This window comes from Musa acuminata, chromosome BXJ2-8, assembly GCF_036884655.1.
Source record: "Musa acuminata AAA Group cultivar baxijiao chromosome BXJ2-8, Cavendish_Baxijiao_AAA, whole genome shotgun sequence".
NCBI lineage: Eukaryota > Viridiplantae > Streptophyta > Magnoliopsida > Zingiberales > Musaceae > Musa > Musa acuminata.
The window spans coordinates 47,073,759-47,209,009 of record NC_088345.1 but is presented as its reverse complement, the minus strand read 5'-3'; the positions used below and the strand labels follow the sequence as shown (position 1 = coordinate 47,209,009).

General features: G+C 39.3%; 23 protein-coding genes and 2 long non-coding RNA genes across 45 annotated transcripts in view; 15 read left to right on the top strand and 10 right to left on the bottom strand.

The window, feature by feature from the left end:
• Positions 1–2,803, top strand: part of LOC135619790 (auxin response factor 19-like) — a 10,190-nt gene extending 7,387 nt beyond the window's left edge. For all 3 annotated transcript variants that reach the window (XM_065122127.1, XM_065122126.1, XM_065122128.1), the window contains 3 exons: positions 1–766; positions 1,270–1,460; positions 2,134–2,803. The exon at positions 1–766 is cut by the window's left edge and continues 1,084 nt beyond it. In XM_065122127.1, the coding sequence (XP_064978199.1) occupies positions 1–766; positions 1,270–1,460; positions 2,134–2,332 (1,156 nt within the window). In that variant the 3' untranslated portion in view covers positions 2,333–2,803. The remainder of the gene's footprint in view (positions 767–1,269; positions 1,461–2,133) is intronic.
• Positions 2,804–3,748: 945 nt separating this feature from the next.
• Positions 3,749–4,478, top strand: LOC103995172 (large ribosomal subunit protein uL11). Its single transcript, XM_009415700.3, has one exon. The coding sequence runs from the start codon at positions 3,811–3,813 to the stop codon at positions 4,309–4,311; it is 501 nt and encodes a 166-aa protein (XP_009413975.1). The 5' UTR covers positions 3,749–3,810; the 3' UTR covers positions 4,312–4,478.
• A 2,092-nt stretch (positions 4,479–6,570) lies between these two features.
• LOC103995173 (squamosa promoter-binding-like protein 12) lies at positions 6,571–13,379 on the bottom strand. 5 transcript variants are annotated; one of them, XM_065122125.1, is made up of 8 exons: positions 13,169–13,379; positions 12,624–12,734; positions 12,417–12,528; positions 11,905–12,338; positions 10,973–11,672; positions 10,351–10,487; positions 9,696–9,983; positions 6,571–7,216 (listed from the first exon to the last, which is right to left on the bottom strand). In XM_065122125.1, the coding sequence occupies exons 5-8, from the start codon at positions 11,635–11,637 to the stop codon at positions 6,885–6,887; spliced, it is 1,422 nt and encodes a 473-aa protein (XP_064978197.1). In that variant the 5' UTR covers positions 11,638–11,672; positions 11,905–12,338; positions 12,417–12,528; positions 12,624–12,734; positions 13,169–13,379; the 3' UTR covers positions 6,571–6,884. The 5 variants fall into 5 exon arrangements, with proteins under 5 accessions (XP_064978197.1, XP_018685129.2, XP_009413977.2 ...); XM_018829584.2 differs by having other exon boundaries at positions 12,424–12,528; XM_009415702.3 differs by lacking the exon at positions 12,624–12,734.
• A 4,575-nt stretch (positions 13,380–17,954) lies between these two features.
• On the top strand, positions 17,955–20,276 carry LOC135585198 (uncharacterized). 3 transcript variants are annotated; one of them, XM_065122121.1, is made up of 2 exons: positions 17,955–18,084; positions 19,419–20,276. In XM_065122121.1, exon 2 carries the CDS (start codon positions 19,431–19,433, stop codon positions 20,067–20,069), a length of 639 nt encoding a protein of 212 aa, XP_064978193.1. In that variant the 5' UTR covers positions 17,955–18,084; positions 19,419–19,430; the 3' UTR covers positions 20,070–20,276. The 3 variants fall into 3 exon arrangements, with proteins under 3 accessions (XP_064978193.1, XP_064978194.1, XP_064978195.1); XM_065122122.1 differs by having other exon boundaries at positions 17,971–18,084; positions 19,428–20,276; XM_065122123.1 differs by having other exon boundaries at positions 17,980–18,084; positions 19,416–20,276.
• A 733-nt stretch (positions 20,277–21,009) lies between these two features.
• On the bottom strand, positions 21,010–26,029 carry LOC135619789 (guanine nucleotide-binding protein subunit gamma 2-like). Its single transcript, XM_065122124.1, has 6 exons — positions 25,287–26,029; positions 24,306–24,382; positions 23,675–24,191; positions 21,592–21,644; positions 21,457–21,501; positions 21,010–21,354 (listed from the first exon to the last, which is right to left on the bottom strand). Exons 3-6 carry the CDS (start codon positions 23,840–23,842, stop codon positions 21,252–21,254), a joined length of 369 nt encoding a protein of 122 aa, XP_064978196.1. The 5' UTR covers positions 23,843–24,191; positions 24,306–24,382; positions 25,287–26,029; the 3' UTR covers positions 21,010–21,251.
• A 2,862-nt stretch (positions 26,030–28,891) lies between these two features.
• On the top strand, positions 28,892–32,267 carry LOC135619788 (protein TIFY 3-like). Its single transcript, XM_065122120.1, has 5 exons — positions 28,892–29,079; positions 29,380–29,488; positions 29,595–29,799; positions 29,898–29,955; positions 31,947–32,267. The coding sequence occupies exons 1-5, from the start codon at positions 28,970–28,972 to the stop codon at positions 32,023–32,025; spliced, it is 561 nt and encodes a 186-aa protein (XP_064978192.1). The 5' UTR covers positions 28,892–28,969; the 3' UTR covers positions 32,026–32,267.
• Positions 32,268–34,315: 2,048 nt separating this feature from the next.
• Positions 34,316–39,293, top strand: LOC103995178 (uncharacterized). Of its 2 annotated transcripts, XM_009415712.3 has the most exons (7): positions 34,316–34,747; positions 34,973–35,402; positions 36,954–37,051; positions 37,202–37,226; positions 37,390–37,510; positions 37,617–37,751; positions 38,782–39,293. In XM_009415712.3, exons 2-7 carry the CDS (start codon positions 35,036–35,038, stop codon positions 38,984–38,986), a joined length of 951 nt encoding a protein of 316 aa, XP_009413987.2. In that variant the 5' UTR covers positions 34,316–34,747; positions 34,973–35,035; the 3' UTR covers positions 38,987–39,293. The 2 variants fall into 2 exon arrangements, with proteins under 2 accessions (XP_009413987.2, XP_009413985.2); XM_009415710.3 differs by having other exon boundaries at positions 34,316–35,402.
• Positions 39,294–42,441: 3,148 nt separating this feature from the next.
• LOC135618392 (pectinesterase-like) lies at positions 42,442–44,606 on the bottom strand. The gene is made up of 3 exons (XM_065119278.1): positions 43,610–44,606; positions 43,355–43,515; positions 42,442–43,271 (listed from the first exon to the last, which is right to left on the bottom strand). The coding sequence occupies exons 1-3, from the start codon at positions 44,527–44,529 to the stop codon at positions 42,574–42,576; spliced, it is 1,779 nt and encodes a 592-aa protein (XP_064975350.1). The 5' UTR covers positions 44,530–44,606; the 3' UTR covers positions 42,442–42,573.
• A 5,154-nt stretch (positions 44,607–49,760) lies between these two features.
• On the bottom strand, positions 49,761–51,773 carry LOC108953528 (probable pectinesterase/pectinesterase inhibitor 58). Its single transcript, XM_065123345.1, has 3 exons — positions 51,324–51,773; positions 50,859–51,271; positions 49,761–50,280 (listed from the first exon to the last, which is right to left on the bottom strand). Exons 1-3 carry the CDS (start codon positions 51,771–51,773, stop codon positions 49,761–49,763), a joined length of 1,383 nt encoding a protein of 460 aa, XP_064979417.1.
• A 267-nt stretch (positions 51,774–52,040) lies between these two features.
• LOC135619787 (pectinesterase-like) lies at positions 52,041–54,327 on the bottom strand. Of its 2 annotated transcripts, none has more exons than XM_065122119.1 (3): positions 53,579–54,327; positions 52,955–53,311; positions 52,041–52,857 (listed from the first exon to the last, which is right to left on the bottom strand). In XM_065122119.1, exons 1-3 carry the CDS (start codon positions 54,180–54,182, stop codon positions 52,169–52,171), a joined length of 1,650 nt encoding a protein of 549 aa, XP_064978191.1. In that variant the 5' UTR covers positions 54,183–54,327; the 3' UTR covers positions 52,041–52,168. The 2 variants fall into 2 exon arrangements, with proteins under 2 accessions (XP_064978191.1, XP_064978190.1); XM_065122118.1 differs by having other exon boundaries at positions 52,041–52,860; positions 53,579–54,310.
• Positions 54,328–58,846: 4,519 nt separating this feature from the next.
• LOC135618254 (pectinesterase inhibitor-like) lies at positions 58,847–59,984 on the top strand. The gene has a single exon (XM_065119123.1). It carries the CDS (start codon positions 58,893–58,895, stop codon positions 59,505–59,507), a length of 615 nt encoding a protein of 204 aa, XP_064975195.1. The 5' UTR covers positions 58,847–58,892; the 3' UTR covers positions 59,508–59,984.
• Positions 59,985–62,581: 2,597 nt separating this feature from the next.
• On the top strand, positions 62,582–64,508 carry LOC135618253 (pectinesterase-like). The gene is made up of 2 exons (XM_065119122.1): positions 62,582–63,694; positions 63,782–64,508. The coding sequence occupies exons 1-2, from the start codon at positions 62,662–62,664 to the stop codon at positions 64,462–64,464; spliced, it is 1,716 nt and encodes a 571-aa protein (XP_064975194.1). The 5' UTR covers positions 62,582–62,661; the 3' UTR covers positions 64,465–64,508.
• A 506-nt stretch (positions 64,509–65,014) lies between these two features.
• Positions 65,015–65,970, bottom strand: LOC103995183 (uncharacterized). Of its 3 annotated transcripts, none has more exons than XR_010488952.1 (4): positions 65,829–65,970; positions 65,576–65,730; positions 65,370–65,494; positions 65,015–65,292 (listed from the first exon to the last, which is right to left on the bottom strand). XR_010488952.1 is itself a non-coding variant. In XM_009415717.3 (4 exons), exons 1-4 carry the CDS (start codon positions 65,822–65,824, stop codon positions 65,193–65,195), a joined length of 396 nt encoding a protein of 131 aa, XP_009413992.2. In that variant the 5' UTR covers positions 65,825–65,963; the 3' UTR covers positions 65,015–65,192. The 3 variants fall into 3 exon arrangements, 1 of the variants encoding a protein (XP_009413992.2); XR_010488953.1 differs by having other exon boundaries at positions 65,876–65,894; XM_009415717.3 differs by having other exon boundaries at positions 65,809–65,963.
• Positions 65,971–68,659: 2,689 nt separating this feature from the next.
• Positions 68,660–72,510, top strand: LOC135619786 (uncharacterized). Of its 3 annotated transcripts, none has more exons than XR_010489496.1 (6): positions 68,660–68,914; positions 69,014–70,962; positions 71,072–71,137; positions 71,217–71,341; positions 71,530–71,681; positions 71,805–72,510. It is a non-coding gene; the product is annotated as an uncharacterized LOC135619786 (long non-coding RNA). The 3 variants fall into 3 exon arrangements; XR_010489497.1 differs by having other exon boundaries at positions 70,859–70,962; positions 71,805–72,405; XR_010489495.1 differs by having other exon boundaries at positions 68,660–70,962; positions 71,805–72,404.
• Positions 72,511–75,254: 2,744 nt separating this feature from the next.
• Positions 75,255–78,607, top strand: LOC135619783 (ethylene-responsive transcription factor 1-like). Of its 3 annotated transcripts, none has more exons than XM_065122115.1 (3): positions 75,255–75,637; positions 77,331–78,202; positions 78,307–78,607. In XM_065122115.1, the coding sequence occupies exons 1-2, from the start codon at positions 75,379–75,381 to the stop codon at positions 78,155–78,157; spliced, it is 1,086 nt and encodes a 361-aa protein (XP_064978187.1). In that variant the 5' UTR covers positions 75,255–75,378; the 3' UTR covers positions 78,158–78,202; positions 78,307–78,607. The 3 variants fall into 3 exon arrangements, with proteins under 3 accessions (XP_064978187.1, XP_064978186.1, XP_064978185.1); XM_065122114.1 differs by having other exon boundaries at positions 75,256–75,637; positions 77,295–78,202; XM_065122113.1 differs by having other exon boundaries at positions 75,256–75,637; positions 77,292–78,202.
• A 1,036-nt stretch (positions 78,608–79,643) lies between these two features.
• On the bottom strand, positions 79,644–80,409 carry LOC135619785 (18.6 kDa class III heat shock protein-like). The gene is made up of 2 exons (XM_065122116.1): positions 80,076–80,409; positions 79,644–79,995 (listed from the first exon to the last, which is right to left on the bottom strand). Exons 1-2 carry the CDS (start codon positions 80,325–80,327, stop codon positions 79,735–79,737), a joined length of 513 nt encoding a protein of 170 aa, XP_064978188.1. The 5' UTR covers positions 80,328–80,409; the 3' UTR covers positions 79,644–79,734.
• Positions 80,410–82,428: 2,019 nt separating this feature from the next.
• LOC103995188 (auxin-responsive protein SAUR76-like) lies at positions 82,429–83,186 on the top strand. The gene has a single exon (XM_009415724.3). The coding sequence runs from the start codon at positions 82,586–82,588 to the stop codon at positions 83,006–83,008; it is 423 nt and encodes a 140-aa protein (XP_009413999.2). The 5' UTR covers positions 82,429–82,585; the 3' UTR covers positions 83,009–83,186.
• A 6,644-nt stretch (positions 83,187–89,830) lies between these two features.
• Positions 89,831–95,582, top strand: LOC135619781 (uncharacterized). 2 transcript variants are annotated; one of them, XM_065122110.1, is made up of 7 exons: positions 89,831–90,133; positions 90,479–90,572; positions 90,771–90,844; positions 90,919–90,975; positions 91,057–91,260; positions 92,394–92,564; positions 95,307–95,582. In XM_065122110.1, the coding sequence occupies exons 1-6, from the start codon at positions 90,029–90,031 to the stop codon at positions 92,514–92,516; spliced, it is 657 nt and encodes a 218-aa protein (XP_064978182.1). In that variant the 5' UTR covers positions 89,831–90,028; the 3' UTR covers positions 92,517–92,564; positions 95,307–95,582. The 2 variants fall into 2 exon arrangements, with proteins under 2 accessions (XP_064978182.1, XP_064978181.1); XM_065122109.1 differs by lacking the exon at positions 95,307–95,582 and having other exon boundaries at positions 92,394–94,223.
• On the top strand, positions 95,307–97,258 carry LOC135619782 (dormancy-associated protein homolog 3-like). 2 transcript variants are annotated; one of them, XM_065122112.1, is made up of 4 exons: positions 95,307–95,444; positions 95,670–96,690; positions 96,766–96,868; positions 97,080–97,258. In XM_065122112.1, the coding sequence occupies exons 2-4, from the start codon at positions 96,459–96,461 to the stop codon at positions 97,105–97,107; spliced, it is 363 nt and encodes a 120-aa protein (XP_064978184.1). In that variant the 5' UTR covers positions 95,307–95,444; positions 95,670–96,458; the 3' UTR covers positions 97,108–97,258. The 2 variants fall into 2 exon arrangements, with proteins under 2 accessions (XP_064978184.1, XP_064978183.1); XM_065122111.1 differs by lacking the exon at positions 97,080–97,258 and having other exon boundaries at positions 96,766–97,071.
• A 983-nt stretch (positions 97,259–98,241) lies between these two features.
• LOC135619780 (respiratory burst oxidase homolog protein E-like) lies at positions 98,242–106,801 on the top strand. The gene is made up of 14 exons (XM_065122108.1): positions 98,242–99,032; positions 99,155–99,314; positions 99,425–99,473; positions 99,557–99,670; positions 99,769–100,212; positions 101,008–101,391; positions 104,187–104,282; positions 104,647–104,762; positions 104,852–105,022; positions 105,110–105,269; positions 105,358–105,546; positions 105,668–105,796; positions 106,083–106,161; positions 106,290–106,801. Exons 1-14 carry the CDS (start codon positions 98,369–98,371, stop codon positions 106,397–106,399), a joined length of 2,865 nt encoding a protein of 954 aa, XP_064978180.1. The 5' UTR covers positions 98,242–98,368; the 3' UTR covers positions 106,400–106,801.
• A 1,277-nt stretch (positions 106,802–108,078) lies between these two features.
• Positions 108,079–123,741, bottom strand: LOC103995191 (uncharacterized). Its single transcript, XM_009415727.3, has 19 exons — positions 123,142–123,741; positions 121,745–122,270; positions 121,395–121,652; positions 119,672–119,763; positions 116,819–117,028; positions 116,538–116,729; positions 116,242–116,433; positions 115,621–115,799; positions 115,387–115,480; positions 115,251–115,307; positions 115,006–115,140; positions 114,796–114,867; positions 111,850–111,963; positions 111,530–111,691; positions 111,319–111,447; positions 110,757–110,858; positions 110,609–110,682; positions 109,151–109,303; positions 108,079–108,881 (listed from the first exon to the last, which is right to left on the bottom strand). Exons 1-19 carry the CDS (start codon positions 123,682–123,684, stop codon positions 108,299–108,301), a joined length of 3,867 nt encoding a protein of 1,288 aa, XP_009414002.2. The 5' UTR covers positions 123,685–123,741; the 3' UTR covers positions 108,079–108,298.
• Positions 123,742–124,666: 925 nt separating this feature from the next.
• Positions 124,667–125,505, bottom strand: LOC135618391 (pectinesterase inhibitor 3-like). Its single transcript, XM_065119275.1, has one exon. The coding sequence runs from the start codon at positions 125,366–125,368 to the stop codon at positions 124,817–124,819; it is 552 nt and encodes a 183-aa protein (XP_064975347.1). The 5' UTR covers positions 125,369–125,505; the 3' UTR covers positions 124,667–124,816.
• A 1,036-nt stretch (positions 125,506–126,541) lies between these two features.
• Positions 126,542–129,854, top strand: LOC135619779 (uncharacterized). Its single transcript, XR_010489494.1, has 3 exons — positions 126,542–126,882; positions 127,059–129,539; positions 129,669–129,854. It is a non-coding gene; the product is annotated as an uncharacterized LOC135619779 (long non-coding RNA).
• A 30-nt stretch (positions 129,855–129,884) lies between these two features.
• Positions 129,885–131,256, bottom strand: LOC135619778 (trihelix transcription factor ENAP2-like). The gene has a single exon (XM_065122105.1). The coding sequence runs from the start codon at positions 131,254–131,256 to the stop codon at positions 130,162–130,164; it is 1,095 nt and encodes a 364-aa protein (XP_064978177.1). The 3' UTR covers positions 129,885–130,161.
• LOC103995193 (tyrosine--tRNA ligase, chloroplastic/mitochondrial) lies at positions 131,257–134,000 on the top strand. Of its 3 annotated transcripts, none has more exons than XM_018830552.2 (3): positions 131,257–131,396; positions 131,489–131,625; positions 132,209–134,000. In XM_018830552.2, exon 3 carries the CDS (start codon positions 132,309–132,311, stop codon positions 133,914–133,916), a length of 1,608 nt encoding a protein of 535 aa, XP_018686097.2. In that variant the 5' UTR covers positions 131,257–131,396; positions 131,489–131,625; positions 132,209–132,308; the 3' UTR covers positions 133,917–134,000. The 3 variants fall into 3 exon arrangements, with proteins under 3 accessions (XP_018686097.2, XP_009414004.2, XP_064978176.1); XM_009415729.3 differs by having other exon boundaries at positions 132,180–134,000; XM_065122104.1 differs by having other exon boundaries at positions 131,260–131,391; positions 132,180–134,000.
• The last annotated feature ends 1,251 nt before the right edge of the window (positions 134,001–135,251 follow it).

The following is a 135,251-nucleotide window of genomic DNA, read 5'->3' as shown; positions in this document are numbered from 1 at the left end:
ACAGTCGGGAGTTACAGATGACATCCCATCTTGCTCTACATCACCTTCAGCAAACAATGTAGTTATTCTTCCCGATTCAATTTTAAATAGGACCCAACACTGCAATATTTCAACAGAAAAGATGTCTCAGTCAGTTACAATGCTTGGTCCAAACTTCTTCGAAGCTGCTGCAGTGAATCCTGACATCTCCAAGGAAATTACTAAAGATGTACATGACGCGAAGCTTTTGATCCCAATTTCCAAGGTGCAAAATCAGGCTGTTGTTGCCCCTCAGACATACATAAGCAATGCAGTGCAAATGGATTGCTTGGACACAACCTCTTCTGCAACTTCAGTGTGCCTATCTCAGACTGATGGACCTTTGCGTCAAAGCCTACCTCTCTCTTCTTCCAATCAACCGTCAATGCTAAGAGATCCACTTCCAGATATTGATGTCCAGGGCACAGATCCAAGAAATAGTCTCCTATTTGGAGTTAATATTGATGATTCATTGGGAATACCTCTGGCCACTGATAGTTTGCTAATTAATAATGTTGATTCAGGAAAGTATCAGAATCATATCGCAGGAAATGTGGTTGCCAATTATAATACCTCAAAAGATATCCAACAAGAGCTATCATCAACAATGGTTTCACAATCATTCGGAGTTCCAGACATGGCATTCAATTCTATTAATTCAACAACTAATGAGAATGGATTCTTAAACAAAAATTCCTGGGTACCGACTCCACCACTGCCACTTCAACGCATGCGCACTTACACGAAGGTTTGTGGTTTCAGTTCTGGATGTTATGACATTTTTTTCTTTTAGCATTACCATATGACAAAATAATGCTCCTCTAATCTGAAAATTTGGAAACTTTGGATCAGTTTGTATTTCTTTTACATGACAATTTTACAGATCAATAAAATTACTTTGTCCAAGTGCATAAACTTCTATATTTTAATTGCCAAAATGTAGAGCAAGCAAATTATTATGGCAACAGTAAGTTCTGTGAGTTCAGAGATGTGTCAAATCTCCAGGGTAAATTTTCTAGTGATGAATGTAGATTTGATCCAATTCTCATGGTACCTCTTGAGTGAAACATGATCTGTCATGATACGGTATAAAAATCTTCAATGCTTGACTATATCAAACTGGCTGGGCAAACAGTTATAGAAATAAAATTTGATATTAACTATCTTTTAAGATTTTTGCATCTTGGTCATATCAAAACTCACCATTTCTACTTTTTCTTCTTGTGACATAACTTGTGACTCTATTTGTAGGTATACAAGCGTGGAGCTGTTGGTAGATCGATAGATGTCACACATTATTCAGGCTATGATGAGCTGAAACATGATCTTGCACGAATGTTCAGTATAGAGGGGCAGCTCGAAGATCGGCAAAGAATTGGCTGGAAGCTAGTTTATGTAGATCACGAGAATGATGTTCTCCTTGTGGGGGATGACCCATGGGAGTAAGTTTACATAATTTTATTGTTTTATTATATATTTTTTGGATTAAAGAGTATGCCAACACTCTAGGTTTTCTGAAAATTGAAAAAAATACACAGTGGTAACTAGGGATCTAGAAACTTCTGTTTGGCATTATGGTTTAGGAGACACTTACTGGAAAAATATTCATGTTTTTCCACTTATATGTGAAAGAACATGGGTAATAACATGACCATGTAAGTAAATTATTATCATGTGTTCAAGTGCCCTGTTGTATGTCTTTTGGAAAAAGGTAATGCTTTCTAGAACTTCCGAATATCTGAGGAAAGTACATATCAATTGGGATATAGAATCAATTTTTTAGAAAGATAAATACCGATACTCTCTGGGATTGTTCGATACTTGTATCTTTATCTACGACTTTATGTAATGATAAAGCAAGGTGTATCACATTTAAAAGAGGCTAGTCCTTTCAGTGACCCAAGTGCTCCAACCATCTAAACTTAAGAAACTGACTTTTAAGTTGGAAGTCTGCTACTTAAGTATTGAAGTGCCTGTGAAAATCCAACAGCAAAGAGTTGTAAAGAGTTATACTATTACTGATGTTATGCAAACTAGTACTTGTGCTATTTTATTTTTTAGCTTTAAACCAATGGTTCTCTGTTGTGATGGGGCATAATTACTTCAAATGTGCAGGGAGTTTGTGAACTGTGTTCGGTGCATCAAGATATTGTCCCCACAAGAAGTCCAACAGATGAGCTTGGATGTCGATCTAGGGAACAACAACCTCCCAAATCAGGCTTGCAACAGTTCAGATGGTGGAAATCCCTTGAGGGGCCATGGAGATCAGAACTCAGGCAACCCTTCGGCTGGATCATATGATCGCTTTGAATGACATTATCGTATGATCATTTGGAATGACAAAATTGGCCATGCAGTGACACTGATGGTTGTTTTTCCCCGACAACAGTTGTTCAAATGTTGAAGTCTCAACCTTCGAACTGCACAGCTGATGGTGAAAGCAAGTTACTCGAGTAGCCGCAAAGGATGACAAATCCACCCAATTACTTCCTAAGGGGAATTAGAAATTGTGCTGGTGAGTCATCCAAATCAAGGTAATAGTAGGATCCTATCAGGAGTTGCAGTTTTTGATGTTGGAGATCCATTCTTAGTTAATTTCAACTCCACTCTTCTGTTACCGAAAGCTTCAAGATTTCCTAATATGTATATGTGAATCATCTCAACAGAAAGCTGGGGAGATGAGCTAATTTACTTAGGTATGAACATAATGTATTGCCTAATGTAATTGTAATATGTTTTGATTTTTGTTCTGGTTCAAAACATAAATCCATAACTTTTATAATCATGATAGATCTTATTAGTGACTCCAAGCTTTAATAGATAAATAAGATTCATGGGCTATTTTCTATTTTTAATAATTCTTAGGAATTTGAATCAAATCATCATCAAATTATATTATTAATTTCTTTTGACATGAAATGCTGAAAAATATATAGAGAATCTAGCAAATATGTTTTTGTTGATCAATGAAAATATTTGGTTTCACTTATTTCATGTTGTCTTTAGCATCTCAAAATTATATTTATCTTCTTTAAGTGAAATATCTATATTTATTTATCCTAGTGATGTTGGTTTTACTAATGAAAATACAAAAACAAAGGGTAAAAAGATGATTTTAACATTCTAATTTATGGTAGTGAATGATATCGGTGGTGACAAGCGACGATGCCACTGGAGGTTGTAGATGACTGTTGTGGATAAGAAAAATAGTGAAGAGATGTAAGAATTGTTCTGCATCTATGTCGATCTCGACATAATTGTTAAGTGATCCTTTTGTTGTTTGGTAACTGTGTCAACGTCGATGCAGATATAAAGTAGTTCTCACCTCTCGTCGTTGTTCTCCTTATCCACAATAGTCACTTACGACCTTCAACAACGTCGTTGTCCACTACTACTGATGTTATTTATCACCACCAATTGGAACGTTAAAATTATCTTTTATTTATTTTTTATATTTATGTTATTAAGATAAATAAACTTAAATATTTTATTTTTAAATTACATGGATATCAATGTAATTTTTTAAAATATAAGAACTAAAATTGTAGCTAATGGTGATTAATATGTATATGCATCAATCTCATTTGAATAGGTCCGTACACTGTCGTTGAAACCATCGACCCAGTCCAGTCATAACCCTATTAATCCATGAGAGTCGACCGGGTTCGATAGAATGAGGATTGAACCGGACCTAAGGATGAACGCCACTATATTAGCCATCGCGGATGCCATCGCGTCTCTTCGAAATCCTAAACCTAAACCTCGGGAGCTCTCGCCACCGCCGCTGCCGCGATGCCGCCCAAGTTCGATCCCACCCAAGTGGTCGACGTCTACGTCCGGGTTACCGGCGGCGAGGTCGGCGCCGCCAGCTCCCTCGCCCCGAAGATCGGGCCTTTGGGGCTTTCCCCGAAGAAGGTGGGTGAGGACATCGCCAAGGAGACGGCGAAGGAGTGGAAGGGCCTCCGCGTCACCGTGAAGCTCACGGTGCAGAACCGCCAGGCCAAGGTGAGCGTCGTCCCCTCCGCCGCCGCCCTCGTCATCAAGGCCCTCAAGGAGCCCGAGCGCGACCGCAAGAAGACGAAGAACATCAAGCACAACGGCAACATCTCGCTCGACGACGTCGTCGAGATCGCTCGGGTCATGCGGCCCAGGTCCATGGCCAAGGACCTCGCCGGCACCGTCAAGGAGATCCTCGGCACGTGCGTCTCCGTCGGCTGCACCGTGGATGGGAAGGACCCCAAGGATCTCCAGACGGAGATCAGCGACGGCGACGTCGAGGTGCCGCTCGAATGAGCTCTGCTGCTGCCATGGTTTGGTTGCCTTTGGACTCAAAGCCTTTTTGCTCAAAGATGATTCCTTTAGTTATGTTTCTTGTTCCGAGACTTGCGAGTTTATGATCTGGTAATGTATTGGTGATCTTCAACAATCTGATTTTGATCAAAGATTTAGTTTTCCTTTAATCGTTTTGATTGATGTCAAGATTAGGTTGGCAGGTTTTGGATTTGATTGGTTGACGTAGTACTCGTAGGCATTGTTTTCTCGAGTGTCAATAATGGTTCATTGTTAATTACACAGAGATTGTTAATCATTCATAGAAACAACTTGCTCTGCGCACGCTAAAACTGTGTATATCAACCCTCATCAAACCTCACATTGATGGGATTCTTGGGCACTTGCCCTCTTCTTTCTATCATCAATTATATGCATGGCAGATGCAAAATCATGATGTGAGGGACTGAAGAATTCTTCAGCTTTATTTATGAAATCAGAAGGCCTTTTCCTGAAGGAAAAGTTGATCTGATTCGAAATGCACAAAGCTTGATTACTTAGGAGTTGGATCTGTTCTGTGCCTTAATTTCTTATGCTTGATAGTGGTTTGATTGGATATATGTTGTTTGTCATGTTTCATCAATGAACTCTTGTTAAGCTCCATGCTGTTGATGTATTTCTTGAGCTGCATGCAGCTGCACTCTAATGGGATGATGAGTCCAGTCTTCTTTTGGGGATCACATGTTTCATAAGATACAACTAATTTGTTCAGAATTTGACATGCCATTTCTTTTCATGCATCTGCTTGAACATATTTATTGTACAAGAAATTTTCATATAGGAAGGGAAAGGGAGAACAAAAGACAAGAAGAAAACCTAGATTTAGTTCCATCCTATAACAAATCATTAGGTCACATGCTTAATGCAAAATACAATATTGTAGTGCCCTAGAGTATCAGAAAACCTAGATCTAGTCCTTTTTTGGGATCAAATGTTTCAGAAGATACTACTAATTTGTTCAGAATTTGACACAATTTCTTTTCATGCATCTGCTTGAACCTTTTGTAGAAGAAATTTTCATACAGGAAGAGAAAGGGAGAACAAAAGATAAGAAGAAAACCTAGATTTAGTTTCATCCTATAACAAATCATTAGGTCACATACTGCATGCAAAATGCAATAGTGTAGTACCCTAGAATATCAGAAAACCTAGATCTAGTCTTCTTTTGGGGATCAAATGTTTCAAAAGATACTATTAATTTGTTCAGAATTTGACACAATTTCTTTTCATGCATCTGCTTGAACCTTTTGTAGAAGAAATTTTCATATAGGAAGAGAAAGGGAGAACAAAAGATAAGAAAACCTAGATTTAGTTCCATCCTATAACAAATCATTAGGTCACATACTGCATGCAAAACACAATATCATACAACAGTAAAATCTATGTTTGAACTAATTTATTTAATGAAACCACAAAATTATAGTTCACCCAATGGCCCACTTGCATCATGCCACTCCTCTGGTCTCTGTGGACCCCAAATTTACTGCTTAGTTTAACCACAAGTTGAAGTTCTTAATCACCTTGATCTTTATAAAGAACAACCATAAAATATCTTGAAGAAATCGATTTAGGTGGAGTGAGTCATGCTTGAAAAAAATGTCATGAAGAGTCATAGATGTGAGGTTTTGTTCTTATTTCAATAGCAATTGATGCATATACAACTAAAATGCAAGCCTATGGTGGATATTTGAGTATCACTGGTGTTGATTTTTATGAAAAGCATACACTTTGAACTTTGCCACTGGTGCAGCATAAACCCAGAATAAAATGATGATAATAACAAAATAAATGTAAATACTACTGGAAACTATTGTTCTTAATCAACAAGAGCAGATCAGAAAACATTGGACAGCTCACAAATATTGTGCTAATAAAGGACATCAATAAAGTTGTAACTTGTGCAGTAAAAGAAATTGATTGAATTCAGAATTACTGTTTATAATACTTAAAACTGTAATTTTAAAGAGCAACACAACAATCTTGAATGATTGGGTCAATAAAGTCAATTATGAGGGCATGTGATCTTTCAGGAAGAATAACACAACAATTTTGAATTCCTTTTGTAATCGAATGGAGTTCAAACATGGTGGACTGCATCCTGTTGTCACCATACAGAGCACAAAGATTTCAAGTAAACTACAAATATGTCTGAAGTAGCAAATGTTCTCAATTATATAACTTGATATTGGTTGTCATCAACAAGTAGCAGAAATTAAAACTAACTGATCCAAATGCAGTAATCTTTGTGTGTTTTATTTTGCCAGCTCGCAAATTTCACCACAGCATTTCAACCTAAACAAGAGAGATGAAGAAGCCCTGTACTTGAATTATTCACCAGTTGATGGATGCTATAACAGTGGACAGCACAGAAAGCCACAAGGACAGTGTAGACCCATTTGACCGGCAAGAGTATCACCTAACATACCAAACCTTCAGCCACTGATCGAACAAAGAGACAAAATTCTTAACACAAATGACTGAGGTATCCGACTAAAGTTCGATTTAAACTCAGTGTAGCGACCATCCCATTAGAGATATCAGTGTCTCCGAGTTGAGTCGAAGGAAGAGGCTCGGAAAGGAGCCTTGAGCCGCTGGAATTCCTGGAACTGACCATTGTCGTTTTGCAGATGGAATGGTTGTGTCGTTGTCAATGGTTGTGCTAATGGTTGCTCATCTTGCAACAATCCTGTTGTTGCATCGATCATATTTACTTCAGGATGAGTAGTAAATGCATTCTTTGTATTGACATACTTGGTAGAACTTGTTCCAGGGTTAACTGGATTCCAGGAATTGGTTGACAGAAGAGAGAGAGCACTGTGAAGATCCGGTGGTACATCCAAGTTAGAAGCAAATACAGATGCTTCCAGATCTGCAAAGAATAAGATTGGAACCTGGTTTAGAATCAAGTCCATAAACTTCAATGTCAACTTGAAGATACAAACCCAGTTACAACTAGCTCCGCATAAGGAATGTAAACTAGGTAACCAACTAAAATGATGGTTTTGACATCTAACTTTCACCAGGAAAACAACGCAATGAGATCTATTCAGTTATATCGAAAAGAATGAGGAAAATGCATTAAGTAGCTGCTCTCTGAGTTCTCCCAAGCTAAGGATACGAGAAGAATTACTGACAGAGGCATTACAAGCAAAGGATTTGATCTCCAAAATGATAGCTTTGAGGCCAAAGAGTTGATGTATTATAAGAAGGCAAACTTCTTAGATGAGGCTTCGACCTGTCGACAGAAGCAATATAGGTGTTTTTGTCACTCGAAGATAACTTCGAGATTACAAAGGAACAACCTTACCAAATAATAAACATGAAATCGTGCTTCGAGCAGCCAAATAATGATAGGTATCATGGTCCATGACAAAAGAATGAGCAAATACCAAATTCCAACAGTGAGCAGCTGTCAAATTTGTTTTGCAGTGTTCACAAAAAGGTTGCAAGGATTCAAATGTCATTAATAACCCCCAAATTCCAACAGTGAGTAGCAGAACACCCTGGTGTTCTGCTCCGTGCCAACAACTAGAAGACCATGGAGAGTCAAGTAGGGTGGTTGATTACAAATTCTTAAAATCTTAAGAAGCGACTCCACAAACATGAAGAGTCAATTAGGGAATTATAGATGTTCGATTGGAGAAGTGTCATGTTTAATCAGATGAAATATTTGGGTTGTTGAGTATCAAAACCAAGGAAGAATGAAAACAATTGTTAAAAAAGGTCAAATGAAAGAAAAAAGTGATTCTTGGAAGAATTAAACATGTAAAAAGTAGCACGACATGAAATATCTTGTATTTTACAAACAATCTAACAAGAAATCACTGATTCTAATCCAATTCTCATAGTTTACTGCCAACAAAAGCAATACAGGATTCAGAGGACTACTGGATCTAGGCAGTATCCAGGTATAACACAGCTTTGCTGATTCAATCATATGTTTGAAGAAGATAAAATGGACATCTCAACCGGTTGCTGTTTAACGCCATGCATTTGGGCTCAGCATAAATTCAGCTTTGCAGATCCATTTGGACATCTCATAGTTAGCTAGGTAGAATGATCATGGAAATATGATCAATGCATCATGCAGCATAAATTTCATCTTGGGCTTACAACATATATGGTATTAGGTCTAGGGTTGAATTGTATTAGTTAAAAACTGATACTTCTGATCTGAAGCCATATAATAAATGGAGTTACTTAGATGTAAATCAAGTCATCTGATCATCCTCCAAAAATCTACTAAAGGATCATATCTATAGATGAATTTTACGGGGTTTCCTATTGTCAGGTTTCCATCTAAAGAGGTAGTATTTGTGATCTTAGTGAAAAAGAATATATTTTGTAAGCAGGCAAAACCTAATATTCCCTTGAAACCAGTCACAAAACCAATATATATTTGCCATGTCTAATCTTCCCTCTTTACTCTCTTAGGTCTTCTTTCATCATCTACCACTTCTATTGTTGAGTAGGAAACAGAACAGAATCAATGGATATATACTCCTATATTAAATTCAAATACATATCAGACAAAACAGATAATGCAATTTTAGAGAGAGAAGCTAAATAAAAGAAGTGAGATCTAAAAATAATTGTAAATTTTGAACAAAAAATTTAAGTAGTTGGTAAAAATATCTTCGAAATTTATTTGATGCAATGTAGACTGGTATTGTGAGTTGCAAAAAGTAAAACACAATCAAGAAAATGATAGTGGTGAATTTGAAAGAAATTAGAAAGGCAAAATTTTGTGTCAAGTACATGATAAAAAAATGATATATAATGCCATTCTTAGATGTAGACATTCATAATTAGCATAAAAATGCAATAGGAAGGTCAAGTTAAATGCACAAATATGAGCTAATTAACATTCTTCATCCTTTGAATTATGAGCCTGAATATTCTGCAAAGTAGATTGACATCATGGTGCATGCTATGTCACAATTCTTTCAGATAGATGTCCATAATGTTTTCACAAAAAAAAAAAAGAATATAGCATTCTTAATTTCTGCTCATCAACAATTCAAAATTGTTTACCCTTTAGGCAAATGTCTTTGTTGAGGCTAAACAAGTCGATTTGAAAGTTGCTATTGAAACTAATTCATTTTTAACCATATTTTTCAACATGCAAATGAAAATATCAAATGATAAATTCAGCAGGTACACAGTTGTCTTACTGAAGAAACATATATGGCATTACTGTTCCCTAATTAAGGACCACAGCAAGTCCTTCACATATCATGTTGCGGTGTGGACAGAAAGACAACAACAATGTTAGTATGTGTATAACTATGCAGCAGGGTGAATAAATACAGAAAAATTAACAGAAAGATATATTTTTCTCAAAATACCTTTCAAGTGCTTCGAAGTGCTACTATGATTCAGGACTTCAGTGGTGATGCCCTTTAATGGCAAGAGTGGATCCAAGTCATGATGAAAAGGGGTGATATCATGTGTTTGACAGGTGCTAGAAAATTGCAGCAGCCCATTACTGCCTCCTGCTTTATTGGACTTTGTCCAAGATTCTTTAGGTTGAATAAGCTTGAAGCTGCCTAAGTCATCCCATGGGGAACTTACAGTTGCTGGCACATTACACGGAGGAGCTCGACCAAAAACAAGGTTCATTTGATGTCCATCATCTGTAGAGAACCACAATAGTATCAAAAGTATGCACAGGACACCTTCATACAAGTTACAATGAAAATACAATAATCAAGAGATCTGCAGATGCAACTTAATCTACTTGCGGAAGCAGCCAGCATATACAATTTAGGAAAACAAATGGAACATCATAACTTAACAAATGTCAAATGTTGTCCTACTTGCTTGTGTGAAATGTCTAAATTATTTTCATTATTATAAGCCAAAAGAATGTTCTAAAATCTGTCCATCAAATATCCATTATTCTTTTCAGGAAATGAAAAAGAGCTGCTTGAGGCCACCATATTCTGAGGTACAAAGATTAATTGAAGTTGTTTATTTCAGGGGCTAAAAGTCAAGTGATACCATGATCTGATGAAGAGATCCTCGGAGAACTAAAAGAGATTGTCATTGGTTGTGGCTTTCTGCGACGTACATTATGATCAGATAAACGCCTGCGGCAACTTCGCTTGTTCTGATCAAACTCAGACAAACCATGAAACCTGGAAGATGGCCAAAACATTACGTCCACTGTGAGACTTTGACAACCAAAATCATAAAAGAACATTTTGCTAGAGAAAACAAGGTAGCCATATATCTCCAGAACATCATAGATGTTACAAAACAACACAATATCCCAGAATCACTCCTGTGGAATATGCTACTATTGAGCCCTAATGTGATACCCAAATCCACAGTTACCAATGTTTTTCACAATTCATTAGTTAAGAACAAAAATTCAGTGTCATTTTTTACCTTGTAAGTGCCATCTAAGGATGTTCCCTGAAAAAAATAGCCATCTAAGACTGAGTAACTATTACAGGCAGCACAACTATATAGGGCACCAAAGTGCTTCTATCTAAATGTAACAGGGGCTATTAATAGGATGGGTATTAGAGGAAAAAAATCAAAAGAAAACTCAGCTGCAAAGAAGCAAGCTTCATGATATCTTAATTTGACTTTCACAAGCAACTAAAAAAAGTTTCACCTGCTGCACTGTTGACAAAAACGGCGCTCCTGACCAGCTACGATCACCTTGGGAGACTTTGAGTGGTTTACACAGACTCTATGTTTTCGGTGATAATCTTTAGCTGTTGTAAGGTCAATGTTACACCCTTCAACCTGGCAATAAAAATTTTGAAAGGTCTGCTGAGACACCCTAGATTTCTTGACTAACGCAATGGACGAGGTTATAGAAGCTGAGGAAGACAAGTTCTCAATGTTATTTCCTGCACCACCATCTTCAAAAGAAGTCCGCCCAAGCTTCAAACCAGTGAGTGGTTCCCTAGAGTAGCCTGCAGTCACTGATGCAGGTGATGTTCCAGATCCCTCAACCCTTGCAAAGATATTCTTGTTCAGATTATATGGGGCTCGTTCAGTTGAATCAAAGTTGAACTGTGACTTTCTCTTTCCTGTCTCGGACAAGGAATCAATGGATGCTGAGATGGAGCTCTTGGATGAACGATTGCCCAATTCTAGAACCGAGGAGGCACCACCACTAGATGAACATACAGATCCATTGCAAATACGTGCACCACCTCCAATCTTAGAGTCGGGTACTTGTGCAGGTTTAGATAATTCACTTTCTTTTCCACTGAATAACTCCAGAGTTTCCCAATCCCACTGGAAAGGAGTTTTTGGAATCCAGTCCATCAAAGAAGCACTTGCAATAGATTGAAATAATTATTCTGATCAAGAAATAACAAATAAATACAAAGTTCACTATCTGGTGCTGGATCAGATGAAGATAATTCAATAAAAAAAAGTCCACACAGCTTGGGCAATCACCAAAAAATCCAGAAAATGGTCTGACTTCTTCCATCATTGATGACCAAAGATTTTTAAAGCAAAGTGAAAATAGGCATGTGCTTATCTGATCAGGAAACCAATAAGAATGAAAAAAAAAAAAAGAGTTTTTACCTCTAGAAGTTATGCCAGGATGTGGTTGATCTCCATACGCATTAATGGCAAGAAGTAATACATACACTTGTTTATCTCATAAGATACTGAATCCCAATGCTCACAAATTCCCTTTGCCGACATGATGACTCAGAAGCATCTGGACATTCCTTTCGCTTTCTTTTCTTACAGCTGAAACAAGAATGACAACACATCACAATTTCCCCAATGTATTGGTTTATTTTGCCGTGGATCTGATCAAAGTCGGTAACACCATGTGGCTGATGAGGAAATTAGCACAGATACTCTAATGCTCCCCAAAAGGCAACCAACACTAACTTGCCCTATTGTCATCACTAACTAAGATTAAGCTCTCTGATCAACTTAATCCCCCGTGCTCCAGTACTTCTCTCAAGAGTTGTCATGTTCCTTTTTCTATCAAAGAAGACTTCGTACTGTTCAAACACAAACCATTCTTCAGATTAAAGGAAAACAAGCAACAAAAAGGTCAACTTGAGAAAGCAATATCTGACTTCCTACTCTTGGATGGTCGAGGGTGGAAGGCGTCGAACTTGAGAAGGTGCCGAGCTATTTCCTTTCACACAGGGCCTTTCAACTTCTCCATCAGTTGCAGCACTGGTACATCTGGAAACAAACCAAAACCGAGATATTAAGGGAGAGGTGTGCTGCAGGAAAAGATAAAGAAACTAAACGTGATATGTGAAGACAGAGATGGGTACGTGCACATAGAAACACTACAGCTTGGTTCTTGTTTATTTTTGCCCTTTTTTGACCGCAGTCCCACCAAATCAGTGCCTTCTGCCCGTGACAGCAACCAAACACAGACGTTTCTGCCACGGAAAAATTGCCGAAAAGAATCCGGACGACAAAATACATGAATACAAGCTAGTTTTCTTGTTAGAGTTTCTTGTTCTTATGTTTTCACAGACTTCGCATCAAATCTAAATCACACACGCCGACACACAAAACCCTGCTCTCAAAAGGATACATCAGATAAGAAAGAAGAGAACTTTGGCCTTTGACCAAGACGCCATTTTTCCACGCAAGCTTCCGCAACGGAGAGCAACACAGAAGTAGAAATCGAAATGCAGTTATTAACTCAAAAGAAAGAACAGACCGATGAGAAACTCAAAAAAGGCGGAATTTTTAACCCTAACTATTGATTCCGTAGACTGGCTAATGATTCCGCTCCTTTCTGATTGAAATCCAAGCTTTCGGTGGTGGTGCATTGAAGAGATAGCGGAAACAACCACCACAAACTCACCTTTACAAACAAACCAGGGAGCGATCACGTGCGGCCGTCTGCCGCTCCAGATCTCTCCTCCGCCTTCTCCACGGCGATTCCTACGATCGATTGGAGTCGTGCAGAGGAGCGGCGGCCGAAGCAGCGTGGAGTGCGGCACCCCCCCGCTTCTTCCGCTTCCTCAGTGAGCGGCGAGATCAAAAAGAGAGAGAGAGAGAGACGATATGTGGAGAGATCAAAGAGATGTGGCAAGCTGGGAATATATAGCAGAGATGAGGGTAGAATGGGAAACCAAACGAACGATAAAGGTTTTTAAGATTATTACAGCTTTAACCAATCATTACCATACGCTGAGTTGGGATACGGTCACCCCCCCGGTGAGCTTTTGGAGACTGTCCGCATCGCGAGTTAAATAGCTTCCTATTGGTGTTCAAGAAGAAGAAAAAAGTAATTTTTGAAGGGAAAATATCAGAAATAAAAAATATTGGAGGGGCAGTTATCACTAATTAATTCAGATAAAATATGTCATTATAAATCCAATTGATATAATGCAACACTAAATTTCTTTTTTTTTTTTTTTTGCATCTAAGATATTAGTCCAGTGGTAGTGTGTCAAATTTACTCCATATCTACTTGTAAAAATTTTAACTATTAATATAAAACTTTTAAGATTAAATCTTATTTTTATCAAATATTATTTATAAAAAAATCTTTGAAAAAATAGTATTCATAGAAAAACGTGTTTCATTCTATTTGCCTGATCTCATTCCTTTGAGAAAGAATATGAACATGATATGGTGAGTGTTTGATTCTTTGTTTCAGGGAAAATGTGATTGTAGAATGCTTTGTTTCAGGAAAAATGTGATTGTAGAATGCTGCTCTGACATTAAGAGAATACGAGGAATGTTATGTAAACAAGCGACTCATGACTCTTATGATACAGCTTTTGGTGCAAGTCAACATTTGCTGCTTGGTCAAACATTTGATTCAAACTTTATCTGTGATGAGATCACTTGGTGCTGCCTTGTACCGCACTGACCCTTTATGATTGATCATCGATTCATATCATTCACTGGTTGAAGGTTGTCACATCTTGATAATCAGATTTATGAGAAGTCGGATGTCCTGATAGAAGTAATTATGATTGATCATTGATACCTGAGTAATTATGTCGAATACTAGTGTTATGGGATTTTATAGTTGATATCTTAGTAATTATGGAGGATACATGAACGTTCCATGTAGTGACTAATTATAGGAGCATTCAACCTCATTATAGGGTCTCTTTAGGAGTATTTCCCACCTCACACCGGTTTCCAATAGGATGGGTTGATCTTTGAGTCTTATGTATCGACTTTAATGTTACTCTTCTGTCACAAGTCGAGATATCTTTCCTTTCTCTTACAAGTTTTTTTCGATCCTCTAGCCACAAGTCGGTCAAGGTTTTTGCTTTGTCCTCAAACAATCCAAGGAAGTTAGCTCCTCCCCTTCGTTAGAGGAGGCATCTCCCATGAACCCAAAGGTTTTTTTTTTTTGACTTGGAGTCTATGAAAAGTTTGTATGGCTACGATTAAGTGGTGAGTGTGCCTCTCCTGGATTGCTTGCAAATAAGGTATTATATCCTAATTGAATTCAATCTGCAAGTTTCTTAACCCGGTTAGCGCCCTTTATGTAGGAAAATCTAGGGATGACATCACATGTGTAATGGGAGAATATAAAATAAAAATATCAAATTTTCCAACAGGTATTCATTGTGATGCAAAGATTATTATATAAAAAATTACAAAACTGAAAATCACGTGTAATATAGTTGCGTTATTTAGGGAGATCGTATATCCCTGAATTCTTACAGATCTATGGGAGAGGATGAATGAGGTCAACTGTCCTTCTCTCTACGAAGATGCTCCTCGAATCATTATCCAAATCTCCACACCTACCGTCTAAGGAGGAGAAAGAGAGAGAAAACTAGGAGATAACAACCAAGAAGTCTAGCCTATAGCCCTTTGGTTCTTTCATATTTATAAATATATCTTATCAACTTAACCATAATGGATCATGCTCTATTGGGTATTGGATCTTCATCCAACTACCCAAGTCTCTTAGATTAGTGGATCTCTATCTAATAATCTCTTATTAGCTCTTATTAGATCTCATCCATAAGATCCAATAATTCATGGGCTTATTGGATATCTAATAAGATAGAGACTCCAATGGATATCTCATTTCTGAACCTCTACTCGTCGTAACACTTACCATATGTGTGTGACCCTTCAGACCCAATATTGAGCTAGTCGTGAGTCATACCTGTTAGAACTCCTTTTGGCTCAATGAATTATTATCTTCATAATAATTCACTTGACTCATCGATTGTGGACGTACTAGACCACTATGCTGTAGTCCTCAAATGATATAGGGGAATCCAATCCTTTGAACCTATCTATCCTTAGTTACCATGTAACTATAGTCTCTCATCCTTCTAATATCTTAGAGATCGTATACCGGGCATGATGATTAGCTTGTAAAGCACCTATAACTAGCATTTTCGACACTACTCTTGGGTTTTTTTACTTATCTTATGATATCCTTAAGGTATGACTCTGTCTTCCCCTCCACCCAATGATAATATCATACCTCCAATGGTATGAGATATCACATTCTCAAATAGCATTGAACTTATGGTGCTACATGATATTATTGATCGATGAATGTCAATATGCCAATATTACTTTGACCTGTACTCTCTTTATCGCTTTTTTTTTATTATGCAATAGGAGAATTGACTACTACTTAGCCACTCAAGGGGGTTTTAAGGTTAATGGTGCCCCTACCAATAATAAAGGTTAGAAGGAGTGCTTCTTTCTCGTGAGTTCAAGTTAAGACTAGAGATTCAACCTTGCTTGGTTGACACATTAAATTGATAACACCCATCCATTCCTTTTAGACGAGAAGATGGATCAAGTGCTTCGATTGAGTGTATATTCTCTTCCTTTGAGGTAGCCTGAAAGATGGATGAGGACTAGCTAATCGATGCGGGTCTCAGCTCAGCTCCTCGGAGTATGACTTGAACCTTCAATCACTTAAATTGACCTCTCTTTTTAATCTTCAACCTTATGATTTGGATCTTTCATAGACATAAATCTGCACTCACCGAAGAGGAAGATGCCTGGCTCCTTATCAAGCATGATGAAGCCCCGTTGAACCCTAGTAGTAACTTCTGAGTCATTGGTAGAGGAGTTGGAATCACCTCAGTCTCATTGTCATGGTAGCGCCGACTAATCAAGGAAGAAATATAAAGTTATGAAGAAGGTAAATAGAAGTCGCAGCAAGCATCAATAGCAACATGTGAAAGATGCCGATCTTATTCGCCATGCCTCGATGGAGGCATCTGATAGGTTACAAGATGAGTCTACTGATGTTGTTGTAATTTGGCTGGTAATGTTTGCTCTTCTTGAAGAAACAATAAGTTTATATTATCTTGCAGCAAACATATTTTCTTGTGGTGGAAGTCATGACCTTCAACCTTATTCTCATGAGAAGAACTATGAGACCAGTACCATATTTTTACCTCCGATGAGATAAAAAATGCTGATGATGTTGCCAATCTTACTCATCACCAATTAGAACTACATTGTTGTTGATGAGCATCCAAGGTCTATATAAAGCCTGCATAAAAGAGATCTCTTTTCCCAAAAAATAAATTGAATTTAATATATAATTTTCTTTGAGAAAGTGATTCCACATTGGTCCAAAAGTGAAGCTAAGCTTGGAAACAGGCTAATTGTGGAGTCTAACTTTGCATAGGACTCTTAGGAACGTCAAAAGCACATTTATATTGTTGAGAACCTAAGAATGGACTCTCATCTTTTTCAAACATTCTCAATTCACAGAAAAAACATGTGATGAATTCACGGTCTAATTTAACTCCAACCCATCTTGTTCTAATGTTTGAGGTGAATTAGAGGTCTCCAAATTTTGAATAAACTTATTAATTATATACAAAATGAACCTTTGGGAGGTACCTTAATTACCAATTGTATTACTTTTATTGATAGAAGTATAGTTGAAATTAAGCATAAACTTAAGCTGTGGAGATAAACCCTAGAAATTATTTTTTTAGAGTTAATAGGATTAAGACTAAATATAACTTAAGAGATATTTTGCATATTTCAGACATATTATTTGATAAAAAAAATAACTTGATGAAGATGTTATTTTTAAAATAAATAATGTATGTAGCTATAGTTAAAAAGAGTGAAATGATTATATATGATTGTCGTACTCCTTAAATATTATAAAGTCAATTATTTAAATGTATGCAAGTGATAAAGAAATAACATGAGAATATCAAAGTGAATGCATAAAGTTATCCTAAAATAAAAGAAAAAAAAATATTTTTATTTATGAACAATTAAAGTTATCTTTACAAATGATAACATAAAATGTCACTCAAGATAATGAGTGAGCCGTGAAAGTAAGATTCGAGTATAGGACCCGGCGATGATATATCAAAGTCTTTAACCAATATTTTTTTTTGGTGTTTTGATTGATAGATAATACTAATATCAAAATAAATAGCTTAACATTAGTATAATAGAAAGTTTTTATTTATTAATTACTTCATCAAATAATATTAAAATTAAAATTTTAACACTCGCTTGAAAAATGATGATTGGAGGAAATAAAATCAATTTATTAAGATTGCCAAATATTATTTAAATAAAAAAAATTATTTAAAAATATTAGTTAATTTATTTAGTTATTTTTTTTAGAGCTGTCTAAAAATACAAAAATAATAATCAACTTTGATAGGGTATATTTGGTTTGTTCTCTTCGTCGCAAGCTGCTACTAAATTGGGCCGTTCTGTTTTGCCCCTTCTGCTAGGGCTTCGAGTCTTCTCCTACCTCGCGGCCAATTAGCTCTGTTGCTGCCTCGGCTGGTAAGCAAAAGTTGCTTGGCATCATCGTCTTGTCTTTGTAGTTGCTTTAATCGAATAGTTTCCTACGTCTTCCGCAGCAATCTCATTGCTCATTACTTTCTTGTACTAAAGAAGAAGAAACCGAGATGTTTGGTGTCTGATTATTGATGTCCCGTTTCCTCCGCTTGTGTTTTTGGCCGAATGTGTTCATTGGATGTGCTGAAATGATTTGGTTGTCACTTGCACATCACGTGTTTGTTGTTTTGCCTCACCGCCATTGTAGGGTTTGACTCTTGCAGATGTGAGTGTGGTATTTTTAGCTTCTTTGTTGCGTCCATGTAGATTTTATGGGTTGTTGGAGCAGTCCAATTTAACATTTGCCATTGCTGTGGCATGCAAGCAAGAAGATGGTGAGAAGACGATAAAGAAAAGAATTTTGATGTAACATTTACCATGTAAAGACGGTTTAATTCGCCAATGCTCCCTTTTGGCATCTAAATTCTAACCACAAGTGTCTTTCTTTTTGACCAAATAGTACTTTGCTACTACATATCTGGTCTTTTAGCAAACACGAATTGTAAGTTTCACTGTAAAGTTACATTCCCTTGTTGCTTGCTGTAAGTTAAAGGTTTTGTGCTAGTTTCTGTATAACCCGATCTCTCGATTGCCAGGTTCAAGCTAAGGCCTCTATGGAAATTTACATCGAGTTTCTTGTTTTCGGCTTTGCTCATTCAAATTTTCCTATATTTGCATGGGATATCACTCTTCGTTTGGTAATTGTTTGAAGCTAGCCTCTCACCTTAATAAGATCTTTGTGCATGTTCATCAGACTCAAAAGATGTTTATATTTGCGAGCTCTATAGTAATTTTTTGCACATTGATTTTCTTTTACCGTTGAGCTAGCAGTGTTCAGCCTCGGTAAAACCATAATAGACAAGCGTAAGAACTAATTTTGTCACTCATGAAATTCCAATATATTTAGGTTAAAGGACCTGTCTTGATCTCTATTTTCTTCAGTATTTGTGAAATCAACTGTGAGCCCTTACTTCTCTTTGACAGAATTCTCGTTTCTAAGTTGAGCTGCAAGTTCCTTTTCCTATATATATGCAACTTCACATTATAATCTATATCATTAGTCTCTTTGCTTAACTTAGTGCATCCTCCATACACTATACTAGAACATGAAATTTTGCTGCCATTACCGATCTAAACCTTTTGTTTGATGTGAACTTTGAACTGTAGTTTCTGTGGTTTACTGCTTAATTCTGATAACTTACCTTTTCAGTTTGATATTACCTTCTAAAAATTAGATAATGCTGTTCGAAACTTGTAATGTTTTGATGTAACATTAGCAGAGTATTTAGGTTATGGCAGCAGATGATGATGGCATCTCAGTGCTGCTTAATGAACCCAGTGAATCTGATGAGAGATCAGTTGAGCTCTTAGATGAGGTTTCCGCTGTACTTCAAGAGTCTATCAAATCAGATGAGAAGACAGCTGAACTCAAACCTGAAGAGGTAGCTTGGGTAGATTCCTGCCTTGAATTTGGTCCAGAAATGTCAGACGATAAATGGATTTCTCTGAAAAATGCACTGCTTGATGCTCTGAGTTCCTATCCTACATCTTACGAAGCCACATCTGCCGCCATGGAGAGCAATGAAGACGACGAGAGTGTTCAAGTGAGTGAGGTGGCAGCTCAAGATCATGTCGCAGAGCATCAACCATCTGAGGAGACACGGAAAGAGGCTGTGGATGTGGAAGTTTCAGTGAGTCAAGAGGAGGTGGAATCACGAGAGAGTATTTTCAAGGTGTGGGATTTGGAGACTCCAGCAGCTGAAGAGGAGGAAGATGAACTTATCCAACAGCTGAAGAAGCTTCTCACCGGAAGTAGAGAAGGTCAAGAAGAGCTGCAACCTAGCAATTCCAGCTTGGCTCTCAGCCAAGAAAACGTCGCTGAACTTGTCACAAGCATGGTGGATTTGTCGCTGAAGCCTTTCGACGAGTAACTAATGAATTTGCCATCCTAACTGCAACAGAGACTACAAACATGAAGATTGGTTCTGTCATTTAAGCCATTCCTGTCTTTTATTTGTTTGTTCTGACTTGCTCTTTGTACTCGAAATGCCCGGTCTATATTTCTTGGTATACTTTAGTCTTTTAACTTGAGAAAATACTGAATGCTTGTTTATTGGAAAGAAGACTAATGTTTTAGATGTCTCTGATCTCGAAACTATGATGGTGTATCAAATTCACCTATCAAAAGCTAAGAACATGATATCTCATCCAATAAATTTTTGATATCTACATCGTTAGTGATGATATATTAGAATCGCTTACCAAAGACTTAGATTTTGAAACTTCATCTTCTATGTTTTTTTTAACCTAAAATCTGAATACGATTGTGATTAAGAATTTTAAACCTCATTTGCTACATAAATTATTCAAAAATATTGATCCTAAAATATTTATGTATCTCATCTGACATCCATATTACATTTATGTACCTAAAATATTGATCTAATGTTAATATATATAGAGATCCATTAATCATAAGTTGAAATTCAAAACATCATTTAATTAATTTTTGAGGATGCTAATTGGCTTTGATAAATAAAATTGACTGCTTGATGACAAAATCCAGGATCTAATTTCATTCCACCACTTATTATTTGCAAAAAGATTAAAAAAAAAATACTGAAGAAATTAGCTCTACTTAGCAAATTAACTGACCAGCTGATGAATTTTTGCATTAGACTATGATACAAACTGCAGACATTCCAGGTGACGAGGATGGAGGTGCAAACAATCGATAGCTTATTCTTCCCTACAAGTCTGATTGTTTCAGATGGCTCGGCGGGGCAAGAATTTTGACCTGTCTGCTGAGTATGATATCAAGAAGAAACCAACAAAATAAATTAAAAGAAAACCATAAACAAAAGCTTGCACTAAGAAACCAAAATGTCTTCGAATTAATATCAGTGCCATGCCAATATGTTTTGTCATCAACGATAACACTATGTGCACAACAACATGCACAATGAGCAGATAATATTCCAACCATGCAATTGTAGCTACTGCTTTTAGAGGGTGAACTGATCAAACAACATAAGACCGATGACACTTCAAAACCACCTTTAGTTGGTAGCATCTGTATATTATGCTCATCAAAAAGTCATCAGAAACCATTTTTAAGAAACATCAGAACCTTTGTGTGTCCACCATTTACGACTATGAGAGCTTGGGACACGTTGGAACCACCGGTGCCAGGCTGGATTTTCGGGACCTGGTGTACTGAGGACAACCAATGGGACAAATAAATCGTTAAAAGAAATTGTACAAGAAAAGAGAAAGGGTGCAAAATCACCAATCTGACCATTGAGCGGTGAAACTCACACTGGAAGGAGGGCATCAGATTTGCCTTCCGTGCTCAAGACAACTCTGCACATTCCATCAGTGGAACAGGAGTGTCAGTAGATAAACATGAAAGGAACGATAATTCAGGACATCAAAACCAAAAAAACCACTTACGCCTTGCATGCTTCAGAAGACGGCTTCATTGTTTCAATTTCATCTAGTTCAGCCTGCATGCACATAGGGCAAACACAACAAAGTCCTTTGAGCTCTTCATGAAGTACAATCATTTAAAAAAGAGACATGATGCATGCACTTCCATTAACCCTCGACCACACTAGTCTGGTGACATGCACTCTGCCCATGTGTTCTTGACGTGGTAATAAGTGTTTAAGCAAGCATTAGACATGTACACCATGTTAATGCATGTATATATGGATACTAATAGATTAAGCAGGTATAAAACCTTGTTTGGAGATTAATCATTCAGATGGTTATCTAAGATTTAGAGCACATCATGGAACCTTATCAAATGACACATCTTATTTTGGCCCAAGAATTATTCAGGAGATCGACTGAGATGAGTCTTCGCATTAAGTTAAGGTTGCAACTTTGCAACCTTGACTTCAAAGGCTTGAGCGCCACAACAACAATCTCTCAACTTGCAGATGCAATGCTGAGATGTTAACTCTTGTCAGACCCCAGATCTGCAGGAGCCCCATGCAGACCACATGTTTTAGTTGGTAATTATTTATGAAATAAACAACGCTTATGCTGGGTACGCTATGGGATAACCTGAAATTGCTGAATACTACCTTCAAACTTTCCAGCTCCAATAAAATCAGTATCATCAGAAGATTCAGTTGTTGAACTATTAAACTTTCCTATCCAAAATAAACATTCATTTATACTTTATAAATATAGAGCAAATATAATGTGATTCACACAAAAACCCAGTACAATGTTCTCTATGCTTCCAAGATATTACATTTAGCATGACTCGAACAAACACCTAGTAGTGTGTTCTCAATGTCTCCAAGTTATTACAATCAGCATGTAACAACTCTTGATTTAATATAATCAGCTATCAAATAAAAGAGTAGGTGGTCTCCAAGTTATTACAATTAGCATGTAACAAGTCTTAATTTTAATATAATCGGATTTCAAATAAAAGAGTAGGTGGAAGGTGTTATGCTTTCAATAAAATAATTAGTGGGAACGGCTGATAGGAAAGTTTCGATTATGCATCCTCTCATTTTACCTTTTCCAAGTTTTTTTTTTTTTCTTTGTGGAGGAGTTGAGAGTGAAAAATATTGCCAAGTAAGATGCAAATTGGATGCATCAGCATGGACACAGAACTGTCTAATTTCAATAGCAAAACAACAAGAATCCTTCTAAATCATTAACACTTTTTTCATCAAATTTTCCACATAATAATAATAATAATAATAATAATAATAATACACTCAAGGTAATACTGAAGTGGCACAGATCTTGGAAAATGTACAATGTTTTAAAATTCTTCAAGATAATTCAAGAAATATGAAAAATATGGACAAATAATATGAAAAGAAAATGAAAATTTGACTTATGCTGTAAAATGTCCATAAATTTCAATATAATATATCATATTAAACCTGGGAACTAGTGCCACAGATTGTCTCGTATATTAGTACTAGGAAAAAAAAAGGAGAAAAGGTAAAATGATTACAATGATCAAATTTTGATACATCATCTTCAGGTGATTTAAATTCACTAAATGAAACCTCCTAGAATGAATCCAGTAATGTTTTCACCTTCATCTGTAATTATCAAAAACATGTTTTGGGATTCATAATGATAGGGAGAAGAAAAAGTTCTTCCTCTCGTATGAGCAGTTGAAAGGTACAAGCTGAATTTAATTAGGAACATGCAACCTCAGATCTTGTTACGACAGTTGATATCGGTGCCACTATGTCAGAATTATTAGACACTGCAACACATTTAGTACTGTCATGCAGAGCAAATGAAATGAACATTTATCAAGAGAACCCACCATATGCCATCGATGTTAGGATGTGAAGAGACATAAACCCTATGTGCTCTTTTTCTCCCTCTTCATCTACTAATCTTTCCTCTCTAATTCATTCCCGTCTATTGTCAAATGGGAACTCTTCTGATTCATGATCCCCCATAAGAACACTCAGTATGTAGACTAATGAGGTCAATCTATGATGCTTCAACAAGAGCCCAAGGCGGGTAGAAGAGTGGAGGCGAGGACCTGGAGGTACTGGATCTCTTGGTTGAGCCGGGAGATGGCGGCCGACAAGCGATGCTTCCCCAAGAAATCGCCCGTCCGCCGCAGCGGACGAGGATGAGACGGCTGCGGCCGGGCCTCCGGCTCCGCGTCCTCTCCGTTTGTCGCCATCCTCTCGCTCTCTGTCTCCATCTCGCCGCCCTTGAAATCGATCGATGATCCTTAGAAGAAGAAGGAGAGGAAGGCGACGAGGGGCGAAGAAAGGGCGAGGTTTCTCAGAGCCATCGCCATCGTTATCCGAAGAGGAGGGGGTAGGAAAGAGGGAAAAAGAAGAGGAAGGCAAGAAGAACTGGACGTGTGGGAACGGGTCTCTTTTACTGATCACGGTCAAACGCACGCGCGGCTTTCAAAGCACCGCTGTGACTGCACGTGTACGGCACTGATCGCACTTCCTCTTCTCTCGTTATATATCTCTCCTTGCTTTTACCTCGCCGCTTGTACTTCTCCAGTGGCGTGACAAGTAGACCGGAAAGAGTTTGGCCTGTTGCACGCGGGAACGGGTCGGGTCCCCAATTGGTAGATCCGAATCTGAGTCGACCCCGAACCCGATCCGACTCACCAATTAAAATTACTGGAAACTAAAAGAATGGCATACCTTTGATCTTCAATGAAACTGCTTGCTCACAGCCAGCCTAATACAGAAGTCCAATGAGACAACTATCAGAGTCTTAGCTGCAAAAAAACACCAATAAACATTAAATTGATCTCACTTGGTGCAGTTTGTGTTCTTACAGCATTGATGGTGAGCAAGCAAAATGATTTCTTTGAATCAACTAGAGACATTACCCAGATTTGTTCACGTCATCTGCCACAAATGCATAGGAACAGTAAAAGAAGAGAAGGCAGGGAGAAGAACAAATTCATGTAAGAAGGGAAGTTGGCAATACTATTTGTGTATACAATTTAGAATCTTGCTAAGAAAGACATTAGGTTGCTGTGTTGTTTAACCAAATTTTCCTCTCTTCTCTCTTGTAGATTAGCCCTCTCAAAAGAGCTGGACATCACAGCCGAGCCTGAATTGAAGGCTTTTGTTGTGTCTAACACTAGACTTAAATCCTGAATTGAATCCTGGAGAGAAAACTAAAGCTTCTTCAGCATAACTCAGGTTATTAGGTGTGTCTAACCGTCCTGAGCCAATCATAAAGGAAAACACACTAGACTGATCTGATTAAGGCTGATTCCATACAACTAAATTCTTGAAAGGCTCATACTAGTGCAGAGATGTATAATTGTTCTATACTTAGTTTATTGTCATTTAGTAAAGGCATGCACATGTCCTACAGTTATTTCATTGCCACACATTGGGCCATATCATGCAATAGAAATTTTATCGACTTTATGAACCACCTTAACTTTGTTTTTTTATTTTTTTCCCAATTTTGATATTTCAATTTGATCATAGCCAAAATGCCAGTGCACTGATCTGATCCCTGATTGTGTTGATCTTGAAATTTATGTTGTGATTCCGAAACTTAAGCTTAGTTTATAAAATCTTCACATAGTCTTTTGTGTTGATTACTTCTGTTGCCTACTAGAATAAAAAAATGGACAGCAATAAGCATGTTAACTGATGTACCTGCAGGACAAAACGATCTTCATCACTCTCAATTTTCAGTGCCACCTTCACTTGTCCACACATCTCTCACCTTTAAACAGAAGAAAATCGACATAATAAAAGAAGGCAACTTTATAACACAGTTGCTAATTGAATGTAACTTCAAAATCATCATGAGAAGTGGTCAAAGATACCTGTGGAGCCTTTGTGCAAGATACATGGCTGAAAGCAAAGACACGAAGGCAAAACAACACTGACATAAATGTCATCCTTCTAGAGGTGTACTCTATATAAATTCAATTAACATCACAGAGAAAGTCTATGAATACATTAACAATCCAGAGTAGTTCTATCATGGAAATTTAGTCTTCTTCTCTTCTGGGACTTCTACCAAACTGAAAGGTTACTAACACAAGAAAATCAGTATACAGGAACAACTGTGTATCAGAGGCAAATATACCAAGTGTCAATGTTCAATGTGAATTAGTACATGGACAGAGTTCAAATATAAAATACTGTGATAACCATATTACAATAATGGAACAAGACGTATAAGTTCCAACATGACACGTAAAAACTAAACTTCCACCAATGAATTTCTGAAGTAACAATGAAATGAGATGAAAAGGTTACAACACAACAGACAAAAAACCGAATACCAAATAACAAACAAGTTGTATATGAAGATATACATGTGTCATGCCCAAGGGCCCATAAAAGAAATGCCTCAAACAGTAAATATGAATTATCATCTGCATATGTAGGCACTCTTACCTGCATATGCACATAAACAGACATATAATTCAAAAATCTGGATCGTGGAACCACCATATATCAACAGGAATGCTGTCTAAAAGGATATATATATATATATATATATATATACAGAGAGAGAGAGAGGGAGAGAGAGAGAGAGAGAGAGAGAGAGGAGTTCAGTAATATAGAGATTTCCTATTCTCTTCAGAAACTTTATTAATGTTATACAATCAAAAGTTGCCTCCCCCTATCGAAAAGGTCAAGTTTTTGTGAGATATGGGTTGTTGTGGCACCTCTAAACCATCCCTTCTTCAGTTTGTGAGTTCATCAGCAACACCATGTTTTCAGACACATACAACAAGAATAATGTCTAAGAGCATCAAATCAGGGCCAAATTTTCTCCTCCAGTTTCATGGTAGTCCACCTGACATACTCCTAGGCAAGCCATTGTTAAATTTTCTGCAGAACATTTTCTCTATCCTTTGGAAAGTATTCGAATGTGATTCATATATAATATATCTGAATAAGAAAAATAAAAGAAAGCACAAGCTTAACATTCCAAATCCAAATGCAGCTTGAAGCTCATAGCCCCTTCACTAGTATTCCAGAACCAATCAAAATTTCACTACTCTTCCTTGTAAGTCAAGGAGAAATTAAAAGGAAAGTCAAGAAAACATCTCATGGCATTCTTCACAACTGAACCCTGCCTTTGAGCTTCTCTTGACATACACTTTGCAGTCACATTGATACTCACTCTGCATTTTCTTCGTTGATCTTGACGTCTGAATGAGTGAAACAAATCACAAAATAAACTATGCTTTCACAAAATAAACATTTTCTCTATCCTTTGGAAAGTACTCACTCTGCATTTTATTAAGCGTTAAATTTCCAAAACTAAAGTTTGTGCTCCACAGCAAACATGAAAAATGGATAGTCCACATTTGTCAGTCAATTGACAAACAAACGAAAGAATATTTACCTGCATTGAGCAGCAGCAATCTTCCTTTTTCCCATCTTCAAGCCAATTCTAATAACCAGAACCTGCAAAAGTCAACGAGGTGAAAGAAGAGATTGCTCATAAAGTAACCAAATTATATTTCAGGCTACTCGACAATTCAGAATTCAGATGATGCATTACCATATTGAAGTCCTCGATGATATCTGCGATGCGTTCGATCTCGAGAAAGGCAGGTTTTTTCTGCTTGCTCCCTTCCGTGTCCCGCTTCACCCCGGCGGTGGAATGGGAGATCGCGACGGAGGCCTTGGCGACCAATGATCGAGCAACTAGAGGCTGTTCTGCTTCCTACCGCATAGGGCGAAGCACCCAGCGGCAGTCAAGAGGGGAGTGGAGACGCTGTGGAGAGAGACTGAGCCGCCCATCGCCAGGAACGTCGTGCTCACCACCATCAACGGCTGTGACGAGGCCGCCGCCGCTCCTTTAGAAACAGCTTCATTATAGAGAAACCCAATTAGATAATTAGGTCGTATTGGGCCTCATTATTGGGGACTCATTAATTAAAAATTAATAATTTAATAATATTTTTTTTTTATCAAAATTAGAAGAGCGAATTTCCGAAAATATATTTTTAAATTTTTTTCTCGAGAAACATATCTTATTTTCGGAATTTCCAAATAGTATTTTCTTTTTCCTAATACCTAAAATATTCATAACCACATATCTATTTTTGCTTTCTTTTTTTCCTATGAAATGATCCATAAGTTAATTCAGTTCTGATATTTACACTATGTTAATAGTATTTTTAATAATATCAGAAAAAAATATAATATAACAATATTATAATAGGGTGTGTCCATATTGTATTATAGTGTTTTTCTTAGTGTTGCCGAAAATAAAAAAATATTATATTATAATATTTTCTATATTGTGTTACAGTATTTTCTTAACATTACTGAAAACATTATAAGATATTATAGATAGTCTTCATTTATAATTCAATCTGATACAATAAACGAACCGCATGACCTAAAATAATAGACTCATCTACAAACACCATTAAATTGCATCAAAAGTGTAACGAACGACACCTGTGATGTAATTTAATGAAATAAATATCAGATAAGGATGAATCCAATAAATTAAAAAACAAAACGTGGTCTAAATAAAGTTGCAAGCAAAACACGTGACTTTATTCCAAAAGCCTTCTCCCCATTCCTCCATATTTTATCCTTTCTCTTGGTATCATTCCAATTTAATCCTCTATGTAATTTAATTTATTTATAGGCCCTCTAAATCGTTATCATATATTTGAGATATTATAGCTGATTTTTCGTCATACGTTGAATTCAAGTCACATTTTATTTGCAACCATAGAGATAAAAAATAATTAAAATAAAATTTGAAGATTTAAAGATTTATATATTATTTAATATTTTCGAAGATTTGAGAAAAACAATATAAAATATATTTTTTATCTGGCAAACATTTAATAGACATGTGATGGAAAACGTGGCACAAAAACCACCCTTTTTTTTTCCTAAAGAAGAACAATAAATTTCTACCTGTGCGTACGATACTCAAGCCATACCTAATTATAACTGGTCCCTGTCTGGATTTATATGGGTCCCACAAGCAGCAAAAGTAAGGTATGAATGGAGCAAATGTTCCGCCAGTAGCAAACAATTCGTGTTTAAGGTAATACCCTTCTCTGCAAACGACGATTCTCCCTCGTGGCGCGAGTTGTGACACGCGAGATACCTACGTGGCGGACATCGAGTGGAAGAGTTTTGCTGGTCCCCGACCTATCGGTTTCTCAATGTGCGACAACACCGAGTGTCGTAATATAAGTCGTAGATGTGGGACATATCGTGACACGATCTTCTAATTTAATGCATTATTTTTTGGCCTTTTCGGTGCTTCTTCCGCTCATTACTTTTTCTCCGCCACAGCTGCAGGGGAGGAAAACGAAGGAAGCGGAAGAGGAAGAGGAATGGCGGATCCTCTGGTGGCGCAGATCCCAGTGGAGAGCAGCGGAGAAGCCGAAGCCGAAGCCGAGGCGGAGAACACGGAAACCAAATCGGAGGAAAGCAACAGCAGCAGGTAGCTCTCCTGCTTCTTCTTTGTTCGTTACCCGTTTCTCCTTCCCATCCCCGAAGCAATTTTGTTCCCGAAAGAAACAACAAGATATTGTTTGAAATCATAGCGATCAAATCTTCTTCTTTTGGAGAATTTAAAGAAAAGATTAAAAACGATTATTTGTTTGGCATTTATCTTGGCTGGGGTTCTGATTTCTTCTGCAACGGATATCGTCTTCAACTTCGGGGTCTTAGGGATTTGTTGCTTAGCGTCTGTCAAAAGCTCTCACTTTGTGTTCCTTTGCTTGGCTTTTACGTCTGTGAGGATGTCGCGTGTGTCGATGCCGACGATGGCGAACCTGTTCGACCCCACGCAGCTCACCATCTTCTACAACGGAGCCGTCAATGTCTACAATGGAATTCCTTCTGAAAAAGTTTGCATTTTGATCTCCTATTTCTCCTTCCTTTCTTTTTCTTGTGTTTCGTTTTGCTTGAGAACTGGAAGTCTTTGAACTGACTCTTTGCTGAATCCTGAGATAGGCACAGGCCATAATGCTCATCGCTGCTGCTGCAGCTACGCCACCAAATAAGATCAGCCCGACCACCTCTGCCACCACTGCGGGTTCGACAGTACTCACGAGAACTCTGTCACTGCAGAGCTCCTCTGTCTTCGTCACGGGAGCGGTGCCGCATGGCCAGATTGTTCTCAGTGCTAGCAGCCCCCCCCTCTGCAAGCTTCAAGCTGGTTGGTTTCTTTTCTTTCCTTGGTCTGTGATCATGTGAAAGCTCTTCCTTTTATCTCTCTGGAATTGCTGATCAGTGTGGGGATTTGCCTGCGTGCAGAGCTCCCGATAGCAAGAAGGCACTCGCTTCAGTGTTTCTTCAAGAAGCGCCGCAATAGGTAAATCTTGTCCTTCTGTTCCTCCCTTAGTACTCAAGCAAAGAGCAATATGGACTGGTATCTGCTATTTATGTATAAAGAAACGAAAGATGATGTTCATAATAAGTATACTACTAATGTTCTGATACTTAACTATGATGATTTCTTGAGAGACAGTTGTGTTTGTAATTGACTTTTTTCCCAGCCAAGTATTATAGATCATCAGTAAATTCAAAGGGAAGGATGAAATCAGATGTGAAGAAAAAGAAAATACAGCAGAAAAATCATTTTGATGTAGTTTGTTAAAGTAGAAGGAAGGATATCCTTTGAGTGTTAGTATTGTCACCAGGTTCTATCTGATACAAACAGGCATATACATGCATGCCTGTGCATGTGGATAGAGGTCAGAGGAAAAAAGAATGAAGTTGGAGTATCCACTGCAAATTTTGGGGATTAATGGATATTCGACCATAGCTATATGAATTATACCATGCCACAGTGGTGGGTACCCGGAAATTTATCATTGCATTCTAAACACAAAGAACAAAGTGGAAACTTCTCTAATAAAACATTAGCTGCGATTTATGTTCCTCTATATCTTTTACATCGCTCATTATAAAGCCTTCAGCCCTCGAAGGCCAGTATGAGTTTATAATGAGAAGTGATCACTACATGCTTAAAGATAATGATGTGTCTTAGATGGAAGCCTTCACATACATCCTGTTTAAAATTTAAATATTAAAGTGGGACAACTGTCCTTTTAAGAAGCATCTCTAAGACTTTTAAGTTTCGAAAGATTCACACATGGTCACCCAGAAGAGGTAAAAGATGCAGATACATGTATGTATGTATGTATGCATATTTGCTTGTTTGTTTGTTTGTTTTTTGTGCATCAGTGCACACTCCATGTCTTTTTGATGATACAGATTAACTTGTTCTAATATTCAGTTTATGCCAGATATTAGCACCAATCAGCTTGGAATTTATTTCTACCAATAATGCATTTATCACAGATAAGGGGACCCCAAATCACTAAGTATATGGGAACTCTCTCATTGCCTAGTTTTTGTTCCCAAGTTATCTACATGAAACTATTGTTGTTTCCTCTAGGAAGGTCAGACTATATTGAGCTACATGTAGAAAAATTGATAACACAGATTTATTGTATCTGATCTTGATGTTCTTGTGATTTAATCTTAGCTTATGTACTAAAATAAATAAATAGTATGAGGCACTGCTATTTTGCACCTAATTTTCTAGAACATTTTCTTCATCCTAGAATAATTTTAGTAGCTGAATGAAGAAACTATTTTATTCTTGCCATTCAATACTTTATTCTATAATAGGTTATTGCAATTCAGGGTTCTCTCTGAAATATTCTTTGGGTATAAGCCCTTTTTCCTTTTAGTTATAGAATATAATTGCTGTGTTAAGATGTTGAACAACATGAAACAGGGAGGCTTCTATTGAGGAAGATATTAAGCTAAATTAAAAAAAAAAAAAGCCTCTGGGTTGAGATAGGGTAGCTGTTCCTCCAGTTGATTTAGTTGATGGTCCCATGATTGTGAGGATGAAAATGAGGTGGAACTCTTCAGCCTGAATGTATTTTCTGGCCATTTAAATACTGAAAACTTTGGTGAATGTGGCCTACAGTTTGTAATCCATGGACAGTCAACTGTGCTCGTTATGCCTGTTGTAATCCATGGCCTACAGGTTGAGTGGTTGACCAATAGAAGTACAGTGTGGTTCAAAACCTAAAACGCATGGAATCATGGTATATGAATCGTGTCTGATTCATCGGTGGTATCATGTGTTTTAAATCTGATTGACTTGCAAGGAACACACTTTTGCACTGCACAAGTGGACGTAAAGGAACACTTACTGTTGTTTTGTGTCTCAATTATTAATAAATTTCCTGTGTATTTATTTTTCCACTGCATGTTTACCATCTTGTTTCGTTCTAATCTTTCATATTGGCCTTTGGTCTTACTGGACTAATTGTTGGTATTCAGGTTGGCAAGCAAGGCACCTTATGCTTTGGCAAAACCATTGGAGGGGATAAAAATGGCCTCAGAGGAAAAGCTTACTTAAATGGGCTTATGGCCACTGACATCCAAACAGTCACGAGCTTCTACTTTGAAACTTATTAACCTAGTAGTATTTATAACCATGAACCTTTATGATCTCTCATGATTCCATGAACACTCTGCTATAATTGTTGTGTTGCCAGATTGATGTTTATGTGATGAAATGGCTCTTGTTTCCTAGAAAATGCATTGAACTTATGGATGCTATTATTGTTGAATCTCAAACAAATTAGTTTGATCTTTTCATGGCAGTAGAAACTTTGAACTAGCTTATGCTCGATCAGTTGCTGAACCATAAAACTCTGGATACAGAACAGCTCATCATAAGAGCACAGTAAAAAATGTGTATTGTTCTCACTTTGCTGTGTTGTGAACCGTAGGAAGTTTGCTATTTTGAGATGGTATTCTCTCTCCTAAATTGCTCAGCATGTTCTTTACACGAGATAAATGTTTTATTCTTGTTTCTGTCTCTGCCAGGATGCCCAATTACACACAGCATATCTGCAGAACTCATTTTACAGCTCCTTCGAAGCTGAGCAATCCACAATGGGATGAAGAGTGGATTCTTCACGTCTCATAAGGTGGAGACACGCAACCATGGTCGGACTTGCTTGCGGTCGCAGGAAATGTGCGCCGGGGGATCTGTTGCAACATCTTCTACAAGTTCCACCTTTGCAACCCCACCAAGATGCCCAGTAACGCCTCGAGTTGGCCAATCGTGGCCACGTGTTAATGCCTTTTCGTTTGGATATACTTCCTGCTTTACGAGATCCAAAGTTACCGTATGCAATCACCCACGATAAAGCTGCGTCAACCCGATCTATAGCCACGTGTAAAGGTCTAATAGCATTGGATCTTCGCAGCGAACAAAGCCTAAGTGATGGCAGTATGATAATTTTGAGGCACGCATCGCACCAACTCAAATCTCCGGTCTCTCTCTGTCGCTCATCCTCCTCTCTCCCCGCTGCCGCCCACCCCACACTCACAGGGGGAAGAAGAGGAGGGGAAGTACGAAGGAGAAATAGAAAGACGCCGGCATTCTCGACTCATTTGTTTTCACGAGGTTGTAATCTGCTCTCTCTCTCTCTCTCTCTCGTCTTTATCGTATCATCGAGTTTGTTGCCTCGTTTCTCTGTCGTGTTTGTAGGGTTTTCCGGCTCTTGTTTCTATTACTCCTTTTGGCAGACACCAACGTAATCCTTTGAAAGAGTAGCCGAGAAATGTCAGATTAGTCACTAGCTAGTGCGATTTCATCTCGTTGATGGGGCAAAGGAGTCGGTCGCTTTTGGCACTGGTGCGCCATTCCTGATGCTTTGGGCTAGAAAAAGAAGGTTCATTTTTTCCATTCATTAACACTGTGGCCCATGGATTTGACTCCAAATAGTCGGATAGACATAGCTTTATTGCTGTTGTTGTCATCGAGTCTATGATTTCTTGGAGTTGTTACAAATACAGTTCAGTGCAGGGGCAACTGGTGTCGATCACCTGAAGCTGATGGTTGTCTTTGGATTCAACCTTGGGAAGAACACTATCCTGGAAAACGGTGAAGTTGAGAAGTCTCGTCGGGAAGGATGGGAACAGAGTGAACCTACTGCTATGGACAAGAGCAGAAAAACGAACAAAGCCAAATGAAAACTGCTGGACCCAGTTCATTCACTCCGGATGAGTCTGATGCATGGGGCAAATTGAAGTCTAATGGGAATTCTGCTGCGTGCGAATCAGGAAGTCATGCTGACAAAATTGAGTGGCCTTACTATATAAAAATAAGATTGTTTACATATTATTCATTATTATAATTAGTTAATTTTAATATTTTAATTTCAATTTTTATATTTATGAAAGCAAATTAGTTTTTAGGTTTGTAGGGAAATAAAATTAGAAAGATAAAATCAGCGAATTTAGATGGATTTATTTATACACACGCACGCAAGATTTTGCCTTTTTTTTATTTTCTAAAATACAAACAAATAAAATTAAAAATAAGGGTAAATACCAAACGGTACTTAAATGGTCAGCAGAGACCAGAACGCGTACGCCACAAACTCAATCCTGGCAATTATTCTTGTGACCAGTAAGACCCGGACCCCGGAGGCTGGCACCCGTTTCCTTCACCGGCTGACGCCACCCTCTGATTAGCGTTAGCCCCGGACCCCACCGGTGCAGTTTGACCCGTGCGTCTCGACCGCGGGGCGCCACCCGATAAAAAGAATTACACGGTCGGCCCCACCACCGCCATCACCTCACTGCGAAGAAACCGGACGAACACAGTCGATCGAGAAATAATGAGAATAAAAGAATAAAAAAGAAGTAAAAATAAAAAAGGAAAGAAAGAATTGTTGAGTGCTGATTTGTTTTTATTTTTCCTTTTTCCCCCTCCCTTTCCGAGGAATTATTTCCCCTTCGCTCTCGATCGCCAACAAACCCTAGAAAGCGAGCAACGTAAGCGCAAGTAAAAAGAGGAGAGCGGAAGCGTGAAGCAGAAGGAGAAGGGAACAAGCGTGTCGCAAGGCCCGCGGAGGACCCCTCACCGATTCTTTTTCTTCATTGTTTCGATCCTTGATTCATACGGTCTTCGATCCCGGTTTCGTTCCTGCCTCCTCTTCATCCTTAGTTCGTCAGGGGCGCCTCGAAATCTGCTACATTGCTTGGATTTTGGCTTTTTATATTGCCCACACGCCCTCTTGGTCTCCTCTTGCCTTCTGATTCCCCCGGGTTCGAAGAAAAAGGTTTGTTTTGGCAATTACAAGTACTGAGTTTACTGCTCCTTAACGATTTGTACATTGCTGGTATCTTCTTTTCGGATTCCTCGGTGATTTTTCTCGTTGGGGTCACCCTTGATTCGTATCGCCCGGGATATTCTTTGATTCTAAGATTGAGGCGTATAGTTAGTGTTAAAGGTCTCATCTTTTTTATTCTGCTGCTCCTGGAATGTGGGAATTGGCATGTTAAAGCGAGAAGGCCTGCGGTCGTGCTCCTTACATCTCCGGACCCTTTGGAGTGATCACGCTTCTGCGATGGCTTTGAATAAGCTTTTCCCCTCGCCAAGTCGCGGGTTTAGTCAGATGAGTGTGGCCAACGAACATGGAAGACTTCGTAGAAAGCATTTGGTTTGCATGGACATTGGTTCCAACAATAACTTGAGCATGAGGGGCTGCTCCGACCGCCATGACGGTGTCTCCAGAAGGGCAGATGAAGATCTACAGAAGGCTCATGTTGTGGGACCCCATCGCCATTTGGTTAATGGTTCCAAAATGGTTTTCTCGGAGGATATGGGGTTGAGTTTGGTGAATGGAGATGGATCATGCAAACATGGAAAACCTCTAGAATTCCCAGGCCATATAAAATCTGAGAAATTGGCCGTCGCTGTTGATGTAGATGAAGGTATTTATCTCAAGTTCAAATTTCTGGTCTTGTTCCTGTTTATTGTTTGCCGGTTGGAGGTTCCCTTGATCTTAGTTGTGCTCTTTAGAAGTTCTCTAATTTTAGATCTATTATGTAGTCGATGGTCTCGTTTGGCATCTTTCCAACTGTGTAATCTACTAATCATTTGAAGTAGTAGTTTCTGCATAGTCCTTTTTTTGTGATCTTTGAACATGTTGAGACTCTTTCCCAGCTAGCATTGCCTAATGACTATGGATCTCGTAAAGAGTTGTTAGGAAGGAACTGGTTGAAAAGTGGCTTAAATTATTCATCCATCAATTGATTAGTTGAAGGTGCTAGTTTGCTAGATAGCGATTTGTTAGATGCTAGTTTCCTGTAAGAATGAAAAGAATGGAGGCTTTTGTCGTCGTTTGTGCAAGTGTCAAAGATCTGAGTCCTGACAAGAAAATGAAGAAGGATTTTGAGTTACATTTTTTTTTCACTTATGTAGTGCTTGTTTGGAATATAGCCGATATAGGAAATTATTTTTTGTCACAACTCCCTTTGCAGATTCTATGTTGGACTTATCTGTAAAAGCTAATGAATAATCTAGGAGCCGGTAACAATCGATGGAGTCTTGTGTGAATAATCAACAGCAACTAGAAGAAAATGATCATGAACAAGTTTTCAGTTGGAGTCTTTTTGTTGCCGCTTGTGGATGTGTGAATAATTGGCAGTAAATACAAGAAATTGAATATGGACAAATTTTTAGTTGGATTCCTTTCCACTTATGTACAAAGCTTGTTCTCATATATTCAAGAAAGATCTTTTTTTTGAAAGTTTCACTTATAGATTCTTTATCTGCTAGAACATCGGGCTTATTTGCACAAGCTTACAACCTTATGCATATCATAGGAGGCATTGTTGCCACTGCTGCCTCATGCATTTTCAATCAATATGCAAAAACCATAGAGCATATCTTAGGATCAAAGAAGTCCCCAAGGAAGATATCATAATTTTATGGACATCTTAATTTGGTCCACACCTTGTAGCCATGGCTAACTTGAGTGATGAACCTGCTTTAGGATCTAAAAATTTAGTGGTTGGAAAGATTTAGTTAATTAGTTGGTTTATAAATTTGTGCATTATGAATTTGCTATATTAGTAATGGACGTTAGTGGTCAGATAGATTTAGCTAATTAGTTGGTTTATAAATTCATGCATTATCAATTTGCTATATTATTAATGGACATCTGTACAGAGGTCAATTTTATTTCTTGACATCCATCGGAGAGCATCTGGCTCTTGTATAAATTTGTTTTTAAAAAACTTGAAATGTTGCCTATGTTGGTTATGGATGGTCAAGAAATTGTGTTGCAGTTATATCCTTCTTTTTGTTCACATATTTTGTATTTTGTCACTTCTCAATCGGTCAGCTACCATAATATTTGGTAACCTTATCTTATAAATCCAAGTAACTTTTCTGTAGCTGCAACTAATATAAGAACTCAGCTCTTAGATGTTCAGTTCTGGGATGAAGTTTCTTGACATTCCTGCTTTGTTGGTTTTCAGTTCTTGGAAGCTTTCTCTTAGCTCTAAACAAATTTATTGCTGATTGCTACTCCTCCAATCATTCTGTTTCGGAATATTATGTTTATGAATTTTACAAGGTATCAAGCTATCCTCATGTACTGATTTCAATTTGAGTTGATCTCATGGAAGCTTAACTTTAGTTGCTTCATGTGAGAAGTTCTAGTTTTCCTGTCAAGTTTGTTCTTATAGCTCTGCTCTTACTGATATGTGTGTGACTCAATCAACAGATATGGAAGTGTTCTCAAGCTGAAGGTATCTGGAAGACATTCTTCATTTTGTCATATTTAATTCCACATTCTTTGTGCTGTATATTATTTTGATTTGGAGCTATTTGACATGCTGCTTTATACAGTTTTGACATAACTTTTTTCATTTTGCAACGTATCAAATCTTTCCCCTTGGTTGTTTGTGGTAGCTAATATCCGTGTTCATGAGTTCTTCAAATCTTCTTATTTCAAAACGGGCATTTATCCCATCCCTGGTGCTCGACATGCTCTCGATAAATTATCAACTTTTTGCAACCTATCTGTGGTGACGTGAGTATAATTGATTCAGATCTCTTGTTTAAATCTTTGTAATTGAATTCTGCAGCTATCACAACCATACTGATTTAATGCTTTTGCGAACATGTACTCTGAACAGATCTCGGCAGAATGTTATCAAGGACCACACTCTTGAGTGGATTGAAAAACATTATCCTGGCTTATTTCAGGAGATCCATTTTGGTAACCATTTTGCGCTAGATGGAGTATCAAGGCCAAAATCTGAGATTTGCAGGTACATTAGATTATCAAGTCTAATGCTTACTACAGCTTAGATATGTCAGTTCTTGTTTAATAATCATTGTGATGTATAAAAACTTCCAAACGATGGAAAAAAGCTGGAGTATCCTAAATATTTTACTATCTAGCAATTGGACATGTCTGATCCAGGAAAACATTTTGTATGTGAACCTGAATAGTACATGTGTGTAGTGTAGTTTTTGATGCAAAGATTATGGTTGAGAAAATTAGTGTTGATTAGGGAAGGGGAGGTGCAGTTATGGAAAAAGATAGTACATGAAGGTAAATCTACAGTTACAAAGGATTGGTACTGACTGGGACACAGTGAGTAAGAGATGCCATGTTGTGGAATTATGCGGCTGTGCGTGAATGGTTTTGATGAGAAAGATTGAATAGAATGGGAAAGGCTTGCACGAGAAGCATGTCATGAGAGAGATAAACTGGTTATATTAATAATTCCTTGGAATCCCTCTATGTTAATTTGGGTAAGTCATTTTTGTGAGTTTGATGGGCATTTTGGAAAAAATTGTGGTAGATGGAATATTTATTTAAGTAGCATTGCTATTAAATGTTAGATTTGCTGCTTGAATATGCCCGCAGGCTTTTTTTTTTTCAATTAACTTGCAACTAGGATTCAACAAGTCAAAAGTAATTCAGTAGCTCCATAATATACCAGTACGTTGTGCCTTCAACTTGTGTTTTATGAATTAGCTCTGAGTCTAGGAGTCTGTGGGCTAATGAACATCAGGAAACTCACTTCGGTCCTCTTCCCATCCAACTAGATATTTGATTAACAGGTATCTGGAGTGTTTTTTTCCCCTAGAATTTTTTTTTTGGCAGAAGTTGCTTTAGAAGGAAACAAAAATATGTTTTCTTCAATAACAAATTATTTCCAGATTAGAATCACTAGAGTGGTATTCCCTTGTTTTGGGTTTTTTTTTCCCCTCATCTACTTGAAAGTCTTTCTTCGCAATTTTCAGATTAAAAAATTTTCCATCCTGTTTTGATGGAGTTGCTCTCTGCAGATCTCTGGGAGCCCATGTTCTGATTGACGACAACCCAAAATATGCTCTTGAATGTGCAGAAGTTGGCATCAGGGTCCTACTCTTCGACTACCATAATTCATACCCATGGTGCAAGGCAGGTTCAGCAACTTCACATCCAATGGTGACCAAGGTGCATAACTGGCAAGAAGTAGAACAGCAGCTGTTTTCATGGATACCGACGTGAGAGACACTCAAGATTTATGGCTCACACTCGGCGAACTACTACATTTACCCTCTAATGAGGGGCCTGATTCATTCTTAGCAGGTTATTTAGGTGTATTTAGAAGGATGAAGGGTTTCTAGTAGGCCCCTTTGTTTAGAGTAAGAAAAGAGAAGGAAAATGTGATCAATTGTGGTTAATCATTTTTTAAAGTCTGATGGAAAACAAAAAGTTAAAAGACTGTACATACATAGATAGAGCAACTTACACAATGGATACCAATTTGTTGAGCACTATCACGGTTATTTCATCCAACACCATTTATATCTCATATGTAATGCATCACTAGATGTGGCAGTTTCACCACTGGAACTAGAAATTTTTTCCCCTTTCAAAAAAAAAAAAACTAGTTTTTTCAGTACTTGATTTGTATCTGTTCAGCCTGTGAATTGTTGTTAGGTTGGTAGTTTAGAAATGTCATCAATTAACCAGCGATGGAATGATTGACATCTTTTTTGTATCCATGTAAAAGATGGGAGACTCGAACATTTGATATTTTTCAAAGGTCATCCTTTGTTTCATATAATTCTTGAAATATGCTTGACAAGGTAATCATGTTAGGAACGGCACTAAGAGGGCGAGGTGAATTAGTGCAGCAAGTAAGAAGGTTTGCTGTTTGTAAATTGCTCAAACGAAACATAAATCATATTTTTATAATGGTTTGGTCGTCGTGATGTACATCCACTCTACTGATTCCTCTTTCATCGAGACGAAGATCAACCATTTTTTACAGCTCTTTCTCCTTTTATCGGGTTTAGGAGATAACTCTTAACCCCCATTTATTCCTCTCTCAAACTATTCTAACACTTAGAAGAAGGAGAGGAGTTGCTAGGCGGTACTACCGCTAGTGTTAGTTTGACACTAACACTGCACTAGGCGGTACCATCACCTGACACCCTGTGTTGGGCGGTACCACCGCCCAGACTGGAGGTACCATCACTTGATAGCATCTCGGAGATTGTGTCTGTGCGGTACCACCACCCAAACCGATGGTACCACCGCCTGACATAATCTCGAAAATTGTGCCACGACGGTACGACCTCTTGGGCCACTGTTTGGGCCATTCAACACAGTCCTTGCATTGGCCCAATTGGCTCCTAATTGGATTGGCCCAATTCCAATCCCAATTATGTGCTAATTACGAATTCTAAGACATTTACTAAGCTAAACAAGTCTGTAAGTCTAGTTTTCTTCCGATGAGCTTCCGGCGATCTCTCGGCAATGTTCCAGCGGACTCCCGGCAAACTCCTGGACTTCACGACGATCTTCTTGGCGAGTTCCAACGAGCTTCTTTGGCAAGCTCCTAAACTTATCGGTCAGTACCGGCAGGGCTTCCGACGAACCCTCGAACTCCCAACGAAATCGCGTTCTTGACTCCAAGACTTCATTTTGCTTTATGCATTGCTATCGTAGTTAATCCTGCACACATAAAAACATACTTCGATCTAAACAATTATTACTAAGCATGAATCATGTTGTCCGGCATATCATTGGTCCATCGACGCTTTGTCCAATTCTTCGATGCTTCGTCCTCTATTGCGGCCTATTGCTCAATCGGCCAATTGACCTCCGCAACTTTGATATCCTTGGCGCAATATCCGCTTTTCTTGGCTCGATGTCCGAAGCCTTCCGTCGATACGTCGACCGATCCTTCGGCTCGACGTCTAATCTTCTGACATATTTTTCACCGACCCAACATGATTCTTCATGCTTTAATTGTCTCATCCTGATCGAAGCTTCCTGCGTCACTCAAAACGCAGATTAAATCATAAATACCATCGATTAATTTCATCATCAAAATCCGAGATTCAATAAATCAATGAATTATTCGATTGTAGTGTTTTCGGTGGAGGTGTTAAAAACACCTTAATGATAGAAGTTTTTTTGTTTAATTATTTTTGTATATGAACTATTTCCTATTGGGTCTTTGAGTATTTTTACTACAGTAATTATACTTTTAAATATACTTACAAGGTTTTGTTAGAGACTATAAAAATATTATAATTAACACTATAAATCTTATATAAGAGGGATCGGACTCCTTCATCTTATATAATTAACACTATAAATATTATAATTAACACTATAATTACACGATATCTTTAGTTGTCTTGAAATAAATATCTCTTTTGAGTAAAAAATATAAAAGGGGCACCTCTAAGAAAAAAAATTTAAAAAAAATTTCTTCGAGAATCCATCAATCTATATGTATCATTATAATTTCTGATTTTACTATTTAAATTTTAAATAATACGGTTAATATGATGAAAAAGATAGTGATTTATGTTAAGCCTCGTTTGCGGTTTCGATTTCCTAAAATCAAAAATCGAAATCGAATTATCCAAGATCTAATTTTTTATTTATTTTTAAATAAAAAATAAATAAATAAATAAATAATTTTATTTTTAAAATTTGAATAATGACTTAAAATAAGTTGATATAAAAATTATTAATCAAACTAAATGACTCTATTAAGATTTAAACCTAATTTAATCGACATTAAACTTAAGGATTTAATCATAATATTGTAAACCTTATTTTTATTTTTATTTTATTTTTTTATCATATTTAACTAGTTTGAAATTGGAATCGATCGATTCAGAATCGAAACTATTGATTCTCCAAAATCAAGAATTGAAATCAAACCGTCTGAAATAGTTTTGATTCGTTTTCGAATCGATGAATTATTCATTTTGATTGTGATTTGATTTGAACTGAATCGCTATTCGGGCTAATTAAGCTACACCTTGAGTATGGATCTTAATCGTTAATATGATTTATTGTATTGTATCATTTTAAATTTAAATTTATCATTAGCATATATCCATTCTTTTAATAAATCTTAATAAGATTATTATTATTATTATTTCAGATATTGAAATTCGACTTAACATGAATACTTTTTTTAAGATAATCGCTTCCACGATGAATTAATTATATTTTTGGTTGAATTAATTATATTTTTAATTACTCTTTTTATTCGGATTAATTACCGTAGCGTACGTCAACAGCAATAAAATTCTCCACCCGTTGACCGGCGTTGACGCCGACCCGCCGCGAAGCTCCCACCGCCACCGCAAGACTCCGTATGAGAGCAGGGGGCGGTCGTCGTCGATTTGGTGCCCCCTCGATCGCCGGCGGCGGCGGCGACGAAGTGGATGGGAAGAACGAGGACGACGCAGGGTGGTGCTTTGGGATTCGTGCGCAAACCTTTCGCCAGGATCCGCTCGCCGGAGAAGCGTGGTCTTTTTCGGATCAGTTCCGGGTCAGCTCACCGGCCGTGCTCATGATAGTCACACAATTCGAAGGGCAGTCGCCCGTGTCGGTAACGACACCGGAGTTACTGGCATGCTGATATCAATTGTACGTAGACGGAAAGCAATCAAAGCACATAACACGGCTCGATTTGATCTCCCAACTCATTGAAATTTGTCGTAGATATCATATTGTGAGGGCTTTTCTTCATATCCGATCACGCAGTTCCTCTCAAATGGATATCACTTAATAGAGAGAAGGATAGGGATAGATTAGATAGCTTCGCTTGCTGTGGATTACTCGTTGTTGAGACCCAAGCTAACAGGTGCGCCCATCTTTGAGATCCAATCGTCTCCCTGTATGAACGGTCCAGCGGTGTAAGCGCTGGCCTCCTCCTGGCTGATGACCTTGAAGCCGGCCCAGTGCACCCGCTTCGAGGTGTCGGCGCCGGGGCCCTTGTTGTTGTACTCGGCGTAGGACAAGGTGTCGAGCGCGAAGCTTCCCTCCCATGGCGTGTACCCTTCTGGCTCTATGAAGTCGCCGATCTCCGACTCCATGATGATGGTGTTGGAGAACTCCTGCCACGGGCGGCCGAGGTAGCTGCGTAACTTGGGTTTGGCATCTGCGAGGGCGGGGATGGCGACGATGCGGCAGTTTTGGATGACGAATCCGGTGGACTCTTGGAGGACGCTGCGGCCCTGGGCGAGCACGATGTTCTGCTGGTTGTTGAGGGGTCGGCGCACGGTCAGAGTGCAGTGCTGGAAGACGGCGGAGGCGTCGCCGAAGATGAAGTCGATGGTGCCGCTGATGAGGCAGTCGCGGTAGAACTGACGGTGGCTGTGGGCGTACAGGGTGTCCTGGTACGCCTCCATGCGGCACCGGAGGAAGATGGCGCGGTCGGCCTGCACCCGGAGCGCCACCGCCTGGTGTTTGTTGGCCCCCGCCGTGTTCAGGAATGCCATGTCCACCGCCATGAACCCATCTCCGATCGCAGCTACCAACAAGCCAATACCAACCAGCTCAATTCCTCTGCATCCCATTCCCCGTTCCCGGCAAACGTGTTGTCGTTCTACTTACCAAAGGTGGCGGTGTGATAGGTCTTCACGCCATCAATAAAGTTCTTGCTCCCTGTAACAATCGTCTTCTGTTCACCATCACCATACATGGTGATGTTCCACGTATTCTTGTCCACCGCCACTGTCTCCTCGTACACTCCCTCCTTTACATAGATCACATACCTTCACAGAATGTACATGTGTGTTTAGTCCGTATATAGATGGAGGTGTAAGCCATGATTGTAGCATTACTCTGCCGAGGTTGATCACGACGTACCTTCCGTTAAGTAATTTCTTTGGTGCCTTAGCGAGTGCCCCCGATATGGTGGTGAAGTCTCCGCTTCCATCCTTGGCGACCGTAACATTGGGCGTTAATTCAGGCGTGGCAGGAGTCTGGAGGAGCCTCCGGTCGCCGTGGGACACCCATGAAGGATTGCCGTCCACGTACCATTCCGGCTCCGCGGGCTCTTCTTCGAGGAGACGACGGCTGAAGCCGGCGACCTGAATGAGAGTGAGGAAGGAGGATATCTTCCCCACGATGGCCAAAGCATTGCTCGTGATTTCCTTGGCGGACTTCATCGCGGCCTGCATCTTGGACTTGAGCTTCCCTTCAGGGAAGCCGTCGATGCACGTCTGCTGGTAGGCGACCACGGCGCTCAGCCAGTTCTTCAGCTCAGGGATTTGCTTCGGGAGCTGCTTCAGGTGGTGCTCGTCGATGTGACTCAGCGTTTTCGCAAGCTCATCGACGGCATACTGGTGCATCTCCTTGCAGTCCGCAATGGCGGCCTTCACCTCGGGGTCGTCGGACTTGATCGAGTCGGAGCGGTTGAAGGCCTTAGCGACCCCGTCGACGACGGCTAAGACGGCAGCCCTCACCAGGTCCTTGGGCTTCGAGCTATCGTTGACGTACTTACTCAGGCTCGACTCGCAGGAGCTCTTGTAGTCGGTCGGTGAACAGATCACCTCAATGGCGGACGTGGTACGGAAATGCGACGTCGACTCCAAGCCGCCGTCAGAAGGGCTGGTGCTCGACTCGTCCGCCTCGGAGTTGTACTGAACGGTGGCGACTCCGACCACGGCAAGGATCAGCATGACGGAGGCTGTTAAGCCAACCATCACGAAGCGGTTCTGTTTCTTCTGCCGCCTTTCGTCACTCCCGGGCTCCGACGCCGACCCAAAATCTCGTGAGGTAGACATGGCCGCGACAGACCGCAGAGACCTCGTGGATCAGACTCCTTCCTTCCTGCCTCCCTTCCTCGCTGCCCGATGCCTTATAGAATGGCGAGGGAGGGTCAAGAAGAAAGAGCAACGCAGACTTCTTCGTCGGGAAAGAGTGGCGGGGAGAGGATCGAGGAGTTCGTTTCGATAAGACTTATTATAGCTTGTTGTAGATGACTGATTGCAAGAGTGCGGTCCTCCATCCATGTCGCACGCTTGGCGATCGGTAGGAAGAGGAAGACTTGTCATGAACAAAATTTGGCACGTGACATAAAAGTACAATGCAAAAAAATTTTGTTGATGAAAGTTGATGCTTGTAAGTTTAGGGAGTGATTTAGCTCTCAAAATAACCATATATACAACTTTTTGATGAGCTTCATCTCTTGTTTTTATATAATAACCCTAATAATTTTATATTTTTTACTTACTTTAATAATTATTATAACACTTCGATTTAGTTCAATATCGAAAGTACATATAGATTGAGATTATGAGATTATCTTGTAAAAGTCAAGAGATTATACTATTGTTAACTTAGATTTAAGAATCTTGGGTTAGTAGTTTCAAAGTTAATAAATTAGTTATCCTATCAAAAATCATGACAAATGATATTAGAGTCACTCGATTGAGCGATAACAAGTATATGTTAAGACTTTCATATTTGAATATTATTTATTGTATTCATCAGTAAAAACCTTATCCAAACTCATAAAATAATAGATATAATAAAAATTATATTTTGGTAAAAACTACTATGATCATTGTTGGAGACAAAATAATTTTTTATTTATAAGACCTAGCTAATATTTTAAAAATAAAATAAATTTAATGCATAAATAATCATTTATAAACTTTTTTGTTACCTCTTTTCATGGCTTCTTTACCTTTTGACATTATATCTTCATAAAATAATTTCTTTTGAGTCCTATGGATATATGTTATTTATATCATGGTTAAATATAATTTTAGATCTTGTCATGGGATATAACATGATCGTAGTCATTAATATTCCTATGACTTCTACTCTAACATGTAACTATATTTATACTTATTTATAATTAGTTAATGGTAATCGTTTTACATTATAATTATTCATAATCTAATATAATTGTTAGTTATACTTATGCATCTATTATAAAAATATATTTAAATGTCTTTTGCTTCCAAAAGTATGATAATGTATTTTATATTAGCAAGATATTTTAAATAAAATATATATTTATCATAAATTTTACTACTATGTGAATCATAATGTTTATTGAACTATTTTTTTATCTGTTTATTAATTTTTTAGATTTAAGAAGTAGCTCATTTTTATGGTATAAAGAACAATTTAAGTTTTGAATACTATTGTATATTTATATTACATACATACATACATACATACATACATACATACATACATATATATATATATATATATATATATATATATATATATATACATATATATATACATATATATATATATATACTTATTGATATTCTGTTTTATGATTTCTTGATACCTACTGTCTTCTTGAGAGATTTCTTATTAAGGTATTAGAACTTTTTTATTTTTAAAATGGTATTAGAACGAGTTTAATCTTCAAAAACTTACAGAAGCTAAGAGTTTGCCAAGAGAGCAATAGGTAATGTAGTACTTATCATCCCATCAAAGTCTTATTAGATCTTGTTAGAGAGAAAAATAACATTATAGAGAAAGAAATAAGACTATAGAGGGAGAGAAAAAATAGTATTGTAGAAAGAGAAAAACCCTATTGTTAGAATGAGAAATGAGAGAGAGAGAGAGACAATCTAAAGAGAGAAACTCTAGAGAGAGAAAATTTAAGGAGAGAGAATATGATAGTTTGTTTGCTTAAAATTAAGAATAAATATACTGTTTGTGAATTTTATGTTTTTAAAAAATAATACAAAATTTTCTTTCGGACAAGTTAATCTTGGAGAGCTAAAGAACAATTATAACCTATATATGCAAATATTTGTATACCTATATAAACTATCTCACATAGTGAAAGTAAATATTTTTTATTATTTATAGATGATTGCACAAGGATGGTATGAGTATACTATTTGAAAGAAAAAACTAAAGTCTTCTTTGTTTTCAAAAGTTTCAAAGCATATGCAAGAAAAATAAAATGGTTGTTTTATTAAAACTCTATGTACTGATAAAGAGGATGAATTTATTTTTAAAGAATTCTTTATGTTTTGTAAGAATATAAGTATTCATAGAAATTTGATTACATACTATATCCACTCGAAAAACAGAACAGTAGAGTAGAAGAATTAAGTTGTGGTTGAGATTGTCATATGTATGCTTAAAGAAAAATAGTACTAAACAAGTTTTGGAATGAAGCTATCAATATAATAATATATTTATTAAATTACTTTATTACCGAAGTAGTAAAAGAAAAAACACACTATGAAGCATGATTAAATAGAAAATCAGATATAACTCACTTAAAGATATTTGATTGTGTTGCTTATTTTCATATTTTTACATAAAAAAAGAGCAAACTTGATGATAAAAGTGTTAAATGTGTCGAGTATAGTAACGAAATAAAATGTTTTAGTTTATGATCTTACAACTAAGAAATTAATTATAAATAGTGATATTATTTTTAGTAAAGAAGAAGTTTGGAATTCTAAAGCGGATGATCTAATAGTTGTAGGAGAAGAAGTTGATAAGGCACATGACACATTTGCTATTGTTAATACTTCATCCGAATCTTATCATATTTTAAATAATTCTAATTTAAATAATTTTAGTGATATTAAAATACCTCTAAGAAAATTTCATAGTCTTTCATAGATATATTAGATGATTTTGCATGTTTTGTTTTGGAACATACTTATTTTGAAGTTGTAGCTTAAAAAAAAGAATAGGTATAAGCAATGAATGATAAATTATAAGCTATTGAAAAAAAATAAAACTTTGAAGTTTTAAGATTTGCTCCTAGGAAAAAAAATAATTAAACTCAAGTAGTTATACAAGTCAAAATTTAATATTGATGGCTCGCTATAAAAACATAAAGCCCATTTAGTTATAAAGGGTATAGCCAAATTCGTATCGATTTTTCAAAAAAAAAATTCTAATAATTAGAATTGATATAATTAGAATAGTATTTATATTGGTAGCCAAAAAAGATGGCATGTTTATCAATTTGATGTTAATTAGTCTTCTTCGATAGAAAGTTACTGAAAAGATTTATGTAAGGTAGCTTGAAGGATTTGAAATTAAAGAATAAGAAGATAAAGTCTATAACTTGATAGAGTATTATATGGTTTGAAACAGGCATCAAGGATATAGTATAATAGAATTAATAAGTATTTTCTTTAATATAATTTTTTAAAAATTTTAAATGAGCCAAATTTATATATAAAAGCTTATGGTATGAAAATTCTTATTATTTGATTATATATGGATGATAGAATTCATATTAAAAATTCACTAGATATACTTTTTGAATTTAAGAAAAATTTGAAATGACTCATATGAGGTTTTTACATTATTTTCTAGAAATAAAAATTATTCAAGATTCAAATGAAATTTTCTCGTGCCAAGAAAAATATGATAAAGATTTGTTAAAAAAGTTTTATATGACAACTTATAAGCTCCAATGAATATAAATGATAAACTTATACTGGAGTGACTAATTTGCAACAATATGCTCATATGGATCTTGTTGATACTATGATATTTTTTATAGCTCAAAATGTTATCTCATAATTTTCAACTTAGGCTCACTCAAATATAATAACTCATTAGCATATTCTTTAGATAAGTTACAATTGTTTCAATATACTTTTCTTCGTAACTAAGGAATGCATTAAAAAAGTTAGTTACCAGCTATAAAATACTTAATTTCAAAATTCCTTATTTTGGTATTTAGGGGTTAGAAAGAACTTTAGAAACTGAAAGATATTGACATAAGCTCTCTTGGAGTTCTCTTTTAAACTTTGTATCTCTTGAATATTTCCTTGAATGGTGAGCCTTTTATTTTCAGTTTTGTATCCTTGTTTATTATCAGTAGGGTGGTGAACTTTCTATATCCATTTGTGATTTTATTTTATTAAAGTTTTATTGTGAGTTCGTTCCTTTTCTATTTGAAAAACTCATTCCAGTAAATACAATTGTATTGTTGACTTTTCTTTCAAAATATATTCTGCATTACCCCCTAATCATAACTTATGTTAGGGTTAATTTATTTCATAAATTCATCGGATATTATATTTGTAATTAGTTTGTTATACAAATTCATGCACAACCCTAATAAGCATTACTTTAGAATGTCTAAAATAGTTTTTAGATACATCAAGAGAACTCTCAATTATGATATTCCTTATAAGCAAGTAAAAAATTTTAAGTTGTATTCTTATATTGATAATAATTGTGTTGATTATGTAAATAATAAAAAAATACTTTAGGATTTGTGCTTAACCTTGACTCAAGATTAATATCATGAATAACAAAAAAAGCAAAAATATATTGCTCTCTCAAGCTTTAACATGGAGTATGTTACGGTTATAAGTACAATATGTCAAATAATAATTTAGCTTTAAAGAATTCCAATAAATCTTCAAGAAAAATAAGATGGACCAACTAAAATTTACAATGACAAGAAGTCTACTATTACAATGAAGAATTCTGTTTTCCACGAATGCACCAAACATATCGAAGTTTAACATTATTTTATTTGTGAACTGATTGATAAAGAAAAAAATTTAAATGGACTACTATAGCACTGAAGAATAGCTTGCCGACATCTTTACAAAAGTTTTATTCTTTCCAAATATAATTTCTAAGTTACATCTATTTTAAGTTAATTGGGTGTGATAAAATTAATTTAAACGATTAAATACAAAAGATATAGATTTATATTAAGATAAATAGATGAGTGGTTGATGTATAAATGAGGATGAGAAGATTTGTTGGGCTATAATTAATTCGTTTCTTATTTAAAAAAACTTATATTATGTTTTTTCAGCTAATATAAATATGTATTTCGGATGAATCCAAAATATATTTTTTTTTGGAATTTAAAGTTATGCAGTCAATCAATAGGTTCGAAGATTAAAGAGATGATAATTTTTCATGTTAACAAAAGTTTTTGAGTCTTAAAGATTGTCCGTAGATTTCCTAAGTTCTGATTTGTAGAGTGTTATCCGTAGAAACCGTACAAACGGAAGTCAACAAGTGTGCCGGCGTATCAACTCGGGATCCATTCCCGTCCATGAAAGAATTCTTCGACGGTGTAAGCCTTGGCCTGCTCCCAGCTGATCGTCTTCACACCCGGCCACTTCACGCCCTTCGAGGTGTCGGCATCGAGGCCCTTGTTGTTGAACTCGAAGTAGGACGAGGTGTTGAGGTCAATGTCGCCGTTCATGGGTATGTATCCTTCGGGGTCGATGAACCCGCTGATGTTGGACTCCATGATGATGGTGGTGGAGAAGGCATTCCACGGGCGGCCAAGGATGCAGCGGACCTTGGGGGTGGCGTCGGTGAGGGCCGGGACGGCGACGAAGCTACAGTTCTGGCTGATGAAGCCGGTGGACTCTTCTACTCTGACGCGGCTCTGGGCGAAGACGACGGTCCCATGGTGAGCTTGTGGACGGCGCACGGTCAGGAAGCCGGAAGACAGCGGCGGCGACGCTGAAGATGAAGTCGATGGTGCCGCTGATGGGGCAGTTGCCGTAAAAGTGACGATGGCGGTAGACGTACAGCTTGGGCTTTAATAGCCGATAGCCCATGAGTTCAGTCCATAATTTTAATAGCCCATAGCTCACCTCTTTTTAACTTAAAAACCTTAATCAGGTGGAGGCTAGAAAAAGAAAAAAAGTGTTGCGAAAGCTGCAAAAAAAATTAGGAGAAAAACCATAGGCAGAAAACTGTAGAGACAGAAAACTATAATAGTAACTTGATTAAAAAAAAAGGAGAAAATGATAAAAAAAAAAAAAAAAAAAAATAAGAGAAGAAAAAGGAAGAAACAAGATAACGTAAAAAAACTATTCTTAATTATCTAAGTAGTATTCTCATCTCAGGTAGACATATGGTGCACAATAATATAATCCTTATATTATAATTATTTTTAATATTATTATTTGGATTTTGGATAAAAGATTTTAAGATTTATATTTTTATTATTCTTATAATAGATTATCTGTAATCATTACCATACATATTCGCTGTATACTCCCTCCTTCACATAGATTACATACCTTGCCACACCATAGAAGAACAATGACGAGAATCAAACTCAAGCTGCACAATATTATTCGACGAGATCGTCACTTGGCGAAGAGTATACCTTTCGTCAAATTTCCTCAGTACTTGAACGACTGCCTCTGATAAGGCGGTGAAGTTTCCACTTCCATCCTTGGCGACTGTAACATTGGGCGTGAATTGAAGCGTGGCTGGAGTCTGGAGGAGCTTCCGGTCGCCGTGGGACACCCATGAAGGATTACTGTCCACGTACCGGCCGGGCTCCGCGGGCTCTGCTTCGAGAAGACGACGGCTGAAGCCGGTGGCTTGAATGAGATTGAGGAAGGAGGATATCTTCCCGGATATAGCCAGAGCATTGCTGGTGATGTCCATGGCGGAGTCCATCGCTGCCTGCATCTTAGACTTCAGCTCCCCTTCAGGGAAGCCGTCGATGCACGTCTGCTGGTCGGCCATCGTGCCGCCCAGCCAGTTCTTCAGCTCGTGGACTTTGTGGGGGAGCTGGTCCAGGTGGTGGGCATCGATGATCCCCAGCGTTTTCTCTAGGTCGTACAGTGCATATTGGTGAATTTCCTTGCAGTCCGCGATCGGCGCCCTTCTCCTTCAGATCGTCGGACTGGATCGAGTCAGAGATATTGAAGGCCTCGCCGACCCCGTCGACGACGGCTAAGACGGCAGCCCTGACGAGGTCCTTGGGCGCCGAGCTCTCGTTGACGTACTTCTTCAGGGTCGACTCGCAGGTGCTCTTATAGTTGGTCTGTGTACATATCGCCTGAATGGCCGAGGTGGTGCGGAACTGCGCCGTGGAGGCTGAGCCGCTGCCGGAAAGACTCGACTCGGCCGATTGGTTGGATTTGCACTGAACCGCGGCGACACCGACCACTTCAAGGATCAGCATGACGGAGGTGGTTGCGCCGGCCATCATAAGACGCTTCGTTTGCGTCTGCCGCTTTTCTTCCCTCCGACGCCCCGACATGGGAGAAGATCCCCGTAATGAAGACATTGTTACCACAAATCTCGGAGATCTCACGGATCTGCTTCCTTCCTCCGTCTCTGCTTTCCTCTGTGCTCGATGGCTTCATTGCGAGGCAATCGGATGAGATCTATAGCATTGCCGTCCGTTCTTCCTTGGAAAAGAAGAGGTTTGAGGTGTTCGTTCGGTTCGCTAAATTCAGTGGTCAATCCCCGTCTGATCCAATAGCTTGTAGATGATACGTTGCCCGTTTGCGATGCTCACTGCGTGCATGTCGACCATTAGGAAGGGCAAGACTTGGTGACGTATTTTACAGTTGATGCGTTGACTGGCATCTGATTGTGAGCTTCGACACTGAAGTGTTTGGGTTTCACATTATAACGTCGATCACTATATATAAACATCACAATGCTGCTCATGTCTCCTTAGAGCAGCCCGCCGGAATGAGGTACAGAGGTCGAAGACAACCAGGGGACTGCTGCAGTGAAGTTATACACGGTAAAGTTGAGAGCGTCCATGGAGTTCATCAAGCTGTAGCCAGGCCATTTGACCCGGCAGCTTGTATTGGCCCCGGGACCGTAGTTCGCGTACTCGCCGTAGTACAACGTGCTGAGCGCAAAGCTGCCGTTCCACTCCAGCCACCCCGCCGGATCCACCACGCCGTCGATGAACGACTGCATGTACACCGTCCGTGAGTACTCCTTCCACGGACGGCCGAGGAAGGTCCTGGCGAACCTCGGATCGGCCGCGAGGTCGGGCGCGGCGCTGACGGTGCAGTTATGGATGGAGATGCCGGTTGCCTGGTCCGGCATGGTCCGGCCCTGCGCCGTCACCACGTTGGACTGGCCCCGCAGCGGCCTGCGCGCGTAGATGTTGCAGTCCTGGAACACCGAGGCGGCGTTGCCGAAGATGAAGTCGACGGTGCCGTAGATGTCGCAGTCACGGTAGAACTGGCGGAGGATGTGCACGTAGAGCGTGTCCTGGTAGCCCAGGAAGCTGCAGCGGTAAAAGATGGAGAGGTCCCCGCTGTTCCGCACCGCCACCGCCTGGTACTTCCCCGGCCCCGCCGAGTTCTCGAAGGTGATGCCGACAGCTATGAAGCGCTCCGCGTTCACTGCTGCAATGCACACGGAAAGATTCCATCATCGCATCCTTTGCAGAAGACGCACGTCAGTAGCATCAAAAGGGTTCGGAGTTGCGTATGTTCTCACCGAATGTGGCAGAATTGAAGGTCGTCCATCTATCAGCCACGTTGTGGTTCGACGTGATTATGGTGCGGTTGATCCCCGATCCGATCAAGATCAGGTTCTTCTTGTTGATGGGAACGATCACGTTCTCGTGGTAAACGCCTTCGCTTATGTAGATAACGAAGTAGCCACCGTCGGCGGAGGTGTCGTTTGGGGCGGACAAGACGGCGTCTCCGACCGTTGTGAAGTTCCCGCTCCCATCTTTGGCCACCGTCACCGACTGTGATGCGTTCACCGGCACGATTTCGCGGTCCCCTTCAACAAGGATCCTCCCTATCGCCGGAAAACCTTTCGGCGGCGAACTTTGATCACCGGTAGTGCCTGCGAAAGAGGATCGTAAGGGGGAAAGGAATATTATATCCATCATGTCGCATGTGGAATCTGAGAGGGATAGATCCGCAGCGATTCTTGGCCTCAAGATGTCCATTGCGGCGGGCCCCGCCGTTGGCTCGCGTGACACGTGAGGACCGAAGCAAGTGGGGTCCCCACCCGTGGGTTTCATGCACGCTCGACCATGCACGTCGGCTACTTTTCCGTCCGCATGGTGGAAGTCAAGAAAGAGTTATCATGGCGGCATGTTAACCTCACCTGTCCTGGAGTCCGACCCGGCGTTCGTCCCGACCCCGGGGACGGCCCTGCGCCCCAACGCAGTGGTGACCAGGCCGAGCGACACGCCGTACAGCTGGGTCTGGTCCGCGAGGGCGCCCTGCAGCTCGGGGAATTCCCGGGACGCCTCCAGCCCGTCGTAGCACGTCTGCTGGTTCGTGACCACGGCGCTCATCAGCGCCCGAACCCGCCCCACCCCGGCCGCGTCCAGCATCCTCGCCCCCCGCCCTAGCTCCGCCTGCACCGCCGCCAAGTACTCGGCGTTGAGGCCCGCCAGCTCGCGGCAGTCCTCGAGGGCCCCGCCGCCCCCGACGGCGCGGTGGGCCCTGGCGCCACCGCTGGATCCGGAGAGGTAGCGGTCGAGAATGGTAGCAGTCCGGCGGGCCTGCTTCAGCGCCTGCTTGACTGAGTACCTGCCGTACTCGTACTGGTTCGACGGGAACCGCAACGGCGACAGGAGCGCGATACACAGCTTGGGATAGAAGGAGGACCTGCACGCCGCCGCGGGGGAGACGGAGGCGGGCGGTGCGGTCGCGGCAGCTAAAGGAAGAAGCAAGAAGACAAGAAGAACTCTGCTCGACAACATTGCGACACGTTTGTCGACCCAAACACAGTGAACTCCAATGCTCGACTGACTCGATAACAATTGAGATCAGAGATGGATACATATATACAAGTAGAGGAAAGAATCTATCCTCACGCGCACTGACGCGAGAGAATCGGCCTCTGCAAATGGTATGTCTCCATCCAATGATCAGCCGCCCATGACGTTCCATTCACCGACCACCAACGCTTCCACTAGTGGAATGTGGTTCACAAGTCGGAGAGTTTGGCTAGCGGAGGACGAGAGGGACATTAATCAAGTAAATTAAGTTGGTAGTGGGAGTGAGGTTTATGAGATAAGAGAAGGTGGTCGGTGTGGTGTTGATCATAATGGAAGAAGCAATAGCTGCAGCTTTGTGCAGTCTACTGCATCAGAACATGCAATTTGTGGTCAACACTTGTGATGCTCTCCAACTATGCTGCATGCGTTGAGTCATGCTGGGAGTGCGAGTGCATGTTCGAGGTTGTGACTTGTAACATCATCTGTTGCACGAGGTTACATGAGCTAAAAGAAAGAGTGGTGGGCATGCGGGCAGCACTACTGCCGAGTGCGTCATGAGGTCCAATGTGTTGTTATAGAGACCTGTGTTTTGTTTTGTTTTGTTTTGTTTATTTCTCGTGTAATAAATGAAAAAACACACATGAGGGTTTCATTTGTCAAAAGATGCTGCCTGGAAGATTCTAGAGAGAGGCTTCCAAGTGCAGCATAATTAGGCACTAGTTTTAGATAAGGAAGATCCAACCTCATTTGTATTATTATTATTATTATTATTATTATTATTATTATTATTATTATTATTATTATTATTATTATTGAGATATCCGAATTGATAAGAATATTAATATAATTATTTTTAAAAAAAAAATTAAATATATTTGTGTGAAATGAGCCTAATTAAGAGAAAATTGACATATATTACTAATAAATTCATCAAGCTCTTAGGTCAATTTTTTTTTTTGACCTACCTAACAATGAGTGAGCTTACTAGATAAGACCATAATAGTTAGATATCATTGTAACCTTAAGTTATGGAGCAACATCAAAAAAGCCAACACTTCTAAGCCCTTTGTGATGTGGAAATGATCCCAAAACATTCATTTAGCTTATCTGACATGATTGAACCTTTTCAACACTAATTAAAGTATGCTTGTTCTACATTTTCCATGAAAGAAAGATGAGACGGAGGTCAGATCCAGCTGGAGTGGATAATCAATTTGTTAATACATTTTTAGAGCCTAATTAAGTGTTAATGGGGAAGAGAGATGTGGGAGGGTGGTGAGAGAGCAGAAAGGCCGACGGTTCGTTGGTTCGTTGGTTCCACGGTTTTTTTTTTAATTAAAAATAATTTAAATAATAAAAAAATTATAATTATAATTTTAAGTTTTGATCATAATATCATTTTTGAAAATGGATGTATTTCAATACGTATAATAAGTCTGATAATATAATAAATTAATATAAAATTATCAAATTATCAATCACTATTATTGTTGGATGTCCCGATTATCTATTTGGTTGATACGTCGAATAAGTATCCATTATCTTTACGGATAAATGTTCATTTTTATTTATTTATTTTAATCAAATCGTCAATGTATACTTGGGCTCATATTCAAATAAGTTTCATCTCCTCCCACATTGAAAGTTTGCTTCACAATTACCTTTGATATAGAAATTACTATGTTTATCTTACAATCACTCCTAAAATTAAAAATATTATTACATGTGATGCCCATCATTTAAGAATTGAAAATTGTATATCTATAGTTTTATCACCAAACTTAAAAAAATGATTTATTAAAATTTAAGCTTGGAGTTCGATGATCCGTCGATTTCTTTTGTCTTTATAATAATAATAAATTTTTCCCTTATTAATTCTACTACTCTAACTAACTTGATCGATGGACTAAGAAGATTTGGAGTAGTTTGTTGTCTACCATAATTTGTACTATAAAAGTCATATAAGTTAATAATTAAGTTTTTATTTCACTCATTTAAGTTAATATCAACATCTAATTCTAAACTTTCATAAGCTATTTCTACAACAAGGTAAATAGGTGGAATTTTAGAAAATAATCGATGCATCTCATTTTTATTTTCATAATGGTAATGTTTAATTTATTATCATGTTCATATTCTTCTAAAGCTCCAAAAATATTAATTTAATATAACTAAAAATATATGAGTAACATCATAATAAACACTAGATGCTCCTGCGACGTGGCCCTCCTTTTAGCGCCAAAATATTAGACAACAGATATGTCGTGGCTGGTGAGTCAGCACAACTAGGTCCACGGGCCGATGTCGGGAGCTTTCTACAGGGTGATTCGGATGATGAGGTACCCGAGCTCTCAGGAAGGAGTGCTGGTTGGCGTTGGTCGGGATCGGGGCTGATTGGCGACTTCTTAGTGTCAGGCGAATCGCGCTCCCATGTCGAGTCCCTCATCGTTGATGAGTGGTCACCCTCCTACAAAAATGGCTTCCGTTGGGTGGTATCTAGCCGTGGTCCCTCTGACGAGCAAGTTAGTAACGAGAGAGATTACTTTTTTCCTTCTTTTTTTCTTGCCTCCCCCTGGACGGAGGCCAGCCAGGGGTTTTATTCTGTGGCGCGAGGGCTGATAGTGCGTCGATTCGACATCGCTGCTGCTGACCCCCGAGAGATGGGATGACCCTTTTGACCGACCGCCGTTCCGGGACGCACAGAGCGTCGTCAGACGACACCGCCCCAAGCTTCCGAGATGAGATGTATGACATATCTTCTTGGTACGAGCTCCTGAGACGAGACGGGTGACGTAGGGCTCCGATTTGACGTACAGTGTCAGTCGTGACATGTCCAAGCCGCCAAAATATATCATATCAAGTAACATCGTTAAAAACATTCCAAAATAACTTTTTATATTCAAAATTTATATAAGCAATTCATAAGTTGAATTCCATCAGGTAGGATCGTCCCTAATAAATCTTTTGAGCCTTTTACTATTTAGTTTGTAAAATTATGCCCACTCTTTCATTATTTGTGGATGACCCTACAAGGAGAAAAAAAAAATTCAAGAGATCTAAGACCTTCTTTTATATATAAATTCAAAACATGACATAAACATCTATTATGAAAAAAAAAACACCACACAAGGTTGGTTGACACACTTGTTATAATAGTTCAGGAATAGATAATAATATTTGTAGAAGCATTATCAAAATTAATTGAAAAAAATTATGAAACCAAATAATACTCTTCCAGCATAGTTTTTATCATTCTATCTATTTTGTTAGTATGTTGACCACTACAAATATCTATATAAATAGAAATTTGTCCGACAAAAGATCGAAGCAAAATTTATAAATCTATTTTTTTATATAAAAATTATGAAGGATACATGTAAGAGTAGAACAAGTAACACATCTTAGTAGTGAGATTTAAAGCATTTTAACAATAACCAACAAAATTAATTTTTCACCAAAACTACAAAAAAAGCGTTCGAAGGAAATAAATCTCGCTAATTCTTTACAATTTTTTTTCAATCAAAAATTGAAAAGTGGGATTAGTTAGGCACCCAAAAAATTTGAGTTAGGCTTTTTCTTTCTTTTTTTTTCCATCCTAAGCTTGTGTAGGGTATTTCTTCTTAATATTTTTTTGAAATATTCCATATTCACCTCCTTCTTTAAATTTGAAAATTTTATAGTAGTAGTTACAAATCACTTGGAACGAGTAATCGATATTTTGAACCTTCTTGAAATGAAGTTTAAGGATGTTTGATTTAATTGATTTTGATCGTCAAATCAACTTTTCTTTGACTTGACAATGGAGTGTTGGCACAACTAGGCTTTCGAAGTTCCCCTCAAGCGTAAATGTTGACGTTGGATGCATTGAGCTTCCACTCGCAATCGAAATTAGGAAAAGAGAGTTTATTATAAGGATGATTATAATAATTAAAGTCAAAAGAGATCTTATGAGAGTGCCATGAGTGTTTAATTAATCATAGGAGGAAGAATGAGAGGTTCGGGGGGTGTTTTTAGGATTTTTAGGTATTTTTTTTTCTTAAATTCACCCAAAAATAGCTAATATTTAGTTATTGAAAGAGAAAATTTTATCTCTTTTTTTTTATATATTTTTAATTATGAAATGATCAAAATATCTAAAAATATTTTTTTTATAGTTGTTAGGAGAGGCAATTTAAATTCATTTAGAATTATCAAAATATCTCTTTGATCTTTTTTTTTTTTAATTTCAGAATTATCAATTCAAATCTAAGATGGAGGAGGAAGAAGAAGAAGAAGAAGAAGAAGAAGAAGAAGAAGAAGAAGAAGAAGAAGAAGTGGAAAAATTATTTATGTCTATTAAATATTAAAATAAAATTAAAATAAAATTATAAATAATAAAGAGAGATTATAAATAGAAATATGCTATAAGTTCCAATTGCAATCATTCACAAAAATAATCTTTCATTTGTGGCACAAAAATAATCTCTGCAAAACATCAACACAAGTGTCCTTTCCAATAGCTGCCCTTTATGTCAGGATATTATTGATGCCCATAGTCTCTCCAATGTCTCTTCTCGTGAATGTCCAGCCTTCACAAGCTCAATCACGAGCCCAAAACGACACCCACAGTCTCTCCAATCTCTTCTCGTGAATGTTCACCCTCCACAAGCTCAATCATGAGCCCGAAAAGATTGGCACACCAAGTACGAGTCGATGTGGCCACACGTTCTTCTTGTGGGGTTGCAGTCACGGGAGAGAATCATCTGTTTGCCGGAGATGGACGCTTGCAGACCTTCTTCCTCTCTCCCCCTGTATCTCCTCTTCAGCTTCAGCTTCACCTTCATGGCCGCTTTGGGACTCTCCGACGACACCGATGCCATCTCCTCCACCTGCAACCACACACTCTACTTCGACGTGTGCATGTCCACGCTCACGTCCCGCCCAAGCAGCCGCCGCGCCGACGTGTACGGCCTCGCCGCCATCTCCCTCGACGTCGGCATCACGCATGCCAAGGCGACCATATCGTACGCCAAGAGCTTGAGCAAGCAGAAGGGCTTCGCCGGCGGCACGTACGCGTCCGTGTGCATCGCGGATTGCTTGGAGGAGTACAAGGAGGCGGTGCAGAGCCTCCGCGACTCCACCGGTGCTCTTCGGAGCGGGTCTTACGACACGGTCAACGCGCTGGTGTCGGGAGCCATGACGAATTCCGACACGTGCGAGAGCGCGTTCGGGGAGAAGCCGGGCCTGCAGTCGCCATTGACGGAGAGGAACGGCTACTTCTTCAAGCTCTGCAGCAACTCCATTGCCATCACCAACCTCCTTGCTTGAGGTCACTCTGCAATAGAGCAAATTTCCATCTATACTACTATTTTATGTTGTAATTTCTACAGACAGGATGTTGTTGAGGGTCATGAGACCTAAATAAATCTTGTAATGATCAAAATATTCAGGAGTTTTGCCTCAACTAAATCATGCATAATGAACATTGTAGCAAGCATTGGCCTGCATGAACAAGTTTATCAGATCAAATCAAAAGGATTAGGTCCACAAATCATTCCACTATTTTGTCCAATGGGGCCTTCTTTTTGGAGTTAAGAGGCATTATATTCTTTGTTGTTGCTATAGGAGCTTAACCAAATCCTTCAGCAAATTACAAGTCTCTTCTAAGTTTCAAAGACTTGGGACTTGCAAGGATGGCAAATTGGAGGTGGTTAACTTGAGCTTAGAACACACTAATCTTGTGTGGACACTGTACACTGAATCTGAACTCAAATTACAGTCAGTTCATGCAAGTATTTGGATGAACTCATCAACTCTTTTTCTGTTTCCTTCTCCACCAATTCTATGTTTTTCATATTAATTCTTATTAAGTTGGAACACTACTTATGATCAGTGGAGCCACAAGAATCAGGCTGATAATTTTGATGTTTGTTGATCAGATAGAAAATATTTCTACTGTGTAAAATGAAAGCCAGAAAACAATGCATGGCTTGTTCATTTAGTAAAAGATGATATGCTACTGCTAACATCACTTCTACTAACATAAATCATTTGTAGATTTCTCAAAGAAGCAGTGATTTCACATTGAATTCCTAGTGAGGTGATTCCTCAAGCAGAACAATTCATCTCCAGCTTAAGATTCCACAAGGAGCAGGGATGTGAACTTGAATCTTCTGCACATTTCAAATCCTTGTGGGGTAATTCTCAAGCACAAGCTTTCATTTCCAGGTTCAGATATCAGAAACAAGATGAATCCCTGAAACCCACACTTTTCTTAGCTCCATCTGAGTTTGCTCACCAAGAAACATGTAGAGAATTAAGAGGCCTTGCAATGACCCAAATCAATCAACCCCCACAACCTAATTCTGATGTGCTAACCCACAGCACATCTGAGTCCAAAAGTCTAAGCCATAGATTTCATGTTTCTGCAATGACTTCCTTGTCAGGGTTTCAACAGTTCAAGAATCAGGTAATTTGCATGCTTCCTCTTGTGAAAACAATCATCCTTCCTCTATATATATTGCTTGATTTCTTGAATTAACAGTTTCGGATCGGAGCCGATCACCTGAGATCTCTAACTACAGCATCACCAAGCTGTTCTTGAGGTAAGCATGATTACCTGCTTGATTCTTCATCAATCCATTTGCATGGACCAGACAAACTTGTTGATGTGTCATGAAAGGTAGTCTTGACCATGTTTTGGATTAGGAAGGTAAAAAGACAGTGGTCAACGATGAAAAGATGGATAGTAGCATAATAAGTATCATCTTGTCTCTTTCTCTGCTTCAGTCACAATGTTCTTATTTCCTGGATTAACAATGAAATGTCACCAGTAAATTGACAGTAGCATGATATATATCACATCATACCTTGCTCACAAAAGCCACCAGTCCATGATGTTCACGTAGAAAATTCCAGCTTCATTATTGAGCATTTGGGTAAGCTGAAAGAGAAGAAGGGTTTCATTTCCTGCATGGATTTGGGATCCTGAGGAATAGTCATCCTGTTGGTAGTCCATCACATGCATTCATTAATAATGAGCCAGTGGCCCAAAAGAGGAATCTGGACTGTAGTGATCGAATTACCTCAATGAGCAACATGTCCTTGCAACTTGGGAGATGATTGCTGGTGTTTTAGGTGGAGGCGATACATGTTTGTTAGAATGTCACTATGGATGGTGTAGCATCTGCTGCTCCACACACGCACCCCTGCAACACTTGCTTGGGTGCTTTTCCAGCCTCGCACAGAAGAGTGATCTCTTTCGAAGCCGGTGGTTGACATCGCATAACTCCATGATGTATCAGCACCTAAGAGGATGATTCCCCCAACAGGAGCACCAGCAAGGCAGCTTCACGGTAACCATCAAGGACCTCCGGGATGAGAAGAAGACACTCCACCAAGTGCCGACCCCGAGAATGATTCTAGAAAGACCGCTGACCTCTCTTTTCCTCCACGGAGAACCAAGACGGACAATCTGGGTTTAACACAAGCAACTCGAAGCTGATCAATCTTTACTATGATCAAAGGCAGGCAACCTAAGAACAGTCATTTCAGAATATCCCAAGGAAACTTCCATCTCGCTTGCCGTGTCAGTGATGCCAACATATGAGCAGAGCCCCAAACGAACATTAATATCGCGTTCTGCCTGTGTCCATCTTGCCCAGCTGGAACGGCAAGTGAGCAGAGTGGAGAAGGCCCATGGTGGTGGTGTCTTCCCCAACCTGTCTCGTTCAGCCATTGCTGCGGGTAAGGCAGCAATGAATGCTTGCACTGGAAATGTGATCATTGATGTGTTTAGATTAATATCACTTTTCGGTTGTCAGTGATATATTTGATGTTTGCATGAAGGGACGATTCACCTGACATGGTGAACGCTGACATGCACTGATGATGATGACAATCCGGGAATGGTAGAAACAGCTTGAGAGGGAGATGCATGGGAAGAGACGTCAGGCACTGTGGAGGCAACAGAGACTTAAGGCCACACCAAGATATCATCTTTTTTTCTTTTCTTGCATTGACTTTGAATTTTATACTTGTATGAGGAAAGAGAAAAGATATATTGATGAGAAAATAATCTCATTTTAAGTGTCTTTTAAGACTCCCATGCCAATTAACCAACGATAATAACTTATTGGGTCCCTTGAAAGCTTCCCCAAACCCACCACAAGAACAGTAGCATGTGGGATGAGTAATCAATATTATGAGATATGAGTCAATCTTCCTTATGCCCAATAAAAGTAACTCCATAGTGAAAGGATAGGAAACAATTTGATGAATCTTTCACTTTCTTAGTCTTAATCTATCACCTTCGTCCATTGACTGCATGTCAAAGTCAGTGAGACTTGTGAGTGACTACATTACACCTTTCTCTTCCGGCACAACGTTATATGGTTGTACCATCCCATGAGTTCCCCTCCCTCTCCATTCCTCAGCATCTCATCTGGCGTTCTCATACACAAACTCATCATCTCTCTCTGAAATGTTACCTGTTGGAATCATGAGCATGTATGAGAGAGCAATCTCGGGTGATGGCCGACACAAGAGAAAGGTCATTGCATGGGTGCTTGCAGTCTCTCTAGCAGTAGCTTTATCTGCTGCATTCTCTTTACGGACTACGAAGCACGCATCACATGAGCTCAAGCCCTTAGATACTGTCTCCAGAGCCGCTGCCACCACCACTGAGAGTGGTGTTGTCTCTGCCTGCATGTCCACCCGCTACCCGGACGCGTGCGAGGCGGCGCTCGCCTCCCTGGCGACGAGAGCAGGCGCGAAAGGACCCAAGGAGATGTTCCACGTCTCCGTGGAGTTCGCGAAGAGCAGGGCCCTGTTGGCCCGCGACATGGCCTACAACCTGACGCTGCCGTCGGCGCAAACGTCGACCTCGCGGTCGCCGTCCAGCGTCCACGACTGCCTTGAGCTTCTCGACATCACCTTGGACCAGCTCAACGATGTGCTGGAAGCGAAGAAGGGCGGGAGCTCGCACGACGCCCGGACGTGGCTCAGCGCGGCGCTGACGAACCAGGCGACGTGCTCGGAGAGCCTCCAGGCCGTCAAGGCCGAAGGCGGCGATTCCTTGAGCGCCCGAGTGCGGAGCTTGTCGCAGCACATCAGCAACTCGCTGGCGCTGCAGGGGAAGGTACAGGACGATGATGGCGTAGGTAGCGGCCGGAAGTTGTTATCCGACGGTTTTCCGGCGTGGTTGTCGGCCGCAGACCGGAGACTTCTGGAGGCGTTTCCCGATGAGATCCGAGCCAACGCGGTTGTGGCCAAGGACGGCAGCGGCACGCACACGACCATCAACGAGGCCATCACCTTCGTGTCCTTGGCCTCCTCCGGCGGCGGCGGCGGCAGGAAGGTGATATATGTGAAAGCTGGGACGTACGACGAGTACATCAACGTCCCGACAAAACAGAAGAACGTCATGTTGATGGGAGACGGAAAGGGCAAGTCGGTCATTGTCGGCAGCAGGAACGTCAACGACGGGTGGACGACGTACAAGTCCGCCACCGTTGGTACGCATGCACCTCCTTACCCTTGCCTTCTGTGACTGCAAGCGTTGAGTACGAGCTTGACACAACAAGAGAGTGTCAACGTTTCAGCTGCAATGGGGGCGGGCTTCATCGCCAAAGGCTTAACCATCATCAACAACTCCGGGCCAAGCAAGAACCAGGCGGTGGCCCTCCGGGTCGGCGCCGACAAGTCGGTGGTGTACCAGTGCTCCATCCAGGGCTACCAAGACACCCTCTACACCCACTCCAACCGCCAGTTCTACACCGAGACCGATATCTACGGCACCATCGACTTCATCTTCGGCAACTCCGCGGTGGTGCTGCAGAACTGCTACATCCAGCCGCGGAAGCCGGGCGGGACGCAGAAGAACTCGGTGACGGCACAGGGCCGGACCGACCCGAACCAGAACACCGGCATATCGATCCAGAAGTGCCGGATCCAGGGCTCTTCAGACTTGGGGAGCAGCACGCCCACGTATCTGGGTCGGCCATGGCAGAAGTACTCGAGGACGGTGGTGATGCAGAGCTACTTGGATGGTTCCATCGACGCTGCCGGGTGGGATAAATGGTCGGGGAGCTTCGCGTTGTCGACGCTGTACTACGGGGAGTACGAGAACACGGGCCCAGGGTCGTCGACGTCGGGCCGGGTCCGTTGGGCCGGAGTGCACCCGGCGCTCTCCTCCGGTGAGGCTTCCAAGTTCACAGTGTCAGAGTTCATTGTCGGAGACAATTGGTTGCCTGACACCGGTGTTACCTACACTGCAGGACTTTAATGTGGACCCTTAATAGGCTTCACCTGAGTGTGTTTGGGCCTGAAGAAAAGCCCTTTGTGACTCTCTTATAGGTTGTATAACATTGATCATTGGTATGTTGTGTTGACTATGATCTTCATATTCCATAAAATATATAATTATAAATTACATATTATTTACTATTTCAATAATAAAAATTATAAAAAAAAAGTATACCACTAATTTAATGAATTAATAATGTTGGCATGGGGAGTTTATAGGATTATTTAATAAACCTATTATTGTATGGTGTATGCCCAAAAGATGAGAAATGTTTTTAGTATATGAATATACAAATACTAGTCCACTTTTCTTTATCTAAAGGAATCAAAGGAGGGCTACCAATAATTTATGTTATCCTGTTGTTGTTGATTGAGAGATGCAATCCATCATTATTTTGAGTGGGGAGAACAGGTCATTTCTCATGCATCATTATTTCAGAACATAAACATTCAGTTCGTTGACTTTCATATAACATTAGAGATCGAGCATAATGATCTAAAAATTCACGTTAAAGGAATCCAAATCGGGGTTAATGATAAGTTCACTCGTTTGGACATAGAAATTTTGTACACAGAAACCAGCTTTGTATCCGCAGCATGAACAGCCTTTTTGTAGTTCATGACATGTTTACAGTGTCAAATCATAAGCAGCAGTCTTCATGCGAGATAAATCTCCAACTCGTCTTCATCATCATCGTCCTCAAGCTTCTACCACTGCTCGCGAACAATTTGACAGAAGTAAGGGTCTTCTTTGGCATAGCGAGGCTTCACTGCTTGAAGGAAGCTTGGGATCTGCACTTCTTTCTGCCTGTGGAAAGTTAGACAGAAGAATCAAGAATCTGATTCCTGAAACCGCGATACTAATAAGCCTATCTTCGGATCTACCTTTCTTGGTGTTCTTCCTCCTGCGGCGGTCTACTGTATCGTGGTCCTTCATCATATCCCTCGCAGATTACTTCTCCCTTTGCATCTTTATAGCAGATTATTCCCATCGCCTTGTCTTCATAAATCTAATAATAGAGACAAGTATTATACCCTCCAGAGCAATAATTCCATGATCATGAAGGGAGAGAGAAGAGAAGAGATCATACCTTGATATGCATGCAGGATCTGATTAAAGGAATTGATGCTTTGGGTGTGATTTGCTTGTTGGGAAGCATGGAAGCTCTCATGACTGCCTTCTTGGTCTGATCTCTTGGAATGATAATGTTAGGGGTTGAGCATCTCAGTGCCATAGAGATTGATCCTGAAGAGAGAGGAGGAGGAGTTGTTAGTTGGAACTTGCTACATACATACCATTGAACATTGAACATCGAATGGAAACCTAATGCAATCCCCATTAACCGTAAAGTCAATGCACTCTCTAACTCTCTGTTGGAGATGTGTCCTACATATTTAAGCTTTCCTTCAAAGCATGACACATGTAGTTATGTCACACTGTTAAAGATGAACTGACACAAACTAACAAAACCAAACCACATCAACTTCTCCATCTCATCAACATATCTTTTGTCTCTCCCTCTCTTGATTGATTACTCTTGAAAGAAGCGAGCATGGATGACACCAAAGTCCACCATTGTCATGTACATTTGCTTTCTCTCATTTTCCTCAAGTACATGATTGGTTGGATGGTCTATTCTGTCACCTCTTGCTGTTGTTAATATTATCCTCATCTAGTTGTATTCCAATCCACCTTGGCCTAACCTAAACTATGCCACAGTGGAATCACAAGCATGCACATGCAACATGATATCAGCACCTTGGCTTCTTGTAGGAAGATGTTGATGGGTTGTTGAGTCCACAAATGGAATCCATAAAACAATTTAAATTCTTGGTGTGGAACAAAAGCTACCTTGTGATGTTATGTTCTTAGTTTAGCACAAGCAATTGGTGGAACTCCACAGTGTCTTCATTGCTTGCAGGTGGAGAAAGTTAATCCTGCAAGTTGCTTAAATAATATAGCAGGAAGTAAAGAATGATCTCTTCTTGTTGCCTGGTGACTCACTCACCTTCAAATAATCTATCAAGAGAGAGCAAGAAACAAAGCTACTTTTAACTCCCATATGAAAATAGGCTGATTGTTTGCCTGCTTTAAGAAAACAAAAAAGTCTCATAACTTAGTCCACTTGGAATCAGAACATAGAAACAAAAATAAAAAAGAAAATTTGATGAAGAATTCCTTTTTCACGAAGGAGAAAAATGAAAGAAAAATTAACCGGCGATCATGTTTTACAGTGTTTTGTGGGGTTTTATCCTTAAAAACACTGTAAAGCTAGTTTAAAAGCACTGTATAGTTCTGGAGAAACTGTATATTGATGTCACTTTGTTTCAAAATATTCAAAAAATACTGTTTTGTTTCAAAATATTAAATCTTTACAGGTTACAAGTTAAATTACTAAAATGAAACCTTTACAATGTCTTTATGTTAATGTTATAGTATTTTCTAAATACAAATAAAAACATCATAAAAACTTCTTAAAAACACTATAATGGTATTTTTTTAATATTTTTTAGAATTTATGATGCAGATAATATCCTAGAGCATATGTGACCTGTACTGGAATTAAAGGCTTTATAATATTTTTATATTATCTTTATAGTCATCTAAATATCCAATTGAAAACACCGTAAAAGACTTTGAAAAAAAATATTATAATGACATCTTTTGATCGATGATACAAATGATATTATAGAGTAATTATGTATATGGTATGTATTGCAGCCACTCGGACTAGTCTATTGTATTATCATAAATCAATCTTTATATAAGGTGTTCGATGTATGTAATGTTTGTATATGTCTATATCTTTTGGTTTTATTCATACTTTGTAAGTACATAGAGGGCTTACAGTAGGCTTGATAATCTCATTTTGATTAATTTTTATGATCTTTTAATCCTATAAATGTAAGTTGTGTGCAGTCATCATAGAGATCAAACTACCCAAAAATAGATTATCCAACTAGGTATCTTGAAGTTTTTTTAGTTTCACAAAGTGGTATGATCCAACTAATATAAGACCATGGTGGTATATGACTAGATAAACCTTTAGGGTATTACTTAGGGTTAATTCGCTATCTTATTTAGTAGCAATGCTATTTGAGTATTTGTGGGGACTTATGATCACGACAGACCACCTTGGATCCTTTGTCATGTGATCATTCAAAATTTATAAAGTCTATATTTATAATTTATATTACCTATCAAGTGTTGAGTCAAAAATATAATATTTTTAACTGTCCTTATAATTTTTTGATATAATTAAAAATATATCATTAAAAATTAGATCGATATAGACATCGATATGTTTACGACTATAAAATATTTTTAAACTAATCTTATAGTATTTTTTATGAATAAAAACCTATATCATAGAAAATGGGTAAAAAAACATGTCAATTTTTGGAGAGGTATCTTTGAAATATTTAAAATAGGGGTGACTAATTGAAAAAAAAAATAAAAATAAGAGGTGGAAATACCCAGGTATTTTTCAAGAAAATCACCCAAAATTAATGATAACTTGACAAAGAAATAGCAGATCTCTTCAACACAAAAATGAAAGGAAACTTTTCTTTTGTTTTTTGAGAAGTGGAAACAATATTTTGTTGAGAAATATTAAGAGAAAACAATTAGATCAATTTTATTCATGGAATAAAAAGACTACTTGTTTGCTTTGACTTTTGTGGTTCATGTTTGAGTTGTATTCGCTGCATATTAACTTAACAGTGGTACTCAACCACTCCCATTATTGAACTTAGATTGCCCCAAGTTGTTACTCAACAATTCAAGTTGGAATACTAATTGGAGACTTTATAGTCATATGACCCAAACAAAACTAAGTGGCAAAAAGGTGTGCGTTGTGATTCCCGCGAACGTGATTGATGTGTGCGCGGTGTGAGTCCGTCACACGTAATCTCTTTGGTGACTACACGAATCCAATCATTTGTCATTCAAATTTATTGATTTCGATATACTGTCGGGGTCGGATTACAATTCACGTTAGGATTGTGTGACCTGAGAACGTGGGAGTCTGCAATAGGCCGGTAGACATGGGGCCCGCAAGTGGAACCCTGTAGCGTGGGTCCATGTTTTAACAGCCCAACAACAGACACACTCACCAAAGCCCAAATAAGTGAAGGGTCCTGTCACCGCTGGTCAACACAAGACAAACGCCACCTCGGCCGCTCGATAGAACGCCTCCTTCTCTTCCACCTCAGTCTTCCGCCCGTTCTAGGGTTTACGCGGGCCGCATTGCCGCTAGGGCTTCGGACGAGCTCCCAGGAGATGCTCCTCACTAGGTGGGTCCTTGTTCGATTTGGTTCGATGGTTGAAACACGTGGATTTTGTGGTTGGTGGAAGGACGGAGTATGACCGAGGCGTCAAGACTTTCTCCGCTGAGGGAAGGTTGTCTCAGGTGGAATGCGCCATCAAGGTGACATCTTTGTTCAATCTTACCTGAAAGTTTTGCTAAATACGTCGGTAGGAAGAAAAGGTCCATCTTTTAGGGGTTCGGAATGCTTCAAATTTTCAGTTGGGGTCGACTGCGATCGCACTGAAGACGAAAGAGTGCGTCGTGCTCGCAGTTGAGTAGCGCATCACTTCAGCTCTGTTGGCACGTTTTCACCTTTTCCTGTCGGTCTAACTAAAAGAATTGGAAGTCTCAAACAGGGACTCTTCTTCATTCTGAAAGTTCATATTACGTATGTTGCAAGCTAAGTTTGAACTCTTTGGTCTGGATCGGGATGCATCAACGAATTACCTATAAAAATGTAGAATCCATTGAAGAATAAGGAATGATAAAGCATTGTATGCCTGTGACATTTATGTGCCTATAAATCTGGTTTTGTGTGACTATATGTTCATGTACTAAGTGAATCCATATTTGCCAATGGCTGAGTGATAAAAGGTTGTCATGTGACACCTAAATCTTCACTCTACTGATGCTTGAATCCCAGTGGTAAAAACAGACGGTGCATTGAGCTCCAATAATAGTTAGATGACACCTCACAATGAATGAAACTATTGCAGCTAGGCTGCCATAGGATTAGTGGCATTGGTCACATTTACTTAAGTTGTGCTATTCAAGAAAAATATGAGGCTGTGCAAGTTCACCTATTGTTAGCAAGGTGCAATCAGCTTTTGTTAAAAGCATTTTCCTTACGATCTCTTGCAAATTTGATGATTGGGGAAATCTTTATCAGATACGTTTTTCTTGTATCCTGGGTGTCATTTAGAGAGGCCATATAACAACCAGTCAATTGGAGGTTGAGGGTGGAATTATCTGTGTCCTGCTGGTTGAGTTTTAGTAGAATTTGTGCTAGTCAAATATTTTCAGTGAGCTGCTTGATGAATGTGGTCCAATAGGAAGTGTCCTGTATCCAGATTGGGTTCTATGTGTTACCTTACTGTTATAAAATTAAAATTTGAAGCTTGTATGTAATCTTTGTATGTCTCTGTTCCTAGCTATTTGACTTTGTTTCACTACCTATTGCATTTACAGAAACCAAGCAGTCTAGAAAAGGTGATGGAGATTGACGAGCACATAAGATCTGCTGAGTGGTTTGATAGTGGATGCCTGCACTCTTGTTGAGCATGCACGTGTTGAAACCCAAGTGTTGTTCACATAACACTTTTTTGATAATAAAGTAGTTCATGTCTTAACTGCTCTTTACGAGACGTAACTAGTTGGCCGAATTTGTTTAGTTTAGGGATATCAACCACTACTCTCCGAGTTACTCTTAGGCTTTGCACAAACGGCAAATACAATTAAAATATTAAAATATATTAATACTGTTGAATTCAAACTTAACCTTATTTGAGACTCTGGTCTATTCCACTGTTCAATATTTGAGACAAGACCCTAATAGTTTTGGATTGCATAATCAAATAGTGTAAGCATAATGGTAGTATGTATATGTCGACAGTTTCTTTTCAAGTATAAGATGATTATGTATGCAAAAGTTCTTCAATCATGTTTTAGAGATTGCAGCACATTCTGAAGCATGTCATGAATGTCTTTTCATCAAAAAATGTCATCCATGAATCCACTGTTGTGTTAAATAAAACTGCATTATGTAATTGGGAACCATTACACAGTTGGAAAGGATTCGTTGGTCAACCTTGTTAGTGTGAAGGTGTTTCCCATTAATTCTGTCAATGAGAATGAAGTGTGTATGATTTTTTTTTTAATGCAATGAATCTGTGTTTTCATATATGAATAAATCAGTATTCAAGTCAATTACCACAATTTGCATTCCTACGTCTTCTGCTTGACCATTCACCACTTAAACTTTGTTGGTAAATGAAGCTGTTACCTTTATCTATAGCATCATGCTCCTCCTTCTTTTCTTTTTGCTTAAATAAGTAGCGCATGCAGATATTTCACTGATCCATCTGGCACATTTTTGGCAATGCAATGCAAAAGCTATAGGTTCTGGTTCTGAAGGAGCGGATAGTTGTTTGCAAGAGCAATATAACAAGGTAAGATTGTATGGTTATACTGCATGTCTTAGTGAATAAGGCCTAAATCAAGTCCACATAACTCAAATTTTTTATTACTAATGGGCGATATTACAAATTTTTGATACAGGACCTAACTCTTCAACTAGCTGAAACGACAGCTCTTTCCATACTGAAGCAAGTGATGAAAGAAAAAGTATGAAACAGAATAAATTTGCCTTTCTCTTTTGGCTGACTAAAATAATGCTGAAATAAAATTTATGCTGATTGTTCAGGTAACACCAAACAATGTTGATGTTGTGAAGGTGGCTCCTTTTTATACTATTCTCCTTCCGAGGTGGAAGCTGTCATCAATCGGCTCAGATACCTGACTTGATTCCCTTGTATTCCTTCATAGAAGGCATTATCTTAGACAAACATTTATTGTCTTCTGATCATTGTTTCGTTTACACTGCATTTTCTTCTGCTTTGGCCTACCGGATGTACTTATTTTTTCGTTGCCTTTATCATTCACAATTAATCATATTAGATGTTTATGTACACTAGAAAGTTAAATCTTCCTCATATGATCTGTTGTTTGTGGTCTAGGTAATATAATTGGATCTCTGATGAATTGGATTGTGCAACTACCTCAACGAATAGCCTTCCCATTGGTTGGGGCATTGTCGACTGGAATAGTTTGTATGGTAGCTTTGAGATGATCCAGCAATTCATGGAATTGCTGAAAAAGGAAGAAAAAGGTAAGTTTATTTTGAGCTTACTATCATCAATATAGATTTAAATATTTTGGGTCACTAAATCCTGATAATATATATTTATTATATCTGCATAATTTTCTGACAATATCGATATCTTCTCTACAGGAAGCATCCAAGCAATCAACATGTTAAGCTTGTTCTAGGTGATACCTTCCTAAATGCCATGATACATCTTCAACCCAATGGCTCTCCATTTTCTCTTCCCCTTTCTCCTTTTCTAGAGATCGTTTCTTTTCCATGCTGAGAACAACATCTCCAAAAGTGATACATTGCATTTGGATCAAATGCCTTCTCTCTCAGAATCAAAGTGCATTCAACAAAGGTTACATTCAAATCACTGTACATGGAAGAAAAATACCTGGGTTCTTATCTTCTCATATGGGTCAAACCCATGGTTGAATTCATTGTACTTGCAACGACAGGTTTGTAGTGGTCAAAAAGATCTTGTGCTCATATTCTTGAATTGTCTTTGAGATGGCAATTTCAATTCGAACTGTTGTGCACTACTCATGTTAGGGTCATGGATTGTATGGGTCAAACCCATGTTATGGTCATGCATCCAAGGTTGACTTCACTGTAGGATGGCAATTTCAATTTTACCTGCACTACTCTCGACCCGGTCCGATCGAACCAGGTTTGATCAATTACTTCCAGTAGTAATTTGTTTTCTATCTTGTAAATTTCAAAAGGAGAAAAATATATATGTATCGGTTTTTTTTTTTTTTTTGATTGATGAGGATATAATATCAATAAATATGATGTAGGGAGAGTGTAAAATGTTGAATTGGTGTGGCAAGGAATTTGACTTGCTCTCATTGATAGTTTGGGAAGGTTGGTTGGAGATGGGGCAAAGGATGCTACAATAAAGTTTGATCGATGTATCCCATGAACTAATTCTCGATTAAGTGTGGTTCAAATCTTATCTTTTTGTTATTATAAAAATTATTTAATTTTTAAAGGACATTTGAATCATTTTCATTGTAAGGTTGAAATAAAGTGTTGCTATTTTTATGATATTATCATATTTTTTATATTTTTGATTGAATATATAATTATATTTTATTTTTGATATGAGAATGATGAGACATCTCAGAGTAAAGAGTCGGATACTTTAATGTCACATGGTTGACATCTCGATGTTAAATGATTGACTTAACATCATATGGTCGACACATCGATATTAAATAGTCAATATCTTAACACTATGCGGTAGACATTTCAACATCATATGATTCATATATCATCATTATATGCTCAGCACCTAAGTATGAGATTAAGCAAGTTGAATATTATCACATCCCGAGTTCAATACACCACGAAATAGATCACGTTTTTTTATAACTTGTGCAAAGGGAAACGTGCTCGTTATAAAACGTTTTTTTAGACTAATAAATTCTTCATTATTGACTTAAGTTTTGGATGAATCTTACCGAAATTGTCGTAATGTAATTTTGTAGGTCTCGGGATAATTGAGTGAACGAGAATAAATCAATCAATGACATCATGATATAAAGATAAAAAGAAACTGGATGGTTCCAAATTAATATCGAATTCCGACAATCTCTTTAACTATTTTTAAAAATATTAAATATATGATCTAATGATAAAATTATCTAGACTTAGATTGATTAGATTTCTAATAACTATGCTATCAAGAGGCAAAGTATCAGTAAATTTGGAGCTCTCTCAATCAGATCTTCTCATCCTCTGAGTTCATTGTTTGTAGCAGAAACTTGAAAGTAAAATATCATTCAGAACAAGAAAACTGAAAAAAATTTCAGCAGGAGGGAATGCCTCATGTTCTGGAGGAAACAACCCAAGCATTGTCCAAATAGAGTAGATAATAGAGACATCGGAGACCCACTTGCATGAGGCTGAGACCATGAGCACAATGCACTTGGAGAGAGAAAAAAACAACCACAAGAGCTCACAGAGAAATGGGTCTTTGTAAGGATTGGAAGAGCAGTGGGAATCAGTAGGCCAACCAAAGACCTGTCCAATTAGCTTCTGAGACACCATTACCTACTTGCACTTGCAATTTATTGTGTGAGCTGATCAATCATCATCTTCATCACTGAGGGGCAGCTTCCTTCAATTAATTGACAGTGTTGCTGCTGCTGCAGTCTCAGCTCAGGGGCACCCAATACCAACATGGCTCCTCTATCTCTCTCTATGCTTTTCCTCACACCTAACACCTCTCTTTGTTTCACTCACAGGCAAGTTCTCATGGGTAGGTTTGTTAAAAAGGAGAGAGAGAGAGAGAGAGAGGTTGTGCTTCCAAGTTGGAGAAACTTTAAACAAGCACTCTTCAATTTGCAAATATACATATATATAATATTTATTATATGCCAAGTAAAGGAGAGGTCAATTAACTTTATATTTTAATAAAAATATCCTTAGAGATGGGGATGGGGATGGGTGGTTTTCACTCCAACTTTAGCTTGTGTGAGAAAAGATGTTGACATGGTGATGAGAAGATGGTGTAAGGTTTGGTTTATGATGATTCCACCATCAATTTGCATCATGTGCTTGTCTTTTCTGGGAGTCCTATTTTACTCTTTTCACCTCACCTGTTGAAGATTTTTTAAGATATTTCAAACATATTTATCTTATTAGATTTTTAATATAGATGCTGAAGATGAAATTTGATTAACAACAAACTTACCATCATCAATAAAATTTTTTACAAGCTAACCTATCTGATATTTTTATTATATTATATATATATATATATATATATATATATATATATATATCTTTCAATCATCATAAGTAAATTTACTACACCATTATACATCTTTATATTTATTTATATATTTTTGATAATCCAATTAATTGTTAATTTAACATTTTTGAATGGTATATATATATATATATATATATATATATATGTATATATGAAAAGGGATTTAAATAAATGCCTTTAAATAGTAAGCAAAACAAAATCAAAAATTAATTTTAATGCAGAATTATGGAACACTAATAGGAGAATTGTTTTGGTTAAAATGAAAATTCTTGATCATTTATTCTTAGGGATTTATTAACTAAATATGATCATTTATTTATTGAGTCAGAATCAATACCATCTCATTTAGTTGCAGTATGAAACTCCTCACCACACTACTAACTTAATTATTAGTCCAAATTTAGCAATTTTAGGTTATAATAAGTCATATCATTTCCCTTATTCTAGTGTTTTAAAGACAATTTTCTTTTAAAAATATGTAATTTATATTTTTCTCTAAATGAGATTTTTTATAAGAAAATAGCCTTTAGTTGACACCAAATAACATCCTATAGCCATTATAAATGTATTATTCTCACAATGATGGCATGACAGTGATCTTCTCAAGCTTTCTCCATGAAATATTATATTTGGCCATCACAATATGCTTATGTATTGGGAATTTTGGTCTCACCTACTCATGTATTATACTGTATTTTTAACTTGTTTTCATGGTTGATAATTTCTATTTCTATTTTATACTTCTTCCTTGTTTTTAGTCATTAATTCCAAATAATTTAATACTATATAATCTTTCTCTCTCTCTCTCTCTTCCTCTCTTAGAAGAAGGTTTGGCTGCTACTGCTCTCCCTGTTGTTCTAAAAAAGGAGCTCCTTTTTTGGAGTGCGTCGTCGAAAAAGGGAAGAAGAGTCGAGGGGAGTGTGAGGATCGAAGATGTGCGGAGGAGCGATCATTTCCGACCTCATTCCGGCAACGAGGTCGGCGCGGCGGGTCACCGCGGACTACCTGTGGCCGGATCTGAAGAAGGGGGGAGCCAGTGGGGCGAAGAAGAAGAGGAGGAGCGGCAATCGCCGGGCTGTGGAGGTGACCGAGGATGATTTCGAGGCCGACTTCCTGGAATTCGACTACGAGTCCATGGATTCCGAAGTGGAGGACGAGGTGGAGGATAAGCCGCTCGCTTTCGCCTCCAAAGGTATCCTTGCTCTGGGAGTTTTGTACGCTACGTTGATGAAAAATTGATTCTTTTTGCTTGTTCTTGTCGGAGAATGATACTAGGATTTGACGATTTTCCCATGTTCTAATTTCTCCACTATATCTATGATTTGATTTTTCTTTGATCTTGTTAGATCCCATCAGAAATATGGTCTTTCTCTCTTGTTTATCGATCATACTGTATTGAGATTTGAAGGCTATGCTTCTATTCGATCCTACTCTACATTTTGGAAGCTTCATAAGCCAAGATCGGATTTTTCACCTCGTCTCCATTTATCTTTTTTTTTTTTTTCTTCCGATCGTGACTTCAGATTTGAGAATCATTTTTGAACAGTAAAGATATTTTTTCCTTCTTTTTTGGAGACAACAATTGTCTTAATTGTTCCAATTTTCTCTTATTTTTCCACGGGGAAGAATAATGTATGAATGTACATATGTAATTATCTTTCAGTATTGTGGTCTGCGTTCTTCGTCGTATTCTTTCTATACAGTGAAGTTCATTGCTATAATTAGTAGTTGTATATGACTTCGTTAATGATTGCTAGCAGCATAGTTAATGGGCTTCCAGTTTTGCTTCTATTTTCCATTGCAAATTCTAGTGAAGTAAATTTGGTTGTTATTTTTCAAGTAATCGGCAGACTGAATCATCCATTAAGGCCATGCAAATATTGCTGATCATTCAATGCTAAAACATTGTGTTTCACACATGTTATCACTCATAAAAAAAGGTTGGTGATCGTCAAGGTTTCCATAAATTAATAGCTGGTATTCAGTATAAGAACTCTGAATCCTGCTTTTCTGCCTCGAATTATGTTGTGAACTTTATGTGATTTTTAAGAGATCAGCAGAATCATGTGTCGTGGATGTTCATGGATTCAATAACTTCTTATGTGAAAAAAATGAGATTTAAGCTTGTGGGATTCTGCTTTAAGTTGTACTTTAAACATATGTCAATTTGATCTATTTGTACTTGAGGCCTGTAAGAGACTCATGATTTGTTTGATCTGAGGAAAAACATGTTTACTTGCAATCTCATAGAAATGGTTTTTGCTGTTATGGATAAAATAAATGTTCGTTCTTACCAATTGACTGCCTAGGTTACATGGAGATGCCCCTCCTTAAACCTTCGTTCATTGAGCGTTCTTCTGGTTTCCAACCAGTTAATTCACTCTTCTTAATCCTGCAATTTGCTACTATTGTCCTGGATGCATTATTGATAATCAAGAACTATGAGTTTCACCTGGACAAAACTTGGATAATTATAATTTTGTTCTAGGAAAACTGGAAAACCAAAGGTGAGAATTAGTCATTCTTTGCTTGATCGATGTTTTAGGCTATTTGGTTACGGTTTTATGATCCTTAAAAGCTCATATTCGTCAATAAGTTAAGAAGATGGAGAAGTGTCCTTAAAAAGTCCTTGTGAAACTTATGATCCTTTGTTAGTCCTTCATCCCAATGTTTTCTACTTAACTCTCTTAATTTGTTATTTCTGCTGTGATTTCATATTCTTCATTAGATTTTAAGATGATAAGATAATTCGGGTCATCACCCAATCCTCATGGGGCCAAGTGGTCTAAATTTTCGTCCAAAATATTGTCGCACTAATTTGTTATCTGTATTCTATTATGCTGCAGCAGTCACTCTGAAATCTGTAGAATTCAATGGACCTGCAGCTAGGTCTACTAAAAGGAAGAGAAAGAATCAATACAGGGGAATCCGGCAGCGTCCTTGGGGAAAATGGGCAGCTGAAATTAGAGATCCTCGTAAGGGGGTTCGCGTCTGGCTTGGAACTTTCAACACTGCGGAAGAAGCTGCAAGAGCCTATGATACAGAGGCCCGTCGTATCCGTGGCAAGAAAGCCAAAGTGAACTTCCCTGATGAGGCACCACCAATTGTACAAAAGCGCCTCCTCAAATCAAATGTAGCCAAAGCACCTAAACTGAACCCATCAGAGAAGCTTAACTTCAGCCAATTTACAAATTACCTGAATGAACCAGATCAAGATTTCTACTCTGCTTTTGATTTCATCGATGATAAGGGACCCATCAAGCAATCCATAAACACATGTTCCTTCTCTGGGATGAAACCATCTCCACCTACTGATGGACCTGCAATTAACCTGTACTCTGACCAGGGAAGCAACTCTTTCGATTGTTCTGAATATGGCAGGGAAGGCGAGGCTAAAACTCCTGAGATCACATCGATTCTTACTCCAACCATGACTGAATCTGAAGAATCAGCATACTCTGAAGGTGCCCAGCCAAAGAAATTGCGAAACAATGCTGGAGAAATGGTGCCTGCTGAGAACTCTGCTGCTAATATTTCCCAGGAGCTAGCTGATTTTGAATCATACTTGAAATTTCTGCAAGTACCTTATCAGGAGGGGGGCTCCGATGAATCTATTGAGAGCCTTCTCGGTAATGATTTGACTCAGGATATGAACGGTGTGGATCTCTGGAGCTTTGATGACCTGTTTCCAATCACAGGCAGTGATTACTGAGGAACCACATCTTCTCACAACTGGTTCTGTAAACGAGATGCAAGCGTAAGTGTCTTACAGGAATACAAAATGTTTAAGCTATTCATTTCGTATATATCTCGTTTTTCTCTTCTTTGAAAGCAGTTGTCCCTCTTTTGTTTTCGTTCCAGGAATCAACGCTGACGACGATACGGAGAACCAGTTATGCTATATATGATCACTGATCGGAACTTTGGTTAATTCTATTATCCCCGGCGCTAAATATCTTATGTTATGCTGCCTCCTAAATGTTCCTGTTAAACACTGAGACTTGGTTATGCTTACTTGTCTGGTGGCTATGTGGAAAATGGAACAAATACTGCTTTATATCTATGTTTGTCATTGTTGCTCTTGGAGATGCTTGGACATGATGGTGCTTTTCTTGTGAAGTTAAACAGTCAATCCTTCAAGACTCTTGTTGCTATTTTGCTATGTTGGGTTTTTGTTCTTATGGATTGAGCTTGCATACCATAGGCTGTTGGGGAGCTGAAATCTGTTAGGCATTTAAGCTTTTACCTTATCCTTTTTCTTTTAGAAAACTGAATTTTTGTTAGAACATATGGTTATATCTGCTAAAATCCATCATAGTCTCTCTGTTGCTTCTGTCTAAATAATTTTCATTTCTTGCAAACTATATGGAGCTGAGGTAAAAAATTAGCAATTCATAAGGCTTAACTTTGTCTTTGTTCAACTAAATATACATGGTTTGTTTAGCATTTGAAGTGCTTCTATAATGTTGAGTGTTAGATCTGAATTGAGATATAGTAATAGGCACTTATATTACTTACTACACATAACTAGTCTTCTTTGTATATCATTTAATATTTTATTTTTATTTTTTTAAACTATTAGATGTGGCTATGCTTTAATCATTCAAAAACACATTAAAAAAATTACAAATATGAGGTCAAGAGGCACATTAAAGTTTCCTTTAGGGTTATATGTGCACTCTCCAAGGCAGACAATACACTATTCACCTCTCCAATAATATGTGATGCAAAGTTGCATTCATGCCTATAATTGGATAAGGCAAAGCTGAGAGATAATCTTCAGTATCACACCAAATATAGCTCATCTACAGCTCTTCCCTGTGTATAAGATACATGAAAAAGCTCTTTCAGATCATTTGTCCTTGAGAACAAAGAATAACATGATTGCAGAAGAGAGTTAGGGTTCAGAACAAGGAAACAATGTTTCCAATTTCCCTACTGCACTTGCAGAGATCAGCAATTATCTATGGGGCTTAAAAAGCCCTGACAATTGAAGAGTTAAGCTAATTAGATTTACAACCATTTTTCTTTTCTTTTAATTTAGATGTTTCTACTTCACCTCATGGGAAACGGGCCTTAATTAACGGGTGTAAATTGGGCCGGCCATTATTAGCCCACAAACCCGGTTTAGTTGGCCCATCCTAGATTTGCACGTCCTTTTTCGGAGTCAAAATTAGGGCTTTTTAGGAATGCCAATCTTCGAAAACAGGAATCTAACATTGCAAGATGTCAACTTTCTACATCTCCGAAGCGCTTAGAAGTCGTACGAGTGTCGGGACAACCCGACGTTCAAGCTATGTTCACCTCCACGGTTCTCGTCTTGGGCTCGGGCGGCGGAATCTTCCCCACGACGACGGTGAGCACACCGTTCTCGCACTTGGCTGTGATGCCCGAGGAGCTGGCGTCTTCCGGCAGCCGGAATTTCCTTAAAAACTTGACGGGCGCGCTCCTCTCCAGCAGCAGGTACCGGCACCCTTCCTCCTCCCCGTCGTTCCTCTTCCTCTTCCCGCTGCTCTTGATCACCAGAATCTTCTCGTCCTCCAGGGTCACCTGCACCCACGCGCGTCGTCAGCGAAATCGCCACCCCGCAGCTGGATCAAATCGTGGCGGACGAGTAGAAGAATACGTACTTGGATGTCGGACTTGGACAGGCCGGGGACGTCGATGACGAAGGTGTATTCCTTGTGGCTCTCGAGTATGTCGACGGGTGCGCTTCGGAGGCCCACCCCCTCCTCCCCGTTGCGGCCGCGGCCGTTGCCGCGGTGTGCGTCGTGCGGCCGCACGGCCGAGGCGGGGAAGCCGAGCTTCTCCAGCGTCTCCGGGAGGTGGAACAGGTGGCGTACCGCCGAGTCGAAGAGTGCAGAGTCGGCCGTCAGGCTCATCCTTCTTCCTCTGCGTGCGTGCGTGCGTGCGTGCGTGCCTACGAGCGCTTCCTGTTCGATGCTAGTCCTTGTAGGGCAGGGAAGAAGTGCCGATCCGTAATAAAAAGAGGGAAGAGGAAGGTTCCAGAGGTGATGAGGTGTCCTGCACCGGTGGATGATCCAGAAGAATCTGGAAGGGACTGGGCCTTATATTTTTGGCCTTTATCTGCGCTTCTCAAATTTTCTTTTATCATTTTTCTTGAAAATAAAAATAAGGTAAAAGATTATGATATTATTTTTTGATGACTGTCTAAACAAATATTTATATTCTTTGTATTTAACGATTGGTACCCCTTTTTGTTTTTGGAGTTTACTATTTAGAGTTTTTTTTTTCTATTCATAATTTATTTATTTATATATATATATTTTATAATCGCCATATGCACCCTATTATTATGGATTCTCCCTATTGTTCATGTAACTTACTAAATAGTTTACACTAGATTTAGAATATGACATCTTTTGAGTTAATATAATTATCTAGAATATATTATCTTTTAGATTATTATAGAATGTATAAAATTTTAAAAATATTAAATTATCATAATAATATTAAAAATTATTTCTCATCTCCTTCTTTTTGATATTTAGTTCATTCCATTTCATCATCTTTTTTTTTTTTTTTTATCATTTTACGATTAAAAGGAGGAGAAGAAAATGATGAATAAAAAAAGAAAGAAAAGAGGTTTCTAGATAAAGATTAAAATCTTTTTCTAATAATTAAATTATAAATTGACAATATATACATCTATTTAAAAGATATAACTTAGAAATATTCAAAGTTCTTGACATGAGAATATAAATAACAAAAAGGAGATTGCAAATAGTAATCTCGATTTGCAATCTCCTTATCTATTTTCAAATAATATCCATAATTTACAAATATTCAAAATACCCCTTAAAATTTTTTCATCAAATTTTTTTTGCTTTTTTCTTTTACCAATTTTAGATGATTACAATATTTTTATTTGGCTCATTTATAATATTTTTAATAATATTTATAGTATTTTTATTAAGATATTAAAAACACTGTAAACACTATTAAAAAACACTGTAAGTGATATTATATTATGTATTTTCGATTGTCATTAATCATAAACCATTATGATGGTTCGGTTGAGATTAAAAGTTCATTTAGATCATTTTCAGTAGTTTCAAGTAGGTTTTACAATGTTTTTATTGTGATGATTAATTTTTTTTATTTTTATTTTGATGATATTAATTTTAAATATTATAAATACCTATTTGATGATATATCAAGTGGTTTCTAGTGTATTTTGATTCTATTTAACTTATTTATAATATTTTTAATTAAATTTTATATTATTTTTATTATGACGATCAAAACACTATAATAAGTCAAAAATACTATAATGAGTCAAAAAAATATAATTAGAGGCAAAAAACTAAAATGAGAATACCAATTGAGAAATACCCAAAATATGGGTATTTTCTAGGATAATCACCATATTCTTTTATTTATTGATTAGCAAAAAAACAAAAAAGGCCTGCCTTCTACCATCATGTTTAATTAAGCACTTGATAGAATCAAATCCCACAAGTTGACAAACTCATGTGTCTACAACTCCCCCCTTTGCATTAGATTAATGTGACTGCTCCAAAAAGAAATGTTCTTTTCTGTTGTCTGAATCAGCTCAAAGTTAGATGATAACAGTACTCTTATTTCTTTCATTTACTTGTTCATGTCCGTCAAGTGTCAGGTGTCGATCCACAGATCAAACACCGTACAGGTTTCATGAGTTGTGTGATGTTGTGTTAGATTTCCAACACTCTGTGCCTCTAAAACCTTTGTTTTGTAGGAAGGGATGGAGTTGACAGGAACATTGCACCCTTTCCTGGGATGAGAGTTATTCTTAGCTATCGTGATGATATGTTATCTGCAATGACAAGTATTTATTGTTAGTGGTATAATTTGTTTTACGGATTCAAGACTTCAATAATGACAGCAAGAAAGATAAGGATTTGTGTCGTGTAGGTATGTTGTTGAGATGAGGCTCCATTATTCCCAGTGTTCATTCACTTCTTGTCGTCTGGAAGGTGGTGTATGCGCCATTGGTGGTCTCCGGTGGGCTCCTCATTCTTCCTCCTCCTCCTCCTCCTCCTCACTGCTTTAAAGTCTCACACCCATCCTATTAAACCTCCACCCAACGCCTCTCTCTCTCTCTCTCTCGTAGACAGACACTTGGAGATTTGGGTTAATGGCTAAGAGCGGCAATGGGAAGCTAGGCAAGCTGAGATGCATGATAAAGCGTTGGCATTCATCGAGCAGGATCACGAGCTCCGCGACCGGGGGGAGAGGCTGCGGCGGCCAGTCGTCGAGGCCGCAGGAGGACGAGGCGTGGCGGTCTGCGTCGTTCAACGGAGACGCAGTCCCGCCCGGGCTCCACGCTGTGTACGTCGGCAAGTCCCGGCGGCGGTACCTCGTCAGGTCCGACCTCGTCGACCACCCGCTCTTCCGCGTTCTGGTCGCGAGGACCGGAGGGTCAGTTGGCGGCACCACCGGCGCCGGGACGGTGGTGGGCTGTGAGGTGGTGCTCTTCGACCACCTTCTGTGGATGCTGGAGAACGCCGACCCCCCGCCGGACTCACTGGACGAGCTGGTGGACTTCTACTCCTGCTGAAGACACATTAGATTCAAAGCTAAATTATCAGATCTTGTTCATCTCCCAATCGCCTTAACAGAATAATTCTGACATCTTAGCGCAATCTGTTCCTGTTTGTGTGCTTATCAATCTCAGATTTGTAAGCTTCTTGCTCGACCAAGAACAGACGATGAATCCACAGGAGACTTCATGATCAGTACTCGAGACCTCATCTTTATCAGAAAAGAACAAAACGCATATATACTATTAGCTGTGAGATCACTTTTAAGGGCTGGCATTGCACTGATGCCGGAAGTGGGCTCGACCACAAGGAAAAGAACTACGAGACTAAACATCATGAACACATTCCTACTTAGGTTGTTGGTTTGCTTAGGAAAAGACCGGACATTGTTGCCACTTTATGCTGTCCTCCTTGAGGGTTAGGTTAGCCATTGTTGCTCCATCTTGTGCCTTTTTCTTCTTTGCACTGCAACCAATTCTACTAGACGGAGAAACACGATCTTTTCTAAATAATCCCGTCATCATGGGACCAAAATCTTTGGCTTGTTTTCCTTGATATCCACACGACCTATGCATCAAAAAGAAGCTCAAGAAGTCGGGCAAGCGAATGCACTGCAGATCGCCATGCATGCAATGTTGCAGATGCAGGTCCTGAGCATCCAAAAGGAAGCCAGACAGAGAAAGAGAGAGAGACAGAGAGAGAGAGCACATGGTTTGACGGTGCACGCAGTGGGTGTCTGAGGAGCACATGGTATGCTTCATGATTCTTTGGGTTTTCTGGTAAATAAAACAGGACAAAGATCCCTCGTGGGGGCTCCCAAATCCCTCCTATGGCCCTGATCAGATCTTTGTTGTCCTAATGGATAAATCCACGAGAGAGTGAGTATGGTCTCGGCCCCAAGAATTCTACAAATCATTGTTCAAACACAATGAGCTCGATGTTTATTTTTGTGCTGCTCGGCTCTATCTGTTGGGTCTTGATTGATTCGAAGTATCAATCGTATCATATGCCCTCCATTATACTTTAGGAAGTCTTGTTTATGCCGGAGTGCAATGTGTGTCTTCTGGACCTCAGATGACTATAACCTGTATGAAAAATCCATCGAAGAGTGTCTTCAAAGCTTTCGCTCGAGTATCGCTAGATGTTTTGGCCACGAGAATCCTGTTAGGGTGTTCTGTACGAGTTACCCACGGAAACACGACGGTCACATCGGTTGTCCGCTTGATTATGGCTCATCGAGTGTGAGGGGACTCATTGCCGACGACATGTCGATCATCGAGAGACGCATTGGGCAGGAAGGCCACGTCAGGAGCACCGAGCGTCGAGGGATGTATTGGCCGTCGAGGCTGCGTCGCGTATGAATTACCTTATTATGACGCATCAAATGCGAGAAAATAGTTTTGTTTAGGGAGTACGGATGGAAGAGATAATGTCGATTGCTTGAGAAGTCACAAGCATCCTCGACATCCATCAGACTTTGGGTTGTTTGTACGTGGAAGATGCGATGAACTTAGAATGTTGGGGCCGACGAGGCAGACTTGGAATATCGCGACAGTCATCTTAGAGATATGACACGCGGGTGATGGTGGAGGACGTGGATGAAGCTGTAAATGTGGCGCCGAACGAGGTCAAAGTTGGGGATGCAACATCGAGGGACAGCGGCGCATGGGTAGCGGCACCAGCGACGTTGGGTGGTACTGCACCGGTGGCTCAACGCAAGCCTTGTTGCTCACGGACGATGTCGCATGGAAGACATTCGGCGATTGGCCACGGCCAATGATGCAAGGCCCAGCAGCGGCTTCAAGCAACTAAAATGACAACGAAGGTGACGATAAGCTACAGCAGTAGTGGCAATGGTAGCTGCAGCACAAAGGCATGGAAGCGATGGGCAGTGTAGCGGAGCCATGGATGGTGAACAACGACATCAACAATAACAAGGGTAGGAATGGTATGGTCACGAGGAAGGAGAGGAGAATTCTAAAATAAAAAATATATATTCGAAGAATAATAATCGAGAATATAATAGAAAATCAATATAAGATTAATATGATTCGATAAATTACAATATATGCCTTCTAACATAAATTCTAAAGAATTTATATATTTTCTTTTACCTTCTTTAAAAATCCTACAGATAACTTTCTTTTAAGGCCTGAAAGAATAAAGAGGCTCTATAGAGTACTTAAACAAAAATCTAAAAATATAAAAGATATTTATAAAAGAATTAAATCATAATTTTTTTATATCTTCTTATTTCACTACAACTTCTTATATTAGGATTCTTTATCTCTTAAGACACTAGTTCCAAAAATCTTTAAATACTTATCGATTCAAATAATAACTTGTGAGTATTTTATCCACTTTTATGCCTTCTAAAAAGAGAATATTTTTACTTCTTACTCTTTCAATCTGTGTCACTCATCCTTATTGAATCTTTGATAACGGATCTCTTAGAATTTATATCGCTTAGAGAGGAGGAAGGGAGAATTTTAAAATAAAAATTATTTAGATATTAATAATCAAGAATATATTAAAAAGTTAGATGTGACATTAATGTAGTTTGATAACTCCTTATCTACGTCCATAGAGAAAAATCAAATTCTTCTTCGTGTGAATTCAAATTCTCTTATATATCTTCTCACATAAACTCTGAAAAATTTATCTTTTTTCTTTTACCCACTATAAAAGTCTTAGAATATAACTAAGCCCGGGAGGATAGCTCTCATTATAGGCCTTAAAATATAAACCCTTAAGAATTAGTGTTATAATATTTTTAATCAATTTTAAAATTTGATTGAGAAAATAATATATTTCAAAAACTCAATTGATCAAGTTAAAGTTACGAGTAAAAATAATAATACTAAATCATAAATAAAAGATAAATAAAATGAGGCAAATCGTAGTTTTGTTTTCTTACCTACATCTATTTCTAATTCCTCTTCCCTTGAGATTACCAACTTTCACAATTGATCTTCTTTTTAATGAGTGAAGATCCACTATTTTTTTTTTACAACTTTATTCTTTTTCAAACTTGGGAGATAATCCTTATATTAGTTTTTTTTATAAAAGATCTCTTACCTCCTACAACTTAGTATTATAACTAAACTCAAAATGAGGAGAACAAGACTTAAATCATGATAAAAAAATAAGAGCTTATAATATTTCACTATCTTAAAAATGAATGTTTCATCAACTAAGTCTAAGTGAGATATTTATAGACCCCAAAAGACTTCAAATATGGAGTCAAAATTTTAAATCATCAAAATTTCGAGATATAGGTGGTACTACCATTGACATTGAGCGATACTACTATCACAACTTTTGACATGAGCCATAAATCTAGACTTCGACGGTACTACCATCGTAAAATTTAAATTGAGTAATACCATCACTATCTTAGGTGGTACCATCATTGTCTTAAATGGTATTATCATCAATAGTATAACACTTTTTATGTTGTCAACTAACTCAAAATTTCGACCCATGCTTCATATAAGCCACTTATCTAGCTTTCTAACATGCCTAATTTTGACCCAAACCTTAGCCCAAAGGTTACTACAAGTTGAGGCTCAAAATTAGCTCGAAATTGACTCAAATTGACATAGAGCACTTTAATTTTAATCCAATAACTTTAATAAGTACAACATGAAGCTTTTATTATGACTTCATATCTTACGACTCGCTCCTTTAGACATATCGTCTTCTATGGGAAAATTTAGGGACAACATTATATGCGCATTAAAAGAACATAAAATAAAATCTTAGAATTTTAAAAAATGTGTTTATCGTCTTACAAAGATTGGTGCGTAAAAACCCACGAAACTGAAAACTACGCATACTATGGAGATTGTATTATCTAGGAAGATCGTATATCCCTGAATTCCTACATATCTGTGGGAGAGGATAAAAGAGGTCAAACATCCTTCTCTCTAATGATGATCCACACAATAGGAGCTATGAAGATGCTCCTCAGATAGTTGTTCAAATCTCTACACTTGTTATCTAACGAGAAGAAGGGGAGAGGAGAATATATGGTGACAACCAAGAAACCTTAACCTATAGCCCTATAGTTCTCTCCAATTTATAAAGGCTCTCTATCAACTTAACCATAATAGATCATACCATATTGGGTATTAGATCTTCATCAAACTACCAAAGCCTCTTAGATTAGTAGATCTCTATCTAATAGTCTCTCATTTACTTTTTTTGGATCTCATCCATATGATCCAATAATTCAGGAGCTTAACCCTTATCTAATAAGATAAGGGCTTTGACAGATATCTCATAACATTTACTCATCATAACACTTACTATATATATGTGACCTTCTAGGCCTAATATCGAGCTGATCATGACTCATACATGTTAGAACTCTTTCTAACTAAGTGAATTATCTCCATAAAAATTCACTCGACTTATTGACTGTGGATATACTAGGCTACTAAGCCATAGTCACCAAACGATACAAGGGAATCTAATCTTTTAAATCTATCTGTCCTTAGTTACCGTGTATTAGTCACTTATCTATATAATATCCCAAAGACTGTATACCGGGTATAGTGCTATCATGCCCATACGGTTTCTCCTTAAGTCTTACTATAATCGGATTCTTTCGGATAACTCTTTCTCTCTCAATTCGAATGACCATGGCTCGGGATTTGTTTGAGTAAGAATACATGGGATATTTATCTCATGACACCAAGAGTGGATGATCCTCTATCGATACTCAATAACCCTCGTAAGGTTGGTTGTTACTCTCGATAATCGACTGTATTATATTTGAAACTTCTATACCTATAAGTTTGATATCAAAGAGTTGAGTACTCATACAGGACATCTTCAGTATCTCTCAAGTCTAAGAAATGTGTACACCATTGGGACGACGAAATCGTTGTTTGACATTGAGATATAATTAACTATCCAGTATTCAGCGAGCGGATCAATCAATTAACTCATTCTCCAATGAGCACCTGCACTGTAGCCATAATATCCCCAAACGAGCAACTATGAGACCAGCCACCTCTATCATATGGACGGGTATACAACATACCAGTCTATCTGGTTATCTCGATGTCCCTCTCAAGTAACCTATGATCAGGATTATTAGAGTATGCATTTAAAGGTGAATCAGACTCATTATCATGATCTTATCACGATCCGATTCTCATTGCAAAAATATATGACATCACAATATATTTATACATACAATAAATAATATAAAATAATAAAATACTAAATAATATAATAAGCAAAAGGATAACATGTTATGTTATCACTCACGTGATTGGCTTGCTGGTATCTATAATTAGCATCTTCATCATGACATCTAATCTTCTATTATAATATTCGATCCTTCTTGTATGATGTTTGAACCTCTAGCACAAAGCTCATTCTTTAGCACATCGACCAATCCTCCAGCTCGATGTTAGCTCCTTCGATGATCCGAATATATAATAGATATATTTCTTGTATCATTCATCTCAAAAATATATTAGTCTAATAAATAGATTTCATTATCACAAATTTAAGATTCAACATCTTGATCCTTCTAAAACATTGTCTCTAAGAATCCGAAAATACTTATCAATATCAATAATAACAAATAATAATATTTTAATATGCAATGAAAATATTATGCAGCATAAGCAATAGTGACTTTGGGTGGTGTTGGCCCAATGAAAGATAATATTGGCCTCGAGCGACAATGGATAACAATGGTGTTGACTCTTCGTGGTGTAATGGAGGGTTGTAATGGCTTTGAGCGACAATATATAACAAAGGTAGTTGACGATGTAGCAATGGACAGTGGCAATAAGACAGAGACGACAACCACCTTAAGACCCACTTAGGCACTGGTTACCGACCTATATAACAAAGTTGAAATTGAGCTGAGCAATCTCACTTCCCGAACTAGATCTTCGACGATGTAATGCTCCTTTCTGATGCCTCAATGTCACTTGCAAAACTTGCATGTAGTTTCTGATATGATCATTCTGATACTTCGATGTGACCCAAAGGGAGATTTGAATAGTAATCGATGTTCATAAGATTAAAATCAAAAAATCTAATGAGAAGCAAGAATCTCGAAATGAAAAGTGAAAGTTTTGAGTAAACAATATCTAATGTATGACGTAGTGAGCTTTTTATAATGGGTTTAACTCGAAAAAAATATGATATGATATGAATAGAATATTTCTTTGATATTTAATATTAGGTTGATATTTACGTGGCCCAATTCTTGATCAAGGTTCATTTTTACTATGTTGCTACGTATCGAATGGACGAATATTTCTTATATAACACTGTATCTTAATATATCTCCTTAATTGGTCAAATTATATTCAACATAAAGTATTTATGTGAGATGGGATTTCAAGTGACATATGTGCTAAAGTTAAAATTATAAGAATAAATATAAAAAAAATAATATTATTTATAGAGACTTATTTATATGAATTTTTTTCCAAAAAAAAAAAAAAGGAAAACAAAACGTTTCATTTTCTCGCGTATGAATATGTCCGTTTTCTCCCGCCCCGGCTTTTACCCGTTAAGGGAGGCTTTCCGCCACCTCTCCCGCTCTCTCACAGCTACAGTGGCAATCCCGTAAATGTCACGGTGGAAGTGGGCGTCCAGAACGGGCCCCAACCACGGAACTTTCTGGAGAGGCGACAAAAATATCTTGTATTAACCGATCTGGACCGTCGGGACGCATCATGGACACCCATCCTACGGTGGGATCACGGTTCCACTCGAGGCTGGAAAAGATAAGGGTGGGGTGATAGTTACCGCGGGGGAGCCCTGCTGCCACTTTAAAGGGGGAGGAATGATCGAGAGGAACTCACCGATTTCCTGTGGGGGATTCGTGGAGGGCGTGCCGTGGGGGGTTCTCGAGGCTCTTGTAGTTACGTGTTGGAGATGTAATGGGTTGGTACTACTACGTTGTGTGAGTTCTTCGACTTGTTCTATCCAGGTTTGCGGCGGCGCGAGGAGGGGGATAGAGGCGGAATCTGCTTTTCGGTGGCGGTGGTTTTGCTGCAATGGCGGGCGACATGGATGCAAGCGGCGATTTCTACTCGGTGCTGGGTTTGAAGAAGGAGTGCTCCGAGGCGGAGCTCAGGAATGCGTACAAGAAGCTCGCTTTGGTATTGTGCTGAATCGAGAATCCCCACTCTTCGTCATGATCATCGTTGATCTCAGACCTCCATACATCAAAAGTCGGATCTTTGGAAGAACGGCAACTTTTGTCTATAATTATTCCTCTGAAGGCTTGGGGTTTTATGATCTTTCCTTTTGATCTCGATATCATTGATTCGTGGCGCAAGGAATCAATGCGACCTGCGCGTAATTCTTTTGCGTCACTCAACTCTGAAACCTTTTTCGTTTTGCTTCGTTACCTTCTTCTTGTTGGTCGAGTAGAACTTTTGGAATCGACGCGAACTCTTTGTTTCTACTGAAAACTGTCATCTTTTCCCTACTGTTCGCGACAGAAGTGGCATCCCGATAAGTGCTCGGCGTCGGGTAATGAGATTCGCATGAAGGAAGCGAAGCAGCAGTTCCAGGAGATCCAGAAAGCCTACTCTGGTTCGTTCCCCGTCTTTTCCTCCCGTCTGCACCCACCTTTTCCCTGATCTCTACAGACCATGTCATCAAATGATGACAAAGATACGAAGCTAGAGGTATCTGCTCCGTGATTCAGCAAAATCGTAGTCTGCTCGTTCCATACACACAAAAAAGAGGCATTTTTATGGGTTCCCGTTCTTCTGTCATGTTGAGGCACAGTTCTCTCCGACTCCAACAAGAGATTTCTGTACGATGTTGGAGCCTACGACAAAGACGACGACAAAGACGAAGAGGTAAACCAACTTTTACTTTGGTGCGATTCCTCGATTTTTTCCCTTGTTTCTCTCGATCACCCCTTTCGTCGCAGGGGATGGTGGAGTTTCTTGGGGAGATGGCGCAAATGATGAGGCAAACCAAACGCTGTGTAAGTCGCTTGTCTTTGAGTTGCTCTGAATTCATCTCATTTGTGCTTCTTCTCGTTTGAGGCGACGGGGCGTCGGTGCAGGGGAGCGGCCAGGAGAGCTTCGAGCAGCTGCAGCAGATGTTCGTGGAGATGTTCCACGACGATCTGGACGCGGGATTCTGCGGCCACTCCTCGGCCACCTCGGGCGCGGCGTCCTGCGGCAACAAACGGGACAACTCGGCGATGGACTCGGGCAAGCGGAAGCCGGACGAGTTGGACCCGGCCGCCATTGGGTTCTGCCTCGGGGTGAGTCGCCGAGTCCACTCTTCCCATCCCCACTCCTCCCAGGGATCTCCACGTACCTGCTGTTGCTGCGGGTCCCAAACTTGCAGAGAAAGTTCTCAGTACTTGTTCCTGCACCCTTGTGTCTCTCTCACATGTCCATTGAGTTCTTCATCTTCATCCATACAGCTATGCACTGGACTCACCCAAGCATTTCTTGGCTACTTGTCCTCCGAGTTCATCCTACCAACATTGTTATAGGTTACATTGAATTTGACATGCTACAGAAGTTGGCAGTTCATAGGATTAGGTCAATCTTTGTCACATACACATATGCAACATATAGCAATCAGTAACACAGAAAAAGGCACTTATACTGGTGTTGATGTGTTAGCAATGGCACACCAACATGGTGCTTTCATTGCATGTGGAAAGGCAAACATATCACACTCAATTCACTATGACATTCATGCATCATTGGTTTCCTATATGCATTTTGTGTGTTCACCATGCATTACTGTTTGAAATTTAGATATTTTCTTCAGAGCACTACTTGATGTAGAAAAAAGTGATTCATGACAGTCAGCATTTATTTGCCTACTAAGTTATTACCAGCCACTTGACATTGTTATTGATGTTGATTGCTTAGCTTGAGCAATCACCCTATTTAGTTTGACAGAAAGAGTGGTTCCTGCAGTAAGATTCTGAAGAAAGTGGATGTTGGTATCACATCATTTTGAGCATGTTTTTCGGTTGCCATCTTTTTCTGGAAATACACAAAGTAGCATGCCAGAAGAGGCAGTTCATCAGATGATATCTAGTTTCTGCCACATAATTTGACCTGGCAGGCTGATGATTTGTGGAGGTTGAGAATGATAGAGGCATGGCTTTACCAAGTCAGATCGGGACACATCTACTTTATAACTTCAAATATAGCAACTGGAATGAGGTGGCTTCTTTGAGAGAATAATTTTAAGATGTAGGATAATCTATAAGTTGCCATGCTTGAAGCAGATTCAGACAGCTAACTATGCTTGCCACCTTTTTAATCCTTCTATCTGAATGCCTTGCAACTTCTTCCATGTTTTGGATCAGCACTTCTGTATGGTATAATATTTTTATTAGTCACCTTCTGAATTTTAAATCTGCATTGGCAGACAAAGGATGCAGGGCAATCCTCAAAAGGAAGAGGCAGCAACAGCAAGAGAAGGAACAGAAGAAAGCAAAAGGCATCATCCAAGCATGACAATTCATCTCACAATGCTAAGGTCTCAGCTTAGAGTTCTAGAATTGCACCTGTATTTATTTCACTCTTCTGAGTGTTTCAGGTAAAACTTCCTACCCTGCAGTTCTTCAACCTTGCACTGTAGAAAATGATTACTAGTAGTAGTGGTAGGCTGGTAGACTGGAACTTGTAATTGTAGGATGGTCGGCATGGTCCTCTGCTCAATTTCATGTACTTCTTTTATTCAAATAAATTTCTCGATTGAAGACTTATCAAATGCTTCTTTACCAAGTTAAATTATAATTCAGCTAGGTTAGGATGACAATGACCACCATATATTAAGTTTTGCTACTAAAGGATTTGAATCCATTTGGTGACACACAGAAGAAACAGGCATTTATTCAATGAAACCAAACCCATAAGCAGACTTATCATAGTAACTTTACAATAGTAAAGCAACACTAAGCCACAAGAAACTTGTAAGAGACATCTATTTGGACAAATTTGGGAAAAAAGTTGAACAGGATGTGCTGAAAGCAAATTATATACTGAAAGGTAAACCAATGTGGACAGGTGCATTCACATAGCTAACTTATCAAAGATTTAAAGAACTCAGGACTTGTAGGTTGGCCTAATACAAACCCCTAAAAGTACATGAACAAAATAGAAGAAAGAAGGGGAGGGAACAAGAATACTATTATGTCCAGATTCAAGGTTCTTGCATTGACAATTCCAAATAAATGCAGTGTCTAAGCTTGTAAGTGGTTGCAATCCAACTTAGTGGTTCCCAAAAGGCAACAAGGGAAGCTTTTTCCCCTGTTGACAGGACAAGAGGTATCAGATACTCGAGTTGAGAGACATTGTTCTTTTGCATATACAACTAAATCGAAGAGATGATCCAGGTAAGATAAAAGAAAGACAATAAGGACCCAAGGGAAGTAACTGAGCCTCTGTCCCTTGCAGATATGTGCCTGTAGGTCTATAAGTTTCCTGTAGTGCAGAGATGCTATTAAATGAGACTAGAGCAAGTGGCACAGTTTAAAAGATCTAAGCTGTTTCACTTTTCTGACTTGATGTCCCTTTACAAGGTCTACCTTGTAGACATACCAAGATAGAGAATAAGCATTAGAGCAATTCTACATAGAGTGCATGAATCAATGCACTTATTTGTTTTTTTTTTGTTTTTTTTTTTCTGTTTGTTGGTATTATCTATATTTCTTGTCTATTTTTAACACCAAAAAATTGGTAAGCATGTGGGTGTATATGTGGGTATGTGTGTGTTCTTATTTACACTTGGGATTTCGGCTCGCTTAATTTTTTTTTATAGGAAGTTTTCTCTCTCTCTCTCTCTCTCTCTCTCTCTCTCTCTCTCTCTCAGCTTTGTTTTCTGCTTTTATTTGCTATTATTATCTTGCTTCATTACTTCAGAGGGCTTCCTCTTGTCGTGGTCTATATTAATTTGTTGCATTCTCTTGGATTTTCCATAAGGAAGTAGCTAGATTAGAGGGGTAACTAAGATCTCTGGCCCTCAAGTAATTGGGACATTATGGGTCATTGTTGTTGTTGTTGTTGTATTTCTTCTAATAGAAACCTCTGGTTAAATATGTTACAGTTGACATAAAATATTTTGTTGTCGTTTGTTAAGAAAATATGCAAATCGGGAATCCATAAGAAATAAAGGAACTCTTTTTCCTCTTTGGGTTGCATCCCTTATTTGATTTGGCTTCGAGTGATGATCTCAAAAAAAAAAAAAAAAAAAGAACTACTAGTGTATTACAATTTGGAATCAAATAGTAAGACATTTAAGCAATTTAGTTCCATGAACACAGTCATTTCTAGCTTAGCAGTCATGTCTACATTTAGAATAAGGAAAGTCTGAGTTATCAAAACAATAATCAATTTTGATGAAACACCAAAGATGGAGAATATAAGAATATTCATGTTAGTAAATAAAACAATCTCCTGCTGGGATGGGTGTCATCATTTTTATTCTTTTTTTGAGAACTATTTAGTTGTATAGAGTAGGTGAAAAAGAGATGCATACTGGAAATTCATTATGATGGCATATTTCTATAAATCTTGTTCACTGTTGGAAATGATTGGCCTCTCCTGTCAGAAGTTATTTTCCCCTTTTAAATAGCCTGTGCAAGCAATTCTACACATTCTAAGGGCAAAAAGTTAAAGCTGCAATAAGAGGAAATAGCACTTTTGGCAACTTGTCTATTCATGATGAGGATCCTAAGGGATGAAAAATCCAAAGCTCCCCATGTCACCTTGCCTTATCCACTTTGGAATATTCTGGATCTTCTTGTCTCTAGTTATATGATTGAAGTAGAAGGGCAGAAGAAGGAGAAAAGGAGTGAAAAAATAGGGTTCTTATGCCCCACATAACATGGCACACCCGAAATGGAAAATCCATGTTCATGAACTTGAGATAGATAAAATGAAAACCAATTGGATCATGTTCAGAACCTTCACTTTCAACTAGGGTTGTGGGAATCCATGGGCTCTATACAGAAGCTTCCTGTTCTTCCCTCCTTGTATGGAGATTAATTCCCAGAAAAATAGATTATGGAACCTACCATTAATAATAATTGTCTGTTTTTTTTATTCTAGTCAGATGGTCTTCTTGTTGAAGATAGGGAGGTGAGAAAGCTCCTCCACTTCAGATACTGATTGTCCTAACATAAGTTGGTTGACCTCTCCAATGTGTAACTTCAGTTGTTGGCATTCCTCTACTTTGAAGAATATTTTCTCTTCTTTTTAAGTTGTGTTTGGTACAATCAATCTCTTACAAATATGTAAGACTAAATTGCTTGTGCTTTGTCTTCAAAAAATTTCTCAGGCCAGCTACCAGAAGCTGAAATTAGATGCCTGTCACAATTAGAGTTATCAGTGGTGGTGACACTGATTTCATGAGTGACAACAAATGGATGTGGTGATGAGCTTTTATTTCCAGCTCCAGGTTTCTTATCCACTTAAGGTAGAATCAAACAGTTAAAATTCTCTCTTTTGGATGGAAGATTAAGCAGTTAGACTTGAAGCATCAATTGTCTATGTGAATTGTGATTTGTGAAAGCTTCTGATCTTCATGCAAAACCTAGAAAAAGTGATTCTTTTAGTATCTACTTCCAATATACATGCAGATCAATATTGTGAGATGGCTATATCATTTTTTGCTGATGCTTATTTTGCTTGTATGAACCAGAGATATCACAAGGGTCTTCCCAATAGAGAGACCACTTAAATCTGGTAGGCCTTGTGTAGCCTACTAATTCCAGAAGCATATCATCTTGACATCAATTGGCTCTCCCTCTCAGCTCCTTGTTTCAATAAATCATACACAAAATTGGTCCTCTGGTAATGAGTTCAATCAATCATGTTGAAAAATATTCTTTGAAAGTTTTTTTATTTTAGAAATATTTTATTCATCAATTTTTATAAATAAGAGTCACTAAGTATTGTCAAAATCCTAAACATTTTTCTCTTAAACTCATTTTTTTTAATTGAAGTGAATTATGTATATGCAATTTTACCCTTTTCTTATACATATTCTGCAAGTGCCTACTTATTAGGTATATGTGTTTAATGAATGCATTAACTTGAAAATAAAAAAGAAAGACCTACAGTTAGAGGTAAGCTGAGGTTTTTTTTTTTTAATTCCCAGTGGAAGGAAAGAGATATAGAATCCATTTTTTGTGTATAATTTTTACTTAAAAATAGAGGTAGAGGAACTACTAATGGAATCCATATTTTAGGGTAAGGAAAAGAATAGAAAATAGAAGGGAGGAAGCCAAATCAAACCCAAGCTGAGCCAGCCAATTTAAAGGGTTAATTTTGACCAATTTTGACCTTATTCAAAACAAACCCACTGCCGTCCTCGATAAATGCCAACCTCAGCTCCCTCCGATCTCCCAACACGAGAGCGCAAAAGTCTCTCCTTTCGGAGTCTCAAAACTCTTCTCGAGGGAGAAAGAAGGAGAGCAAAGCGAACCACATGGGTCTTCTCGACCAGCTGTGGGACGACACCATCGCCGGCCCCCCGCCCCTCCGCAAGCTCCGCAAGTACAACTCCTTCTCCTCCTCCTCCTCCTCCTCCTCCGCCGCCGCCGCCGCTACCGCTGCCGCTGCCGGCCAGGTCAGCCGCAGCATCACCATCCTCCGCACCCCGGCCTCCTCCCCCCGCTCCCCCTCCTCGCCGACCAGCGCCCCCGACTCCCCCGTCGCACGTGAGTTGTCTGTTACGTGGTTGTCGAAGGTCCAGTAACATGAAAAGTCCGTCTTTTGAACCGCTTCTTCTGCAGCTCCGGGGCCGAGAGGAGACTGGAAGAGGCTGCAGAGGAAGTCGGTGCCGGCGGCGGAGGGAATGCAGACGGTCGAGTCCAGGAACCCCACCGTCTACGACTGGTTCGTCCCTCTATACCCCTTTCGAAACATAAATTCTTTGCACAGGAAACCCTAATAATCCGTACATAAAAACTGCTATCTTTTTTTATGTGTAGTTTTCCACAGGAAACCCTAATTCATATTTTGCTCGTAATTATTCATTCATTTTGGCACAATTGGCGGCTGTAAACAACTTTGATCCAACTGTTACAGAAAGAAACTTGGATTGCAGGGTGGTGATAAGTTCCCTGGAGAAGTGACCCGAATCTGAAATGGAGGAGAGGAAATCAAAACATCAAATGATGCAAACAAACGAGTTGCAGTCAGCTTGTGTTTCTTCATCTGTACGTAGGATGTAGAATTGTGTAGCTGGAAATGAAGCTACCAAGGGAGAGAGGACAAGGATAGTAATGTAGCAAGTATTCATGTATTCTGACCATGTCACACTGGTTTTTTATTTTTATTTTTATTTTCCTTTTAATTCTTTTCCTATTGAAGACCTTCTCCCCATTTTTTTTATGTTATTTCCCATGTAAATTGGTTCATGAGTCTTTGCTCAATACAATGCAATGCAATGTATTGCATGTTATCCATATATGGCTAATATGGATATCCATATGTATCTTATCCGACCCGTCTAAAATGTGTTAATTATTTAATGATCAAATTTGAGCTAGAATCTTCTAGAAGGTCCTTTTAAACTATTTCCTTCATGTTATGTCAGAGTTGGTGAAACGAAGACATGTTAATATTTCTTCTTTTTATAGAGGGAGGAGGGCAAATTAGTCAGAGAGAATAGCATCGCTAAACACCGGACGCCAATCTCCATCCGCCGTTGCATGTTCTCAAACAGCTAGAATTAGCTGGACCCATTATCCAAATTACCCAAACTACCCTTTCTCGCCTGTGTAAAGCTCGATTTACCACTTTGCCCGAGCCCATCGTTTATGGTTCCTTCCGACATAGGGGCGTTCTCGTCTTCGAGGGCGGCGTTTACGCTCCACCGACCATAGCCGGTCGCACGCTTCGTGGCTCTGCTTACCGACTCGCGCCGACTCATGTTGACCGGCTCCTTAGAAGTGACACGCACCGATTCCCGTCGGTGACCGCCTCATCCCTGCAACTCACGAGCACCGTCAATCCGACGAGCTCTCGCTTTGAGATTCGTGCGCGATGCATCACGCGGAGTTTTTCTTTTTGTCTTAATCAAACGAAATTTATCAAGTCGGCCAATCAGAGACGTCGAATTGGCATTTGACGGTCGAATTGGTTCATGAGTTTTTTATTCGTTTTTACTATGTTTAACTTTTTATTTTGCCTCTCTTTCTCTCTCTCACGTCTGCTTGGTTTCTACCACGAATCCTAACCACTCTTCAGCGATGGAGCTTACCATCGCAAAAGCGTTTCCTTCTTGTGTTCGTTTTAAGAAGGTGAGAAGAAGTGGAACTATGGCAAGAAGAGGAAGAGGGTAATAAAGAGGAAAAGAAAAAGGGGATCGGGAGAGAGCGGCGCACCGGGGAGATGGTGAGGACGCCGCCATCAGGCTGCGGGGGCGTCCGGAAGTCGCGCCACCGGCGGATCGCCGACATCCTCGCGGAGGATGAGGACTCCAGCGATGAGTCGGTTTTCCACGGCTACGGCTACGGCGGTCGCCGCGGCGGCGGCGGCGGAATGCTGCCTGTTTTCCTCAACGACCAGAGCGATCTAGTGGAGGTGATGCTGGAGCTGGACGAGGAGTCGATGGTGGTGCGGAGTGTCACGCCGACATCCGCTGCAGCTGCTGCCGCGGCGGCGGCGGCTGCGGGGCGGGAGTCGTCCGCCAGCCTGAGCCGGAGCTCGTCGACGGCGTCGCGGATCCGGCGCAAGTTCTCGTGGCTGCTGTCGCCGACACCGCGGCGGACGCTGGCGGAGATGCTGGCTGCCGAGGAGTCGGCTTCGGCCTCGGGCTCCGGCCCGCTCCCGGCCCCCGCGACCGCCATGTCGTCGCGCGACGCCCGACGGATCCGTGCGCGGCTGGAGCGAACGCGGTCCGGGGCGCAGCGGGCCCTTAAGGGGCTCCGCTTCATCAGCCGGACGACGACGGCCACGGCGAACTTGGCCGAGCTCTGGGGCCGGGTGGAGGACCGTTTCGCCGTGCTTGCCAAGGATGGCTTGCTCTCCCGTGAGGACTTCGGCGAATGCATCGGTCCGTCCCTCTCTCTTTCACACACCCTCTTCTCGTCCCTTGTATTCGAATCAGGATCGAATAACCCCCAGATAGATGACAGATAACCGCTCTGGTTTCATCTCGATCTCACCTCCTCGCAGGAATGGTGGATTCGAAGGAGTTCGCGGTGGGCATATTCGACGCCCTGGCGAGAAGGCGGCGCCAAAACTTGGAGAGGATAACCAAAGAAGAGCTCTACGATTTCTGGGTCCAAATTTCCGATCAAAGCTTCGACGCCCGCCTCCAAATCTTCTTCGACATGTACGCAATTACCAGAGTGCCCTAAATTCTCTCTTTACTTGTAGTTCTTGAAATTTCGATCATTGATAGAAGCCTTTTCCTTACTACTTCCTGCGATTGTCCTGCGATAGGGTGGATACCAATGTGGATGGGAGGATAACGAGGCAGGAAGTACAGGAGGTGAGCTCACCCTGGCCTGTTCAATTACCGGTGTTGATTTTGGAGGTGTCAGTATGTTTACTTTCCATTTTGCTGGGGCACAGTTGATAATTCTGAGTTGTTCGGCCAACAAGCTGGCCAAGCTCAAAGAGCAGGCAGAGGAGTATGCGGCGCTCATCATGGAGGAGCTGGACCCCGAAAACCTTGGCTACATCGAGGTGAACACGACCGCTGTATTTTCTTGTTTAACTACGTGTCCAGCGCATGGCAGATGAAGCCTGCTCACTGCGGTCTGTTGCTCTGTTTTGGTTGACAGCTGTGGCAGCTGGAGGCGCTGCTGCTGCAGCGGGACACCTACATGAACTACAGCCGGCCGCTGAGCACGGCGAGCGCCGCGGCGTGGAGCCAGACCATCCCCGGCGGCGCGCCGAAGCCCCCGCGCCGCCCCTGGTTCAGCCCCCGGCGCGCCGCCACGAGGCTGCGGCTGGCGGCTCGGGAGAACTGGCAGCGGGCGTGGGTGGTGGCACTGTGGGTAGCCGCCATGGCGGGCCTGTTCGCCTGGAAGTTCACGCAGTACCGGCAGCGGACAGCGTTCCGGGTGATGGGCTACTGCCTCCCCACCGCCAAGGGCGCTGCCGAGACGCTCAAGCTCAACATGTCCCTCGTGCTACTTCCCGTCTGCCGGAACACCCTCACGTGGCTCCGCTCCACCCGCGCCCGACTCTTCGTCCCCTTCGACGACAACATCACCTTCCACAAGGTAGGTGGATCGAACGCTTTCACATTGTTTTGTCGCTGACGTTCCGATGCTTGACATCTTGCTTGCATGTTGCACCAAATTACATCGTGGTCAGTGAGTCCTCGGCCACTAGGCACTCTCTCCCTCGCCACTCGTTAATTACGTAGTGGTTGAGCTGTCTTCTTCTCGCGAAACTCGCACCTTTCTTATCGTGTTTGGTTTTGCGATGCCAACTGCAAGCTTCGTATTGGGCCTCCCATGGTAGCCGACGGTCCGCGTTGAGCGGATACGACGCACTGCCCAGTCCATCCTAAGTGGATCCCATGCGCTGCCCCTTCCAAGGCACCGGGGAAGGGCCTGCTGCAGCCTCCTCTTACTGCAGTGGGGCGTATACCTTGCCTCTGACGTGTCATGTTCCTCTTCGGCCAAGGTGTGTCAGCTGTTCTTAAGCAGACAGTGGATTGCTGTTGTCGTCGCTGGTGGGGGTCAGCCACGATCGACGTCACCAATCACCACAGTTTTTGTTCTTTTCGCCGAAGTTCATCGAAGATGGGTTTTTTCTTCGAACTCATATACCTTCCCAAAACTTAAAACACGGTTACTATTAATCTATAAGATGCTTCCAGGAGATGTATTCTTAAGTTTAAGCCACGTGGTTGACTCGTCCACATGCTGTGCGTATTTTATATGTACGTACGCAGGTTGATTAAAAGTTGTTAAGATTCTTTTACATTTATATGGTACCGAAAAGCAAAACTAAAGCATTGTTATACTCCCTAATCATTAAACTCGTTATTTGTTGATGTGTTGTTACAGATGATCGCGACGGCCATAGTGGTCGGGATACTGCTTCACGCCGGGAACCACCTGGCGTGCGACTTCCCGCGGCTGATCAACTCATCGCCGGCGCACTACGAGATGGTGGCGAGGTACTTCGGGCCAGAGAAGCCCACGTACAGGAGCCTGGTGGCCGGGGTGGAGGGGGTGACGGGGATCGCGATGGTGGCGCTGATGGCGGTGTCTTTCACCCTGGCGACTCACCGGTTCAGGAAGAACGGGGTGCGGCTGCCCTTCCCCCTGAACCGCCTCACCGGGTTCAACGCCTTCTGGTACTCCCACCACCTGCTCGCCGTCGTCTACCTCCTGCTGCTCATCCACGGCTACTTCGTGTTCCTCGTCCACAAGTGGTACCAACGAACGGTATGTGCCTCGGACTCTTTTTTTCTTTTTCTCAGTTCCATCGGCATTTGCCTGAAATATACACGACATATGGGACGCGATACGACGGGGGCGAGATGAGAAGGGTATGTTCTCCGACTTACGTTGCGGCATGCTGCCGTAGCGCAAATCACGGCAAGAAACATGTGCGGCGTCGGAGCTTAACACTAGTGGTTATTTGTCTATCGCACCGCTCGGGCCCCAAGTCGGGGCACGACTCTGGACGCCGCATTTGGGTTCGTGATTGCATTCATCCGATCTTTTCTCAAGATCTGACATTTTAAACCAGATTCATGGTGTTCGTCAGGTCTAACTCGATCATATAGTAAATGGGTCTACGTGTTTCTAGTGGGGCCACCCCCTATAGAGTCTGGGCGAGTGATGAGTTGCTCAAACTCAAACTCGGACCTAGATGTGAGTCGCGGTCATTGTGGGGCCCCAACACTAGGAATATGGATCGCCTCCGAGGAGAAATCAGGTGGGCCGACATGGGTAGGTCTTGAAGAGGGTAGGAAAAGCGTCGCCTCAGTATGGGACGTCCACTCAAAGCACATGTGATCGATCGGGACAAGACACGGAATAACACCACTTTCACGTCCCCATCGATTACCGTATACAAGCACCGAATACTGGCGGGCCCCGGTGGCTGTGGAGCAGACCGGAAGCTTCCACTGTCCGGATCCTCTCCAACTTCTAAGAAGAATCCAGATCCTCCAATTCCCCCCATCTCAACCACCAATTCCTCCTACCTCACATCTGGATGGTTAAGATCTGAGATGGAGTTCGAGTCGTCATCGAGGGTGGTTGGACGGGATCCCGTTCCAAATTGCCCTCCTAATGTTAGTTTGACCCCGCCCTTCACCACACAGAATTAACTCGATTAGTATATCAATCGAGTCTAGATTTTAGATCTTGACCGATCTCATCGGACTGACCGGTGCAACAATGTCAAATTTGATAGGACACATTTGATAAACAGTCACATCAATTAAATTTATCTGTTCATATGTATTTACAATTTAGTACCAGATAAAGCAGGTCTAAAGTTGCTTCTTTTTTTTCTTTTTTACCCTGAGATTATGGGGGTGTGTGTGTGTGTGTGTGTGTGTGTCAGAGACAGAGAGTCTTGCTGATGGATTTGACAACATGGTCCACCATCAAACTTATAATTGATGATGGAATATGTTGTGCCTAGGTTGAAACAGCTGATGTAAGGAATGCTTTTTTATTTTTAGTTTAGCGTCATGGAGGCTTGGAATTTGGCCCAACACCTCACATGGAAGGATAAGTATAGCTTTCAATTAAATAATCTGCTTCGAAGGTTAGGTAGCGATCACAAATAAGTTGGCTTCAACCTGAAGTCATGTTGACAGCTTGTGCTGATTGACTTGGAACTTGCAAGTGGTCATGGTATCATGCTATGTATTTAGGAAAGGAATCCAGATTGTTCCACTTGATATAATGTCGTCAAGAGTACTAGTTTAGTTCATATATGCCATGGTTGGTGATTGAAATATGCCCTAGGATTCGTTTGGTACGGAAGAAAATTGAACATAATGTCATATCCATCATGTTCAGGAGCCCATGAAGAATGCCGGTTATATCAGAATAATAGAAAGTTGCAATTAGTAAATGAAAATTTTGTATTCAGCGTTAAGAGCATAGTTAAGATAGATCACTAGTGTTGGTAAATAAACGAAAGTATTTTGGATTTATTATTTGATTATATATAAAATCAAGATGATCAGAGTGTAGATTTCATAAATTTTATGTGGTCATTGTTTGCCTTTCAGATCAAAAAATCAATTTTACAAGACAATTGTAGCTGGAATATTGTGACTTATTATTGTTATTAATTTGAACTTTAATCATTTTGAATGTACGGTTTCAATAGAGAAAACTTTTTGAGAAAAGGTTATCCATCATAGCCTTCATGACATTAGTGTATTATTATATTAATTGTTATACGCACCATCTTTGATGCAACTATACTACTTTATGCATGAGGAATTATTACTGCCAACTTGTGATTGAAAAGAAGCTTTCAGAAGCCTCCAATGTGTAAATTCTGATGAACATTAAATGGGTCCAGTTGAAACAGTGCAGACTTACTGGCCTAGAACACATTAATTTAAATTACATTGTCTTATTTATTCTGCTATATCATCGGGCAGTTCATGGTCCTGCATAGATTTAAGATTTCCGGATATGAACATGGACTTAGCGACATATGTAAGTGTGGAGTATTTATGAAGCTGGTAAGTGACAAAGTTATCTTCAACTGGTTTGGCTTTGATTGTCTTGTATTCTTTTTGTGTTTTGCATGTTCTGCCCATTTGTTTCCCTTCGTTGATGGTCAACCAGAGGTCGGTCCGTCACATGTTGGGTTGTCCACCACCATTTCTTTTTGGGAATTCCATGTACTGCATACCCTACCACGATGTCGAGGGTGGCAACTCTTAATCAATCTTTTAGATGACTGCTTGGCCCACTGTATGATCAATACCATTGTGCTGAAACTTGATTCCGTGGACCAGGATGAGATTTATTGATGAATCAAAAGACTAATCTTTTCATAAGCAAATCTTAGAAAGCCTAACATGTATGGAACTAATAACTGAAGTTTAATTGTGTTCCCAATGTACTGAAGTCAGTGACAACACTAGCATAAAAGTTCGAGTTGTACCCATATCAGTTACACTTGTTTAGATACTGTACTACTAGTTAGATATATTGATTGATCTAATTAATCATTGTTTATGTGGTGCTGTGGACAGACATGGATGTACATCTCTGTTCCATTGCTGCTCTATTTGGGTGAGCGAAATCTGAGAGCCTTTCGGTCCAAAGGTTACTCTGTCAAGATTTTAAAGGTACAAGTTCCCTTCAGCTGTGCATTATTCAGTTTGTGCTCTGTATATGGTCATAATGTTTCTTAAAATTTTTATCCTTTTCCTTATAAATGTTGAACTATTTTGCCAACTTCACAAGCATAACAAAATGAACAATGTTTATACATTGGAGAAATCTGAGAAATACCATAAAAAACCATGTCATATATTATACAACTTGTTTTGTGGTGATCTCACATGCAACTGTAAATGAGAAACTCCAAATATTCTTATGGTCTTCTCTTTATCTATTTTTACAACTTGCTTATCCTGTAAAATGCAATAATGAAGCTTGATGCGATGATTTGATAGCTCCCTATTGATCAACAACAACTGCTCTGTGCAGGTTTCTTTGCTACCTGGTGGTGTGTTGACTGTGACAATGTCCAAGCCACAAGGATTTCGTTATAGAAGCGGACAGTACATATTTTTGCAATGCCCTACCATCTCCCCGTTTGAATGGTTCATACCGAAGCTATCGTTACTGATTCTTTTGTTAGCTGAGTTCATGTCATACAGAAACCTCAACATTGTGCTTTTCATTCCAACAGGCATCCTTTCTCCATTACATCAGCTCCTGGTGACGAATATCTTAGTGTCCACATTCGAACAAGTGGTGACTGGACCCAGGAGCTTAAACGCATATTTATAGAAAACTACTTCTCTCCACACTCAACAGGGAAAGCCACATTTAATGAATCGGGCTCTTTGGAACAGAAAAGGTGATTTAATTTATATACTACAGCAAAGAACTCTTTAAGGCTGTTCATAAGAAAAAGAGCTCATGCTTGAATTCAATTATTGTGCAGCTTGCCTAGATTGTTTGTGGATGGTCCTTATGGTGCCCCAGCACAAGACTTCCGGAATTATGATGTTCTACTGCTGGTGGGGCTTGGCATAGGGGCAACACCTTTTATAAGCATTCTTAGGGACCTACTCAACAACATTAAGTTAGCCGATGAACTCATGGTAAAGCAATAGTACATGCTTGCTTCACTGAGGTATCTGTATTTTTGGATTTTTGGAATTTTTCTCTTATTTAAGGCCTTTTATTTAGGAACTGGCAATGGAAACTAGTAGGTCTGAAGTTAGCAGTACCAGCTTCAGCATCTCTACCACCAGTAGCAGCACCAAGAAGAGATCATACAGAACAAGCAGTGCTCATTTCTACTGGGTCACACGGGAAGCAGGATCCTTCGAGTGGTTCAAAGGAGTAATGAATGATGTGGCTGATATGGACAAGAAGGTTATCATTTGCCTATCTCTCTCTCTCTCTCTCCCCCCAATTTGTTGCATTCATTTGCATTGCTCATTCAAGATATTTTAAACAATGGAAGTAACAAAATGTTATTAACTTATTGGAACAGGGTATTATAGAGATGCATAATTACTTGACTAGTGTTTACGAGGAGCGTGATGCAAGGACCACTCTCCTCAAAATGGTGCAGGCTCTGAATCATGCTAAGCATGGAGTGGACATTGTCTCAGGCACTCGGGTAAGTATGCAGGAAACTTTCATCACAGCAGTGCACAGAAAAATATTTAATTGAGCAAGGAATTCTGAAAGATATTTAAGGAATTATAATGAACACTACTTGTTTCAGTCTGACAGTCACTACTTCTAGTTAAGCATCGAATTAAGTCGGAAACAATACTTAGTGGAGTACAGAGATGACACGATCATAGTAGATTTATTTGTGGGTGAAATTAGTTAGTATTGCATCTCTGCGATAATTTCTGTTTCATCAAACTTGATGATGATTGCAATTGTTGCCTTGTCAGGTGAGAACTCATTTTGCAAGACCAAATTGGAAAGAAGTATTCACCAAGTTAGCTTCCAAGCATCCCGGCGCGACAGTAGGTAATAACTTCACATACAAAAACTTTTTACCTTGTTCATGAGACTCTAATAACAAATTTAGTCTCTGTCATTCAGAGTAATGTGTTCATCAATTTTCCCACTTAGCATTCATCTACTGGTTGATGTAGGCGTATTCTACTGTGGAACACCAACACTGGCAAAAGAGCTGAGGAAATTATCGCATGAGATGAGCCACCGGACGTCAACACGCTTCCATTTCCACAAAGAGTACTTCTGATCACTGCATACGGTATAGCAATGGAATCAAAATTTTTGATATACAGTTCACAGAAGCCAATTACTATAATCCTCTTATAAGTGTATATAACCTGCATAATCAATCTACACAAGCAAATAGTCAACAGAGCACAAGTTGAGGAAGATAGAGATGGAAGCTATCTCCACTCATCGTTATTCATAATTTCATGTGTACAGTCTTAATAATTGCATTAATTAGCATATGTTACTTTTTTTTTTCTTCTTCCAGTTAAATTGAAGTTTATATGTGAGAGACTCTTAATATCATTAGGAGTCCTCTTAGATTTTTATTAAGGCATCATCCTTGTATACGACCTATATTTTTTTCCTCTGGTATCTTGTCTAATGAATTATGGAAAACTATCATATTCCAAATTATTTATTTCCTAAAACTTAGATTCAAATTGTTGTGTAAAAGAAGGCATCAAAGACAGGTTTTCTTGATCACTTTGTGTGGAATTCAATTTATTTCATGAGTAAAGAAAAGCAAAAAGGCTGGTCACACATCAGATGAGTTAAATCATGACACTTTGATGCCTTGTCCTGCTTTATTGTTGCTCGGCTTTCTTTAGAGCTTAAAGCCCAAAAGATGCTTCCTTTCAGTTGAAGCCATAAGGAATAATGTGTGTGGTGGCACTAACTGGTCCCAAAAGATGCTTCTTATCAGTACTTTTACTTGACATGAATGATGAGCAAAGATATCAATTTTTATCAGTGGTTTCTTTACAAGGAGAGGTTGTATGTTCTCATGGCTGGCATGAATGAAAGAGGAATGGTGACTGACATATGTCGGCTTTAATCATTCCCCATATCATAAAGAGACTTTTATCGAGGTTGTATTATTTTCACGGCTGACATAACAATAAAGAATTAGAAGTTAGCTCAATATGAGAGAGAGAGAGAGAGATCCTATGAATAGTTTTGCATTGTCAAAGATTAAAAGAGTCAAGTGATGACTCATATAACTTCCTAACCAATTTTAAAATCTCAACATGGCATCAGAATAAAGGATTTTAAGAGAATGGGCAAATCAAAAAAAAGAAGAAGAAGAAGATGAAGAAGAGCAAGAGCTATGGTAGGCCCACACACATGAATTGGCAAGATATTAAAATTTTTTCATGTGTGAAAAATATTTTAAAAAATACTTAAATAGTTCTAAAAAATAAAGTTAGGTTGACATGTATTAGGATTGACCCAAACTTAACATGATCAATTAACCTAATATACATATACATACATATATACAAATACATATACATATATATATACATATACATATATATACACACACACATATATATACATATATATATATATATATATATATATATATATATATATATATATATATATATATATATATATATAGAGAGAGAGAGAGAGAGAGAGAGAGAGAGAGAGAGAGATGCATATTGCACCTATTAAACAAGCAATCACGATTTGCAACGACTAAAAAAAAATGAAAGCACCATCACCACCACCATTCATGAGAAACACAACATACATGGATTATATTATGGAATGCAAAAACATCCACATCATACATAGTTTCAGTTGAAGAAGATAGAAAAGCCTTTTGAAGAAAACACCAAAGGTTTATTTCTATAGAAAAATTTGACAAGCCAGAACTATTACTTTCGGCATTATTCTTCTCCAAGCTGCGAAACAAATCAAGGCTGGCTGAATGAATATAATTGCTTTGTAACATATATCGGACAAACTAGTGAAATACAAGCCCTCGGAAAAGGAATACCCAAATGGCCTCAACAAACCCTATAAATCAAATCAAAGACAAGAATGTGACATGATCATGTATAATCTGCACAATCGACTGGCTATCTCGCATCATTAATATTTCACACAACATCACCTCTTGCTGCTACCTTCCTTTTTGCTTCTTGTCCAAGGATAGCCCCTGCAAAGAAAGTGCACTAGATGCACTCTTTCCTTCTAGCCTTTTTGAAGACATCAGTACCCTTGCCATACCCTTGCGTGCAACAGCCTTGCGTTCTGCCCTGCGGTTGAGCAGCTTCCGATCGAGACGCCAATATGCATAAGGCTCCAGCTTGTCCTTCTTCTTGACATCTCCACCAGCCCTTTTGCTGGTATACTCACTACCTGCGTAAACCCAACCAGAATCTGTTGTTTTACGACGCTTCTTCCGAGTCATTGCCAGAGAACTTGAAACAGAACGGTTGTCTGAATGGCTTCTGGTATCCAAATCATTTTCTGAAGACAAGCTCTTCTCCCTTTTAGGCTTGAAACTATCCTCACGGACAATGAGACGGCCATCAGCACCTATTTCTGGCTCATCGGTGGAGGTTTGCTTTCTTTTGAGATGGGTCACGGATCGCAGGGCTAATCTTGTCTTCTGCCGGTCTAGCAGGTCGAGTGGATCATCTTCGAATTGGTCGAGGAAATCTTCTGGCAAGCTCTTAGCTGCTTGGCGCTTTCGGATTGACCTACACATAAAAATATTCACCAGAATAGCATAGCGTTCAAACATGATAGTGAATAATTTTTTCCTACCGTAACCTCATTTAAAAAACTAGTCAACCCAACTGTCAAGCAAACACAAATACAATACCATATTCACTAAAAAATAGCAGATCTCATGAAATGAATGGCTCCTCATGGCCAAGAAAATTCTACTGTGCAGTCCTAAGTTATTCTCACAAGTAGCATGTTTTAGTGAATGTTTCCAATTGATGAAACTAGACATCATTCATACCTTACAGATAAAGACCGCATACTAGAACGAGCAAAAGCTTTAGTCTGTCGACCATAAGTTGTTTTGGCCACTGCCAGTTCTGCATCACTATCATCATCCATATCTTCGTCTCCAGATTCAGAAAAGATACGAGAATGATTCCATTTACTATGCCTGAAAATTTAAATAAAACAGAATCGGTATCAGAACATGCAACAAGGCAGTATTATCAGGCTACAGAAGAGGTAACTTTAACCATCTGAGTGAACTAGAGATGCAGCTTTTGCTCTGGTCAAGTCCACAACTTTGAGTGAACAGATTTGTGATTTCAAACGCATGACACGATGGTCCTCTTATCAACTTGTCAAACCTTTATTCTCATTGATCAAATTAAAGAAAAGGTATCACAAAGTTGTCTTTAGTGATTCTTTTCAACTTTCTCTTACTATGATTATAATAAATATTCCATTTATGGAACAAATATTAATTATAAGTCAATTAGAAGCATATGCAGCAAAGACAAACTCCTCATATTTGTGTGTCATCTTAATATTAGTTCACACACAAATAACTGAATAACCAGTGCCAACACCATCTAGTCATGGAAAAATGCAGCATCAGATCCTAATTGCAAAGATGGGGTGCTAACAGAAACTTGTTTGAAAATGTTCAACTAGATATCAGCTGGCACGGTACCATTCTGTATGACACAGATGAAGCTAAGGAAACAGGATAATAACTGTGTACCAAACATGAAATTCTAACAATTCATAAACTTAACTCAAGAGATATAGCTTGTGACCTGATTGCAGAACTGTCTGCTGGTATGATATGCCTCTTGGCCTTATTAATTAAAAAAACATGCCAATATGAAAGAACTGCCAGACAGCTTCAAGAGTCGGCCAAATTATCAAATTTATTTAGGCTTCTCAATTCTAAATTGCCTAGAATCTCAGTCCATTCTAATTTGGTAAAAAAACTATAACTGGCTCCAATGTGGATTCAGAAATATGTGCTCTGTCAGTGGTACTTCTATATCCTGATTATTTCTGCCTCTTGTCATCTCCATCTATTTCTATCTTAAATTGTCCCAAGAATTTCCTCCTCATATGACTACTATTTAAGAGGTTCATGCTGCATTCTGATTCTTTACTCATTTGATTTAAGTTACGATAACATTTCATCAACTACACAATTTCTCACAGATTTTCAAGGAAGCATAGGCTTCAAAATATTTTTTAAAGGAAAACCCTCCATAATCACTTAAGAGTCCATGACGATAGTTTTGTCAACAAGAATCATTTAGAAAAATATTATCTATGGTTAGCTACGAGAAATTTGTGACATTTTTCAAAATCGTGAAAATAAAAAGGCCTTGTCTATTTCAATCAGTAGGTTCATGAAAACATATATGATGAACTAATAATACCTACTCACAAGTTACAATTACCATGAAAAAACGTTATTAGTGTACATTACCTAGAGATGCTTGTTCGCGAAGCAAGAGATTCCCCATCCTCAGATTTGGCTTTTCGCTCCTTTCTCTCCTTGATCTATCATTAATACTAAGATCAATAATAAAATGCTTACAAAGTTCAACAAAAATTAAGGGACCTAAACAAGTGACCTTCCGAATATTGGTTAGTAGTTTCATGTGTTCTTCAGGCATAACTGCTCTCACAGCATCAAAACCACATTTTCTCACAAGCATTTCAAGCAGCAACTTGACCTGTGATAATATAAAAATAAGAAGAGGACAGTCTGAATGTGATTCGGATTCAATTTCCTAGATGTAACACTGATCCATTACAAAAATGAATTTGACTAAATCTGGATTTTCTCACATCCAACCTGATAAGCCTACTATACTAGCCCACTAATTTGGATAGGATCCACCTTTAAACATGCAACCAGATTTTTAGTGCCAAGTTACTAGTAGCAAAATACTAAAGTCACCTCTTATGTACAAACACAGACCAGTAAAGACCCTATAATTTTCATAATTTGGGAACCACACCATTATTTACATTAAAAAAATAGTTTAGTAAATGTATCAACCTTCTCAAGAAGATCATTGCCATATTTTTGACAAGTGACTCAATCAAGAAAGGATAGTTCTGAACTTCATCATGGTAACAAGATTTGCAGCAAGGATCAAGTTTTAACAGAAAACGAAAGAAGAATAATACCTTGGCCTTGAAATGATTATTGGTATCATCTTGCCTTTTAAAGAGTCCCTCCACAATCGTCTTTAAGTGCATCTGTATGCCATCATCGTCGGATTTCACCACCAATACCTTGATGAGACCTAAAATGGCCTGCAGTACGTAAAAAATAGGTCCGAGTACTAAACACCAAGTTTTCGCATGATCAAAAATTCGTGTAGTGTATAACGTGTACTTTGAAAATTTCACGGTTCTTTCTTTGCAGGAGAAGAAATACAGATGGCAGCAAGTTGTAAGCTGGACCAATGAGATCTGAGAATTCATATGCCAAACAAGCTAACCCTTTAACTGCAGCACTGATCATATGTGGTGTTTCACCAGCAAGACCGCCAGCTATCTGAAATGTAGCACAAGTTATTGATAAACCATAGAACCATCTTTGGGAGAATTAGAAAGAAAGCTACCAATGTTTAACTATCATCCACATTGATAATTCAAAATTTTCCAAAAGAAATAGATTGGTAAATGCTTGACGGTCAGGCAAGCTCTGATTACCAAGTTAAAAAATTGCAGAAGGTTTTCTTTTCTCCCTCCTCTTTCCTCATCTTCACAAGCATGACCAATTTCAACAAGCAAGTCATAAGCCTTGTTCCTTGTCTTTCTATTGACCTGCAGGATCAAAAAAATGTAGGGAGATTTGTTCGTTAATCAAATAATTTTTCACAAATTATAAAAAAAGGTTGTTACTGAAAAAGTAGAAGTTCCAAAAATACAACTAGCCAGGAAAGCGAAACAAAAAAAAAAACACAAAGTCAAACTCATGTACATAGATTTCTCGATTTTAAATTCCCTAAAGTGAGATGAAGCAACAAAATAGCAAGAAAAAAAAATCAGACCAGACCATCAAACCAGAAAAAAAGATGCACATACACATGACAGAAGGCTCTTGGTGAAGTTAGAAACTTACCATAGATTCCTCAAACAGCATGTGTTTGGACCGATCAAAATAAGTGCTCACAAGTATTGAATGAAATAATCATGGCCAAAAATTTTGGTTTACGTTTAAACCAACAGCTGGATGGAAACATTTCAGTGGATTTTGGTGGTTGAGTGTCGGTGTTGGCCACATCAAAAACAATATAACAGAAATTGGTAGAATTAAGGCAAAAAGATAACCAGATTTCAGAAACAAGAGCAACTACAAGGAACGTCATGAAAACAAATAACCAGATTTCAGAACCAAGAGGAACTATGAAAAACATAACATGATACTCAATATCCTTGTCACCATTACCACTGGAAGTTGACAATACTGGTGTGTGTAAAATATCCGGTGCTTCAGTACTCCAGAAAACAATGTCATCATATCGAATGTATCATACCAATTTTTCTATTCATCACTGCATAATTATTTCTAAAGGCGACGTCGCCTCGTTTTTCTTCACGCGTGGGAAGTAGTGATTTAAAAAGCGCTAGGCGCCAAAAGGTGTCAACGTCCAAAAAAAGCCCGAGGCGCTCGCCCGAGTGATGCAAGGCGCTAAAATATAAAAATATATAATATAATTAATAAATATAATTATTTATTAATTACTAGTATACAGTTAACAATATACTGTTAACAGTATACTATCGAGTCAATGTGAGAACAGTGTGAGTAAAAGTAAGACCGAGGCTGCTGAATAAGAGCAGCGGCAAGCAACAACAGTGGTAGCGGCAACGGTGAGCAGCAACAGCAATGGTGAGCAGCGATAGTGGTAACGGCAAGTAGCGACAGTGGCAACGACAACGGAGAGAGGCAGCGGCAGTAGAGAGAAAATGTCAGCGGCAAAATCACGAGCAATGTTAGGGTCGGGGAAGTCGCGAGTGGGATGCTGGGAGGCTGATATTGATGCTTTAGTTAGTTCAATTGAACCAACTAAAGCACCGGAGACCAAACCAGACCTAAAACGTTGGTTCGATTGCCTGGTTTAACACGGGCGCTCGCCCGAAGCACTCGACGCTTGGGCTCTGGTGAGCGCCCAAGCGGCGCCTCTTCAAAGCGTGCCTCCTGGACATGAAACAAGGCGCTCGGGCGAGGCAAGAATCGCGAGCAAGGTTAGTGTCGGGGAAGTCACGAGAGGGATGCTGGGAGGTTGATATCGATGGTTTAGTTGATTCGATTGAACCAACTAAAGCACCGGAGACCGAACCAGACCTAAAACGCTGGTTCGGTCGCCTGGTTTAACCCGAGAGCTTGCTCGAAGCGCTCGGCGCTTGGGCTCGAGCGAGCGCCCAGGCAACGCCTCTTTGAAGCACGCCTCCTGGACATGAAACAAGGTGCTTGGGCCTTGGCTTGCCTTGCCCGAGCGCCTATTGAAATCGCTAGGGAGAAGAAACCCTTTTCCCCATGCGCCAAAAAGGGCTACGAGGCAATCGCCCCTTTTTTTTACTTATATATATACATAAGGATTGAAATTTTGTACCGTACCGAAGTTTCGAGATTCGCTCGGTATGATACGGTACTGTATACCGAGCGGTATATTTCGATATACCGCTCGATATATATATATATATATATATATATATAAAATAAAAATCTTTTTTTGCGATGTCACCTCTCTTCTCCCCACGTGGGGTGACGTCGCCAAGGTAATGTGTCATGACCCGGGTCTGATGAGCCAACTAGCCAATAACTCCATTTTGATCCTTCAACCACGGACCAAAATGCTTAAGCGGGAGTTAACATAGTACACTCATCAGGCCCTTATAAGCTAATCATACACATTGCCCACTTCCGATGTGGGACTAATGGGATGTTACATAATGTCGCAGAGAAAACGAGGTGACGTCGCCTATATATATATATATATAAACCATTTTCGCCGCGATGTCACCTCTCTTCTGCCCGTGACACCGAGGACTCTTCTCCCACGCGGATGAGAAGTCGCTGAGAGACGAGGAGGGAGATCGATGATCTCCAGGTTCTCCTCTTCTTCTCCCTCTTCTTTCTTCCCCTTCTCCCTCTTCTTTCTTCTCTTCTTTCTTCTCCCTCGGTTCCCAATCGACAATACCGTCCGGTAGCGAGCGGTTCGTGTACCGGTTTGCTGACGAACCAATACGTATCGCTCGATATTATTCGAAATTAAAAATCTTATATATATATATATACTGAGCGGTATATCGAAATGTATGCTCGGTATATAGTACCGTACCATACCGAGCGAATCTTGAAACTTCGATACGGTACAAAATTTCAATCCTTGCCATGAACCTTCAATATCCAAGACTGACACCAATTTACAACCTCTAAGAAGGGCCGACAGAATGCTTGGTGATAGTGAGCATACCATTAGCCACTTAATGAACTAGGACATGATTCGTTTAATAGTTGGAAGTTCTTGGACAGTGGACACTGCTCATAAAATCATACTCTGATTCTTAAATTTAGTTAAACAGTACACAGAGGAAAAGAGGTCATGCTTGCATATACCACTTTTAATTAAAAAAACACCATGGATTTACCTCTTTCAATCCAAGTATTATTTCAGTGAGAAAAGAGCTGATGATGTTCCTCCTTTTATGATCAAATGAATCCTGTAAACAAAGTAATGGTACTTCTTTAAGTAGGCATCTTCAACTCATATTCTAAACAGAAACCAGTTGACAGCATCCACAAGAATCATCATGCATTTCTAATCAGTACGTGCAGCCCATAGAGAATACATCACAAACCTTGGACATTGAGACAATTAAAATGTATAAACAATCAAGTCTTTGACGATTAGCTGCAAAGTGGCAAGATGATAGTGACGCAATCATCAACTCAAGTAGTTCATCCAGATTATTCCAAAGATTGTGACCATGTTCCTGAAAAGTAAGCACATTGATATCAGCAAATAACAGCGAAAAGCAGATAGTAACCTGCCAAGTCCTACAATTTTCTAACAAACCTAAAAACACTAAAAGTATTACCATACCTTCAGTATGATTGAGAGGATTTTATATGCTTTTTTTTGTAAGATTCCTTCTTCATCCTACAATAAATAAGAACATATATAGAATCCCTAAAGTTTGAAAAGATTAAACAAAACAATTGCTAAAACTACCATGCACCTGTAAAGCAGGCTTAATAACACTGAATAAGAAATCAATTTCCTTAACACCTAGACCAGGAAGAAGTGAAACGGCCAATTCCAATAAGAGGGCCCTGCAATCAGGTAAGAGTGTTCAAGGTCCACTTAATACACAAGCTAATAAAGACACTAAAGAAAATTCAATGAAACGAGATAATTAACACCAAAAACCAGAAAGGTCAACAAAAAAAAAGAATGCAAACACAATAACCACCTTGCATGGGAAAGGGATGCTTCATTGGATGCACCATCTATTAGCATGGTACCAGAACCATTAGGCTGCTTAGCTTTAACAGCTTCCTGTGTAACCTTCAACAATTTATGCATGGCTCCCATAAAGACTTTCTTCACTACCTTGTTATCAGCTATATTTGCAAAATCATGGATGGTGGCCTTAGAAAAAAGAAAGAAAAGCTTGTGACTTAATTTTCCAACGCAACCAAAAGACAAGCAAAACAGTGAACTTCACTACAAAAAGAATCATTCTGAAAGTGGCAGATAATGCAGTCCTTTCACTTCAAAGTTGCAAATAAAAGGAGTTGGACTTAAAAGTGTCCTCAGATAAAGAGGGAAAATTGTTTGTGATAACATCAGGTCACTGTAGCACTCAGAGCAATTAGCATCTACAGCAACTTATAGATGCTAAAAAGCAGTGGAAACAAAGACTGCGATCATTCCAAACTTTATGAGATCACATCTAAAATATGCATAAAATTTATAGAATCTTGGGTTAGAACAATTGAAGGATGTTACCATAAGCAGTTAAAGGAAAAAAATATGAACAACTTCAAGAACCTGAACCAGATTAAACATTTGTTCTGAAGCAGCTAAATACCTGCAAGTAACCACCACTATCGTGCGAAGATGTCAGGAATGCCTCTGATAAAACTGAAAAAAATTCTGGAGCAAATGAGTGTATTGTCTTCAGATTTTCTACTGACTGCCTTCTACTATAATGATTCCTTATTTTACCATCGGGTACAGTAGATTTATCAGAGATTATGTCACTATTTTGACGAATCAAAATCTACAAAGTAGAAAACAATGAAAGTGAAATAAGAAGCTGAAGCAGTATATACTTTATTTAAGAAAGAACAGGGATTACAAAAATCAGAGTTGCAAAACATATACCTGTAGACTAGAGCATATTATCCCACGCAAGTCGGGTTCCTCACGTAGTGCATTGCACAACTCTTTCTGAATAGCATTAAAGCCACAGTCAATATCAATAGGGTAGTTGCAAAAGGCAGGCAACAAGGACCACAATGTGTATACGAGACCTTCAGTGCTCCTAGCTGAGAAAATCCATCCCTCTGTCTCAAGCTATTACACAATCAAGTGTCAGAATCCGTAAAAATTAATAATAATTAAGCAGGAAATGGTCAATTATTTTGTTTGGGGGGGAGGCCTACCTTAAGGGATTTTTGCTTTATGTGTTTAACCATCACCAATATGTGTTCCAAGAAAAAACTTAGACGAGCACCAACCACATGTTGCTTTAATATTGGAAGTAACCAAACATTAGCATCTGAGACATCTTCCACATCCAAGTTGAGTGGCAGGATGTGTAGAAATTTCTCAGGCCCCATTGCACTAATAGCTGACCCAAGACATTCATGAAGCTGCAAGTTAACAATGAATTAACTGAGAAACAAAAATGACAGATCACAAGCATCAATTTAGGCCAGCTTACCAATAATTCCAATTGAATAGAATAATCATTTCAATCCTTAAAAATATCTTGTGAAATTAACAAGAAAAAAGAAAAGCATTGCAAAGGAAAGTATCTATCTATCTCTAGTCCCATACAGACAAGAAGCCAACTACTACTAGACTAAGAATTTAACCTTCAGAATACAAATGACTTTAGCAACAAGCAAGGCTCTAAAATACTAAAAGATTAATTAGATAAACAAAAATCATGGATAAAATGAGAAATATCAAAAATTACTACAACAACAACAAAGCCATAAATTCTAACTGTTTGGGATCAGCTACATGGATCTTTTGTCACCAATTGAGATATGTAAAAAGCCATCATATGTTTAGTTAAGTTTAGAGTACTTTAATCTTTATTTATAATTTCAATGTTAATCCTTTTAGGTCTTCATCTATCTCTCCTTGTACCACTAATATTAATCATTTCACCTTTTCTAACTATCACAACAGTAGGTCTCCTAAACACATATTCATACCATCTTAAATGATTCTCCCTCATCTTATCAAAATCATAACTAATTATTCATGAATAAAAATATTTTTTTTTTCAATCTTTCATAATAACTCCACACATCCATCTCAACAACGTAAACTTTTTATATAAGTTGTTCTTAACTATCCAACACTTAGATCTATAAAGAATTATTGGTCTCACAAAGTCACAACTATCTTTTTATTTTTTCCTTTTAATATCAATGGTATCCAATGATCACATAAGATTCCTGACACCCCTGGCTATTTTAATCATCCTGTTTTTATTCTATGAATAATATATTTATCGATCTCTCCATCTTGTTGAATAATTGATCTAAGATACCTAAAGCTTTTACTTAAAAGAACTTATTGTCTATCCAACCTAACTATAATATCCTATCTATACCTAGTATTACTAAAATTGCATCTCATATATTTGGTTTGTCTACTTAATCTAAAACTTTTAATTTCTAAGGATTTGTCTCCATGGCTCAAGTTTATAATTAATTCCACTTAGGCTCTAATTAATTAACTATAATCTCCTATCTATTATGTAAATGACTTGTAAATTCATCCATTATCAATGTGAAAAGGTAAGGACCTAATGCGGATCCTTGATGTGATCATATGCTAATAGGAAACTCACTAAACACACTTTGTATAGTTATAACACTAGTAATTACATTATCATACATATTTTTAATACTATCAAGTATCAATATAATTAGTGGATACACCTTTCTTTTTTAAAACCCATCATAATAAATCTCTAAGAAATCTATCATAGGCTTTTTCTAAGTCAATAAAAATCATATATAAATCTTACTTTTTCTTCTAATACTTTTTCATTAATTGTTTGAATAAATAAATAGATTCCATAATTGATCTTCCATACATAAAACCAAATTGATTTCTAGATATATTTGTTTCAAACCTTATCCTAATTTTGATAACTTTTTTCTCAAAGCTTCATAATATGACTCATGTTTTAATTTCTCCAATAATTTAAACAATTTTGTATGCCATATTTTTTCTTGTAAATTGGTACTAAAAAACTCTTTCTTTATTTATCAGACATCTTTTTGAATTTCATAATTTTGTTAAATAAACTACTTAACTAAGCTACTCCCTTGTCCCTTTAACTTTTTCAGACATTAATAAGGACACTATAGGTCCCACACTCTTAGTTATTTTTATCTCCTTTAATGTGTCTTTTACTTCATTAACTTTAATTTTACCAACAAATCTATAATTATTAGATCTACCACTATTGTATATCATTAAAGCTAAGTCCTATGTGGAATATTCATTAAATAGTTTACAAAAAAATTCTTCATGTTTCCTTAATTTCGTTACTATTAATAAGTATTCTTTAATCCTCATCTTTAACGCATCTAATATTGTCTAAATCCTTATACTTTCTTTCCCTAACTTTAGCAATTCGATACATATCATTTTCACCATCTTTAGTATCTAATGTATTATAAAAATTATCATAAACTTTATATCTTGCCATACTAACCACTCTTTTAAGCTTCTTTTTGATATTCTTTATATCTTTTAAATTTCTCCTCATTTTTACAATCTTGCCAATGTTTAAAACATGATCTTTTAGAAATATTAAAAACTATTTAACTAAAATTTTCATTTAAGATAAGTAAATGAATGAAAGAATGAAGACTTAACCAACTAATGAGGCAACATATACATATATTTAACCACTTTAGTAAGTTAATTTTCACTCATATAATAATTTCATCAGTAAATCAGGAAACAAGAAAAAAAATAAATAATGATGATAATGCGCATATTATTTTGGAAATCCCTTTCTAATGAGGCTTAGAAGGGTAGGAAGCATGTTAATGTCAACTAACATAATTTAGCCAACATATAAAAATTATTTCCACCAAATAGGCATACTGAAAACAAAGATAAGACCATCTTCTATAACACATCTCACTTTAACAGCGATAATATCAAATTATTAAGAAAGTTAAAACCAGATATTCTGCAGATAAAACAGTCAAATGTTGTTTATGATGAATTCCTGAGGTTGAAAAACAAAAATTCACCTGCTTTCTAAATGAAAAGTCCTCATCTGATAAGTTTTGCATATCTGCAAGGCTTTTAACAGCTCCAGCCATTAGATAATATGAAGATTCACCTGAATATTTCACATCAAGACCAGCAGATAACAAAATAGTGAATCAGTACCAACATAGGGACCACAAAATTTTAAACAAAAATAGGCTATAGAAATACTATGTCCAACTGATTATATGTGGTTTTATCCAACTTTAGCAATTTACCAAATGATCCAACAAACAAAATTATATTAAGGAACTACAAACTATGATATAGATGAAAAACACCACAATATAAATTCAAACTTAAGTTTCAACATCTTCCTACACCAAGTACAGATAAATTGCACTATTTTTACCTTAGTGCAGTAATGAGCAAACTTTGGACCAAATCACAGAGATAACTATGGCTTCTAATGATAGCAAAGCATCCTTGTGTATCACGAAAAATGTTTGCAAACCTTAACGAGTCATTAAATGAGTTCACAAGGTTGGCACTAGAGGCCATGCACAGAGCTATGAGAGTTTCCATTGTGGTCCCACAATGTAATTCTCCGTCCAGAAATTCCAAGACTTGGGTAAGAATGCTTTACTATGTAACAATGCTTAGTGTGCTCTGTATGCACTGAGCTTTCTTTGATGCAGTAGTGCTTTATTATGTAACATACCAGCAAAACACAGTGTTATCTTTTTTTTTTTTGTAAAACAAATCACAGAAAATCTTAAATAAAGTATTTTTTATCAGCAAAATACAGTGTTTCTTGTTGTCTGCTTCAATTAATGGGGACTATAAGCGAAAGAATAAGACACAGCAAAATCACTTCAAGCATAAACCAATGTGCCTTGAATGCAGAATGTTTGGATGCTTGCATATTCAACCATATAAAATTAAGTATGTAAGTGACTCCACAGATTTGTCTTCTCCAATTTTCCAGCAAATTAAAAAGTGCCTCCCACCGATTGATTTTAATTCATAGAAGTAGATCTGATAACTTCATGGTACTATCAAGTATCAACATGAACTTCATGGGTTTCGTAGATTCAAGAAGTTATTCTTGTCTGAATTACATACATGGTCTGTCATCTTTTAAGTTAAAACAGATTTTATTTCTCTTGCACAGTGAAAAAATCACCTACTCCTGGATAAGTTTAGAAGATTTCCAATTAGAAACATGATCAGGATGTCATTGTCCATATTCTACATATACAATTACAAAATTACCATTGTCCTACCACTGGTGTTACAGATGTGTGTACCACAAATGTGCATAGAAAAACAATCAAATGAGATAATTGAAATGCAAAAACACCTCACCAAACCATTAGAAAGAAGGATCCAGACATCCTGTTCAAATTAGTTGGATATGGTCTATTAACACAATCATGTAAAAGTATGAATGCAGTCAACACATATCACCAGATGTGTCACAGACAAAAAAACAGTTGCGCATTCATGTATCCGTAACTGGGAATGAGTCTGGTAAAACCTCATGTCCATGATAATTCTCTATCAGCATGACATGATTAATGTCAGCACCCAAGCTTCATAGTTAATCACTCATAAAAATCATAATCTTATGTTAACAAACATGTTTATGTTTTAGACTGTTCTTCTTTAGATAAATGACACTAGTGACCCCCACAGCATTGCAATTATCAAACAAATTCAGCAACAAAGTTCTTTGTAAGCTTAACCAATCCAAAACTTTACCTAGTTGACTGAATGCTGTTGAAAGGACCTGGAATGACATGTCCCAAACAGCATTGTAGCGATAACCAAGGAAACCTTCAATGGTTGCACATATCTTCTCAATTACAGTAGGTCCAGACTTCCTTAGCTCTCCATCTGTAGTTTTGATTTGATCAACACCTTGCTCGATCAGGCTTTCATCAACGCAAGCACGTATTAAGCCCTTCAAGGCCTCTATAGCAGAAAACATGGCTTCCTCATGTTCACTGGCCAAAATATCTGTTACACAATAAAATTTGATAAAAGTTTATTTCTGTCCATTAAATTGTTTATCACAATTTTCAATTAAAAGCTGCAAAAGAAATACAAACCTCCAAGGGCATTAAATATAACAGGTAGTGTCACAATACATATTTGCTTGTTCAGATCATAAATCTTTCTTGTCCCGACATATAGCAAGCGTGCAGTTGATGCCATCTGGTCTGGTGACTTCTCATTATCAGAAACAGACAAAGCTAGTGAGCAAAATAAATTCTGTAATAATTCAGGAGAAAGTTCTACAGTTGGACTACTGCACAGAGCATGCAGAATCTCCATTATACACCTTGTCACAATCAACTGCTGCAGTTCCAACAATCTATTGCAGTATTTCAAAATTGTATTCATGTGTTTCGCTGCCATAAGGGGAAGACAATCCTTCATGGCATTGAAGATATATAGAACCTGCATAGCTCCTCTAGAACAATCAGAAGGAGAGGAATCTGCAGAAGATCCACCAGCAAGCAGTAGAAACCTCTCAAAGATGGCTGTGATATCTTCACTTGCCGGCATCAACACTGCCAGATTCTGAAAACTTCTTAGTACACCACTCAAACATGAGTGGCACTCCTTTCTCACCTGCAGTATGGCCCATTAACTATTATCCATGTACACCTCATATGAAGTATGCTTAAAAGGATAAATCACTGATCCTTTTGTACATAGGACCAGTTATCATGATATAATAAATTGATGATAGTTAGACACAAACAAAGACCATTACGCTTCACATTAAGGTTACACTATATAATTGACTGACATAGTCGATGACATGCACCAAAAAGGCATTGAAAAAGTAGAAGCACCATTATATGTACCATTCTTGTTGCTGTAAGATACCCAAGTTTCTCAAATGTTATTGGTTTATCGGTTTCATGTATATATACAATCCATAAAATTACTTACCCAGACTTCAAAAAATTAAGTTCCTCAAATGTCATTGGTTTACCGGTGTTACTTAAACATAATCCATAAAATTGCTTACTTAACTTCATTGGAAAAAAGATCACTTATTTATTCAATCTGTAGATAATACTGAACATACACTAAGTAAAAAGCATACGATATTCAACATGTAAATATTTACAGGTCTAGTTAGTTCTAAAGGAGGCAATGGATACAGAAATTGCATCCGGACAATTTAATTGTTACGACCAGTTTAAGCTCAAAAAATAACATCTCATGGAATATCAGTAACATTAGACGTGTATCTTGCAATTAAAAAGTTTTATCAAAATGAGAATGCTAGAATAAACAATAACACCTAATGAAGAAGTTGATGTTTTCATACAAGAATAAGCAGATGAGTAAGTAGGAAAACTGAACCCAATTATAGATTCGAAAGCAAGAAGAATGAAGGAGGGATAGAAAGCTTCCGAACTCCAGCTAAAGCAGCAAAATTTGCTCCGACAAGCTGAAAAGGAAAAAAAAAAAAAAGCTACCCAACTACCTTCGGTCGCTCATCCGTGACGAAACATAGAAGAACGCCATAGAGTGGCGACAAGGCCGACCAATCCGTCATGTCGCCAACCACAAGGAAATAAGATGCGCACCTCAACCCGGACCTCACACAACCAGGCGGTAGCGAATCGAAACCTAGGATTCGAACCAAGGTATCCGAGACCTCCGTCCACCTGCTACTGACGACGGAGCGGGGAACCCTGGGGAGCGCCAAGGCGAGGAAGAAGAGCAGAGAGGCCGCGGCGGGGTCGGAGCCGGAGGCGGGGTCGCGGGAGAGGCGGTCAAGAGAGGAAGCGGTGGCGCCGAAGTAGGCGACGGAAGTGAGGGGCAGTCCCTGGTCCTTGAGGGCCTGGGTCATGGCAGCCACGGTGGCGCAGAGGTGCTGGTGGTCCTCTCGGGCGGAGCTCTGGAAGCGAGCCAGGACGCCGGCGGCGATATCGTCTCCGTCGATATCGCCGCAACAGACGCCGGAGGCCGTATCGTCGTCGACGGCGACGAAGAGGAGATCGAATTCCATTGCCAAGGCTTCCATCGCCGCTTCGGCGAGAACACAGAGAGAGAGAGAGAGAGAGAGAGACGAGAGAGAAAAAATCGAGTTTTAGGGTTTATATGGGAAGGCGGCAGATTCCAACATTTGAGATCGGATGCTTTAAGATGCGTGTGATGCACTTGATGGTGGCTCAACTGTTAAAAACAATATCTTACGTAATATAACGAAAAAAACCGAAGAATAACACGTCATGCACGTGTTTTTTGAAACATCAAATAAACATTTAAAATTACAAGAAAACAAAATTTAATATAAATATATAAATAACGACATTGGAAAAAATAATTTGGTGGCATTTTTGTTAAAATAAAATTTTCACGGCATATAAAAATATGTTCTAAAAAAACAAGTAAAGCATGTTTCAAAAAAAATTAATTTTTTTATTCCTCAATAAATACTTTCATAAAATTCATTTTTTTATTGAAAAGATTTTGCTTGTAGGAGAGACATTGCACCAGTAAGAAAACTTAGCATTGACACCAAAAGAGAAATCATCCAAAAGTTTGTCACTTAAATTTTTGACTTCCAATAATGATTTTTTCAAAATATCTTATTAATTTTAAAAAAATATAAAAACTTCCATTAAATTTAGAAAAACTTGACAAAATTACCTATCTCCTCCACTTTACAAGAAAAGGAGAACTCATGTTTTCTATGCAAATTTATGGGCTTTGTGATTAAGGTTCCTACACTTTTGATATAAAGGAGGATATATGAAGCTTACCTGTCATATCTTTTACATTATAAACAATAGCTTTAAGGTGTCAAAACTCTAATACAAGTATTTACAAAATGAATGTTAGACAAGACATTAGTAGAAATCTAAATTTTTAACATGGTACATCATATCATAGGGATATATATATATATATATATATATATATATATATATATATATATATATAGAGAGAGAGAGAGAGAGAGAGAGAGAGAGAGAGAGAGAGAGAGAGAGAGAGAGGGGAGAACAACACTGCTTTCATTTCATTCGAACACATTGCATGACACGAAGCCAACACAGTTTGCTTAAAACCAAAAGGAAAATAGGTGTTTATATTTACACAAACACAAAGATATCAGCCGTCCGATTGTTTTGTCGGCACATGACCAACGGCGATCAACGGGTGGCGGCGACGCGGGTGATGAAATAGAGCGCATTGCTGGTGACATGCGACGCCTCCGTGACCTGGGCGACGACCGCGTCCCGGGTGCGGCCGGAGAGCCCGGTGATCTCGCGGAGGCACATGTCCTGGTCCGTCATGGCGGCGCTGGCCCACGTCTGGGCGTCGCCGAGCTGCGACCGGAGGGTGTTGGGGTTGAGGCGGGCCAGCTCTTTGGCGGCGCGCGCGAGCTGGTTGGCCGCGTCCGAGAGGAGGTTGGCGCAGTCGCGGAAAGTGGCGCGGTCGCTCGGGGGTTGGGGGAGGGTGAGGCGGCGGAGGTAAGCTGCCGCTCCGCGGGTGGTGGAGTGGGAGGCGGAGGTGGCGGCAAGCGCGAGGTCGGAGGGGGTGGACGGGGAGCTGGGGGCGAGCGTGCGGACGCAGACGGAGGGGTAGCTTGCTTGGGCGCAGGCGGAGGCGACGAGGGAGGATGGTGGTGTGGCGGCTGAGAAGCCAGAGACGAAGGTGAGGACAACGAGGAGGAGGAGGCGGAGAGGGAGCACGGTGAGCATTCTTCCTTTGGTCTGAGACTAGGAACGAAAGAGAAGATCGAAGCAGTCAGGCAGGTCGCGAATGACATCTATATGCACTCTGTGAAATGTCATCAAGATTCGTGCAACACGCGGCTCTCTCATGGAGTCGTAACCCTAACGAAGCCAGTTATCATCATAAGATTCTTCGTGCTATGCAAGTCAACTACGTCGAATGAATACTCATAACTCTCAAAGCTATCGAAAACCCTGAACACGTTCCCCCATCGTCTACAATCTCAAGAAAAGCCGGTCAATCTGCATGGAGAATCCACTGCAGTGTTCAGTGAGATAGCGATGATATGCTCCCACGGTTTACTAGAAAACTGGGCACCAAAGAACACCATCGGAATGATAGATTCTGAGAAGATAAACCACATGAGATTACTGTGGAAGGGATAGTGACAAAAGAAGAACCGAACCGATAGAGAAACTGGAAGCTGTACCGAAGACGAGCACTTGTTTGCTCTGCTAGTTGATTCAGAAGATTAGGTTAGCACTTCTTGGAAGCTTCACAACGACATTAATGGTGGCTTGTTTAATGGGAGGAATCTTGGTGTGACACAGAGTTACTTGCTCGAGGTCTCGGGGCGGGGGAGGGGCTACAGCTAAGGGGTATCGTGGCTCCAAAACAGCACTCTTCTCAGGTCTCCCAGTCTTATCTTGCATGGAGTGAGAGTTATTGGAGACTCTCTTTGACTTCACTGTTGCAAGACACATCTTAATGTTCTTTAGTGTACTCAAGCGACAAACTAATTCTCTAATACACTTAAATTGGCGTTAATAACCTTTAAAATAACTTTCAAAGACTGTGCAGTGAATCTAATAATATCAAAGATAATTTGGTAATTTCATCTTTTATAGTGGTTAATCTGAATTCTTTGGACAAATGTTAATGGAAGATATGCTATTTCAAAGGCTACATATGGGAAAACCTCAAAATATAAATATATTATGTGGTTAGATTTATTGTAAAATTATAATATGAAACTAATAGTAAATTATAGTGATATGTTAAATTTTATTGGTTTTTTCCTGAAATTAAATTATATAATATTAAAATAGGATTTTTAAATTAAAAACTGCATAACATATTTTCATAAAATACATTAATAATATTGTGATTACAAAAGGAAAAAAAAAGAATAAAAAAATCTCCCATCTTCATCCCCATCTCTCTCTCTCTCTCTCTCTCTCTCAACTATGGAGCTCTGGTGAATCCTAGCCCAAGCTTCTCCTGCTTCTTCCTGAGCTCACCAGCCCCCGACTGCTTGCTCCTCGGTTCCCTCCATCAATGTCGGAGGCGGTGGCGGTCGAGCAGCGGCGAGGGAGAACCGACGGGGAATCGTAAGGAGTCGCCGCTGAGACTCCGGCTCCGGCTCCTGCTCTGGGTGGCGATGACGTCGAGGAACAGATGGCGGCGATCGCGAACGAGCTCTAGTGCCGAAAAGTTGGCGGGTACTACCGGATGGCCCGCGAAGTTCGGCCATCTCCAGGTTCGAATCCTTTGGCCTCCCTTTTGGTTGGATAGGCGTTTCCTGGTTATTAGGGTTTTTGAGTTTCTTCTGTTCGATGTTTGGTGGAGTATTGGCTACACGATCGTCGTTCAAGGTCGTCCTTCCACGGATGACACTTCATAATTTGATCGAAGTAATCGCGGCTGCTCATTTAGGTTTTCTGTTCTTCGTCAAGAGCTTGTTTGGGTGCCTGCGATTGTGAACCGTAACGGACTGGCATTTGGATAATGGCGACTTACTGGTATGTTGATCGGGTTAGGGCTTGAACGCATAGCTTGTTTACAGGGTAAGTAACTTTTGCTTGAATCATTCTGTGGTATGAACTCTTTCGGTTGATAGTTTCTTAGAATTCTCCATGCTCTGGGAACTTTGACATGTCAATGTAGTCATTTCTTTTCTTGCATACATGTTATGTAGACTTGTCTTTGTTATCCCTGTAACCATGTTTGGAGTTACATGGAGTACCAGTGCTAAGAAAGGTTAGGATTGCTTTGGTGTCAAAATTCTCAAGTCAACAATTTAGTTGGTTCATCTGGTCATCCCATTTGAGACTAAATTAGGATGCACAATCTCTCTACTCAAAGCTCAATGTCCTTGTTAAGGCTCAAACCGATGCATAGCCTGAGATCGCCATGGTAAGGACCTTATCATGGACTAATTAATTTGATGATAGTAGGATATCTAATCTTATATATAACCGTACTCATCTTCCCGTCACCGATGTTGGAATAAAATGGTGTCACATTTCAATGTCACGTTTTGATATGATTCAAGTCATATATCGAAAGGGTTACATCATGCATAAACACTTAATTCAAAATTCAAATTCCAAAATTAATCTTACCGAACTCGGTTAAAATACTGGTATAACAACTCAACCAAACAAGAGTCAATCATTCTGACCATCATTTCTGCCACTTGTTCAATGTTTCATCAAATTTGGAGGACCAAGTTTTTGCAAGGTGAGGAATTATTATGCCCGAATTTTGACTGAAATTGACTAAGGGGCTTTTTGGAGTTTGAATCTTGTATGAAGGATTTATGCAAGGCGAGGAATTATTATGGCCGAATTTTACCTGAAATTGACTAAGGGCACTTTGGAGTTTGGATCGTCTATGAAGGATTTATGCACCGTGTGACCCTCTCGTTAAACTGGAGCATGACAACATATGGACATTTGGCCTTTCTTGCATGTGTAAATATTTTAGATGAATGGCTAAGTTTTATCTGGAGCAAATTTTTCATCAACTATGAATAATAGGTGGCAAGAGAAGCTCAAAAATGTTTATTGTATCTTGAACTAGTGGATCGTATTTTTTGAAAAATCAATCTTTATGACTGACTTGTCAATATGGTAATAGCTTAATTTTGCATTATAGTAAAATTACTCTTGGATTTTGTATATGAACTTAGTTGCTGGACTTCTTTAGAAATATGGAATATTTCCATAATAAAATGTAATGTATAGTCTGGATCCAATGTTTCTGTCTGATATGTCTTTTTAAAGTTTTGATCTCACATTTTTCCAAAACAGCCTCGAACATGAGGTATTAAATGAGAAATCTTCAATTTCTTTTTCTGCCTTTGGCCATGTTCCTTCACTTGGAGCATGGAAATTTTTTTGCGTTTAAAATATTAAATGAATTTTTCTAGCCTTTGCCATGTGCTTGTATTCAGTGAACAGAAGTGAATATGGACATACTTGGATCCACTTGCTTCCAATCTGCTTTTAGCTCTTGCCTGTTATCCATGTTGGGCTAGCAATTTTTGTTTCTAGTCCTAAATCGCTCGCTTACCAGTTTGTTGTTTCTGCTATATGGTTTTTCTTTTGGGTACAACAGCACAAGTTTGGCATGTATGACCATAATGTGCATTTGTTTTTGAAACGACAATCTCTGAATAAGAGGTTGAGAATAATTGAGTTTGTTGCTGCATGGGATTTTTGTTTTCTTGGCTCAATCAGGTTGTGCTACTTTTAGTACAAGTTAGTCTTTTACTTTAAACTTCATAGCTGGTCCAATGTCTTTTGAATTGTCACATGACTTTTGCTCCTACTTTGACAGCAACAAACAAAAAGAATATGCATCTTGAACATATGCCCAGATTAAGTGATTAGAAGATCATTTTAAAATAAGTCTTTGATTGTATTCTTGTGTTCAATTCCTTTCATATTTGATCTTCCGTGATAGTAACTTATGACAGCTCTGGTATCATCCTGCTGCTACATCAAAGAACTCCTTGTCATGTACCATCCACACAGCACTGTGGATTGAGGATGGAAGGTCTTGAACACCTTTTGATCACTTGGTTAAGTCGCAACAAGGAGATCGACTCCATTGAACATTTTAATGAGAAGGTCCTGGCCAAGCAAGAAAAAGATAACCTTCAGATTCTCGGTGTGGACCGCTAAAACATATTGTAAGCATGAAACCATGTGAGGAATTCATATCTCATTGAAGTTGGCAGAATTGAATTCATGACAACTACATTCATCTTCCTCTGGGAACCAGCTGTTCTTGACATTCAGAAACAGGATTGAGGAGCTCTGCACATATGGTACCCATACTGCAAAACCAAATAAGATTGACATAGTCGGCAACCAAGGCTGAAGATTGAATGTGCAGATGAGGGAGAAGGTATTTTTCTTATTTCTTCCAGTCAAACTATAAGATATTTATGCCTCATATCTGTCACAACATGTAATGATCCTTTTATTGATTGCAATCTCCTCGGTGCATCCTTTTGCCTACCGATATGGGCAACAGTCTCAGCAGAGAATTGCATAGCAAAGATGCACTCCAGATTGCCCCTGCCATATTCTACAATGAGAAACACTAGTATTATACATTGTTCTGTAGCTGTAATAATCTCGTGACACTTAGGTTCTGCACTTGTTGTATGATGGAATGCTAATTGATCGTAATAGAATGAATCTGAATACAAATTACAATTTTGCTGGATTAGATCTGAAGACTGATATGTGAAGAGATTGTTTGAACATGACATAACAGAAAAGATGGACATGATACACATCAGAATCCAATCCAGTACATCTGGATAGAATGTGCCTGAGGGAGATTAAGAATACAATCATCCTACCTAATGGAAGAAACTTGATTGATGCTTGCTATCCACATGGGAGGCTGAGCGGGATACAGGTAGAGAATGACTACAAACTCTTCTGGTTACGAATCTAACACTGACTACAAACTAGTAAAAGAGAGACTTTTTGAAGAACTCTCCCATCTTAAACTTGTTCTACCCATCGTTGCCACTGATATTGCTGTTGCTACTGTTGTTGTTGTCGTCATGGTTGCGGTGGTGATGGTGATGGTTGCTGCTGCCACCAGCGTCATCGAACTTCCTCTTTCTGCTATTTCCATGGTGGTGACTCCTGAGCTGCGAGAGTTCCATCTGGGTCTTCATCAAGAACTCCATCCTCTGCAACTCGAGCTCTCTGGTGAACTCCAGCCGCTGCTTCTCCATCTCCATCGCCTGCCGCAGCTTCGAGCTCTCCACCCGCTCGTACACCTCCCCAAACTTCAGTATCGCCTGCGCCAGCTCCCGGAGGTCCGCCGTCCTCTGTTCCTCTCCCTCCTCTTCCACTGGCTCCTGGTGGAGCCTCTTGCCGTTGGCCTCCTTCGGCGGTGGCGGCGGGAACCCGTCGGAGGAGTCCGCAGACGAGCCCGCCGACTTGGACGCCAAGGCCGGTGACGATCTCACCTTCTTCTTCAAGGTGGGGTGGTTGGAACGGAGCCGCTGCGGGATCCGCTGGGGGTAGCGGAAGGGAACACCGGCGGGAATCGTGCTGCTGGGTGGCGGCGGGGCGGGCTTGTGGGTGGGTCCGAGGAGAAGGTCGAGGCGGTGGAAGAACGGCCAGGAGGGGGTAGCGCCGCCGGCAGAGGAGGAGATCTTGGACTTCTCGATCTTGTACTTCTTCTTAAGGGTGTCGATGCGGTTCTTGCACTGGACGTCGGTCTTGGGGGCCTTGGTGTAGCCGTCGCGGCTGGTGACGGCGTCAGCCACCTCCTGCCACTGCTTCTGCTTGAGGTTGCCGCGGCTGAGCTCCAGGTACCGCTCCCCCCAAGCGTCGATCAGGGCAGAGGTGGCGCCGTCGCTCCAGCAGTCCTCGCGCCCTCCGCCGCTGGCTGGGCCGGGGGAAGCGCGCAGCTGCCGGATGGGGACGGCGTGTTGGGGCGCGGCGGCAACGGTGACAGGCTCATCGATGCGGCCGTTGGGTTGGTGGGGAGAGGCGCTAGGGGAGGAGGAAGGGGGCACCACAGAGACCGGGGGCGGCGACGGGGATTGGGACAGCGAGCGCGACGGGGACTGGGCGTCGTCGTCCTCCTCCATCACGCGAGAAGGAGATCTGCGCTCTGGCGGCAGCGGCGGCAAGGGACGGGTGAGAGAGGGCAAGTAGAAAGAAGAAAGAGGTGGGAGAAGGATTCTTCCGCCGACCGGCGTTACCTTTTGACGGGCGTCCGGAAGGTCTGGTACGATATAGAAATATATAACGTTTTTCTACAATATGTCTATTTCCTTTAAACTTAAAAGCGGGACAGAATATAACGGTGCCGGTTTGAAGGATTGACGGCGAGACCGCGGGAGAATTGACGGCGTCGTCGTCGGCGTAGACCCGGGGAGCTCAACGCCCACGTGAGAATCGAGGTCGTAGGGCTACGTGGCATGTTACGGTTGGAAGATCGCTGCAGTTAATCTTTGGTAAGTCGCCACTTTTATCTTCGATAAAATCTACGTATTTTTGAATTATCGGTTGTTCCCTTATTTTTTTTCAAAGCCAATTATTCATTTATTTTTGTTACTACTAAATCACTAATTTTCTTTTTTGCTCACTAAGCACAATAGAGAAAAAAAGAGTCCATGTCTTCCCAACTTACTCTTTTAATTAAATATGTACGTCTATACAAGATATAATCAAAATTTGTATATAATAATTCCTAAATTATGCAGCACTCTTAGAGAGCATGATTTCAGATCTTTTTCTACCCAACTGACAGGACCAGATAACAATTGGCAACTCGAATTATAAGTTTTAATAAATTAAATGGATCTTTTTTTGCCATATATATATATATATATATATATATATATATATAATTTTTAAATATTTCATATATGACTTCTGTTAATTCTCATACTAACTACAATTAATCATTAGTCATGCTTGTCACTAAATCTAAAAGCTATTGAAATTACACACACAAGTTTCTAAATTTGTAGAAATAAATAATATGTATAACATATATAATGTTCAGGTTAAAGTGTGGGGTAAACACGTGAATAGGTAACTCTTAAGGGTTGAAGAGAGACATTTCACTCGACGGCCGAAAAGATAAGAGCTGGATTTGGGCTCAACGGCGGGAGCCTTCTTAACTTTCGGATCCATGGCCGCCGCCGCCACGGCTATGGCGGCTTCCCGAACCTCTTTCCTCCAACTCCTCCGCCCGAAGCTCCTCGGGCCTTCTCGAACCTTCTCCTCCTTCCGGTGCTGCCGCCGCCCCTGCACTCTCCCCCTTCTCCTCCGCCGCAGCTCCTCTCAGCCCGCCCCCGAAACCCTCGAGGCGCCGATCCAGGGGTTGGACTCCTCCACCCGCACCCCCAATGTCGTCGACATCCTCCAGGAACGGGGCCTCATCGAGTCCATCACCAGCGAGAACCTCAGGTCCGCGTGCTCCACTCCCGCAGCCAATCCCCTCAAAGTCTACTGTGGCTTCGATCCCACGGCCGAAAGCTTGCACCTCGGGAACCTGCTCGGGATCATCGTCCTGTCCTGGTTCCAGCGGTGCGGCCACCAGGCTTTTGCGCTGATCGGTGGCGCCACCGGCCGTGTCGGAGACCCGTCCGGTAAGAGTTTAGAGCGGCCGGAGCTAGACGTCGAAACGGTGGATAAGAATAGCGCCAGTATTAAGGATTTGATCTCTAAGATCCTGGGAAGAAGAGGAGGGAACGAGATTGCTATTGCTGGATCCAAGAACGAGACATTTTTGGACATTGGCGACGACAAAGGCGGGAAAGGCGCGTTCTTTGATTCGATCTCAGAAGACAATAGGAGTTCCGATGAGTCTTTCATGATTCTGAACAATTATGACTGGTGGAAAGACATCACGCTGTTAGAATTCCTCAGAGAAGTAGGAAGGTTTGCTAGGGTTGGCACCATGATGGCAAAGGAGAGTGTCAAGAAGAGGTTGGTGTCAGAGGAAGGAATGAGTTATACTGAATTCACTTATCAGCTATTGCAGGGTTATGACTTCTTGTATCTGTTCAAGAACGTGGGTGTCAATGTTCAGATAGGTGGTAGTGATCAGTGGGGCAACATCACTGCCGGCACCGAACTGATACGAAAGATATTGCAGATTGAGGGTGCTTTTGGTTTGACATTTCCTCTCTTGCTCAAGAGTGATGGAACTAAATTCGGGAAATCTGAAGGTGGAGCTATATGGTTGTCAGCATCGATGTTGTCACCGTATAAGTTTTATCAGTATTTCTTTGCAGTTCCAGATGTTGATGTCATAAGGTTTCTAAAGATTCTTACGTTTTTGAGCATGGAGGAGATTCGGGAGCTGGAGGAGGAAATGAAGAAGCCTGGTTATGTTCCGAACACAGTTCAGAGGAGGCTTGCAGAAGAGGTGACCCGCTTTGTACATGGGGAGGATGGACTTGCTGATGCTTTGAAGGCAACTGAAGCTTTAAGGCCCGGCGCTGAGACACGGTTGGATGCGGAGACAATTGAAGGAATATCAGAGGATGTTCCATCATGTTCTTTGGCATATTATCAGGTGTTAAATTCCTCTTTGATTGATCTTTCGGTCTCTACTGGTTTGCTCAGTACCAAGTCCGCTGTACGACGACTAATGAAACAAGGGGGTCTCTATTTAAATAACAAAAGGGTCGATACCGAGGAAAAGAGGGTCGAAGAAGCTGATATAATTGATGGTAAAATTCTTTTGTTATCTGCTGGTAAGAAGAATAAGATGGTTGTGAGGATATCCTGACTTCTTGCCTCGAGTTATTGTCAGAATATCAATTTACTGGCTATTTAGTTGAAAGAAATTCAAGTTTTCAGCTTGAGAGCTGTATATGTTCGGTTCATGTTTTTCTTTGCTGGAGTTCATGGTTTTGCAATTAGAGCTTCCTGATTGCATTGCATACTTAGAGATTACCGCCAGTTCTCTTTTAGTTGTCATATCATTTCCTCTTCTCTTGCCGTTGATGATATTGATTCCTTTGTCTCATTTAGTAGAAATAGTTACTTGTGTGATGCAGAAATTGTTCCATCATGTATCAAGAAACTATTTTTTATCATTATATTCACATGACAACTAGACTTTGCAAAATCTTTGTACAGATTTTGCGCCTACGTTCAAAATTTAAATCAGAGTGCTTGGTTTGCAATTTAAGTAGCTTCATTTGGCACACCTTGTGATCACTATTAATGTTGGAGATAATATAGGTAGAACTATGAATTCCATCTGTGGTGTTTGTTGCATCTCTTGGTTCTGGATTCCTACTGACACCAAATTCTTGGATCTTCCTATAACTTGTTTTACCAGCATGGTATCAATTAAGATTGCCAAGGTCCCCAATTGCAGTGAATATGAAGATGAAGCTTGTTAGCATACATGTTACATACTTATCACATCTTGCTATCGTTTAGAGTTCTAATGCTGTATCTGCCACTGCATTATTCTCTATATCGAGAATTATCTAGCTTTATTATTCAAGTGACATGAAAAGAACTGATTTCAAAAGTTGCCTGTTTTTTCTTTTCTTTATGTCGATTACTTATTAATGGAGCTTAATTTTCTGGATGTTCTTTTGTTGTACCCAGCTTTAATTTGATTGGTTAGACTTTCACATGTTAGGGACTTTATACAACAAAACAAGCTATAAAATCCCAACAATTATGAACTGCAAGTTTTTGTTGAGAACAGTTACTGATCGAGTGCCATCAATCCAATATACCATTTCTGTTTAGATTGTCTTAAATCTTGTTCTACCTCTTCTCTCATCGCTAATATATGCATATCACACATTCATCCTCGTACTATTCTTAAGTTGTTGTTGTGAACAAAGTATGATATTTAGTCCAGTTGGAAGCTAGTAGTTGGAAACACAAAAAGCACAAGGTCCTATAGGAATTTGCTTCTCTTCTCATAAGCTGTTACTCTGTGAATCATACTATGATCTATCTTAACTTTGGTGACAAGAAAGCTAATCTTGTGATGAGACATTTATATGACTGAAGGGTAGATGACTCAGTTTATTCTTTCTAATTTAAATGACTGCAAGATTCATATGAAATTTCAGTATGATGTCTCCTTAATTTT

Excerpts from the sequence above, each read along its gene's own strand:
- LOC103995178 (XM_009415710.3), top strand. The coding sequence starts at position 34,964 with ATGTTAAAGCGAGAAGGCCTGCGGTCGTGCTCCTTACATCTCCGGACC. Across the intron at positions 37,227-37,389 it reads GAAGTGTTCTCAAGCTGAAG|CTAATATCCGTGTTCATGAG; the intron begins GTATCTGGAAGA and ends TGTTTGTGGTAG. Across the intron at positions 37,511-37,616 it reads TGCAACCTATCTGTGGTGAC|ATCTCGGCAGAATGTTATCA; the intron begins GTGAGTATAATT and ends TACTCTGAACAG.
- LOC103995191 (XM_009415727.3), bottom strand. The coding sequence starts at position 123,684 with ATGGAAGCCTTGGCAATGGAATTCGATCTCCTCTTCGTCGCCGTCGAC. Across the intron at positions 114,868-115,005 it reads TAATTGTCTCAATGTCCAAG|GATTCATTTGATCATAAAAG; the intron begins GTTTGTGATGTA and ends CTTTGTTTACAG. Across the intron at positions 110,859-111,318 it reads ATAATCATTTCAAGGCCAAG|GTCAAGTTGCTGCTTGAAAT; the intron begins GTATTATTCTTC and ends ATATTATCACAG.
- LOC135619781 (XM_065122110.1), top strand. The coding sequence starts at position 90,029 with ATGGCGGGCGACATGGATGCAAGCGGCGATTTCTACTCGGTGCTGGGT. Across the intron at positions 90,845-90,918 it reads ACGACGACAAAGACGAAGAG|GGGATGGTGGAGTTTCTTGG; the intron begins GTAAACCAACTT and ends CTTTCGTCGCAG. Across the intron at positions 91,261-92,393 it reads CCATTGGGTTCTGCCTCGGG|ACAAAGGATGCAGGGCAATC; the intron begins GTGAGTCGCCGA and ends CTGCATTGGCAG.
- LOC135619780 (XM_065122108.1), top strand. The coding sequence starts at position 98,369 with ATGGTGAGGACGCCGCCATCAGGCTGCGGGGGCGTCCGGAAGTCGCGC. Across the intron at positions 99,033-99,154 it reads GGACTTCGGCGAATGCATCG|GAATGGTGGATTCGAAGGAG; the intron begins GTCCGTCCCTCT and ends ACCTCCTCGCAG. Across the intron at positions 104,283-104,646 it reads ACTCTGTCAAGATTTTAAAG|GTTTCTTTGCTACCTGGTGG; the intron begins GTACAAGTTCCC and ends TGCTCTGTGCAG.
- LOC135619788 (XM_065122120.1), top strand. The coding sequence starts at position 28,970 with ATGGCGGATCCTCTGGTGGCGCAGATCCCAGTGGAGAGCAGCGGAGAA. Across the intron at positions 29,080-29,379 it reads GAGGAAAGCAACAGCAGCAG|GATGTCGCGTGTGTCGATGC; the intron begins GTAGCTCTCCTG and ends TACGTCTGTGAG. Across the intron at positions 29,800-29,897 it reads CCTCTGCAAGCTTCAAGCTG|AGCTCCCGATAGCAAGAAGG; the intron begins GTTGGTTTCTTT and ends GCCTGCGTGCAG.
- LOC135619778 (XM_065122105.1), bottom strand. The coding sequence starts at position 131,256 with ATGGAGGAGGACGACGACGCCCAGTCCCCGTCGCGCTCGCTGTCCCAA.
- LOC108953528 (XM_065123345.1), bottom strand. The coding sequence starts at position 51,773 with ATGTCTTCATTACGGGGATCTTCTCCCATGTCGGGGCGTCGGAGGGAA. Across the intron at positions 51,272-51,323 it reads GAAATTCACCAATATGCACT|CTCCCCCACAAAGTCCACGA; the intron begins GTACGACCTAGA and ends CACCTGGACCAG. Across the intron at positions 50,281-50,858 it reads CTGAGGAAATTTGACGAAAG|CCCAAGCTGTACGTCTACCG; the intron begins GTATACTCTTCG and ends CGGCTATTAAAG.
- LOC103995172 (XM_009415700.3), top strand. The coding sequence starts at position 3,811 with ATGCCGCCCAAGTTCGATCCCACCCAAGTGGTCGACGTCTACGTCCGG.
- LOC135619783 (XM_065122113.1), top strand. The coding sequence starts at position 75,379 with ATGTGCGGAGGAGCGATCATTTCCGACCTCATTCCGGCAACGAGGTCG. Across the intron at positions 75,638-77,291 it reads GCTCGCTTTCGCCTCCAAAG|CAGTCACTCTGAAATCTGTA; the intron begins GTATCCTTGCTC and ends ATTATGCTGCAG.
- LOC135619785 (XM_065122116.1), bottom strand. The coding sequence starts at position 80,327 with ATGAGCCTGACGGCCGACTCTGCACTCTTCGACTCGGCGGTACGCCAC. Across the intron at positions 79,996-80,075 it reads TGTCCAAGTCCGACATCCAA|GTGACCCTGGAGGACGAGAA; the intron begins GTACGTATTCTT and ends GCGTGGGTGCAG.
- LOC135618254 (XM_065119123.1), top strand. The coding sequence starts at position 58,893 with ATGTGGCCACACGTTCTTCTTGTGGGGTTGCAGTCACGGGAGAGAATC.
- LOC103995193 (XM_018830552.2), top strand. The coding sequence starts at position 132,309 with ATGGCCGCCGCCGCCACGGCTATGGCGGCTTCCCGAACCTCTTTCCTC.
- LOC135619789 (XM_065122124.1), bottom strand. The coding sequence starts at position 23,842 with ATGGAGACAGAGAGCGAGAGGATGGCGACAAACGGAGAGGACGCGGAG. Across the intron at positions 21,645-23,674 it reads AAGAGATCCAGTACCTCCAG|GCTGAACTAGATGAAATTGA; the intron begins GTCCTCGCCTCC and ends ATGTGCATGCAG. Across the intron at positions 21,502-21,591 it reads TCTTCTGAAGCATGCAAGGC|AGTTGTCTTGAGCACGGAAG; the intron begins GTAAGTGGTTTT and ends TGGAATGTGCAG.
- LOC135618391 (XM_065119275.1), bottom strand. The coding sequence starts at position 125,368 with ATGCTCACCGTGCTCCCTCTCCGCCTCCTCCTCCTCGTTGTCCTCACC.
- LOC135585198 (XM_065122121.1), top strand. The coding sequence starts at position 19,431 with ATGGCAGCAGATGATGATGGCATCTCAGTGCTGCTTAATGAACCCAGT.
- LOC103995188 (XM_009415724.3), top strand. The coding sequence starts at position 82,586 with ATGGCTAAGAGCGGCAATGGGAAGCTAGGCAAGCTGAGATGCATGATA.
- LOC135618253 (XM_065119122.1), top strand. The coding sequence starts at position 62,662 with ATGTTACCTGTTGGAATCATGAGCATGTATGAGAGAGCAATCTCGGGT. Across the intron at positions 63,695-63,781 it reads GTACAAGTCCGCCACCGTTG|CTGCAATGGGGGCGGGCTTC; the intron begins GTACGCATGCAC and ends TCAACGTTTCAG.
- LOC103995183 (XM_009415717.3), bottom strand. Across the intron at positions 65,495-65,575 it reads GATCCTGCATGCATATCAAG|ATTTATGAAGACAAGGCGAT; the intron begins GTATGATCTCTT and ends CTCTATTATTAG. Across the intron at positions 65,293-65,369 it reads GAGGAAGAACACCAAGAAAG|GCAGAAAGAAGTGCAGATCC; the intron begins GTAGATCCGAAG and ends AACTTTCCACAG.
- LOC103995173 (XM_065122125.1), bottom strand. The coding sequence starts at position 11,637 with ATGGACTGGATTCCAAAAACTCCTTTCCAGTGGGATTGGGAAACTCTG. Across the intron at positions 10,488-10,972 it reads TTTTGTCAACAGTGCAGCAG|GTTTCATGGTTTGTCTGAGT; the intron begins GTGAAACTTTTT and ends GCCATCTTCCAG. Across the intron at positions 7,217-9,695 it reads CACTTCGAAGCACTTGAAAG|ATCTGGAAGCATCTGTATTT; the intron begins GTATTTTGAGAA and ends TATTCTTTGCAG.
- LOC135619782 (XM_065122111.1), top strand. The coding sequence starts at position 96,459 with ATGGGTCTTCTCGACCAGCTGTGGGACGACACCATCGCCGGCCCCCCG. Across the intron at positions 96,691-96,765 it reads CCCCGACTCCCCCGTCGCAC|CTCCGGGGCCGAGAGGAGAC; the intron begins GTGAGTTGTCTG and ends CTTCTTCTGCAG.
- LOC135618392 (XM_065119278.1), bottom strand. The coding sequence starts at position 44,529 with ATGTCTACCTCACGAGATTTTGGGTCGGCGTCGGAGCCCGGGAGTGAC. Across the intron at positions 43,516-43,609 it reads AAGAAATTACTTAACGGAAG|GTATGTGATCTATGTAAAGG; the intron begins GTACGTCGTGAT and ends CATTCTGTGAAG. Across the intron at positions 43,272-43,354 it reads CTATCACACCGCCACCTTTG|CTGCGATCGGAGATGGGTTC; the intron begins GTAAGTAGAACG and ends GCTTGTTGGTAG.
- LOC135619787 (XM_065122118.1), bottom strand. The coding sequence starts at position 54,182 with ATGTTGTCGAGCAGAGTTCTTCTTGTCTTCTTGCTTCTTCCTTTAGCT. Across the intron at positions 53,312-53,578 it reads CGGGTCGGACTCCAGGACAG|GCACTACCGGTGATCAAAGT; the intron begins GTGAGGTTAACA and ends CCTCTTTCGCAG. Across the intron at positions 52,861-52,954 it reads CTTCAATTCTGCCACATTCG|CAGTGAACGCGGAGCGCTTC; the intron begins GTGAGAACATAC and ends TGTGCATTGCAG.